General features: G+C 42.0%; 1 protein-coding gene across 5 annotated transcripts; it reads left to right on the top strand.

Annotated features, from left to right (window-relative positions):
• The first annotated feature begins 41447 nt into the window (after positions 1-41447).
• Positions 41448-109946, top strand: PSPC1 (paraspeckle component 1). 5 transcript variants are annotated; one of them, XR_011853029.1, is made up of 11 exons: positions 41448-41941; positions 46038-46339; positions 49216-49311; positions 50017-50213; positions 51121-51205; positions 52360-52462; positions 94235-94341; positions 98263-98382; positions 107497-107602; positions 108140-108232; positions 109697-109946. XR_011853029.1 is itself a non-coding variant. In XM_072134266.1 (9 exons), exons 1-9 carry the CDS (start codon positions 41558-41560, stop codon positions 72839-72841), a joined length of 1593 nt encoding a protein of 530 aa, XP_071990367.1. In that variant the 5' UTR covers positions 41448-41557; the 3' UTR covers positions 72842-73120. The 5 variants fall into 5 exon arrangements, 2 of the variants coding, with proteins under 2 accessions (XP_071990367.1, XP_071990368.1); XR_011853027.1 differs by lacking the exons at positions 94235-94341; positions 98263-98382 and adding exons at positions 67624-67681; positions 69591-69772 and having other exon boundaries at positions 109697-109940; XR_011853028.1 differs by lacking the exons at positions 94235-94341; positions 98263-98382 and having other exon boundaries at positions 109697-109940.
• Positions 109947-110839: the final 893 nt, after the last annotated feature.

The following is a 110839-nucleotide window of genomic DNA, read 5'->3' as shown; positions in this document are numbered from 1 at the left end:
CCCCCCCCTCGCTTCACCTCTAGGTGCGACACGAGCGTAACTGCCACATCCCTGCTCGGATACGCAATTTATCGCATGTCTAGTGTGAACACAAGTTTACTGACTCTCCCCTCCCCCACAGCACTGCTGTGCAACAACCTCGTCCTTGGTTGTCAGTGCAGTGCCGTCCACCATTTTGTCACTGGAGGAGTCACACACTACGTGTTGTACGTGAGACATCGACTGAAAACAGGGAAGGGCAAGTTTTTTTTTCACTCTCAGGTCTGGGCGTATCTACCGTCAGCAGACAAGTGCTTGTTGAGGAGCCATAAAATAATCTAGAGACGCCTGACAGACGGGCAGGGGGAGGTGTGAGGAGGAGGAGGAGAGCCGTCATCTCTCTCTCACAGAAACAAAATGGCGGACGCGCGGGCTCCACGTCTGCCCCTTCAGAGAGGTGTGAGAGAAACTTTCATTCGACGATTTCTGCCAAACGGTGTGGAGAAAATGTATGCTAATGGGGCTGTTAGACCAGTTACATCATGTACTTTGATTATATGATGTTAGCTATAGCTGTGGCTTTGTCATTTTTTTTTTTATAAAACTGTAAATAATATTTTCTATTTTTGTAAAACCATTAATGGTAAAATCTTGTCAAGTTTGTCAATTAAGCATTTAGGGAAATTATAGTCAATAATTAGTGAGGTTATAGTCCACTATGGGGCAGCATTGACAAATATATATATATATATATATATATATATATATATATATATATATATATATATATGTATATGGGCATCTACCACCAGGAGGAAAGATTGTATGCAAAGGAGCCAGAGGGGCTCCAGGCTCCATTAACACATATGGAGCCTGGAGCCCCTTAGGCTCATTTGCATACAGTCCTTTAACCTGCCTTTTAAAGTAGTTTTCTAGGAGTCCAGTAAAACCCAATGGGCTCTGTGATGCCCTTACCCAGTGGTGAACCTAAACTCTCTGCTGCCTGAGGCAAGGGATGGAATGTCGCCCGCCCCTTCGATTAAAAATATATTAGGTTTATTAAGCGGGTTCTCCATGCAGTGTCTTGCACCCATGCTTACATCAGGTGTGAAGAGACACTATTTTTAAGCGTCAGGTCCTGTTTTATAGCACCTAACTATTGCACAGCTGCTGCACCCCATCTTCCTGCAGTTGATGCTGCCTGAGGCAAGAGGCTCAACTTGCCTCAGGGCTGGTGCATCCCTGCCCTTAACCTGTATGTTCCCTTTTCCAGGTGCTCACGTCGGGACCTAAGGTCTGAGGCAACGACAGTTTGCCTGGAAGTCACAACACCGGCTTTGGCAAATCATTGGCCTCTTCAGACCACAGGATGTTAGGGCCAGTTCCCATTTACATTTTGGCTTTTGGCAGTTTCCTTTAAAAAAAAAACAAAAAAAACAGATTGTAACTTAGGTTAATTTCAGACTATTGTTCTTATTGCAGTTAAAAAAGATAAAGAACGGAGGTTTAACATATCAGTTAAAGGACATCTACCACCAGGATGAAGGACTGTATGCAAATGAGCCTGAGGAGCTCCAGGCTCCATAGGTGTTAATGGAGCCTGGAGCCCCTCAGGCTCAATTGCATACAGTCTTTCATACTGGTGGTAGGTGTCCTTTAAAGATCCCATTGACATCACTGTAAATTTTATGTCATCCATTAAGTTTAATTAGGCAGGCATCCGTTTTCCATCCAAAAAAAACACATGTTTAACGGATCCCTGCCTAAACTGAACATAACGGATGACATAAAATTTACGACGTATGAATTAAAAATCCCATTGACATCAATGTTAACCCCCTAGCGCTCCGCGGCGTATATATCCGCCACTTAACGCAGTGATTTAGCTCTCAGCGGTGGATATATCCGCTGCTGAGGTGATGCCAGCTTGGCTCTGGATCGGAGCCGAACCGGCATCGGGAAACACGGGGTGCCGGCTGTGACTAATAGCCGACACTCCAGTGTAACACCTGCAGTCGGAGTGGGCTAGGCTGACACTGCTAATACCCTGCAATACATCAATATTGCAGAGTATTATCATGAACAAGCAATCAGATGATTGCTTTTTCATGTCCCATAGTGGAAAAAGTAAAAAAAAAATAAAGTAACAACCCGTAGAACAAAAATAAATAATTATTGAACCCGCACGATGAACGCCGTTTAAAAAAACCTGTTAAAATCCCTCCAATAAATTATGATTTTTACCTATTCAATACCACAAAAAATGCAATAAAAAGTGATCAAAAAACATATGTACAGAATGATACTGGTGCAAAGTACAACATGTCCCGCAAAAAACAAGCCATCAACCAGCTCTGTAGCCAAAAAAATAACAATGTTATGCCACTTGGAAGACGGCAATGCAAAAATGATAGATTTTTCCCCACATTACGGTTTTATTTGACAAATTTAGTTAAATGTAGGAAAAAATATTCATGTATGGTATCCCCGTATAAATATATACGGCCCATATCCCAGACCCATAGAATAAAGATAACATGATTATTAGGCTATACGGGGAACACAAAAAAAAGGAAAAAATCCAGTACAAAATTGATGCTTTTCTACTCCTGCCCTCAAAAAAAAGTTCCTAAATTTTCAACAATAGGGGATACCAACCCCAAAATGGTAACATTGGAAAAAGCATCTCATCCCGTCACATGGCCCCAATAATGAAAAATTTAAAATTTTATGGTCTGCAAAAGGGGCCAATGAGAAAACTAAAATCCTTGCAGCTGCAGGGCGCTCCTTCCTTCCTGCGCCTCGCTGTGCCCCCATAAAACAAGTAACGGCCACATGTGGGGGGTCTCTGTACTCGGGAGAAATTGCAGAACAAATTGTACGGTGGGTTTTATCTTTTAGAAATGTGTAAAGTTTTAGGGCTAAATGAACGTATAACCGGCACAATTTGACCATTCTAAATTTCACCTCCAATTTGATTCTATGAAGATCTCAAGGGGTTAACAATCTTCCTAAAAACTGTTTCTGATCGTTTGAAGTGTGCAGATTTGAAAATGGGTTGATTATATGGGTTTTGATGTTAAATATGTAAAATTTCATTCCAAACAGTAATTATTCACACATCCCAGCATTGATCTAGGAAGATGTACACAGAACACTTTATCAATTAGATTCAGAACACTAGAGGGAACCTGGGCTAGGGGCGCTCAGGACAATAACATATGAGCCATATCAGCAGGCGCACCCATGCCCCTCTCCGCTGCCCCGGTCACCTCCCCTAGATCCAGCGTCAACTCCGGCAGCGCGGCCACCTTCAGTAAATTTAAAGGAGGGAGTTCCTCCGTGTTGCTGTGTTTCTGCCTTGCTGTGTTCCTACGTTTCTGTCTCCCGGGTGCCTGAGTTCCCGTTCTCATCTGCCTGGACCTCCCATTGGTGACCCGGGATTTGACTTGTCCTTGCATCTCTGCTGCCTGCCCTGACACTGTGCCTGGACCCGACCACGAGACTGTCTTCCGTTAAGGTACCTCGACCGCCACCGCGTGCTAGTCACACCTGTGGAACGACCTGCCACAGCAAGACCATCCCACTTTGCGGCGGGCTCTGGTGAAGACCAGGTGCCACTTAGATTCCGGTCCCAGGGTCTTCTAGTACCAACTACCGCGGTGGTCCAGAGGATCCACTGATCCCGAACCCTGACAGTTGACCAGGAATACAATTTTTGCTTTGAAAATAACAAAGGGCTTATACTTACCTCCCTCCCCTCTCCCCTTCAGCTGCACTGCTGTCACTACCACGGCCACTGACAGTCTGTATACAGAGGCTGGTGATGATGTGGCATACACAGCCATATGCATTTCCAGAAAATGCCTTTAATATTCTTTTCTATGTACTGGGAATCTGGATAGAATTCCAAATTGTCAGGATTCTGTGGTAGTGAACCCACTCGACCACTGCAGACGATGACACAAGCAGACACCTGGGACCGGAATCTAAATGGCACCCGGTCTTCACCAGAGCCCACCGCAAAGCAGTATGGTCTTGCTGCGACGTGGTGCCCCCAGATCGTTCCACAGGTGTGACTTGCCCATGGTGGCAGCCAAGGTCGAAGTGGAGAATTACTAGGTAGCCTCGTGGTCAGGGACAGGCAGATAGTCGAGGCAAGCAGCAACGATGCAAAGTCGGAGCAGGAGGTCATGGCTGGCAGAGAAGGAGTGAAGTCAGGTCCGGGGTCACAACAGGAGGTAAGAATACAGGAGTCACTCAGGAGTAGCTTTCTCTTAGTCATAGGCTCAAAGATCCGGCGGCGGTTGCTGGGAAAAGCCGGCTTTTCAAGAACCCCACGCTGGCCAGCCAAGACGGGAGCAGGAACGCGGAGAATTGAGTGAGCTTTCGCCACGGAGAGGGGCACGGGTGTGCCTGCAATCCAATACGTAGATCGCAGGGCCACTCGTGACACAAATGCTGTTAAATTGACCATAAAAACAGATTTGGCCCCTTAAATCTTCAACTAGTCATATCTAAAGGAGAGCTAGGAGCGTGGAGAGGTGAGTCCGTGCCAGGGGACCTTCGCCACGTAGAGACGCACGTGTGTGCCCGCAATACGCGACATGGATCGCGGGTGCATCCGTGACAGTACCCCACCCCCCTTTAGGGCTTCTCTTCTTCCTCGATCTCCTCTTTTTCCTTTCAGTCCCAAGACACCTCTGGAGGGGACAATGATTCTGGAAATTTGTTAGGAGAGTAGGTGGTGATGCCATGCAGGGTGAGAGACATTCTGGTCCTCAACTCAGGACCTCACCAGTCTTCCAGTTGAGGACAGGAGCATGGGGTTGAAGCCATGGAAGACCTGGGAGAAGAGACAATGTGAAACATGGCAGGACATAGAAAACCAGAGTCTCTTTGTGATAAATTGGCTCAGTGCCGTACTGGACCGGTTCGGACAGGATCTGACCATCAACGGAAGACAGGGATAATGGATTCTTGAGAGGAATCACCGGAATGTGGTGCCGGGAGACCAGAGCGGCATCCACTAAATTCCCTGCAGAACCAGAGTCCAGGAATGCTGCGACTTGTGAGAGCGAGCACTGACACCGAGGAACACAGGAACCGACAGACTTGAAGACATAGCATTAACACCAAGGGAAATACATCCCAAAAGCCTAAGGTGTTGGGGTCTGCTGGAAGTGGGAGGACAGACAGGACAAGCATCCAATGAAGTGTTGGGGGCTAGCGCAGTACAGGCAAAGTCCTTCCCTTAGGCGGCTTTTGGAAAACCGGAGCCAAGTGTGGCCGGACTGGAGGTTGCTCATGACACGATTCCCCATCACGTTCTGTGAATCGCACGTCTATCTGGGTGGCCAGGGTGATGGGACCACTCAGAGTAGCCGGGCAAATCACGGGCAGCCAGTCCGTCTTTCACCTGGGATGACAGTTCTTGCTTGAATGTAGCTAACATTCGAGGAAGAGCTCAGACCTCATTCCAGGAAAGCTCAGAGGCTAGGGTGCGGAACTTGACAGCACACTCGCCCACAGATGAATCTCCTTGGCACAGGTACAGCAGAGTGGAATTCAGCCAGAAAGGTGGCATGGGAAAGCCGTCACTGGGTCATCTCTGTGCCACAGCAGAATAGCCCAGGCCAGGGCCTTCCCGGAGAGAAGGCTGAGGATGAATGCCACCTTGGAGTGTTCAGTGACAAACTGAGTAGGCATAAGTACAAAGTGCAATGAGCACTGGTTGATGAAACCCCTACAGAGTTTGGCGTCACCATCAAATTTATCGGGTATAGAAAGTCTGAGTCTTGGCTCTTCTGCTGGAGGAAATGACGGGGCGGGTGGAGGGTTGGCTGGAATGGATGCAGGAGCCTGTTGCTGAGAATCAAGCAGCTGTTGAAGCGGGGCGGCATCTTTGCCTAGTAGTTCTCCTTGAGCAGCAAGTTGCTGAGACTGCTGGGCGACAACGGTGCGAAGATCAATCCGTTCTGGAGGAGATTCCTTGGCGGGATCCATGGCCGGATCTTACTGTCACAGTTTGTAGGGACGAACTGTCAGAGAGTCTTTTAGGGAAGAGTCTGTGGACCCTCTGGACCAGCGCGGAATGATGGTACTTGCCAACACGCCGGGACCAGAGTGTAAGTGGCACCTGGTCTTCACCAGAGGTGCCACCAGGACGTTCCCACGGGTGCGACTAGGCCCAAGTTGGCAGCCAAGGTAGTACGGCAGGAAATTCAGGAAATAGTCTAAGCCTGAGAAGACAGCAGGAACACAGAGGAACACTGGTAACACAGGAGCAGGGAGGAACCCTGGTAACGCTTGACACGAACTGAAGACGCCGCTGGACAGGAACCCAGGAAGGCACAGAAGGACCCAGGAACTGGCACACGGTACAGGAACGGAGGAACAGGACCATGGGAACACAGCAAACACGGGAAACACAGGAGCAGGAATACAGGAACACTGGAGGGCTTTCACTTAGCAGGAATGATGTTGAAGATCCGGCAAGTCAGGAAGGGAGTTACCGGATTATAAAGCCGAGCCGGATTAACCAGCGCCAATCTGGAGCTGAAATTTTCATACTTACTGGCCTAAGGGTCATAACTTTCTTTTTTCTGTGTAATAGCATAAACATTTTGTGGCATTTCTTTAATGACCTAATGGATAGTAAAAAATAAAAAAAACAATGTTAAAACAATATATTTTTTTGTATTGTATTTTTTTTTCTCTTTTCAGACTAACCTAAAATGACCATTATAAATTAATTCCTTAGTGTGTGACGGTCGTTTTGATATATAAAATGTATAGTCTTAGGCAAATGGGATCCTAATGTCTCTCACTATTTCTCAGAAAGATATGTAAATAAGATATGTAAATAAGTTGCCAGATTTTATATCGGTAAAAAGTGGAGTTGGGACCAGCAGGAGCCTCAAAGATAATCCGGCCCTTTCCACACATTCACACTCTTCCTTCAGTGCCAAACATCCATGAATGAGTCGCTTTAACCCCTTAACACTGAGGCCCTTTTTCATTTTTGCGTTTCCAATAAAAAATCCAAAACTCTTTTATTTTTCCATGTACAGAACTGTATGAGGGATTGTTTTCTGCATAAGAAATTGCATTTCATAGTGATGGTATTTAATATTCTATTCCAAATGCAGTGAAAAAATGCATTTGCGCTGTTTTCTTGGGGGCTTGGATTTTACTGCTTTCGCTCTGTGCCCCAAACGATATGCCTATTTTATTCATTGGGTCGGTGCGATCATGGAGATACCAAATTTGTATAGGTTTATAATGTTTTCATACATTTACATAAATTAAAACCTCCTGTACAAAAAAAAAAAATCTTCATTTTGCCATATGCTGGCGCTAATAACTTTTTCATACTTCGGTGTACGGAGCTGTGGGTGATGCCATTTTTTTACAACTTTTGATGATGTTTTCAATGTTACCATTTTTAGGACTGTAAAAACCTTTTTATCACTGATTTTTTTATGTTTTTCAAAATGGCAAAAATTGTGGTATTTTTTACTTTGGACTCTATTTTTTCATTATGGGGTTGAACGCAGTGAAAAACTATTATTATATTTTGATAGATCAAACATTTTGGGACCTGGCGATACCCAACATGTTTATATTTTTTATTGTTTATTCACATTTATATCAGGGGGGTGATTTGAATTTTTGTTTTTTTTTCATTTTTATTTCTTTCTATTTTTCAGACCCCCCAAGGGAACTTTAACCCTAGATCAGTGGTGGCAAACTATGGCACGGGTAACAAAGGTGGCACTTAGAGTCCTTTCTGTGGGCACCTAGACCGTCACCCCAGCACAGGGTTCAACTGACAGGACTCAAGGCCTCCTCCTGAAGTCCCAGGCAGCTCAGGATGTTCTACACGTAATGCTGAATTTCTCCTTCTTCCAGTGTTTTGGTGTCCCCTGGACACATAGGGGCACATTTACTTACCCGGTCCTGTTGCGATCCAGCAGCGCGTTCTCTGTCGAAGATTCGGGTCTACCGGCGATCCACTAAGGTTGTGTGCCCAATGTTCACCATGTGTTGCTGCTGCGCCGAGGTCCGCCGGAGTTCACCTGCTTCTTCTCGGTGCATTTGAGTGCTTGATTTTGCGACACACTTCGTTTTTTTAATTCTGTGCATATTCGATCGCATGCGCCAATATCCCGGCGGAATTCGGTGCAAAACGGAAAAAAATCGGGAAACCCAACGAAAGGGCCGCTTTCGTTGGGTTTCCGCTGAGCCTTTAGTAAATGAGCCCCATGGACGATTGAAATTGCCCTGTCGACACTTTGCAAAAAATACATGGCTTACAGTTGTAGTGTGAGGGCAGTCGTTCTGTAAAAGGTTTGCCACCACTGCCCTAGATGGTCTCATCATTCCTACCATATACTGCAATATTTCAGTGTGGCAGTATATAGGGATTTTCAACCTTCAATCTAATCCAAGGTGGTGGCACCATAAGGATTTAGATGCCTCTGGGGAGCTTTGCCAGATGCATTTAAAGGGGTAACACTCGAGTTTGGTTACCGATGAGTGTTTACTACAATATGCAGAATACGCCCACCTTGTATGGCAAGGGCTCAGCCTGTGAGCCCTCTCCATACCCCTGCAGTTGGCATATGACGTAGTAATATGTCACATGTCGGTAAGGGGTTAAAAAAGCAGCATATCTTGGGTTGCCTGGGACTGCATGAAGATTCTTTGAGTCTTGTTTGAAGATGGCTTGGGTGTCAGAAGAGATGGCTCTGAGTGTAACCTCTGCCACCCTTGCCATGGGTTTGCCACCACTGGCTTAGGGCATGTTTGATGCAATAATATTGCCTTTTATCTGGATAGACCCATGTACAATACATTCCTTAAAACATCATCTATGAGTTCCACTTAATGTATCATAATATGTTTTGGCTCTGATTCACTTCTTAATTTTATCATGTGTTTAAATGACATCTACCATCAGATTTACTGATGGTAGACTACCATCACTGACATACTCGGTAACTTAGGGGGCCTGTGCACCTCTTTTCTTGTTTACGTAAACCTTTGTTATACTGAGAAAAATAATTAAAATATGTAAATGAGCTAAAGACTGATGCCATTGTCATCGGAATGCCTCTTGGCTACACCGTCTTAAAATATGCACCCACACATCTCTCCCAGTCAGAGAAGACACTTGGCTTTCTGTAAGTCTAGTGCATGCGCACACTTTTCACACTAGGAGTGTTTTCTTGTGCATAAGCGAGACTTGCAGTTAGCGGTGTTATGTCAACGGCTGTCTACACTGCTCAAAACCGAGGGCCCGGAGTTCCTGGTAGGAGATTTTTGGTAGGAGGAACAAAGAGGCTACTAGGGCGTGGAGTAGCCGCACCGTGTAGTCTCAGCTCCGGCTACTCCATGCCCCAGTAGCCGCTTAAGAAAATTTACATATTTCAGTAATAATAGTTAGCAAAAGATACTGGTGACGTGAGGATTAGCCCTTAAAAGGGATATTCTTACGTCCTATAGAGGTACCTACCCAGGGCCGGCTCCAGGTTTTAGTGGGCCTCTGGGCGACAGAGCCTTAGTGGGCCCCTCCGTGGGCCGCCCTCCAGTGGCCACACTGCCCCCCCATCCCCCTGCGGACACACTGACTACCCCCCTTCCACCTGCGGACATACTGACCACCCTCCCTCCTCTGTGGACACACTGACCACCCCCCCCTTCCACCTGCGGACACACTGACCTCCTCACCCCCCTGCGGACACACTGAACCCCCCCTCCGGACACACTGAACCCCCCCCCCCTGCTGACACAATGCCCCCCCCCCACTGACAAACTGACCCCCTCCCCCTGCTGACACACTGACCCCCTCCCTCCCCCCTCTCCCTGCAGACACACTGAACCCCTCCCCCCCCCCTCCCTCCGGGAAAGAAAAAAGAATTTACCTTTCCTGGTTCCCCCGGAGCAGCGCCTGCAGCTGTCTTCGGCCTGGGCCTCCCGTACGCGCCGGCTCTGAAGCCGGCACACGTGATCCGATGACGTCATCATGTGCACCGGCTTCAGAGCCGTCCCGTCGCATACCTTGCGGAGCGCCGCATCGTGGGAACTAGGACAGGTGAGTTTTAGATTCTGCCTCTATACTGCGCTCTCGACCAGCGCAGCAAAGAGGCAGAAAAGTGATCGATCCGGATGGTGATCAATTGTACCAGTGTCTTATAGCGACACTGGTACAATTGATTCGGGGGCCCGAGTGGGCCCCTCCAGTACCCCTGGGCCCCGGCACTTGCCCGGGTTGGCCGGGTGCTGGCGCCGGGACTGTACCTACCAACCTATCTACCTTTATAGGTAAATATGTGGTGGTAGGTTCCCTTTAAGGGACTTAAATTTTAGGGACTTTGGCAGGTAACTGCTATATTTTTGTGCTACTTTACTTTAAAATCTTCTTTTCTTCCGTATTTCTCTTTTATTCCCCATTAGCACTGTGGCAATGCTACAAAGTGTACATCCTGTGACATGTATGCTTTCCTTGAACAGCCGTTTGAGGGGGAACACTGCTGTGTGGGATGTGTGAAAATTGCTCATCTGGAAGCCCAGATTCTGGATCTAAATGAGCAAGTTTGAAGGCTGCGGGCAATTGACAAAATGGAGCGAAGTTTGCTGCTCCTGGAGCACAAATTCTCTGGGTAAGATGGGTGTGGGGAGGGAAGTATGGAGGTGCAGAGGGAGGGGGCAGCTAGTTGGGTAACATGTAGAAAGCAGGGTATAGGGAAGAGTTGTAGAGAGTCTAGTCCTGATCTGGTGCACCCCAATAAGTTTGCCAGGCTGGCGGATGAGGGGGATATCAGCTCTGGGGTAGCAATGCTGCAGCAAGACGTGGCCTCTAGCAACCAGGGGACTGTCTGCTCCAGTAAGAAGGGTAATGGGAGCAGAGGCAAGGTCAGACAGGTGCTGGTAGTGGGAGAATCGATTATTAGGGGAACACACAGGGAAATCTGTCATAAAGACAGTGCATACCGAACAGTGTGTTGTTTGCCGGGTGCTCGGGTTCGGCATGTTGCGGATCGGGTTGACAGATTACTGGGAGGGGCTGGTGAAGAACCAGCGGTCATGGTCCACATTGGCACTAATGACAAAGTAAGAGGTAGGTGGAAGGTCCTTAAAAATTATTTCAGGGATAGGCCATAAGCTCAGGGCAAGGACCTCAAAGGTAGTTTTCTCCTAAATACTACCTGTGCCACGTGCCACACCAGAAAGGCAGCGGGAGATCAGGGAGGTAAATAAGTGGCTCAAAAGTTGGTGTAGGAAGGAGGGTTTTGGGTTCATGGAGAACTGGACTGACTTTTCTGTCGGCTACAGGCTCTACAGTAGGGATGTGCTGCACCTCAATGGGGAGGGGGCCGCTGTTTTAGGGGGAAAAATGGCTAGAAGGTTGGAGGAGTGTTTAAACTAGAGACCTGGGGGGAGGGCAACTACACTTGTGCAGGGCAAATAGACAGTGTGGATAGAGAGCTGGGAAGAGTCATAGTCCATGGGGGAGGAAGGGGGGCTGGAATGAGATTGGGGAATAAGGACAAAAGGAATACGGACAGGGAAAACCATATAAAATGCATGTACACAAATGCCAGAAGCCTCACAAACAAAATGGAGGAACTGGAACTCTTGATGTTGGAGCGGAAATATGATATAGTGGATATCAGCGAGACATGGCTGGACAGTAGCTATGACTGGGCGGTTACTATAGATCAGTGGTAGCGAACCTATGGCACTGGTGCCAGAGATGGCACTCGGAGACCTCTCTGTGGGCACACGGGTTGTCTCCCAGGCACAGAGTTTGCCTGATATGGCACCTTCCTGCAGTCTCAGGCAGTCCAATAGTAGTGACCTGCTATTTTAAAGTGACCCATCCTGTGCTGCATGGTCCTGTCCAAAGAGTAAGAAGGTGTGGACATGGTGGAATTGGAGCTCAAACATTCTGGAAGCAATAAGTTTGTTACTGCCTAAATTGCCATGTTGGCACTTTGGGAAAAGCTAGTGTGTCTTGGGTCTCATTTTGGGCACTCGATCCCTAAAAGGTTCTCCATCACTGCTATAGATGGTTATAGTCTTTTTAGAAATGATCGTATAAATAAAAAAGGGGGAGGGGTTTGTTTATATGTGAAATCTTACCTCAAGCCTGTCCTGCGAGATGACATCGGTGACGCAAATGTAAATGTGGAGTCCCTATGGGTGGAGATAAGGGGAGGGAAAAAGAATAATAAAATATTACTAGGGGTTTGTTATAAGGCTCCAAATATAATGGAGGCAACAGAGGAAATGCTGATAAGTGAAATGGATGCGGCTTCAAAGCAAGGTGAAGTACTTATCATGGGGGACTTCAATTACCCCGATATTGACTGGGGGGCAGAAACCTGCAGGTTCTTCAAAGGCAGCAGGTTCTTGTCAACAACAAAAGACATTTACCTGTCCCACGATGCTAGACGCAACCCGGGAGCAGAGTCTAAGTGGACTCCTGGTCTTGCTCCACGGGTGCAAATAGGCCCGCGGTGGCAGGCAGGACCACGGGAAGGCAGGACCTCGGAAGGACGGCTGGCAGGACCTCGGAAGGACGGCTGGCAGGACCTCGGAAGACCACAGGACAACCGCACCGCCACAGGATTACCAGACCGCCATCGTCGTGAAGTCCAGAGCCAGGTGAGTATGGACCTGGGAGAGTGGGGACAGTGGCAGAGGAGCACGGGTGCCCCCGCGATCCGCAACATGGATCGCGGGGGCACCCGTGCCATGACTCCGGACCGGGGCTGGGCAGAGCACGGGTGCACCTGCGATCCGAGACATGGATTGCAAGGTCACCTGTGACAGGCACAGTCTCAGATTGGGATGACGTTACCAGTGGAGTACCACAGGGGTCAGTATTGGGGCCACTTCTTTTTAATATTTTCATTAATTACCTTGTAGTGGGTTTACACAGTCAAGTTTCAATATTTGCAGGTGATACTAAGCTATGTAAAGTAATAAATACTGAGGTCGATAGTTTACCATTACAGGGGGATTTGTGGAAGGTTGAGGAGTGGGCAGAGAAATGGTTGATGAGGTTTAATGTAGATAAATGTAAAGTTATGCACTTGGGCTGAGGGAACAAAAAGTATAATTATGTTCTAAACAGTCAATTACTTGGTAAAACTGGAGCTGAAAAGGTGGTAAACTTAATTTTAGTGACCAGAGCCAGGTGGCTGCTGCTAAAGCAAAAAAAATAATGGGATGTATATTGATAGAGACATAGTTTTGCCCTTATACAAATCACTGGTCAGACCACACATGGAATATTGGGGGTCATTTACTAAGGGGCCGATTCACGTTTTCCCGACGTGTTACCCGAATATTTCCGATTTGCGCCAATTTTCCTGAATCGCCCCGGGATTTTGTCGCATTCGATCGGATTGTGGCGCATCGGCGCCGGCATGCACGTGACGGAAATCGGGGGGGCGTGGCCAAACGAAAACCCGATGGATTCGGAAAAACAGCTGCATTTAACCCCTTAACGACTTGGCCTTTTTTAGTTTTTTCACTTCCATTTTTCACTCACCAACTTCAAAAATCTATAACTTTTTTATTTTTCCACATAAAGAGCTGTGTTATGGCTTATTTTCTGCGTAACAAATTGCACTTCATAGTGACGGTATTTAATATTCTATGGCGTGTACTGGGAAGCGGGAAAAAAATTCCAAATGCAGTGAAAATGGTGAAAAACCACATTTGTGACGTTTTCTTGTGGGCTTGGATTTTACAGCTTTCACTCTGCGTCCCAAATGACATGTCTACTTTATTCTTTGGGTCGGTACGATCATGTGGATACCAAATTTGTATAGGTTTTATAATGTTTTCATACATTTAAAAAAATTAAAACCTCCTGTACAAAATATTTTTTTTTTATTTTGCCATCTTCTGGGGCCAATAACTTTTTCATACTTTGGTGTACGGAGCTGTGGATTGTGTCATTTTTTGCGAATTTTGATGGCGTTTTCATTACTATAATTTTTGGGACTGTGCGACCTTTTGATCACTTTTTATTAATTTTTTTATACTTTTCAAAATGGCAAAAAAATGCCATTTTCGACTTTGGACGCTATTTTCCGTTACGGGGTTAAACGTAGTGAAAAAACATTATCATATTTTGATAGATCGGGCATTTTCGGACGCGGCGATACCTAATGTGTTTATGATTTTTACTGTTTATTTATTTTTATATCAGCTCTAGGGAAAGGGGGGTGATTTGAATTTTTAGGTTTTTTTATTATAATTTTTTTTTTTAAACTTTTTTTTATTTTTACTTTTACTATTTTTCAGACTCCCTAGGGTACTTTAACCCTAGGTCAGTGATGGCGAACCTTTTAGCGGCCGAGTGCCCAAACTGCAACCCAAAACCCCCCTTATTTATCGCGGGGTGCCACCAAAAATTAAAGCAGTAACTTATTGCTCCCTGTTCAGCAACTTTCAATCATATTTGACAGCAACACAGTAGAAAGATGGAAAATTTGTATCATTTTAGCTTTTTTCCAGTGTCCCTCTGCACACAGAGAATCGTGGGGCCTGCAGGTGGTCCTCCAAAAATAATTCGGCCCAGTCTACTCATTCTCCCTCTTCCTAGAGTCCCTAGTAACGAAGTAAGTATTAAAATATGACTGAAAGCAGCATCTTTTAAGTTGCTTGGAACTGCAGCAAAATTCTTTGAGTCCTGTCTGGTGTGATGGGGTGATGGCCTGGGTTCCCACAGAAAGAGCTTGGAGTGCCACCTCTGGCACCCGTGCCATAGGTTCGCCACCACTGCCCTAGGTAGTCTGATCGATCCTATCATATACTGCCATACTACAGTATGGCAGTATATGTGGATTTTACTCCCCATGCATTACAATGTGCAATTAGCACATTGTAATGCATGGGTTAAAACGAAGTAGCCTCGGGTATTCGGAACACCCGAGGTTACCATGGCGACGGATCGTCGCTCCCCGTGACGTCATCGGGGAGCAGCGATCCACAACAAGATGGCGGCGCCCATGCGGCGCCATCTCTTTAAAGCCGCTGGCAGCATTGCCGGCGGCGATCGAGGTGAGAACACCCGCGATCAGTGCTAGCACCGATCGCGGGTGTTACCGGTAAGTCTTTGCTGCAATGTGCAGCAAAGACTTACCGGCTATGGAGAGGGCTCGGCGCGCGTCGGGAAGGGGTTAAAAAAAAAAAAAAAAAGTGTTGCTGGACATGCACTTTCCTTCACCCAGCAATGGATCGTGAACTCCGGCGGACTTCAGTGCAGCAGCGACACCTGGTGGACGTCAGAGGAACTGACTTAGTGAATCGCCAGAAGACCCGAATCCACTGCAGAGAACGTGCCGCTGGATCGTGACTGGACCGGGTAAGTAAATCTGCCCCATTGTGTACAGTTTACAGTGTATAAAAAGAACATAGTAGAACAGGAACGGGTGCAGAGGAGAGCAGCCAAGATTATTAGGGGAATGGGGGGATTAGAATACAATGACAGATTACAAAATTTCGAATTATTCAATTTAGAAAAACGACAACTGAGGGGAGACCTCATTATAATGTACAAATACCTGAATGGACAGTACAAAGATCTTTTTAATACCTAGGCCTGCGACCAAGACAAGGGGTTATCCTCTGCGCCTAGAGGAGAGGCGATTTTACCATCACCATAGACAGGGGGCATCCTCTACACCTAGAGGAGTGGAGGTTCTACCATCACCATAGACAGGGGGCATCCTCTACACCTAGAGGAGAGGAGGTCCTACCATCACCATAGACGGGGCATCCTCTACATCTAGAAGAGAGGCGGTTCTACCATCACCATAGACAGGGGGCATCCTGTACACCTAGAGGAGAGGAGGTTCTACCATCACCATAGACAGGGGCATCCTCTACATCTAGAGGAGAGGTGGTTCTACCATCACCATAGACAGGGAGCATCCTCTACACCTAGAGGAGAGGCGGTTCTACCATCACCATAGACAGGGGGCATCCTCTACATCTAGAAGAGAGGCACTTCTACCATCACCATAGACAGGGGGCATCCTCTACATCTAGAAGAGAGGCACTTCTACCATCACCATAGACAGGGGGCATCCTCTACATCTAGAAGAGAGGCACTTCTACCATCACCATAGACAGGGGGCATCCTCTACACCTAGAGGAGAGGCAGTTCTACCATCACCATAGACAGGAGGCATCCTCTACACCTAGAGGAGAGGAGGTTCTACCATCACCATAGACAGGGGGCATCCTCTACACCTAGAGGAGAGGCGATTCTACCATCACCATAGACAGGGGCATCCTCTACACCTAGAGGAGAGGAGGTTCTACCATCACCATAGACAGGGGGCATCCTCTACACCTAGAGGAGAGGAGGTCCTACCATCACCATAGACAGGGGGCATCCTCTACATCAGGGGTCTCAAACTCAATTTACCTGGGGGCCGTTGGAGGTAGATTCTGGGTAAGGCTGGGCCGCATCAAGTTTTCCACACAAAATGCGCTTACAAAATATCATTATTCAGATTCAAATGTCACGGCGTCTCCCAGTGCAAGGAAAGCCCCAAGCTGGGAGACGTGTTTTCTCTATGAATGCGTCCTGTGTACCGAGGGGTCCCAAGCTCCTACCGCACTGAGCCCAGTCAGGGACACTCCATTCCCCCACCACCCCCACCACCCGGTACTTGCCTCCCCGTGTCCCTCCCATCGAAGAAGATGAAGTCGCCGCTCTGACCTGCACCAAGTGCGTTCAGAGCGGCGACTTCATCTTCTTCAAGTACCGGAGGGAAGGGGATTAACCGGTTACGGGCCCTTTCCTGTTTATTCTTTTAAGTTCTATAACTTTTTTATTTTTACACGTAAAGAGCTGTGTGATGGATTGTTTTCTGCGTAACAAATTGCACTTCATAGTGATGGTATTAAATATTCCATGCCATGTACTCGGAAGCGGGAAAAAAATTCCAAATGCAATGAAAATGCATTTGCGCCATTTTCTTGTGGGCTTGGATATTACGTCTTTCACTGAGCGCCCCAAATGACATGTCTACTTTATTTTTTGGGTCGGTACGATTAAGGGGATACCAAATTTGTATAGGTTTTATAATGTTTTCATACATTTACAAAAATTAAAACCTACTGTACAAAAATATTTTTTTTTATTTTGCCAAATTCTGGCGCTAATAACTTTTTTATACTTTGGTGTACGGAGCTGTGGGTGGTGTCATTTTTTGCGAAATTTGATAATATGTTCAATGATATCATTTTTAGGACTGTACAACCTTTTGATCACTTTTTATAGATTTTTTTATATTTTTCAAAATGGCAAAAAAGTGCCATTTTCGACTTTGGACGCTATTTTCCGTAACGGGGTTAAACGCACTGAAAAACCGTCATCATATTTTGATATATCGGGCATTTTCGGACGCGTCGATACCTGATATGTTTATGATTTTTACTGTTTATTTATATTTATGTCAGTTCTAGGGAAAGGGGGGTGATTTGAAATTTTAGGTTTTTTTATTATTTTTTTTTTTTTTTAAACTTTTTTTTATTTTTATTTATACTATTTTTCAGACTCCCTAGGGTACTTTAACCCTAGGTTGTCTGATCGATCCTATCATATACTGCCATACTACAGTATGGCAGTATATGGAGATTTTCCTCCTCATTCATTACAATGTGCTATTGTAATGAATAGTATATGTGCTGAAGGGGTTAAAACCTCGGGTCTTCGGAAGACCTGAGGCTACCATGGAGACGGATCTCCGCCCCCCGATGACGTCACGGGGAGCGGCGATCCCAGGTAAGATGGCGGCGCCCATGCGCCGCTATCTTTTTGAGGCTGCCGGCAGCTTTGTCGGCAGCCATCGCTGTGAAAGCACCCGCGATCGGTGCTAGCACCGATCGCGGGTGTTACCGGTAAGCCTTTGCTGCAATATGCAGCAAAGACTTACCGGCTATGGAGAGGGCTCAGCCCGTGAGCCCTCTCCATGCAGCACGACCAGGTGGGGGCCGCAAAATATTGTCCCGCGGGCCGCAGTTGGCCCGCGGGCCCCGAGTTTGAGACCCCTGCTCTACATCTAGAAGAGAGGTGGTTCTACCATCACCATAGACAGGGGGCATCCTGTACACCTAGGGGAGAGGAGGTTCTACCATCACCATAGACAGGGGCATCCTCTACACCTAGAGGAGAGGCGGTTCTACCATCACCATAGACAGGGGGCATCCTCTACACCTAGAGGAGAGGCGGTTCTACCATCACCATAGACAGGGGACATCCTCTACACCTAGAGGAGAGGCGGTTCTACCATCACCATAGGCAGGGGGCATCCTCTACATCTAGAAGAGAGGCGCTTCTACCATCACCATAGACAGGGGGCATCCTCTACACCTAGAGGAGAGGAGGTTCTACCATCACCATAGACGGGGCAACCTCTACACCTAGAGGGGAGGAGGTTCTACCATCACCATAGACAGGGGCATCCTCTACGCCTAGAGGAGAGGCGATTCTACCATCACCATAGACAGGGGGCATCCTCTACACCTAGAGGAGAGGGGGTTCTACCATCACCATAGACAGGGGGTATCCTCTACACCTAGAGAAGAGGAGGTTCTACCATCACTATAGACAGGGGGCATCCTCTACACCTAGAGGGGAGGAGGTTCTACCATCACCATAGACAGGAGACATCCTCTACGCCTAGAGGAGAGGCGATTCTACCATCACCATAGACAGGGGGCATCCTCTACACCTAGAGGAGAGGCGATTCTACCATCACCATAGACAGGGGGCATCCTCTACACCTAGAGGAGAGGCGGTTCTACCATCACCATAGACAGGGGGCATCCTCTACACCTAGAGGAGAGGAGGTTCTACCATCACCATAGACGGGGCAACCTCTACACCTAGAGGGGAGGAGGTTCTACCATCACCATAGACAGGAGACATCCTCTACGCCTAGAGGAGAGGCGATTCTACCATCAACATAGACAAAGGTTCTTTACTGTAAGAGCAGTGAGACTATGGAACTCTCTGCCGCAGGAGGTTGTTATGGCGGACTCTATGGACATGTTCAAGAGAGGCCTGGATGCCTTTCTGGAGAGAAAAAATATCAGGGGTTATGGGGATAAAACTTTATTTAATTCTTAAAGGTTGGACTTGATGGACTTGCGTCTTTTTCCGGCCTTATGTACTATGATACATGGGGTAGACGTTGCAGATATTACTGGGTAAAGAACCATAGATGAAATCACCCTGGTGACATGACTGGCTGAGAAGAGGCATGGGACATGGAGAGGAGGGGCTGGACGAGCAGGACACGCCCTCTTTGATGCCATGTAATATAACATAAATATGATTTATGGGGATGTAAGGGGAACAGTTTTTAGCTAAAATAAGGGTGTAAGTTATTCAATAGGGCTCTATCGGAATCTGTCACTAGCTGTGAAAATGTGATGACAAGTTCCCCCAAATGAACTGTGAAAGTTTCTAATCCTCTAACCATTCATAAGTTAGGTTGAAATCTAAAAGTTGAAATGGCCAAACCCTTCGCTTGGCTTCCAGAAAACTCTTGCGGATTCATCATCCTGATTGGGATGGAAAAGTTGCCAATGGTAAGAACACATACAGAACTCCAATATCACATCGAACTAGAACTACTTTCTAGATGGCCACACAAGCAATATAAAGGGCCACATAAACATTCCATTAAAATTGGGCAAACCTGCCAATTTCTTACCTTAGTATATTGGGGCCTTCCAGCTCTCCTCAGACCACAGATGGTGGGGAGATAAGGATCAGGCAATTTGGAACTTAGAAGCATGACCCTTTTTGCTTTAGCACTAAGCATTCTACGTGGGAGTATGATATGTGATTTTTTTTTTCTCCAAATGGGCTTTTATATTTTTTCCTCCTGATACATTTTTCTTCTATTTATAAAATTGTGTCATCATGCAGTATGTAGCACAGGGGCCTATGGTAGGTGTTCCCAGATGAGAATACTAACATTGCACCCACTGTAGCTAACATAAAAAGATAGATACCAAAAATAAGTGTAATGTGTATGAAATTCTTAAATACCTCACATGCCTATACCTGTATACTCATTTCTCCACGTGTCCAAACTGCAAGTAAGCTAAATGACATTTCTTTTTGTAAAAATGCTAAAATAATAATCGCATTACAGGTTGGAATAATTGTGGTGTAACTGGGCACACTGGGCTTCTTCTCTGAGCTATGTCACAAGAAGACTAGTGATGTTATTAAGCTGCCTGCATCCAAAGTGGAAGGTGTAACAGCTGTGGACTCATTTGGGCAGATTTACTTACCCGGCCCATTCGCAATCCAGCGGCGCGTTCTCTGAACAGGATTCGGGTCTGGACGGGATTTATGAAGGTAGTTCCTCCGCCGTCCACCAGGTGGCGCTGCTGCGCTGAAAATCATCTGAACGCACCAGAATACACCGAGCTGGACCAGGTGAAGGTAAGCGCTTCCCAAGCGACACATTTTCGTTTTTTAAATACGGCGGTTTTTCCGAATACGTCGGGTTTCCGTTCGGCCACGCCCCCGATTTCCGTCGCGTGCATGCCAGCGCTGATGCGCCACAATCCGATCGCGTGCGCCAAAATCCCGGGGCAATTCAGGTACAATCGGCGCAAATCGGAAATATTCGGGTAACACGTCGGGAAAATGCGAATCGGGCCCTTAGTAAATGACCCCCATTGAGCTGCTCCATGGGACAGTTCTATGTTAGTCATTGGAGCTCCGCTGCCCGTCAGATCCATTAAAGTGGCTTTGGACCTTTAATAAATGTTCTTATGCTATACTTGCTGCCTGGGATTTTTTTCTTTTTGTGCATAAAAGTTACTATGCAACCGTGTGGGTTCTAAGAGACACAAAAATGCTGTCACTGTCTTATGGCACCATGGTCCGTGATGATTCTGCAGCAATGACGCTCCGACCTCACCACCCACTATGAGGAAATGGTAGAGATTTTCTGTATGGAGGAGATATCTGCGGAAAATATCAGCTATTCAAAATATCCAGACCTTTATGGATCTGCTTTGATGCTTGGAAAGGCAGGAGAACAGACTATTTCCCCCTCCTATCCCCTCTTTTGTTTGCCCCATTGATTTTATTTGCCCCATTTCCTTCTCCTTTTCCCGACGCTTATCTTTTATATTCTTGGCCACAATGGACAATCAAGTGTCCAAAGTCCTCATTTTGGTCTTTCACTGCAAAACTTATTCTCATTGGCCTAAGATATGTTCTCCTTTGCCTCAGGCTTGTCATGGACTCCCTCATAGACTTGCAGCTTGTATCCAGTATGACTTATTTACTAAGGGCTTTGCACCAGTTTTCTTGCAGATTTTGCACATTCTTTTAGGTGGAAACTACTTTCACAAATATGTGTCGCATCCTCCCATCTGGTTTTAGATCCAGGAATATGGACGAGTTGTAGCTTCTCAATGGGAAGGCATAGGATCAGGGTTCTGGTCTCATCGGATCTGGGTGAATCCCTGGATCACATTGATACCAAACCTGACTCATTTGCTATGTTCCTCCCCGGATCAGAATTCATTGGTTGGGGGCCCCCAGGCTGGCGCACCAAAAGCACCAGTGATTAGGCTCCTGCCTCCGGCAGTCGGGCAGGGGCCTCCCTCCGTCCGGGAGGAGGGGCAGCATATGTAATAAGTAATGGTGGGGGGAAAGCATATGTAATAATTAATGGTGGGGGGGCAGCTTAGGAAATAATGGTGGGGGGCATCATAGGAAATAATTAATGGTGGGGGGCATCATAGGAAATAATTAATGGTGGGGGGCATCATAGGAAATAATTAATGGTGGGGGGCAGCATAGGAAACAATGATGGAGGGGCAGCATAGGGAATAATTCATGTTGGAGGGGCAGCATAGGAAACAATAAATGGTGGAGGGGCAGCATAGGAAACAATGGTGGAGGGGGCAGCATAGGGAATAATTAATAGTGGTGGGCAGCATAGGAAATAATTAATGGTGGGAGGCAGTATATTAAATAATTAATTGAGGGGGGGGCAGTGTATTACGGATGCGGTCACATGTACCGCTATTTATTTTTAAACTTTAGTCCGGCCCTCCAACGGTCTGAGAGGGACAGTGAATGGTCTCCTATGTAAAAAGTTTGGGGACCCCTGGTCTAGTTCAATTAGGCTAATCAAGATGAGGCTGGAGGAAAGTGGGGAATTTGTGCCCACATTGATGAATATAAGGACCCCTGCCACTGGTCATACTTATCACAGTGCGTATAATTGTAGCTATGCCATTAGTTATTAATTTTTATTCCCCTTTTATTTTTTGTAACTGTTTGTATGTATATTGTTTGTAACCTTTTTTTCCTGGCAAATTTATGTTTTTATGAGTGTATTATACCTTCAAATATATTAAAGTGTTAAGCTTGTAGCCTTAGAGAATCTAAGATTCTGAGTGGATTTACGTTACCAGGTTCCTTAGCATAGCATATTTAGTGATAGCATGTTCTGTGTGGATGAGGTGCCTATAGCCTTCTTAGTTTAAGAGAAATCGTGGGTGGGTGCAGCGGGTTGACTGGGTGTGCTGAGCGCATATTGCGCAAGTAGGCGGAGCTTAAGGACTAAATTGTGACGACTCCCTAATGTAAGTGTACCCTGTGATTGAACTCAAGAGTGGGGGTTCATCAAAGTCCCCTTCAAGGGTTTCCACCCTTGCAGCAATATGTTATAAATCTTCTCAAACCACTGATATTTTGGAGTGGCAGGCCCCTGCTACTTCTTACACCAATTGCTGAAAGCCACACTTAGCAAAAACTGAACAATTTCAGATGGGAGCTTACTCATGTGCCCAAGGTAAGTTGGGAGAATAAGGATGCGTCAGTCCCATGGCTGTAATGGTGTGTGCAAACTGGGACAAAGTGGCATAGCTCACAAACCATTCTCCCCCGCCCCGAGGGCGTGAATAAATTAGATTATGGCAGAGCCTCTTGTTTTATATGTTTTAAAAAGATTTATGAGAAATTAAGCTTGGTGAACGTGGGGACAGGAAGGTGAGTAATAATCATCTACCATCGGGTAAGCTGGGGAGGTCAGCCTGTGGAGGCAATCTGGTCAAGGATGAATTTAAAAAAATGTTAGAATAAAACCAATAACACTTTACTGCTCCTAATGACCCCACACCTTCCTGTAAATACTATTGGATATGTGTATTACCTGGCAAACAGGCAATTTGTAGTCTAGAAAGACATTGCATAGTTTTTTTCTCTTTGGTGAATTTTTGAGATATTTGTTAGCTCTTTTTTTGCGCCTTATGTATGATCAGGTCTTTTTACTTGTGATTCATAATCAGTTTTTCCTATCCTGGCAGGCGCAAATTTTGGCTTCTTTTTAAGACTTCTTGTTGCAAATGTCTCAAATCCACATGGACATAAGCCATGTGAGGGGGTTATATACAGGAGAGGACACAAGCCATGTGAGGGGGTTATATACAGGAGAGGATACAAGCCATGTGAGGGGGTTATATACAGGAGAGGATACAAGTCATTTGAGGAGTTATATACAGGAGAGGACACAAGCCATGTGAGGGGTTATATACAGGACAGGATACAAGCCATGTGAGGGGTTATATACAGGAAAGGATACAAGCCATGTGAGGAGTTATATACAGGCGAGGACACAAGCCATGTGAGGGGGTTATATACAGGAGAGGACACAAGCCATGTGAGGGGGTTATATACAGGAGAGGATACAAGCCATGTGATGGGGGTTATATACAGGAGAGGACACAAGCCATGTGATCGGTTATATACAGGAGAGGACACAGCCATGTGAGGGGGTTATATACAGGAGAGGACAAAAGCCATGTGAGGGGGTTATATACAGGAGAGGATACAAGCCATGTGATGGGGGTTATATACGGGAGAGGATACAAGCCATGTGAGGGGTTATATACAGGAGAGGATACATACTATGTGAGGGGGTTATATACAGGAGAGGACACAAGCCATGTGAGGGGGTTATATACAGGAGAGGATACAAGCCATGTGATGGGGGTTATATACAGGAGAGGATACAAGCCATGTGAGGGGTTATATACAGGAGAGGACACAAGCCATGTGAGGGGGTTATATGCAGGAGTGGATACAAGCCATGTGAGGGGTTATGTACAGGAGAGGACACAAGCCATGTGAGGGGGTTATATACAGGAGAGGATACAAGCCATGTGAGGGGTTATATACAGGAGAGGACACAAGCCATGTGAGGGGGTTATATACAGGAGAGGACACAAGCCATGTGAGGGGGTTATATACAGGAGAGGATACAAGCCATGTGAGGGGGTTATATGCAGGAGTGGACACAAGCCATGTGAGGGGGTTATATACAGGAGAGTACACAAGCCATGTGAGGGGGTTATATACAGGAGAGTACACAAGCCATGTGAGGGGGTTATATACAGGAGAGGACACAAGCCATGTGAGGGGGTTATATACAGGAGAGGATACAAGCCATGTGAGGGGGTTATATGCAGGAGTGGACACTACTGTTAATTTTGGATTTGAGACCGTGTCCTGCATTTTTAAGCCCTCTAGTAAGAGTGCGGTCACATGTTGCGTTTTAACCCCTTAAAGAGGACCTGTCACCCTGCAAAACCCATCCACCAAATGTGCCCCCCATAATGCTAGCCATTTAAATTTATGTGCAGTATATTTATTTAAACCGATCCGACCTCTTACTGGGGGGAGGCTACCATGGAAACCGATCACGGGTGTTGGCGATGGGTCTTTGCTGCAATATGCAGCAAAGCCCATCTCTGTATGAAGAGGGCCCAGCCTGTGTGACCGCACCCTTAGAAGTAAGTAAGGGAATAATTAATAGTGGTGGGCAGCATAGGAAATAATTAATGGTGGGAGGCAGTATATTAAATAATTAATTGAGGGGGGGGCAGTGTATTACGGATGCGGTCACATGTACCGCTATTTATTTTTAAACTTTAGTCCGGCCCTCCAACGGTCTGAGAGGGACAGTGAATGGTCTCCTATGTAAAAAGTTTGGGGACCCCTGGTCTAGTTCAATTAGGCTAATCAAGATGAGGCTGGAGGAAAGTGGGGAATTTGTGCCCACATTGATGAATATAAGGACCCCTGCCACTGGTCATACTTATCACAGTGCGTATAATTGTAGCTATGCCATTAGTTATTAATTTTTATTCCCCTTTTATTTTTTGTAACTGTTTGTATGTATATTGTTTGTAACCTTTTTTTCCTGGCAAATTTATGTTTTTATGAGTGTATTATACCTTCAAATATATTAAAGTGTTAAGCTTGTAGCCTTAGAGAATCTAAGATTCTGAGTGGATTTACGTTACCAGGTTCCTTAGCATAGCATATTTAGTGATTGCATGTTCTGTGTGGATAAGGTGCCTATAGCCTTCTTAGTTTAAGAGAAATCGTGGGTGGGTGCAGCGGGTTGACTGGGTGTGCTGAGCGCATATTGCGCAAGTAGGCAGAGCTTAAGGACTAAATTGTGACGACTCCCTAATGTAAGTGTACCCTGTGATTGAACTCAAGAGTGGGGGTTCATCAAAGTCCCCTTCAAGGGTTTCCACCCTTGCAGCAATATGTTATAAATCTTCTCAAACCACTGATATTTTGGAGTGGCAGGCCCCTGCTACTTCTTACACCAATTGCTGAAAGCCACACTTAGCAAAAACTGAACAATTTCAGATGGGAGCTTACTCATGTGCCCAAGGTAAGTTGGGAGAATAAGGATGCGTCAGTCCCATGGCTGTAATGGTGTGTGCAAACTGGGACAAAGTGGCATAGCTCACAAACCATTCTCCCCCGCCCCGAGGGCGTGAATAAATTAGATTATGGCAGAGCCTCTTGTTTTATATGTTTTAAAAAGATTTATGAGAAATTAAGCTTGGTGAACGTGGGGACAGGAAGGTGAGTAATAATCATCTACCATCGGGTAAGCTGGGGAGGTCAGCCTGTGGAGGCAATCTGGTCAAGGATGAATTTAAAAAAATGTTAGAATAAAACCAATAACACTTTACTGCTCCTAATGACCCCACACCTTCCTGTAAATACTATTGGATATGTGTATTACCTGGCAAACAGGCAATTTGTAGTCTAGAAAGACATTGCATAGTTTTTTTCTCTTTGGTGAATTTTTGAGATATTTGTTAGCTCTTTTTTTGCGCCTTATGTATGATCAGGTCTTTTTACTTGTGATTCATAATCAGTTTTTCCTATCCTGGCAGGCGCAAATTTTGGCTTCTTTTTAAGACTTCTTGTTGCAAATGTCTCAAATCCACATGGACATAAGCCATGTGAGGGGGTTATATACAGGAGAGGATACAAGCCATGTGAGGGGGTTATATACAGGAGAGGATACAAGTCATTTGAGGGGTTATATACAGGACAGGATACAAGCCATGTGAGGGGTTATATACAGGAAAGGATACAAGCCATGTGAGGAGTTATATACAGGCGAGGACACAAGCCATGTGAGGGGGTTATATACAGGAGAGGACACAAGCCATGTGAGGGGGTTATATACAGGAGAGGATACAAGCCATGTGATGGGGGTTATATACAGGAGAGGACACAAGCCATGTGAGGGGGTTATATACAGGAGAGGATACAAGCCATGTGAGGGGTTATATACAGGAGAGGACACAAGCCATGTGAGGGGGTTATATACAGGAGAGGACACAAGCCATGTGAGGGGGTTATATACAGGAGAGGATACAAGTCATTTGAGGAGTTATATACAGGAGAGGACACAAGCCATGTGAGGGGTTATATACAGGACAGGATACAAGCCATGTGAGGGGTTATATACAGGAAAGGATACAAGCCATGTGAGGAGTTATATACAGGCGAGGACACAAGCCATGTGAGGGGGTTATATACAGGAGAGGACACAAGCCATGTGAGGGGGTTATATACAGGAGAGGATACAAGCCATGTGATGGGGGTTATATACAGGAGAGGACACAAGCCATGTGATCGGTTATATACAGGAGAGGACACAGCCATGTGAGGGGGTTATATACAGGAGAGGACAAAAGCCATGTGAGGGGGTTATATACAGGAGAGGACAAAAGCCATGTGAGGGGGTTATATACAGGAGAGGACACAAGCCATGTGAGGGGTTATATACAGGAGAGGACACAAGCCATGTGAGGGGTTATATACAGGAGAGGATACAAGCCATGTGAGGGGTTATATACAGGAGAGGACACAAGCCATGTGAGGGGTTATATACAGGAGAGGATACAAGCCATGTGAGGGGGTTATATACAGGAGAGTACACAAGCCATGTGAGGAGGTTATATACAGGAGAGGACACAAGCCATGTGAGGGGTTATATACAGGAGAGGACACAAGCCATGTGAGGGGGTTATATACAGGAGAGGATACAAGCCATGTGATGGGGGTTATATACGGGAGAGGATACAAGCCATGTGAGGGGTTATATACAGGAGAGGATACATACTATGTGAGGGGGTTATATACAGGAGAGGACACAAGCCATGTGAGGGGGTTATATACAGGAGAGGATACAAGCCATGTGATGGGGGTTATATACAGGAGAGGATACAAGCCATGTGAGGGGTTATATACAGGAGAGGACACAAGCCATGTGAGGGGGTTATATGCAGGAGTGGATACAAGCCATGTGAGGGGTTATGTACAGGAGAGGACACAAGCCATGTGAGGGGGTTATATACAGGAGAGGATACAAGCCATGTGAGGGGTTATATACAGGAGAGGACACAAGCCATGTGAGGGGGTTATATACAGGAGAGGACACAAGCCATGTGAGGGGGTTATATACAGGAGAGGATACAAGCCATGTGAGGGGGTTATATGCAGGAGTGGACACAAGCCATGTGAGGGGGTTATATACAGGAGAGTACACAAGCCATGTGAGGGGGTTATATACAGGAGAGTACACAAGCCATGTGAGGGGGTTATATACAGGAGAGGACACAAGCCATGTGAGGGGGTTATATACAGGAGAGTACACAAGCCATGTGAGAGGGTTATATACAGGAGAGGACACAAGCCATGTGAGGGGGTTATATACAGGAGAGGATACAAGCCATGTGAGGGGGTTATATGCAGGAGTGGACACTACTGTTAATTTTGGATTTGAGGCCGTGTCCTGCATTTTTAAGCCCTCTAGTAAGAGTGCGGTCACATGTTGCGTTTTAACCCCTTAAAGAGGACCTGTCACCCTGCAAAACCCATCCACCAAATGTGCCCCCCATAATGCTAGCCATTTAAATTTATGTGCAGTATATTTATTTAAACCGATCCGACCTCTTACTGGGGGGAGGCTACCATGGAAACCAATCACGGGTGTTGGCGATGGGTCTTTGCTGCAATATGCAGCAAAGCCCATCTCTGTATGAAGAGGGCCCAGCCTGTGTGACCGCACCCTTAGAAGTAACCAATAAATTTTAAAAAATTAAAATATGTAAATACAAAAATTTCTGAATTTTCAAAAAAGCGGTTACTGTGCAAAATGTTAAATAATTCCAATTTACATGTTAAAATTGGGTCCATGAAAAAAATCCTTACTTTGCACCTGCCCTGGACCAGGTGCAGATTTGCGCCTTAAAAGCCACAAAGATAAGCAAAAAAAGTGATACATAAGTGAAAAGTCGCACGGAACATCTGGATAATAAAGATACATAAGGCACAAGGTGCAGACGAAGGTCTACTTGAAAAATGACTGCAAAAGTTATTTGACTAGCAGAAATAAAGGAACGTTGTATAAACACAAATAAACCTATTAGAAAGATAAAATCCAACAGCATGGATATCTTGACAGCGCTGCGATCCAACCTCTCCACGCCCATATGCTCTGGTCACGTCAAATAGCAGTGTCGCACTGGGGTACCACCAAATGCTAAATGGAAACATTACCCGTACATTCTTGGGCCGTATTCACACAATGGGGCAGATTTACTTACCCGGTCCAGTCGCGATCCCGCAGTGCGTTGTCCGACGAGGATTCGGGTCTGCCGCTATTCACTAAGATCATGCGCCCGAGTTCCTGCATCCGTTGCTTCTGTGCAGAGGTCCGCCGGAGTCCGCCTGTGTGTGTGGGCTTAACGAATTGTACTTCAAAGTGTTAATATTCCATACCGTGTACTGGGAAGTGGTAAAAAATGCCTAATGTACTGACATTGGTTAAAAAAAATGCTTTTTCTTGTTGGCTTGGTTTTTACGGCTATTACTATGCACCCAAATGATGCATCTCTTTTATCCTTTGGGTGGTACGATCACAGTGATACCAATTTTATTTTAGGTTTTATTGTATTTTAGTACACTTTAAAAAAATTATAACCTTCAAAAAACATTTCTTCTTTTGGACATCTTCTGGACATCTAACTTTTTCATACTTCAACTACGGAGTGTGAGGTGTCATTTTTTTTGCAGGACGAGCTAGAATTTTATTTTCTACCATTTTAGAGACTCTATGAGCTTTTGAACACTTTTTGTTTTAACTTACCATATATACTTGAGTATAAACCAAAGTACCTAATTTTACCACAAAAAAAAAATGAAAACCAATTGACTCAAGTATAAGCCAAGGGTGAGAAATGTGTTGGTCACAGCTGTCCCCCAGTATATAGCTTGAAAGCCAGCCAGCCCTTAGAAGTATATAGCTAGCCAGCCTGCTAGTATATAGCCAGCAGCCCCCTGCCCCTAGTATATAAGCAGCTAGCTCCCTGCCGCCAGTATATAGCTAGCCAGCCCATGTCTCCAGTATATAGCCTTCCCATGTCCCCATATATAGCCAGCCAACCAACCAACCGATGCCCCCAGTATATAGCCCGCTCATGCCCTCAGTATGCCCAGCACATAAAAAAGCAAACTTAGCACTGACCTTCCGACGCCCCCTCCCCTTACCCTGCAGGTCAGTAAGCGTCATAGTATGTGCGCCGCAACCCATTGCTGCTGGGAATACAGGAAGAAAGAAGAGGACCGGCGGGAGGCTTGTGAAAGCTGAGTACTACGTTTTTTTTTTATACACCTGAGTATAAGCCAAGTGGGGCTTTTTCTTCACAAAAATTGTGCTGAAAATCTGGCTTACATGCGAGTATATACAGTAATTAAAAAATAACACCATAAACTCACCTATCCCTGTTCCCCCGCAGCTCTTCTTCCTCTGTTGTAGTTGTGTGCTGAGATTCTGGTAGATGTGATGACATCATCACATCCCGCCTGCCAGCTTCTACACACAGTGATGATGCACAGAGAGCTGCCTGCACTCTGCACCTCAGGCATCACTAGGTCATGAGCCTGTGCCATGGATCTTTTGGCTGGAGTCCCAGATATCCCACAGTATCTGCATCCACAGGACATAGATAGCGATGAGTACTGTATACTGTAGTGGAGCATACAGCGTCTCCTGCTTCAAGCAGATGAATACAGTGCCAGGAGCAGGAGACAACATGTGATGACATCACTGCGCCCCAACCTGCAGTACACTGCAATAAGAGGAAGGGAATAGAGAGGTAAGTTGGGGAGGGACATTGATGGGGGCTGTGGAGCCTGTGTATTAGTGTAGGTTGTGGGGACAAAACAGGTGTAGAAATAAATGCATCCATGAAAATTTGCTGGTTACAGTGAGTGTGCAGGCAAGGAGACAGGAACACCCCGCGCTGGCTGTGCGCCCTTCATGGAAAAATAATCACAAGTGCTAACAATAAACTAGCATTTGTGATTATTTCTGGGCTTTTACATCACTGGTGTGGCGCAGAAGCCCTGATAAATACCCCCCAAGATGTCTGTGTGGTAAACTCCACAGAGACAACACGTTGTTGGAGCAGGAGACATTGTCATGCTTGGCCTAATTGAGAAGACAGATGCAACACCCTCGCCGATGCAAAGCGAAGGAGTGCTTGCGAATAAGCCCCACAGCATGTCATCACATCACACAGGGGACATTGCAGTGGTTAATCCTGCCTAGCAAGGCAGAAGTTAATCTGTGTATGATGTAAGAGTGTATTATCCAATGATCTGTGTTACACTCTGTCTCTGTGAGCTGAGAGGTAATTGGAGGAGCAGCCACCACCTGACCAAGGGGAGATAATAAAACCCCTGGCCAAGAATGTTCTAGAGAGCAGTTAGCTGAGCAGTAGCTCAGAAGCAGACTGGAGTCTCTCCAGTACAGACTCTTCGGAGTCTGTACAGCTAGCACACCAGACCAGAGCAGGAAGAGCCTAGCCCCTGCCTGAAGTGGAGCTAATAGCTAGTGAGTGAGGAAAGGGGTATCATCCTACCTTCAAGGGTGATACCTGAAGATATCCAGGATAAAGCTGAAGCTTCCTATTAGGACACAGCTACCTCCCAGCCTGCCATCGCATCCAGGCTGGTGATCTACATCCTGTGGCTCCCTCCAAATACCTCTCCAGTACTCCACCATCTTGTTAAAGGCACGTTGCTGATGTTCCTGTCGGTTCCAATAAAGAACTGTAAGTGTTTCTGTTCAACCTCTGCCTCCGTCTGGTCCCTGCTACTCCGGCTGTCACCATCACGGGCACCCTGTCCACCACACAGAGACTCATACTCTAGATACCAAAGGGTTGCCCCAGGGAGATCCGCTATAGCAGCCTCTCCCTCATCATTTCTTGCCAACACCACCCTGCTGGAGACCTGCCAGGCTGTAGGACAGCCCTCCGGTTCCCCATACCAAGCACCGTGACACAAGCGTGCTTAGGCCACAACCGCCAGCCACTCAGGTACTGCGGGCCCAGGCTGTCTCCAGGCCCCAAGAAAAGGCTAGGCCCCGGTGGGGGATGTTGCACAGAGAACATGTCACAAATAGGGATTTCTCATGTGTTTTCTGTAGCTGTATATAAGCACAGCTGTTACAACCACATGTGGGGCGTTATGTACAGGAGGAGGCATTACTGTAGGTGTGACACATATACATTGGGCCCGTGCCCCAGATCTTTTACCACCCTAGCAATGCCCCTGCTCTGCACCATCATAACTCTATATTAGTCCTGGCACAATGGCGGCAGGGGGAGGAGCCAAAAGGTATAGGGGTAGTGGGGTGGGCCAGTCTGATCCTGCACTGTCTACTGATACTAATAGCACACACAAATATGTGATTATCAGCTCTCTAGGGCTGCTACAAAACACTGTGTGCAATTTTGTATATAAAACTTGGATGTGCTCACAACTAGACTTTTGATGACTTCTCATGGTCAGGTCGGTGCAGTTACATTTATCTTCTTCCTGTTATCATTTACTTTGGACTGCGCAGCCCAAAGGCACTTTTCTGTTCCTTGCTTAACTGTAGGTTGTAGTGACATCTAGTGGCCACCTATAAAAAAGCCTACGGTATTTAAAAATGGTTAAAGGAAACCTACCACTTAAAAGGGTGAGCTGGTGCCAGAGCATATTTTTGTTAGGGGAACAAAGCCCCTATCGCGCCGGATTCTAACGTGCTGGAGAGCCGGTGACGTCACCGATCTCCCCGGCACACGCGCGCCTGCGCAACTTAGCACGAGGAAACAGGCCGTGCTAAGTTGCGCAGGCGCGCGTGTGCCGAAGAGCTCGGTGACATCACCGGCTCTCCAGCACTTTAGAATCCGGCTCACGCACGGGCACGCGCATGGTGCGCCATGCCCAAGTGCGGTGCGCCGAGTTATAAGTTAATATAACTTATAAAACGGCGATAGGGGCTTTGTTCCCCTAACAAAAATATGATCTGGCACCAGCTCACCCTGAGCTGGTGCCATGTATATGTGTCTAAACCTACCACTTTTAAGTGGTAGGTTTCCTTTAAAAAGGGGGTAGTATGCAAAAATACTTGTACATGTGTACCTGTGCACAATGGGGCACAATAACTAAGGGTCCGCACACCATTTCCGAAGCATTTAACTTTCATGCGACACAAATCGGGGACGGCCGTCCGACAACCCGACTAATTCAGACAAAGCGCATGATTTAAAATTCAAATTGTGTTGCAAGACAATGCACTCACATACACCGTGAAGGTGAACCCCTTTGGACAAGCTTACTAGCTAGTAACTGATTCACAAATATTGACGGCACACATAGGACTCCTATGTTGCATCTGTATTTTTCCAATTGCTATAGACTTCTATAGGAAGGCAGAGCCTCAAACATAGCCAATAAGAAGACCTGCTCGGAGTTTATTCTCAGGGGCACTAGGCTCAGACATTGGGCTGAGGAAACCACAGACAAGTGTGTGAACCCATAGAAATACGTAAGGACTTGAGCTAGCCTCAAAAGAATAAGGCTATCACACTTGACAAGTTTTGTTCATGTGTATGTGGACTTATATTCATATGATACCTTATATATACACACCTTATAGATTTACACCTTGACCTCGGGTCAAAGATGGTGTCAAAGCTGAGAATGGTCGAAAAACGTAGCAGAAGTCAGATACACAGTACAGGAAAAGCAATAGCAAGAAGAAATGGGACAAAAGTGTCAGGAGACTAGTAGAAACAGCAAGGTGTAATGGAAGTGGGCAAATATATAAGAGTTCCTGGACGCCACCCCCCAGCAGCTGACTGAACTGGCCAATCATCACTTAAGTCTATGGTGATGCACAACTGAGCTTCAAAGTGAAAGCTCTCAGCCTTCCCAGGCAAAAGACTGCAAAGCGGTTGTCAATCAAGGCTATCAGCAAACGGCCCTGGGTGTGGCTAAAACTCAGAATACTGCAGAAAGCAGCAGGTTATGACAGGTTACCCTTTATCAGAACTTTTATTATAAATATTACAAATACTCACCCCTGTCAAGCATCCAGTACTGTTACTCTCTATTCGGATACAGTATTACAGAGGCTCAGTTATAAAGTCACATTAATAGTGTGTGCATGCTCGCTGTAGCCTGCTCTAGTGGGTGCATCACTACTGAGCTTCTTTATACAAACAGAGACTGACAGTGATGGGCGGCGCCACCCTGAACCAAAGCACTGGATAGTTCACATCTCTGTTAGGTCTTCAGGAATGTCCCTTTGAGCCACAACAAGGAGCTGTAGAACACACAGAATGAGGCACATTTACTTACCCATGCGGAGGAGTTCACAGAAAGTGCATTGTCTATCATGCACTCTGCCGCGATTCACTAAGATCGTGCGCCCGATATCGTGCATGTGTCGCTTCCCCGCTCAGGTCCGACGGGGTTCACCTTCTTCTTCCTGGTGCATGTAAGTGCATTGTCTTGCGACGCAATTTGAATCTTAAATCCTGCACTCAGTCCGAATCAGTTGGATCGCCCGACGTCACGACCCCCGATTACTGTTGCATGGAAGCCAGTGCGTGCAACATAATCCCATCGCAAACCCATGTTAAATACCTGTCATAGCTGTGCAAATCCAGAAAGCTGTGAACAGTCCGACGAAAGTGCGATCTGCGACCCTTAGTAAATAAGCCCCAACATGTGCAAGTCTATCAAGTGACTATACAGAGGTAAGACATAATGGAAAGACTTGAACTTGTTCTTGTTCTGTGTGTTCAACCACAACTGGTTTTGGCTCTAAATAACTAACTGAAGACCTAACAGATTTGTGAACAGGCCCTTACTCACCTCTCCGGTGCTCCAGTTCAGGACGGCACCTATTAGATGTGCTTTGATTACAAAGAGGCAAATGGTCGTAACAGGCAAAACTCTCATGAGGCATTTGCTGTATGGTTACAAAGTCTCTCATGGAGAACACACAACAATTGGTTGCTATTTGGAACATGTTGCCAACAAATTCTCAGTCTCTTGTGACAATCCGCAACTTTCAGTCCTATGCAACAATCCAAGATCACAATAGTTTCAAATTGACATTGTCTTCCTTCCGTCAGTTATGGCATGGTTGGACCTATAGTAGCAGACTATTGAATTTAGACAAGATACATGCCCAGGTATCTTCTTCTCAGCGGTAGCAACAATGGCAGATGCAGTTTTGTTGAAACAGCAACAATGTTTGTACAGAGGCGATTTTGACACTTTATTGTCTACACTTTATTTGTTTTCAATACAATCTTTACTCTCAATGTCTAATGTGGATGGTAGGTCTCCCTCACAACAAGCATTGTTTAGGTCCAGGGGTGACATTGAAATTCCTAAGGGTGGAATGACACGCATTTGTATTGAGTTTCGAAGCGCAAACCAAATGCCCGGGACAGGGTTTGACGCAACTGCGTATGTGTTTTCATTGAAATGTATTAAATCTATTACAAGCATTGTTTGCATTCCTTCTAAAATCGATGCTTAAAATGATGCTAATAAGCCTGAAAGGCTTTGTTACCTGAGCCCTTTCACGAACATTCTTTACAGGCTGTTACACTGTCTCACCCTCCCCCCTCTCCTTCAGCTGCCTTGTGCAGTAAGCACTTCCCCCCTCCCACAGTGTGCGGCTGTCGTGAGATTCAAGCAAGAGGACAGGTGACCGCTGAGGGAGCAGGGGAGGGGGGAGGCTATCATCCTTGATGTTAATGGTAGATTTCCTTTAATTACAATGTAACAATAACAAGGTAGTAGTAAAACATCCAGTTACACTTCATCGATGAAACTGTCTATAAAGGGTTACTGTCATCTCATCCATATAGACTGCAACTTTTTTCTCATTAATGAACACTCTGCACCCCATGTTGACTGAAAAAGAAACAGAAATCTAGATAGTTTAGCTAATTGCTTAAACAAGAAAAACTGAAATATCACATGGTCATAAGTATTCAGACCCCATGCTCAGTAACCCGATCCTCTCCACTTCGCTCAGGTTGGATGGTGAACGTTGGAGGAAGCCATTTTCAAGCCTCTCCAGAGATGCTCGATTGGGTTTAGGTCAGGGCTCTCGCTGGGCCAATCAGGAATGGTCACAGAGATGTTCTGCAGCCTCTGCTTTGTTATTGTAGCTGTGAGCTTAGGGTCATTGTCTTGGTGGAAGTTGAACCTTTGGCCCAGTCTGAGATCCAGAGAAATCTGGAAGAGGTTTCATCCAAGATATCTCTGTACTTGGCCACATTCATCCTTCCTTCAATTGCAACCAGTGGTCCTGCCCCTGCCCCCATAGCCTGATGCTGCCACCACCCTGTGTCACTGCTGGGAGTGTATTTGGCAGGTAATGAGCAGTGTCTGGTTCTCCACTGCTTAATTAAAACCAAAAAGTTCAATATCATCAGACCAGAGAATCATATTTATCATAGTCATATGTCTTGCACTGAGGAGAGTCTTCTGTCGGCACACTCTGCCATAAATCCCCAATTGGTGGATGCTGCAGTGATAGGAAACTCTGTGGAACTTTTTCCCATCTCCCTACTGCATCTCTGGAGCTCAACCACAGTGATCTTGGGGTGTTTCTTTACCTCTCGCACAAAGGCTTTTCTCCCATGATAGCTTAGTTTGGCTGGACAGTCAAAGAAGAACTGTGGTTGTCCCAAACTTTTTCCATTCAAGGATTATAGAGGCCACTGTGCTCAGAAATCCTTTTGTAACCGTGGCCAGATCTGTGGCCACAATTCTGTCTCTGAGCTCCATGGGCTGTTCCTTAGACCTCATGATTCTCATGTGCTCTGACAGCAGTTACTCAGGGGGACAAAGATGTCCTGTGAGATCTCCTACACCACTAAGCCTCTGTAAACCAACTGATTATGCCTTTTCAGAAGTGACACTCGATTGGAGAGATGTATGTATTATTATTATCTATTTTTTACACTTTTCAAGGCCATTGATTAAACATAGAACCCCTTTAAGAGGCTGCATCCTCCAATATTTTTATGTTACTATGCACTCCCTGTGTCATTTTACTAACTCAGCCACTAACCTCGCAGGTTGGATGTAATGCCGCTTCGCCAGCTTCTCTAAGCACTTATAAGTGCCAGCGTGCGGAGCCTACAAGCCCCCGGTCTTCACCAGAGCCCGCCGCAAAGCGGGATGGTAAGAGCCCAGCAGGTAGTGGGTGATACAAATCCGTGGGCAGAGGACAGGCAGATGACAAGACAGAGTTGGAGCCAGGAACGGGTTGCAGTATGTGGCCACAAGCACTAGGTCTGGGAGACACTATATCATGGTGGAGGCATTTGGCTGGAGCTCCAGGTAGAGACCTAATACCCAAGCAAAGACAAATGGCTAAGGAAACACATTTATCGCCCATCCCACATGAGTACATCATGTGACCTCAGGAGGAAGTTGCAGGATAGGGCTGAAGTGCAGAGCACCAACCACCAGAGGGAGTTCAGCAAACAATCTGCATTTCTGCCACTAGAGGGAGTCAGAATAAAGATTTATGACAGCAAGTAATCTGTATACTTGCCACAAGAGGGAGATAGAATGCAGAAACTGTGCAGAATCCTGACACCAAGACTGTTTGGGCTAGGGGCTCTGTGCACACAATCCACATTATACATTGATTTTGGTATAGAAGGGAAGCATATTAAATTAGCTGTTCAACCCCTTTAAACAGACAGTCCTGTGTAGATGCTTATTCATCTTAAGAACAAACCTAAAGAACCAATCCTGTACATAACCTGTGCACAGCACTGTACTGCAACTCTAATGCAAAACTGAAAGCCAGCACACCAGATCCTGTCACGATGGTAGACCTGGGGGCTTTACATTTGCCCTGTGCCATCATAGTACTGTTGGTACAGCTGTTAAGCCAGGATGAAAATGTTTTGAAATTAAGTACATGGTTATTTTTTTGTTTATGAAGCCATATTGATAAAAAAATATATATATAAAATCAATACAGGTGTATGTGATATGTCTGCTGTTATCTCTGTACTATGACATCACTGCGTGCATAATACCTGTACTGTGACAATACTGCATATATTATCCCTGTAGTGTCGCATCCCTGCATGTATCATTCCTGTACTGTGACATCACTGCGTGCCTATTCTCTGTACTGTGTCATTGTTGTGAGTGTATTAACCCTGTCCTGTGACATCACTGTGTGTATTATCCCTGTACTGTGACATCACTGTGTGTATTATCCCTGTACTGTGACATTACTGTGTGTATTATCCATGTACTGTGACATCACTGAGTGTATTATCAATATACTGTGACATCACTGTGTGTATTATCCCTGCACTGCGACATCACTGTGTGTATTATCCCTGTACTGTGACATCACTGTGTGTATTATACGTGTACTGTGACATTACTGTGTGTATTATCCATGTACTGTGACATCACTGTGTGTATTATCAATATACTGTGACATCACTGTGTGTATTATCCCTGCACTGCGACATCACTGTGTGTATTATCCCTGTACTGTGACATCACTGTGTGTATTATCTCTGTACTGTGACATCACTGTGTGTATTATCCCTGTACTGTGACATCACTGTGTGTATTATCCCTGTACTGTGACATCACTGTGTGTATTATTAACCTCTTCCCGCTCAGCGTCCGATATATCGGACGCTGAGCTCAGTGACTTAGCGCTCAGCGTCCGATATATCGGACGCTGAGCTGATGCCGGTTTGGCTCAAGATCTGAGCCGAACCGGCATCGGGAAAGACGGGGTGCCGGCTGTGACTGATAGCCGGCACCCCAGTGTAACACCCGCGATCGGAGTTGTCTCCGATCGCGGGTGCTTAACCCGTTAAATGCCGCGGTCAGCGCGACCGCGGCATCTAACATGTATCTGGGGGGTCTTTCCCCCACGATCGGCCCCCCCGAACCGTTTTCGGGGTGCGCCGATCGTTGCTATAGTAACTCTGGGGTCCGATCTGGACCCCAGAGTTACCTGCAAGAATTGCCAGTAAGATGGCGTCTGTGACGTCATCTTACTGGCACAGTGCCAGCCTATGCAAGTGCATAGGCTGACACTGCTAATACCCTGCAATACATGAGTATTGCAGAATATTATCATGAACAAGCAATCAGAGGATTTCTTGTTCATGTACCATGGTATAAAAGTGAAAAAGTAAAAAAAAAAATGTTATTCAATAAAAAAATAAAGTCATAAATCACTAAAAATGCCCAAAACCCCCAAAACATATAAAGAGACATATAACTAAAAAAAAAGTCTAAATCATAACACAAACCCCACATATATAGTATCACCGCGTCCGTAACAACCCGTAGAATAAAAGTAAATCATTATTGAACCCCCACGATAAACGCCGTAAAAAAAAACTGCTATAAACCTTCCAAAAATTATGATTTTTAGCTATTCAATCCCACAAAAAATGCTATAAAATGCGATCAAAAAACCATGTGTACTCCGACATGATACTGGTGCAAAGTACAACATGTCCCGCAAAAAACAAGCCATCAACCAGCTCCGTAGCCAAAAAAGTAACAATGTTATGCCACTTGGAAGACGGCAATACATAAATGATAGATTTTTCCCCACATTAGGGTTTTGTTTGACAAATTTAGTAAAACGTAAGAAAATATATTCAAGTCTGGTATCCCCGTAATCGTATCGACCCATAGAATAGAGATAACATGATTATTAGTCTATACGGTGAACACCAAAAAAAAAAAGAGTAAAAAATCCAGTACAGAATTGATGCTTTTCTACTCCTGCCCTCAAAAAAAGTTCCTAAATTTTCAACAATAGGTGATACCAACCCCAAAATGGTAACAATGGAAAAAGCATCTCATCGCGCAAAAAAAATGGCATCACATGGCCCAAATAACGAAAAAGCGAAAATTTTATAGCCTTCAAAAGGGGCCAATGAGGAAAGTAAAATCCTGGCAGCTGCAGGGCGCTCCTTCCCTTCGGCGCCTCACTGTGTGCCCATAAAACAAGTAACGGCCACATGTGGGGGGTCTTTGTACTCAGGAGAAATTGCAGAACAAATTGTATGGTGGGTTTTCTCTTTTTATATTTTGGAAATGTGTAAATTTTAGTGCTAAATGAACGTATAAGGGAACAATTTGACCATTCTAAATTTCACCTCCATTTTGATTCAATTACTATGAAGATCTCAAGGGGTTAACAATCTTCGTAAAAGCGGTTTCTGATAGCTTGAGGGGTGCAGATTTGAAAATGGGTTGGTTATATACGGGGGTTTTGATGCTAAATATGTAAAATTTCATTCAAAACTGTATTTATCCCCAAAATAGTCAATTCTGAAAATCCGGAAAAGCGATATTCTTTTTGTAAGCCGCGTGACATCAAAATAAATTATCCAGACATTTCAGAAATTATGAAATTGTAAAGTAGACAAATGGGAAATGTTATTCAGCAACTTATTTAGGTGGTAAATCTATCTGCCTGGAAACGCAATGATTTTGAATTTCGAAAATGGCAAATTTTTCAAAAAATTTATCATATTTTCTTTTTTTTTGTAAATAAACGCAAAACTTATCAGCCAAAATTTACCACTAAAATGAAGTACAACATGTGGGGAAAAAAACAATCTCAGAATCGTTTTGATAAGTAACAGTGTTCAAAAGTTATAACCATATAAAGCGACGCAGGTCAGAATCCAAAAAATCGGGCTGAGCCTTAACCTGCAAAATGGCTGCGTCCTTAAGGGGTTAATATACTGTGACATAACTGTGTGTATTATCCCTGCACTGTGACATCACTGTGTGTATTATCCTGATACTGTGACATGCTTGACAAAGGCTCCCTGCGAGCTGAAACGTTGCACATGGAATAAAGGGCACCCCGTGACTTTTTGATACTACCTTGGAGTGCTGCCAGTTTTTTTGAAAATTTGATACTGTGACATAACTATGTGTTTTCTCTGTACTGTGACATCACTGTGTGCATTATTCCTGTATTGTGACATCCCTGCATGTCTGATTGCTGTGGTGTGACATCAATGTGTGCCTTATCTCTTCACTGTGACATCACTGTGTGCATTATATATTGCTGCCCCAGCCCCCACCCTTCCACGTTGATAGAGGGATATGGTAAACTCCCTTTAAATTGGGAGCAGGGTTCGCATAAACCTTTTGTAACAAATTTTGATAAGAGCTCAATTGTCAGAACGTGTTCTTAAAAATCATGTAAAATCCTGATAAAATGAGCAGAGCTGGTAGGTAGGCTTGTGGTGGTGGCATTAGGGTTCCCCACATGCGGCAAATTGAGGTGCAGAAATATCTAAATTAGGAGGTCGGTAGCTCTGTGTGAATACACCTATACACGTTGTATCTCCTGGCATTGTTTTCCAGCACTCCACGTGCCCTAGCAACACACAGTCCAATAACACGACGCCGGCCACTGCAGTACGGCTCTTATGTAATAGGAAAGCTCCATGTCTCACTGTCACTTGCCTGAAGTCACCGGTGTCATCCCCCAGCCATTTTACCTGGGACCAAACTAATTTATCTCAATAGGTTTGGGTCTACAACAATATGGCTGAAGCATCTTCCTGTCCTATTACTAGAGTGGAGACATAGTGCATAGAGCGTACCGTATGGCCTCTTGTAATCGCAACACCGAGAAAAGGGGGGCTCCCGAGTGCGTGACGTCATCACCCGTCGGAAATTTTCACGGCGCCATTTTGAAGCTGCTTGGTCGGACTTGCGTGGCTGCTGGACGTTTCTCGGTAGTCGCCCTCTGTAAAATAAAAGATGGCAATGGCGAACAGGAACCTGAAGCAAGTGCGCATTGAAAAGAACAACAATGGAAGCAACAGCAATGAAATGGTCACCCCTCCTCAGCAGCAAATGGTTCCGCCCGGGAAGGGGAATAAGCGCAGCCTGGAGCTGTGTGAGGGGGACCCGGCGCTGATGCCTCCCAAGATGGAAGAAGGAGCAGAGGAGCGGGGGGTGACCATAGACATCAAGAGCTTCCTGAAGCCCGGGGAGAAGAGCTACACACAGCGCTGCCGCCTCTTCGTGGGGAACCTGCCCACAGACATCACCGAGGACGACTTTAAGAAGCTCTTTGACAAATTTGGAGAACCCAGTGAGGTGTTCATCAACCGGGACCGGGGCTTCGGCTTCATCCGCCTGGTATGTGGCGCAGTACACACCGAGGGACACGCGCTTTATCACCTTCCCTCTGGATAGTTTCTTCCCACTACTCCCTCGTTCACATGTAGCGATGGTCTCTGCGGCTTCCTTTTATCAGGTGCACTTGTGCTGCTTGTACTGGCTGAGGTGATGCATGGCTAAGCCGGCTGATCCCTGACCCCTTACTACAAGTAGATGTAAGTCAGCGTTTGATTGGCTCACAGCTACATGTGGGTGATCACACAGGTGTACACAAACCATCACCAAATCTGACACCTGATAGAGAAGAGTGCGGTCTATCCATGCAAAATGTTATCACAGCAGCTATAATTCCATGTTAGGGGTTTACATACATTATATTAACCTCTAGTGCCCCCCACCCCCACCATGAAGATCCTCAACATCCTGGTGCACCAGCTGTTGTATATGTTATTTTGTCATAATGTAGGTAGGGGCATTTTTATGCTGTCTCGGCCCGGATCATCCTCCCCTCCCCCTTATGTTGTCGTCGGGGGCGACGATTCGTTGCTGTGACAGCTGGGAGTCTGTGAGGCCCCCAGGCTTGTCATTCAGCATGATCAATAACAGTATGCCTATAGCAGACTTATAGAGCTGTAGTAAAATCCCCACGTACAGCCAGTTTATGCACAGGATAGGTTCTTTGGGTTTGTTCATACGTTGAACTTCTATATAAGTCGAAACAGGTATATTTTATAATTATAACTATATACAAATTTTTATTTTTTTTTCAATTTTGTGCTGTAATGGGAACAAGGATTATCAATAAAGCTTAATTACAGCTGATCATTGCAGCCTGGGACTAAAGTAAAGCATCCAGAGATCTTCACCAGAGGTCACAGGGGGCTGAGAAGTCGGGTGTTTTTATGTAGGGGACAGCCTGTACTGAAATACAGTCGTACGGGTGGTAGTGTTGCAGTGTATTTTAGGATTGATTAGAACCCATAGGGTACAAGTACTCTAGTGGGTATGAAAATACAGTAAAATAAAATCCCTAAAGTTTACAACAATTAAAATCCTAAAAAATGTTAGGCACCGCTGCATCCTAAAATGTCCCATCTGCAAAATATAAAAATGGTTATTCCCAGGAGTGAACACTAACGGAAAAGCTCCCAAATGTCCTAATTGCTATTTTTAATTTTTTTTTGCAATTTTGCTAAACATAAAAATTTGAATAAAAAGTGATCAAAAGGTCGTACAGTCCCGTACAGTTTGTTTACTGTAGTATTAAAACTAAAACCAGATGAGCAGGGCCCTAACTCCAATAGTTTCATCGGATTATGTTATTACACTGGGGTACATGGGGTACGTACACAGCGCTATGGAATATGTTGATGCTATATAAAGATTTATTATTACTGTCCTTTCAATCCACTTCTGGATTTTTAAAATCTTGCACACTGCTCTTCGCCCACTTTTTTTCAATGGGGAGAGAAATTGTTCTCATCCCCGCTGTTACTCAACTTGACACCGACAGTTACCATGCAGCCGGTCCTCTGGAAACTACTATCAATCCTCAGTACTCAGCAACTCGCTCAGTACTGCTTTCTGTCCAGGGTAGAAAAAGGAACAAACTCTAGAGCACTTGAGGGTTCTCAGTATAAAATATTTATATTCTACGCACAATGCGTGAAAAGTGCCAGAAGCCCTCATGTCACCAGCTCTCGGCACCAGGAGGAGGACCAGAACAAACATGCTGGCGTGCATTATTAATCTGCCTGGTGAAGTCCCCTCAGTCCCCGGGTTACGTACAAGATAGGGTCCGGATTGTTTTTAAGTTGAATTTGTATGTAATTCAAAACTTTATAATTAAAGTTGTAGAAACATTTTTTCTTTTGCCCCAGCGACAATCGAAGTTTCAAAATTTTGCTGTAATGGGACCAAAGATAATCAATAAAGCTTCATAACAGACACCTTACAGCTGATCATTGCAGTCTGGGGCTATAGTAAAGCATCCAGAGAGCTTCACCAAAGGTCACAGTGGGCAAAGGGGTCCGTTTGTAACTATGGGTCGGGTGTCTTTAAGTAGGGGACCGCCTGTATATTTTAAAATCCTTTTATTCGACTAAACTATTTTTTTTTTTGTCCGGAGGGGGTTGTGCTCGGGTAATTTCAGCCTGAATCAAGTGGTAGATTTCCTTTAAATTGTGATTTTTAAAAATGGTTTTTAAATTGTGATCTACCATTTGATTTGATGCATTATGAAGCAAACATACCTGGAGACTGCTGTAGCTACACTTATGCAGGAACAGATCTTGGTTAATCCCTGTGCTGAGTGGTATTGCTGATAAAACAGATAAAACATTATGATAAGGAAGGAGAGGATGATATAATTCCTGGAGGCAGAATAATCCATTGCCGCACCATCCCCCAGCTGCTGTGTATGAGTGATGGAGCCCAGGTTGATTAGTCTTGTCTTGACTAACCTCCATTTTTAATTACAAGCTCTGTCTAATGTGTTGATCCAGGCAGCCAGCCTGACACAGCTGTGCCAAGATCCTGAATGTTAATTGTTTTTTAAGCAAAACCACTCAGCTCAGGGATTAACCAAGATATGATCCTGCATCAGTGTAGCTACAGCATTCTCAAGGTATGTTTGCTTCATAATGCATCACATCAAATGGTTGGTTTCCTTTAAGAAATGCAACATTGACATTTTAGCTCACATGTGAACACAGCCATAAATACCACAGAAATAGAGAAAATAATTTGACTATGATTGGAGCTCCCAATATTATTCTTCTTATTCGTTATTCCATCTTAAACCACCGATGAACAGCACCAATCCTTAGGCAGATGGTGTGGTACGTTCCAACAAAGTTAAAATTTCAGTTCATCATACTCACAAGAATCAATTAAAAATGCGCATATCATAAGTTCAAATAACAGGACGCTAGCTTTCCTATCCGCCCGACCCAGGGTTGCTCTGCCCCGGTAGAAGACTTGCTGGCGAAACCCTGGGTCGGGCGGATAGGAAAGCTAGCGTCCCGTTATTTGAACTTGTGATATGCGCATTTTTAATGGACTCTTGTGAGTATGATGAACTGAAATAAATTTTAACTTTGTTGGAACGTACCACACCATCTGCCTGCATATTTTCTTCCAGCTACAATATAATTAGAGGATAATGAGTGCGATGGTGCTAGTCTGAATGGTGACATACTTTCAGCAGGAGAAACTGAGGATTGGTGCTGTTCATCAGTGGTTTAAGATGGAATAAGAATAATAATATTGGGGGCTCCGGTCATAGTGAAATTATTTTCTCTATTTTTCAAAGACTGTGTGGACCGGTCTTATACCGTGAGTAGCTCCTTAAAGTGCACCTACCACCACAAATCTACCTATAAAGGTAGATCGGGTGGTAGGTGGATCTATGGGACGTGAGGATAGCCCTTTAAGGGCTAATCCTCACGTCCCCGCACTTCTTTAGTAACTTTTATTTTACTTTTATGGTAATTTTATTATGCGGCTACTGGGGCGTGGAGTAGCCGCATCTGAGATTACACGAGGCGGCTACTCCACGCCCCGGTAGCCACTTTAACCCTTCCTACTAATCATCTTCGGCGCGCAGCTGCTCGTAGCTGCGCGCCCTCGTCCGACGATCCTGCCGTCTGCGCATGCGCAGAACAGCATGCCCGCGCCTGTGCAGCCCCGGCTTCAGAGCAGTGACCGCGCAGGCCTGCTGTTCTGCGCATGCGCAGACGGCAGGATCGCCGGACAAGGGCGCACAGCTACGAGCAGCTGATCGCCGAAGATGGTGAGTAGGAGGGGTAAAGTGGCTACCGGGGCGTGGAGTAGCCGCCTCGTGTAATCTCAGAAGCGGCTACTCCACGCCACAGTAGCCGCATAATAAAATTACCATAAAAGTAAATTAAAAGTTACTAAAGAAGTGCGATCCTCACGTCCCATTGATCCACCTACCACCCGATCTACCTTTATAGGTAGATTTGTGGTGGTAAGTTCCCTTTAAGAGGCAAACTGTGCACCACGAACAACTGTTTCATAGCCATAAATAGTTGTCAAGTGTGGGTGTTCCTTATTAGAAAGTTTTTATTTATAATCATTTGTATTTTTTCAGGAATCCAGAACTCTTGCTGAAATAGCAAAAGCAGAACTTGATGGCATGGTGCTTAAAAACCGACCACTACGGATCCGTTTTGCTACCCATGGGGCAGCGTTGACTGTGAAAAATTTGTCTCCAGTGGTTTCAAATGAGCTCCTTGAAGAAGCGTTCTCCATGTTTGGTCCAGTTGAGAGGGCAGTTGTTATAGTAGATGACCGTGGTAGAGCGACTGGCAAGGGGTTTGTGGAGTTTGCTGCAAAGCCCCCAGCACGGAAAGCTCTAGAGAGATGCACCGAGGGAGCATTTATACTGACAACGTAAGTGATATGAAATTGGTTCTATGATCCAAGTGTCTACATTGTGTCTAAAGGGATATTAAAGCGAACCCGTTATCAGAAATTGGCCAAATAAACTACTAGTAGTATGTTATGAAGCAGTTGAACGCCTTCTAGTTCTCATGGCCTGAAAATCAACTTTGAAGTGAGGTGTAAATTGCTTTTAAGAAGCTGTCAGTGAGTGAAAGTCCTGCCGAATCGCAGACTGAGATGGACTGATGGGGAACATGGGTGCCCTTATACCTTTATATTCTGTGTAAGAGGCTTGTGATTTTTTTTTTTTTTTTTTCAAAGATTTTTTTTCATTTTCCAAAATTTGTACATCAACCATAATAACACAATGACAGTCATACAGTAACAGTACAAATGGCTTTGTTCAATATACATTTATTTGAATATCATTGGGACTCGAGGAAGGAGAGTGGTGGCAGAAGAATCCCTAGAAGGAGATTTAATTTGGGGTACCAAGCGTCACAGTCCATGTTAATTAAGTCCGTGCTCTGAGCTAGATTACATCGGGTAGGGACCGTTCTCTTTTATCCCTAAAAAGTGGAATAAGATTAACAAGCCAAAACACAAGGCATCAACCTTATGCTAAATTCACACTGCCGTGAGCCCGCCGCACCGTAGTACGGCGGGCACACGGCAGCGCGGGGAGAGGAGGAGGAGGAGGAGGTGAGCGCAGCTCACCCCCGCCCCTCTCCATAGAAACTAATGGCGCACGGCGCCGTAGTACGGGGAAAGATAGGACATGTCCTATCTTTCCCCGGGCTACGGAGCGGTACGGTGCCGCACGTGTGCTGCACCGTACCGCTCCCGTACAGGGCCGTGAGCCCATAGGAGTGTATGGGGGACGTATATCGGCCGTATATACGTCGGCCGTATATACGTCCCCCATACTGTAGTGTGAATGCAGCCTTACAGTGTGTGCATACCAGTCCTTACCTCCCCAGGCCACCATCGATACAGCCTCAATCTTGTTAGCCTCCCCCTAATATCTTCATTGCAATACCATTGGATATATTGAGAAGGTTTAACAATTTCTACAATTTCCTTCTCTAAGGTGTTGCAGTATAAGGCTACATTCACAGTGCCGTTACCCACCGTACCGTAGCACGGCAGGCGCGCGGGGAGAGGAGGAGGTGGTGAGTGCTGCTCACCCCTGCCCCTCTCCATTGGGATATATGGCGCACGGCGCTGTATACCGTGAAGAGATAGGACATGTCCTATCTTTTCACGGGGTATGGAGCCGCATGGGTGCTGCACCGTACCGCCCAGTAGGGTGCTGCGTGCCCATTTCCGTCTATGTGGGACGTATATCTGCCGTATATACGTCCCTCCATAGAGCAGTGTGAATGTAGCCTAAGTCTTCCATTTCTGGAAAATCATCTTTGTACCTCTCTTGATGAAACATTGTATCCAGTTTGTCTATTCATTAACCATTTTAGCTGCTCTATCAACTGTTGTATGTCAGGTACTTTCGGATTTAGCCAGTTTTGCAGAAAACACCTTTTTGCCACTAGTAAGTTTATATGTGGGAGTTTAGGCTTTTGGGGGACATGTACAGCCAATCCATCCTCTTTCCCATCACCAGTCAGGTTATGAAATACACTCTTGTGGCGAGAGATGGAGCTGATAATCTTGAAATATTGACGTACATGCGAACCTGTTAAGTTTTGATGGCCAAATGTAAATTATTTTAGTTTGGACCATTTCTTTGGAAAATATATAATATGTAATTCCTGAAAAATGTCAGACGTTCTATTAGAAATCTTGCTGCCAAGTCTGCCATGGTCTACCCTGTATTTTTGAAGAGCAAGTAAAATTTCAGATGCATAACTATAAATTGGGTTTTAATTTAAAGGGGTTTTCCCAATTTAAGACATTTTTCAAATTTTAATCCATTGATTTAAACCTAGTGATGTTTGCTCAATAAAGATCTTTAGATTTTAACGTCTTACTTTAATGGCTTTTTTTTTTTTTTTTTGCTCCTATCACTCAGTGATGATCAGTGTAAGAACCCCGAGTGTGAGCGGGTACTCGCTAAGCATACACATTATGATCCCTCTGTGCTATGAGATGCTGTGTGCCGATAATGTACTTAGATTATAAGGGTACAGGTTTATCTACACTTTCGGTTAGCTTCTTTACATTCTTCTAGTATCTGACATGTAGAAAAAGAAAGATGAGATGGATATAAAACACAATGACACTCTCAGCACTGCTAACTCCCCTAATCAATAAAATGGTCAACTCTGCTATAAAGACCTTGTCTGTCTGTAGCTTGTAAAGCAAGTCTCTGCACACTGCTACTTGTTGCCTGTGTCTGAGCTGGTCTTCTAATGCAGGTGGGGGGGGGGGTGGAGGGGCAGGAGGCAGAGAACACTGCAGTGTGCAATCACGAGAAGCTATTCATAAGAAGTCAGAAGATTTACGGTCTTATAAAAGGACTACCAAAATTGTGTACACCAGGACTGAAAGACGGGTTGGAATTATATCTCTGAAATGCTTTGTTTTTGCTAATGGTGAATTAGAGAATGTGTGCCTTCAGAAAGGTTTAACAAAGGTGCCCTGTTAGCGTAGGCTTTATTTCTTTCTGTTCCTTTCGTTATGCCCTGAATCTACCCCCAACTGCAACCAATTGAATGGGTTTCACTACAGCCATTCACAACAGACCTCAATTGGCTACTGCAGTCACATGATTGAGTTGGGACATCACTGTTGGGGGAGAAAGTTTATAGGTTTAACAAGCAGCAGAACTATTTGTCATATTTTAATCATCTATTTTATTATATTTTTCAAAACAATGATATTTATGTGTAATAAAAAATATACGATAAAAGTGTTTGTTTTTTTAGGACACCACGACCGGTCATCATAGAACCAATGGAGCAGTTTGATGATGAAGATGGTTTGCCAGAAAAATTTATGCAAAAGACACAGCAGTACCTCAAGTAAATGAATGCTACTTTTAATCCTTTCCTAGTGGGGAAACGCTCTAAAGTCTAAAACGCCAAGGCCTCATGCACTCGACAGTGCTTAAAACCGTAAACGGGGAAGGTTTTGGCCAGGTGTTGCTTATGGTCTGTGCTGCAATTTGGGACTGAATAAGATCCCTTCTTTAATTTGCGACTCGGTGGTATTGGGTTGAGACAGTGTGTCGCACTGTGACTGTGTATAATAGAACTCAATGGCTTCCGTGAACTGGCTGCTGTTCTTGCAGTTAGTCTGAACTATACTGATCTTCGTATATTTATATATTGTTTTCAGTGTTGCATCCATTTTGCAATTTTGCTGTCTTGTATAATTCTGTCTGCCAGCTACTAGACAGTCAAACATCACTTAGCATCTGTAACGTGGTGGCTATACTGGATTCCTTTTGTTTAAAAATATTTTTATTGAAGTTTTAATAGAATTTTTAGGTTTTATAGAGCAAGGCAGTTTAATAACTGGTTTCATTTTGATCTGTAATTATGACGTAATATGAATGTTTACAAGTACGCTGGTCTGAAAAAGGTCATTTGATAGGAGTCCGTCTGATGTCTTGCATGTTCCCAGAGATGTCTGTTGTTAAAAAATTTGGGGCACATATTGTTTAGTTTGCTGATGTTATTTTGCCCAAACTCTCAAATGTGTGAAATAAAAATGTTTGTTTCTAGGGAAAGAGAGGAACCCCCACGGTTTGCTCAGCCGGGAACATTTGAGTTTGAATACTCTTCTAGATGGAAAGCTCTGTATGAAATGGAGAAGCAGCAGAGAGAACAGGTCGACAGGAACATAAGAGAAGCAAAGGAAAAATTGGAGGCAGAGATGGAAGCAGCTCGCCATGAACATCAGCTGATGCTTATGCGACAAGGTGAGAAACGGCATATCATATCCCCTTAAGTTCTGTAACTTCCTTACAAAGGCTGTATTACTTCTGTAACTTAGTTAATCATATCGTGTAACTTAACAATGGATACTTAAAATTTTTTTTTCACAACTGTACTCCAGATTAATGCCATGTGATGCCTTACATGTTCCTGAAAATGTGCTGAAAAACACCACCTCACCTTAGACATGAGTGTATAAAAAAATAAACTTCCATACTCTCCATCCCGGGGTCTCTTCCTTAATCTCTTAATCTGTAACAAAGTTGCCAGAGAGGCGTCCATGCGTTCTGCCCACAGCGCACTATGACGTCAGCAGCAGTGACACCGCGGCATCATAGTGAGCTGGGCAGATCATGGTGCTCATAAACTCTGCATATACACGTGTATATATACGGTAATCACTGATCCTGTCCTTGTAACAGGAGCTGATGTAGAACTGTATGCTGTACTCAGTATTCTGCAGAGATCACTGATCAACAGTTATTCCATTATCACTTGCTGGTTTGCAGTGAAAAATATAAATTCCTGCTAAGAAGCCCAACTTTTATCTGTGACTACATGTATTGTGCAGGCAAAATTACACATTAGTGATGAAGCTGGAGAGGTAATAATGTTAAAGGGCAGTCACTGATGTCCTTTATGTTCAGTTAATGAGCTGTTTTAAAAAAAAAAAAAAAATGTAAATGAATGGAAATGCTGACAGAGCATGAACTGGGTCTAATTATTACAGAGGATATTGGTCCTAGATTGGCATTATGGAGAGTACAACTAGGACAGATGAGGAAGATGTATAAAAATGCAGCAGTGGAGGAATCTGTGGGTTGGAGTGAGAAGTCCTTTGGACCTTAGTGTTAAATGACTAAACATGCATAATTTCCTGTATTTGTACAGATCTGATGCGTCGCCAGGAGGAGCTGCGAAGGCTCGAGGAACTGAGGAATCAAGAGCTCCAAAAACGAAAGCAGTTTCATATGAGGTAAGTATTTTAGAAAGGGACTACAACATGTGCTTCCATATTTGTTATGCCTTTTGTGAGCATATTTACTTACAAATTATCTGGGAAATATGAATATTAAGCAGGGTATTCACTGCCAAATATGGTTACTTAAATACTTTGTTCTCCCCTCCTTCCCTCTTGCTCCATTATTTTTATATACTAAACACGACATCATGGTGTCTATACCGTGCCTAGTCTGCTGGTTTGCAGTGACACTCTGAATCTGGTTCCCTTGGTTTCCACTTCATGAGAATACAGTCATTGTGGCATCATGTGACCAGCGACTGGTTTAATGCTGCTGTACTATGGAGATATAACCCCTCATCTCTGCATCTCTGTAGTACAACATTAATACAGGTCCCTCTGTTCCAAGAGTAAAATAATCATCATAACATTGTGTTAAGGGGGATACAGTATCTCTTTACCTGGAGTCAGTGTCTTTGCACTCTACATTAGAAAAGTAACTGCTCCATTTATGGTGTGGTGTGAACAAGGTCTAAATGGGAGCTTGAAAATCAAAATACTTGACCTTGTAAAGCCAAACACTTTTATCTTTATATCTTGGTACACAAAAAGTACATCAAGAAAAGCTTAAAAAGGACGTTGCCACTCTTCATTGCCATCGCAAGCAGTAGTTCATAACGATCGATATCCAGCCGTGGTATCACCGAGACTGAACACTCAGGCTGCGGCTGTCAGATCAATTACAACATTTAATTCACTTTTCTTTTTTGGAAGCATTACAGAATTTTTTTTTATTTTATTTTTTTAGTATCTGCTTGAGAATGTGTATATATTTTTTACTCTGGCCACTAGAGGAAAGACAATTAATATAGTACAGTACAGGAGTTTTTCAGCCTTGTCATCTTTGCTATATAGACAAGGAACATCGGGGCATGTGACAAGTCCTCGGTCTCTGTCGTCTGCCACTAAATACCTTTCTTTGACATGCTCATTTGGAGCTGATAATGTTTGTGGTCCTGCAAAAATTTAAGAAGATCCAGTTTAGAGCTGCTGCCTGGAATGATGATGTAGCACCTGTGCTCACACATCTATGACCTGTTTCTTTGCCCCATTTTATGCCTTGCAGTGGTTCTTGTACCCTTTTTCATGGTCTGTAACTTCATTTCTAGACATGAGGAAGAGCAGAGGCGACGGGAGGAAGAGATGATCCGTCAGAGGGATCAAGATGACCTAAGACGTACAGAAAGTTTCAAGCCAGCTTACATGGACACTGTAAGTACCATTCCCAAATTTAGGCCCATTTTCAATGTTCTCTGTAAATTCACCAATGTCATCCAGCTAATGTTCCTTGAGCATCATTGCATCATTTTGTTATTGTGCAGTTGTTAAATTTGCTTTTACAATTGTGTGGTCTGTGCTGCCACAGCTATTTCCCTCATGGAAGCTATTTCCATCATTGTCAGATCAATTACACACACACACCTTTATTTTGCTATTGAAAGAAAGTTAGCTGTCTGTGTGTAAATCAACCATAGGGGTGATTGGGCGGCGTAAAATTCTTGTGTTAACTACAGAAAGTAAACTTTTTGACAGATTTTTTTTTTTTTTCCTGACCTTGAAAATGACCAAACATTTTATTTTTTGGAGTTTGTGTGAAATCCACTAGAAATTCGGGCAGCAAAATGTTGTGCTTGTCAAATTCCTCTTTGTGAATGGGTCCAGATTTATGCACAGATTTGTCTGTATACGATCAGCAAACTAGAGAAATTAATGTGCAATGGCCCAAGAAAGTGTCGGGACTGCAAAGATGCTAAAAAGCAGTCGTTGCTAAAAGAAATTTCTTGCGAATAAGGATTACGCCAAGATTGAACCTGGTTCTAAAGACCTTGTACAGAGAATGTACAGGCTTCAATAAAGAGATGGTAACCCCATTAATGGCCGTGTGGAAGACACCAGACTCCGACTGTCACGTGCAAAGTACCTTTGATGAAGGAAACCTGGTCACTGCGGTAATAATGCAATTGATGAACTGATCCAAAATAAAAGGCTTTAATGTCCATTGGAACAGAAGAGTCCAAACAAGATCCTCAGATGATGCCATTCAAAAGGAGCCCTGCATGAAAAGGGAGAAGTGTCTGAGAAGATTCTGCAAATGATCTAGAACATTCTGAACGGATAACCGTCTGGATCACTTACACTGGGCCTTAGACCAGCTGATTTGATAAAAAAGTTTAACTTTAGTAAGGAAAGTAGAAATCTGATATTCAACAAGCTCTCCATTTAAGCATATAGTTGCATAGCATTTTATTATGTCTTTTAGCTTTATATGACGAGATTATTTTCACTATTCTCATTTTATCAGCCTTTATAATGGAGTGTGTCAACATTTGATACCTTACTATGCTTTAGGGTCGGCACCTCATACTTCCTTTCAATGTCTACTTTGGGTATATTCCCTGATGCCTGAAGTGCAACAAAAACCTCTGTTTTATGCCACCATATAATAATTCAATGAGAGATGTTGTCAATTCACCACAATGTAATATACTTCACTTTTTGCAATTCCGTAAAGCCTCCTCTTCTATGTTCTCCATAAGTATATGGTCTGGGAGGCCGTGAGCTCCTTGTGCCATCAAAGGCTCAATACAAGCAAAGATCTCAATGTGATTTAGGGCTGGAAATGGTACAAACTTAGATGAAAACTGACATTGTACAAATACCTGAACGGACAGTACAAGGATCTCTCCAAAGATCTTTTTATACCTCGGCCTGTGACCAGGACAAGGGGGCATCCTCTACGCCTAGAGGAGAGGCGATTCTACCATCAACATAGACAAGGGTTCTTTACTGTAAGAGCAGTGAGACTGTGGAACTCTCTGGTTGTTATGGGGACTCCTTGTACATGCCTTACTGGAGAGCTAAAATATCACGGGTTATGGGCTAAAACATTTATTTAATTCTTAAAGGTTGGACTTGATGGACTTGCATCTTTTTCCGGCCTTATATACTATGATACTATGATACGCAATACCATAATGTAGCATAAGGGTGTTTGGAGTGTAACGTTTAAGAGATATGTCGGCTTCAGTAAATATATTTAAAATTTTCTAAAGTAGCATATATTGTAACTTTTGCTTTTTATTTAGGTAAAATAAAGGTACCGATTTCGTCCTCGGATATTAATGTTCCTGTTAACCAAAACCTTATTTGTCATGTCGCACAATTCTTAGAATGGAAAACCAAATTCCCACTTCTATATCGGTGCTGCAAAATAATAATGAAGTAGTGTAACCCTTCATCAGTTCATCTGATATACTGTGCCTTCTACGTTTTATTGTGACAAATATTTAAGGGTTTTAAAACGCTGCTGATTACAGTACAGGCGGTCCCCTACTTAAGGACACCCGACTTACAGACAACCCATAGTTACAGACAGACCACTCTGACCTCTGGTGAAGCTCTCTGGATGCTTTACTATAGTTCCAGACTGCAATGATCAGCTGTAAGGTGTCTGTAATGAAGCTTTAATGATAATCATTGGTCCCATTACAGCAAAAAATGTTTAAACTCCAATTGTCACTGGTGCCAAATTTTTTTTTTGTCTGGATCTACAATTTTAAAATATACAGTTTCGACTTGCATACAAATTCAACTTAAGAACAAACCTCCGGGGACTGCCTGTATTGGTGTTTTTTTTCCCTTACTTCTGTTCACGTTTTGTGTAACTGTTGAACCATTGTCTTAGTTTTATAATTAACAGGTTATTTTTGCACCATATAATAGTGATTGGTCAATATTTGGGTAGCGAGGTGTTTTATTGGTTAGCACTGTTGCCTTGCTGCTTTGTTGCTGAGCTCTTGGCTTTCAATCCATCCTATGTGTTTTTGTGTGTGTTTCTTTCTGTTAGTTTTCTCCCACCCAAATACCTAGTGGTAATGAACTTAAGATTGTGAGCCCTATGAGGGACAGGGTGTGACAATGTCTGTGAGGGCTGTATGGAGAAATGCTATAGTGATACTAAGTACAAATCTTATGCTATTTAGTTTATATATTCTAACGTGACCTGCCAGGTACACGTGACTTCCTTATATGAGGTACATAATTACTTGCAAAGTATGACATTTTGCCAAAAAACAAACTGCTTACTGTTCATTGATAATAGGTCCTTATGAGTTTGCTATTGGATTTCAGTAAAATGAGATAATCTACAGATTTATGAAATGGACAGTGCTGACAACTTATGCCCCAGTGGGGGTTTTTCCTGGCCCACAATATTTTATTGTACACTTGGGTATGAAATTTTTTAAAAAGGAATTCTGTTTTAAACTTCATATTTCTCTATTTAAGCCAGATTAGTTTGCCTATGGAGCATATAGAAGAAATTGAGTTATCAGATTAGATTATTCCTTTATAGAAGTACTCAGTGTGGGGAACTTATACCATTTTTTTGGTGTGCTGACATATGATGAAAACCCTGAACCATCACTGTGCTGGGTATCAGGAGACCCTGGTATTAGGAACACCAGCTGTCAGTGTGATTCATTTTACATATTGCAGAACTCATTTGGGCCTTGCCTTATGAGGTAGCTGGTCTTGAACATGGGAAGATGGAGATATTGTACATTACTTTCTCCTTCTTCAGTGTATGGTTATAATATCTGTTCTTTTGGTTTTAGGCTTTTACAAAGGTTGTAACCATCCAATTTTTGGTTCAACATGGTTAAGCCCCATTTTGTTTGTGTATGAGGCCATGAAGTTAAGAGCAAGCATTCTTGATGTAAAGGAAATCTAGCACCAGAATCAAGGATTGTAAACCAAGCACACTGACAAGCGTCTGGCACAATCTGCTCTTGTATTGACTCCTTATGCCCTCAGTTAAAAAAAAAAAAAAAAGTCTTTTGAAGCGTCACTCCAAAGTTATGATTTTACCAAATTGTCATGTGGTATTCCTACTTTAAAAACAAACCGAACGATGCCCATAGTGTGGTGTTTGCCATTTTCTTTCAAAAGTTGACATTTTATGTTCTAAAAAATGTGCTTGACAAAAATCTTACTAGTGATGAAGTTGGTGGAGACTGTCCTCTTCCTATGTCTGCCCTGAAGCTGATTCCCATTCACTCTGCACACAGTTCCCATGATACCTTGTGTTCTCTCATTAAGTAATTTAGCTGAAAATCCTTTGAGATTCCTAAAAGACCACTGAACCTTGCAAAGTGTACATAGAGGATTATTATATGAAGTCTATAGCCTGTGCTGTTTGAGCACTCAGGGTTAATAGCTTCTCTGCACAGAGCTTATGGTGCCAAGTCCAATGAAGGGGAAGGTAGCAGCATGAGGTGGAGAGAAAGTTCTGTACAATCAGACTTAGATGGTGGGAGCTTGGGAGATCTTGTACCTCACTATTCTGTGTAGTAGACATCTGTATCCACAGCGCTGAACACTCATCTCTGCTACACAGAGCACTGCCTAATGATACACCTCTGCCCCCTTACACCTCTGTGAGCAAAGAATAGCTCCTCCCCTTATACGCTGTATCTTTACAAATGTACAGTTCTTAAAGGGGACCTACCACCACGATTCTACCTATAAAGGTAGAACGGGTGGTAGGTGGTTGAATGGGATAGCCCTTTTTGGGGCCTCATGTCCGGTTATTCCACGCCCCAGTAGCCGCTTAAGAAAATTAGCATATAAAGACATTAAAGGATAGCCGGGACGTAGGATTAGCCCAAAAAGGGCTATCCTTACGTCCCATTCATCCACCTACCACCCAATCTACATTTATAGGTCGAATCGTGGTGGTAGGTGCCCTTTAACAGTAATAAGAAAAGCGCAGGAAGGGCCTAGTGCTAAACTGAGGAGGATAGCAGACAAACTGACGGATATAGGTGACTCGGATAATAGTCAAAGTTGTTATACACCCCAAGAGCTATTGATTTGTCGAGTAAAAAGTTGGTTTGTGATGTAAATTATGCAAATGAGGGGCTTCAGGTTTTTTAATTTTTTTAATATTTATTTTATTATTGGTCAGAACCCCAGTGACTGCTTGAATAGGAACCAAAGTCAGATGGGGTATTCTAGCTTAATGAAGCACAGATGTGCATGCTCATGTGCACTCCATTAATGTCTGGGACTTGTGGCATGGTTCCGGGTTTTGTAACGATGAAGATATCAAAAGTGGAAGCGTTGAGGCATATGTAGGCGAGCAGCTGTATTCAGGTACGTTACTGAGTACACTAGCAAGTTTTGGATGGGGTGTAAAACATTGTTGCCCCTGGACTTGGCATTATAATGTATGGTTAAAGATGGTATAGCTCTGGTTTAGCTCTCTGTGTGGTTGGCTTACACTCTTAGTTCTATTGACACCCTTCTTTTAGCTAGTCGTTTAGCTGGGTATGGCCTCCTCAGACTGAATCCGGCAGCTCCGCCCATTGCGTTTCCCCATACAGCAGTAATGTCATGTGACTAAGGTGACATCATCGCAGGTCCTTTAGCCTTCTAACATTAGAGAACTGTACTCCAAACACGTCTCATGGAATCGGAGCAAATCATATGACATGAAATCAAAGCAGCCTGCATGCTAAAAGTCCATGCCGGCATGCTGTGATTTTTTTTTTTTTTTTTTTTGTGGTCAAATATGTGCATGCGATAGTTTGCTAATGGAAAGAGGCAAAGGGACCTGTGATGACACCCTGGTCAAATGACATAAGGCAATGTCCCTCTACTCGTTCTAAAGATCCCTAGATACCAGGCAAGTTTATAACTCTGCTTTTGTGGGGGTCTGAGAGAGAACTTTTTTGGCTAAAAGAAAGGGGTCAGATAGTTACTAGGGCTCTATAGGAACCTGCAACTAGCTGCATTTGTTATAAATGTGGTGACCGGGTCGCTTTAAGACATTTATGCTAAGATAATGGTCCCCCTAGCACAGGTGAGCATGTTGGTCATAATACTCTGTCTGATTTACATGAAATATTTACAAAATTTTCATGAGTATTTTTCTTTTGTCCACAGTAGGCCCCTTTATAACATTTTAGTTGTTATGGCGAAGAGCTATTGTTTGCTAACCCTTTTTTTCCTGACAGCACCCTTTTGTCAGTACATCAGACAGTCATCAGACAGGGTTACACACACAAGGTTAATGGAGTTAAAGGCATTTATAATTTAAAGGCACACCGGTATTGTTTTCATACCTTTTTTAACTCAAAGGCACTAAGCATTCAAAAAATAGCTCTGTTTTTTTATATTTACGTACTTGTGTTTGGAACTCTCCATAAAGCCGCGTGAAATTACACAATAACATTGTCCTGGTTTAAACATGGGATCTCTGTAGTGCCTGAATTAGGTTTCCATTGGATTGGTATCCCTATAGTGCACAAATAAGTGGCCAAATTTATTTATTATACTGACCTCATCTAATAAAACTTCCTTTTATTTATTGTTTTATCAAAACATAACCCTCACTTTTTAAAAAATTTCACGCCTCAGTTCCTTAGTCACAATGGCAGAAAGGTGTAAGAGTTACCAAATGTTTCTGAAACGCAACTGATTATCCATCTTTGGTAAAACAGTTTAATTATAATTTTTTAAGATTCACACATCAATGAGAATTGAGAGGAAGAGGAAGCCCACAAGGCGAGGGGGGAGAAAACATGGAAAAAAGAAATCCAAACTACAGGAAACTCTCAACCTAACGCATGTAATGGCTATGTAACAGCGATGCCCCAAATCTCCTGTGGACTTTAATTCCCTGCCGCCTTAAGTACTGTATCGTTTGCTTTATATGTTGTAGTGTAGATTTGTGATTGTTGTATATTTAAGATGTCTACATAGGTAAATGTATGATTGTGGCTTAGTTTTTCACATGTAAGTGTAAAATAACAATAAAAATATGGGAAGAACTACTCTCTCACATCTGTCCTTTAAACAGACTCTCATGTGCTTAGTGAGACCAAAATCTCTGGAAATACAGGCAGTCCCCGGGTTACATACAAGATAGGGCTAAAGTACAATAAATTACCAATATCCAGAGGTCCGTTTGTAACTAGAGGTCGTCTGTAAGTCAGGTGTTCTTAAGTAGGGGACCGCCTGTATTACTAAATGAGTCGTCTTCAAAACACTTCCAGTCATCCCAAGTAAATGTAAGATAAATGGCCAATACAGTTTTGCTATTTCTTTCCACTTTTTGACCTGGCTAAATGAGGAGGAGTTTTTTGATAAACCGGTTTGAGTACATTAACCCCTTGCCCCTCCAGGATTTACAGGAACAACATAAATGCTGCAAGGGGTGTATAGAGACGGCTCACTGGCTGGCCCCACTCCATACACACCGAGTGTTTGCTGCATATTGCTGCAGACAGCCACCGTTAACACCCAAGATTGGTGCTGACGAATCTGCCGGCAGCATCATCTTGGTGTGGACACCACCACCTTGGCTGTTTCTCCCCATGATACTTTCTGTAGACATGACCACCTGGGGTCTTTATAAGAACCATAAGACTTGTCATTTAGATCACAACTGTAAAATAAAGGATTTTTAAATTAACTAGAATTGTTATGACCCGGAGATGGATCACAATTTACTTCATGTACTAGACAAAATTTAGATGTGCTATCGAATTGAGGGTCGGGTGTCGACTGGAAGGTAGAAAATATTTGAAATGGTTCTGTCACTATTCCAAATCCAATATTTTCATTTTTATTAATTAACTTTTATAAAATCTTCTTTTAAAGAGAACCCGTCATGCAGAATAACCCCCCTAAACTAAATATATTTTCATACACTGCCATTAGAGAGCATTGCCTCTATCCCTTCATTGTCCCTCTACATGCCTGTAAACCTAAGCAATGAGGTCCTAAAGCTGTATGCAAATGACCTGTGAAATGTCCAATGAAGCATTGGCATATTCAAACTGTCCACTCTATTCATGAGTGGGAGGCACAGCCACACCCCCAGTGCATGACTGACAGCCTGTATAATGATGTGAGGCTGTATAATGATGTGCTTCCTGGTGCTGGTGGCCACGCCCCCTGCAGCCTGTGTGTGCATGTGTGTGTGTATAGGAGAGATACAACAGCTCCAGGCTGCAGCCATGTTACAGCAGAACATGTCAGATTCATGTGTAGCTGATGTCTGTGTGTCTGTGTATTAGGAGGATGCAGCATGTCAGCAGATGCAGCACACACACTAGCCATGCTTTACTATACATTACACACAGACATGAGCAGGGGGAGGAGAGGGGAGGGGTAACAGCGGTGACATCACTGCCTCTGACCATGTGACCAGCCTCATTTACATAATAAAGAATAGATGATTTTACAATGAATAATGTATGAAATGACTAGATAAAGGCTGGGATGGGATCCTTGTGAGCTGCTCCAACAGGTAGTAGTGACAGGACAAGTGACATAGACCTGATGACAGGTGTCCTTTACCACTAAAAGAAATACAACATAATTGAAAATCGATACTTGCTTCTACCTCGAATGACACGGTTATGCTTCCATGACTTGATAGTAGGGGATGGTTACCAAACGTAAAAATCGAATGCATGAAAATATATGAACATAATGTACATAGAAATAGTATCAAAATTAGCCAGGTGTGCGTCTACCTTAAAAGAAAAACCACCAAGAAATTTGGGGTATGCTGGTTAGCGACACCAGGACTACTGTCAGGGGCACTTCTCTCCATTAACCCCTTATCACCGACACTAGTTTTCAGCTCAATGACCAGACTCGATTTTTCAAATCTGACATGTCTCACGATAATTGGTTATAACTTCGGAACGCTTTAACATATCCCGGTGATTTTGAGAATGTTTTCTCGTGACACATTATACTTCATGTTAGTTATAAAATTTAAGTGATAAGTTTTGCGTTTCGTTCTGAAAAAAAGTGAAAATTTGGCAAAAGTTTGTAAAAATTCTTCATTTTCCAAGTTTGAAATGTTCTGGTTTCCAGACAGGAAGTAAAACTACCCAAAAAGTTTGATAATTAACATTTACAGAATATCTGCTTTATGTTGGGATGATATTTTATGCTTCCGGTCATTTTTCTAGGATGTTATGAGGTGCAGAACTTTAGGTGCGATTTTTCTTATTTTCATGAAAATTGCCATAACTCACATTTTGAGGGACAACTCAGCTTTCAAGTGACTTTGAGAGGCCTAAATAATAGTAAAACCTCATAAATTACCCCACTATAGAAAGTTCACCCCTCAACATATGTAAAACAACTTCTATTAAGTCCATTAACCCTTTAAGTGTTTCACATGGGTTAAAAAATATGGACCTGCGATTTAGAAACTATGGAATTTTTTTGGAAATACATTCATTTAGGCCAAAACTGACATTTTCAGAATAAATTAAATGATGAAACGCACTGCAACGCTTGATGCCCAATTCCTCCCGAGTGTACTGATACCCCATATGTGGTGGTAAACTGCTGTACGGGCGCACGGCCGAGCATAGAATGAATGGAGGCGCCGTCCACAGCAGATTTGTATTGTCACATTGTACGACCTATAAATTTTTATTTTTTTTGGTAATGCGATCATATGAGGGCTTATTTTTTATGGGATGAGATACAATGTATAAATAATTTATTTTGGGAGTCTAAAGCTTATTCATGAGATTTTATTAACTATTTCAAGGGGGACACAAACAAAATCATCAATTTTTATTTTGGATTGTGAGCATTCCCCCCCCCCCCCCCCCCCCCCGCTCACCGTAACGTAAAAATAATATTTTATCTTTATTCTCTGGTTCACTACGATTGCGGTGATACCTCATTTATATAGTTTTTCTTATTTTGCTCAATTTTCCTGAGCAAAACCAATATTGGAGAAAATCGCATTGTTTTTACTATTGACAACTTTTCAGGGCCATAACTTCTGTATTTTTCTGTTGTCAGATCTGGTTGAGGGCTTATTTTTTGCGAAAACAGTTGTTCTTTTCAGTCGTATCATATTAGGTACCGTAACTTTTTTTAATCACTTTTTAGAACATTTTTTGTGATGGTGTTTGATGAAAAATTGTATATTATGGGAAGTTTTTCGAGTTTTTTTTTTACGTAGTTCACCGAGCGGGTTCAATATTGATTTAGATTTATTGTACAGATTAATACGGACGTGGTGATACCAAATATGTACGTGTTTTGTGTTTTATATACTTTATTTGCATTTTATGTGTTACTGGGGAGATTATGGGACTTTTATTTTATTTATTTAATTATATTATAAAAAGATTTAATTTTTTTTTTTTTACTTTTTTACATTTTCTACTTCTTGGCTTGAATAAGCGATCATCCGATCGCTTATTCAAGCCTTTACACTGCAATACACTTGTATTGCAGTGTATAGTGAAAGTAACTGAGCATGCTGCGCATGCTCAGTTACTTACAGCCGGGTCCTGCCAGGAAGGCAGGACCCGGTGAGAAGAGGAGCCGACAGCCCCGGGTCACTCGTCGGAACCCGGGGCAGCGGCAGGAGGGATCGGATCCCCCGGTAAGCACACCGGGGGGGTCCGATACACGGGGGACACACTTGCACGCCGCGGTCATGCTTGACCGCGGCGTGCAAGGGGTTAAACACCCGGGATCGGAGTTTTTCCGATCCCGGGTGTTAGTGCCGGGTCTGGGCTGTGATATCACAGCCCGACACCGGCACCAGCGAGACCCGGTGTCCCGAAAACTTCTTCTGATGCGCCGCCGTAGAAAGGCGTCGCATCAGAAGAAGTACCCTTAATGACCGCCGTAGAATCCCGATAGGGCGGTCATTAAGGGGTTAAACAAACTGTCACGGCTCGCTTGTTAAGCTGAAATACCTACTTATAATGCGATTAGTCTCATGACATGATAGTCAAACTATTTAGTATATAGGAAGGGACCTACCACCTTTTTAGAGGTGTCTCATTCACTAGATTGGGGGGGGGGGGGTGATGGGAAGGGTAGGCAGGGCCCTAATCCTATGACTCGTATAACTCCCGGCTGCGTCCGGTGAGAATATGTCCAGGGTATATTTGAACTCTGGCTGTGTCCGGGAATTGGGTGATGATCTGTATGCCGATGCTTCCGCTATTCTACGTTTATGTTGTGTTCATTCACAAATGGAAAAATGTAGGGCTCCCATTTTTCTTTACCTTTTTAATAAAAAAAACTCTGAGAAAAAAAGAAATTAGCACGGCTGGAAATTCTAGCTGACTCAAGAGATTCTCAAGGGTATAGCTAATACCCCCCAAAGATTGTAGAGTGGTATGTAGCCACTCTCTCTTCCTATAGTTTTTGCCAATAGTCATTATAAAAGAGCAATTACTGTATCTTTTTGTATGTATGGAACAGTACCATCAGCAGTACCTTTTATGATCAGGTAAGATCAGGAGTGTTGCGTCTTTCCTCACAAGAAAAGCCATTATTAAAACTTGTGTTGCTGCTTTTTATTACTGGTTGGAGGGGATTTGTGCAAATCGGTAGTGAAATGGTTACATGAAGTTTGTGCTAGTACCAACTGTTAAAGGGTTGTCCACTTCAGCAAATAATTGATATGAATTATTTATTGAAAGTGGCTAACCCCTGTAACCACTTCCCTGCTTTGTAGATAGTCAAGATAGTAGAGGCTGGGGGAAGGTCTTAAACAACTTGAGTTGCAGAGAGTTCTTCAAAATCAGACTGGGATGGAGGCACTGATGGGAAAATGGAGAGACCTTATACCCTCAGCCGTACATGACCCCCTCCCTCCCAAGGGAGCAGCAGCCCCTTTCCTCCAACAGTTAGAATTTGTCCAATTTCTTATGCAAAAGCGCTATTGTCTCCGATGATCAGCACAGCCAGAGGAGATGGCTACAGCAGGGACAAGCTAAACTGAGGAGGATAGCAAAGTTGTTCATAGCGATCCTCAAATGGAGAACTTGGAAACTGTATACATTCTGTCGTAATTCTTAAACTTAATTCTTCTTGATAAATAATGTGATGCGCTGAAATATGAAATATTGCAGCCGTTTTTCCTTATGTGGCTACCACAGAGAGACTAAAGCAAACCTGTCAAGGATTTAGAGCTTGCTCCAGAACTACTGGCATTGCTCTATGACCATCATGGGAATTTGTGTTTTTGTTTTTATTCTGATTTCCAAAAAAAGTGCATGGTTAATTTTTGTCTGTAATCCACACTAGATCCCACACCACAATGCTCAAAGGAGTTGCCAGTCACAACACGTTTATGTGATTGGGGGAATAAGATTGGATCAGCAAGTTATTCCTTATCCTGTTGACAGGGGAACACTTAAATTTAAACTTTAGTGGCTGGACAACCCCTTTAAATTTCTGAACTAATAAAAAAGGGGAAATTTTGCATATACTGGTGTTCGTTTGAACATGTTTTTCCTGTTCATTTTAACCCATGTTTACTGCATTATGTATCTACAATAGTCACACTTGGATTTAGAAAGTTTTAAGATCTTTCCTTTCAAATTCTGTGGAGTTTTTTGTTTCAAATTTTGTGTATAGTTTTAATACAGATGGGTGACTTGCAGCAGTATCATATGCCATGTATAAGGACTTTGGTATCGCTAAACTGGCTTTATTGCAGTTTCTGCTATTGGATATATATATATATAGTTAAGGTTTTGTTTTGTCAAGTAAAAACACAGAAACCATGTGAAAACGAATGGTTAAGCATAAGTGCAGTTATTACGAAATGCATTTTACTAATATATAAAACTTTCCTCTAGTCAGTTTCATGTATATGGAATGTATTTCTTTGACTTGTCAATGTACAGGATTTTGAGTTCTTTATTTTGGAAACTAAAGCCTCTTTGTGCACTTTCAGCTTCCACTATTACCAGAGCTGTGTGCAGATACCACTGACTACTAACGCAAGGCAAAGCAGATTTGATGCGTTAAAGATCCTGCTGTTGTGATTATGAAGCAACTGAAAATCTTTAAAGGGGTTATCCGGGTATAAAAATGTACTTACCACCTCTTGAGCTGCCAATGTCCCGCGCCGCAGTCCACACGATCTGTGCGTCAGTTTGTTTACAAGGGCGCGCAGGGAGCTTCCTGTTGGCCAGAAGCTCCCATCTGACACCATCTCCCAGCGCTTACAATGCTTACATCGCCAACTGGAAGCTCCGTGTGCGCGCCTTCTGTGCCCCTGTAAACAAACGGGCACGGATCAAACGGACCGCGGCTCGGGACATCAGAGGTGCCGGAGGTGGTAAGTACACGTGTATTATTTTTAAATAGCCCGCCCCAGCCCGGTCCTAAGTAAATTTTTATACCTGGATAACATGCCAAGTCGAACAATGTTTTCATATTTTGGTTCACAGACCAAATATTCACAGTCCATCCAGGTGTTGGTGTATCTTAACTGTTTATGCCCAACCTACTCCCCAGGACCATATGATGGTATTCATGAATACAAAGTTCGGCCTCATTCACACTGCTGTTGTGAGAATGTATTTATGTCCCCATAGACGGCAATGGGCACATGGCAGCAGTACATTGTCACATGACATGTTCTATCTTTTTCCATGTGTACGGCCATGCGCCACTACCTCCTATGGAGAAAGGAGGGGGTCACGCTTCTGTTGCAAGCGAATGTGTGATCACCACGTGCTCCAGCCTGGTGTGCACACGTTGGGCTATGTTTGTGTGAATATAGCTTTAAGGTACTGGAAGGGCAATTGGCCATGGGCAGTTAGATATCACATGACCCTCCATCTCCAGCAATTTTATGGTTGTTTTGACATGTCTGAACAGGGGACATTACTTTTTATTTTAGGAAAGCGGTGCAGAACGTTTAATAGATGTAAATCAAGAACTCTCCTAATATCTGCCCCAAACACACATTCTAAAAATACTTGCAGTAACGTGGTCCAAACCCATAAACACTGTCTAAGGCTACATTCACACTGCCATATGAATATATGGCGCGTCGTGCCGTATTCCGGAGAAAGATGGGACGCATCCTATCTTTCTATGGAGTACGGAGTGGTATGGTGCCCACACCGTGTGCCCATTGCAGTCTGAGGGACATATATCGGCCGTATATACGCCCCCCATACGGCAGTGTGAATGTAGCCATATTATTGCCCATAGTTTTTGCTTAATGATTTTTGCCTATTGCTGTGTGTGATCCAAAATAGAGAGGAGAACAATTATCAGGGCTCAAATGCTTAAAAACTGGCATACAGGCCTCTTATGCCAAGTGGGTGTGAAGAGGCGTCAGACAGCTGCAAAGCAGTTTCTGCCTTGCGTCTGTGCAATGTAACATGTGCTTGTTCAGACGCAGGCTATTCAGTTCTACGTTGGGCCAAACCTGGTGTGTAGTACTGCCCCAGCGCAGCTCTGTGCAGCCGCCTGCTGAGATTTATCAAGAGATGACAGGTAAAAATCATTGTTGGCACACTGGGCATATGATATTGTATTATTTCAGAATATAGCTACGTATGCACACTTTACTTTGTGCCTTAAGACTGCCACACTGAACAAAAGAGATCTTTGATTTAAATTTGTTTATAATGGAGATTGACTTGTTCTAACGAACCATACCTGAACTTGATGGGCCCGCTTATTTGGTGAGGGTTACTTCTGTGGTTCCATTGTTATTCATTAGGATTAAACAAGCTATTGATGACACAAGTTTTGGGCTCTGGTAGATACTGGTGATCTAATTTCACTTTTTTTTTTTTAAAGGACAAAATTACAACTGCCTGTTATGATACAAACAAAAAAAACCCTTGCTGTAATGTGACCTATCTTTATAGATCAGTGATTGCAAACTTTTTAAAGTGTGCAAACAGCAGGAACTTATAGCTAACTAATGGGTTCCTTGAAAGATGATATTCTGATTATCATTGTACCTTCCACCTGGGCCCCTCTGAACATGAAGAATCGCAGATCAGGAGATCCAGCGGCCCCGATTAAGTCTACCCCTTTCTGCACCGTCTCTTGCCTCCTGCAGTCCCACTTAGTCCCGGTTGTGTCATGATAACATAATGCTCAGTGTAACCGGTCCTGTGCTGCCTAGGACTGCAGGAGGAAGCTTTCTGTCCTTTCTGGCAAACTCTGTTCTGCAACAGCAGAATTTGTGCCCAGAGATGTAAATTTCATGCAGACGAATGTGTTTTTTTTTTTATCCGTACAGTGAGACAGGTTCCCTTACTTGTGAAATTATTTTTGCTGTTTTGGGAAGTTAAAGGTTTGTCCAGTCCCTGGAACCAAAACCCATAGGATCCAAATAAAGTTTATACTATATATGACTGACCATGTAATATTTTCCTTCCCCAGTGAGTGTTACTTTTGGCTCAAGTAACTTGAGATTGCTGTGTTGTTTTTTTTCTTTGCATGATTAAGTAGCATTACGATACTGTTACTATACTCTTCCCCCTACACATTTTTTAAATTTTATGTAGGTTGACTGCAAAAACTATGTTTATTTTCAGAGAGAACAGGATTTGAGAATGGGTGATATGGGCGTCCGTGGAGCAATAAACATGGGAGGTAGGGATTTTTAATAGAAACTTTTTCTCTTGTCCACACAACCCATTATTCGACTTTGTAGTTAACATGGACATCTTTTGTGTGTGTGTTTTTAAATAACTATGAACATTTTACTGTATTCTGTTCACAAGCTTTTAATTTATCATATATGTGTATAAATAGCATCATGTTAATGTCAAAGTTTTAACTTTGCTAGTTTATATTGAAATTTTCACAAAAATGTCTGAATTGCTCGAGTCATTCATAAGTTCTACTATTCTTTAACCTTTTTGTCCACAAGGATGGACAAACTTCCCAGTTTGTTATATGTACTTTGAGGATATCCTTTTATGTTAAATCCTCCTAACTTGATAATTTTTTTTATCATTTAATATCTTTTTTTTTTTTCACTAATATCTTGACAATAAAATAAAAATTTTATAGATTAGTTACTTATTTATGTTCTGATCTGTGGAAAACGGTTACTTTAATTCTATTGTTTCCAGTTGCGTAGTTAAAAAAAAAAAAGTTACATTTTTGATGCACATTTGATAGGTTGTGCCGTTTAAAAAAGAAAATAATTAGAGGGAACCTGTGACCAGGGACCTTATTTTCACTAAAGACAGGTTTCAAAAGCCCATTACAGCTGCAAATGTGACTTTATACTTTCTGTAAGCATTTTAAATACAATAAAATAGTGTCATAACCTACCTTGCACCTTGACAGAATCCTCTGTTTAGTCCCAGGGGTTGGCTTTGGTTTGGATGCATTTCAAAAAACCACAAGCCTCGTCTCTGCTGCTCACTCCTCTGCTCTCAGCCCCCACCTTTGTGTTCTTGCACAGCTCCTCCCCCACAGTCTTCTCACCAGGCTGTGAGTTCTGTTCCTGTGAAGGAGCACAAAGGTGGGTGCTGAGAGCTGAGCAGTTTGCAGCACACACAAGACACGTGTTAAAAAGACTTTGCATAGCTTGGTAATTAAAAGCTATTTCTGACAATAGACTACCCACGGGTCTACATGGATTGGGGGTATAGTGTCCCAAATCACTTCACTGCACGTGGTATTGTAGATAGTTAGGGTTATCCATACAAACTTTATTCAGCCCACAGGCACCAGAGATCGTCTGATGACCTTATGGGGAGGAGAAAGTGTTTTCGGCCATAGAATGATCTCTAATAATCTTTTGTAGCATTTACCATTGTAGTGTCTAAGGATTTGCACACATTGCATACTGTACATAGAAAACCCTCAGCATAAGGCCGCCTGTACATGACGAGGATATGAGGCCATGTACTAGCTGTATTTTCTATCTTTATTAGTTTGTATGGGCTCATGGACATAGCTGTGGATTTCACAGCCCCATGCAGGAACTGAGCTCACCCACATTTGACTCGTGCAATGTTAATAAAATTCTAGCAGTTGTCATGCTGCAGATTATAAGGGGATATCTACAACCAGGTTGAAGGATTGTAAACCAAGCACACTTACATTTGGTGTTTGCTCCCTCTGGCATGGCTCTTCCTTTTAGCTTTTTATGCCCTTGTTTTTAGAAAAAAAAAGCTGGAGCATGGAAGGTACTTTCTTTTTTAATAGTCAGGTGATTTCAAGAAAAAAAGTTAATTGTAAGTGGTTCTATTTTAAACGTATTACAATAATTTTGTAACATCTTTGAAGGCTTTGGACCTGTTTTATCAAGTTATTATCAAGCCATGTGTCACATACAGGTAAAACAGGACCCCATTCTTGTAGTCTTGGTGGTCTGAGCAGATGATAACTTGCTAACTTGTCCAAGCTGTTTTAGGAACTATTTCATATCCTTGGTGGTTTTGTTTTGTTTCCTATCACATATCCGTATTCCTTTAAAATGGTTTGATGTACAATGAGTGCAGCAGACAAAACATCTATTCTAAGTATAGATTGTTTTACATAGATACCTATAGCCCAGCCCCAGCTGGTACCCAAGGTCCCCCTCCACCACCTCCTCCAATGATGGGGATGAATATCAACAACCGAGCAACAGTCTCAAGCCCTTCAATGGGTCCTGGTCCTTCAATGGGCTCTGAAGGAGCCGCAAGCATTGGAGCAGCGATGATGCCGGATAATGGAGCAGTGGTAATGTATCAGTAGTTTTTTCTTCTCAAAACATGTTTGTTATTGAAATTGTACGTTGGCATATTTTTATTGCCCTGTAAAACCAATAAAACCTCAATATGATGGATATCCATAATACATATTTCAAAGCTTATACTAGGAGTACAGACTTAACCTGCGTCTTATTTTCATGTACATTATGCATTTTTAAAAATATATACTTGCTCTAACTATTGGTATTTTTATGTGATCATAGTCTTTGCTCATGATTTTTCATATATTTTTCAAATTATACAACAAATACTTGTATTCGCCGTTAACATGAAATATTCAGTAACTCTTCATAGGATAATAATTACTGTAACTTCCACATTTTAGACCACTGAGGAAACATACTATGTTTCATTTTTTTGTTTTTATTCCTTTTTGTATTTATAAATGTATTTAAATTTTAGTATGTAGCGTAGAACTTTTTTCAGTTCGCCCATTAAGTACATTTCAGGTTAACGTGATTGGTTATTTTGCTAGGATTTAATTTTATTTCAAGATTCGAGTCATGAGTATTACTTGAAGGAAATATACTACTACTTGTGGTGAATTAACTATCAACACTGCTGGGGAGTTCCTAGCCGAGTTAAAATAGAACTATACAGTGCAGAACAAAAGTTTGGACACACAGTTTTCTGTATATTCAGGACTATAAAAATTATAGATTCACACTGAAGGCATCAAAACTCAGACTTAACACGTGTAATTGTATACTTAAAAAAACAAAAGTGTGAAACAACTGAAAATGTCTTATATTCTTGGTTCTTCAAAGTAGGCACCTTTTGCTTTGATTACTGCTTTTTACACTCTTGGGGCTCTCTTGATGAGCTTCAAGAGGTAGTCACCTGAAATGGTCTTCCAACAGTCTTGAAGGAGTTCCCAGAGATGCTTAGCACTTGTTGCCCTCTTTGCCTTCACTCTGCGGTCCAGCTCACCCCAAACCATCTCAATTGGGTTCAGGTCTGGTGACTGCAGGCCAGGTCATCTGATCTAGCACCCCATCACTCTCCTTCTGGGTCAAATGGCCATTACACAATCTGGAGGTGTCTGGGGTCATTGTCCTGTTGAAAAATAAATTATGTACAAACTAAATGCAAACCAGATAGAATAGCATGCCTCTGCAAGATGCTGTGGTAACCATGCTGGTTCAGTATACCTTCCCCAACAGTGTCACCAGCAAAGACCCTTCACACCATCACACCTCCTCCTCCATGCTTCACGGTGGGAACCAGGCATGTAGAGTCCATTCATTCACCTTTTCCATGTCGCACAAAGACACAGTGGTTGGAACAAAAGATCTCACAAATTTGGACTCGTCAGACCAAAGCGCAGATTTCCATTCCTTGTCTTCTTTAGCCCATACAAGTCTCTTGTGCTTGTTGCCAGTCCTTAGCAGTGGTTTCCTAGCAGCTATATTACCATGAAGGCTGCTGCACACAGTCTCCTCTTACCAGTTTTTGTAGAGATGTGTCTGCTGCTAGACCTCTGTGCGGCAGTGACCTGGTCTCTGAGCTGCTGTTACCTGAGATTTCTGAGGCTGGTGACTCGGATGAGCTTATCCTCTGCAGCAGAGGTGACTCTTGGTCTTCCTTTCCTGGGGTGGCCCTCACGTAAGCCAGTTTCTTGGTATTACTTGATGGTTTTTGCAACTGCACTTGGGGATACTTTCAAAGTTTTTCCCAATTTTTCTCACTGACCTTCCTTTCTTAAAGTAATGGTGGCCACTTGTTTTTCTTAGCTGCTTTTTTCTAGCCATAATACAAATTGTAGCAGCCTATTCAGTAGGACTATCAGCTGTGTATCCACCTGTGCACAACACAACTGATGGTCCAACCCAATTTATATGGCAAGAAATCCCACTTATTAACCCTGACATAATTCCACATGTGTTTATTCATTGTTTTGATGCCTTCAGTGTAAATCTACAATTTTTTTAGTCGTGAAAATACAGAAAACTCTTTCAATGAGTTGGGTCCAAACTTTTGGTCTGTACTGTATGTCTATTAACTGGTCGAGGGCTGTTACCTGCCCACAAGAGCCCTTTATCCACCCCCACCTCGTAGCTCCTTCACACATCACGTCTCTCCCACTATCTGACAAAATTATCACGGAAGCACACATTATTCGCTCTGTGCTATGGAGGGTGAGAGGCATGTTTTAGCCAGTGCCCGCCATAGGCCAGAAGTTTTGTTTTTTTTGTTTGTTTTAAGACGTCCTCTACAAGAGCTGGGTAGATCCCAGCTAGTGGTTAATCTGGCACAAAGCAAAGTAGTAAATTTCCTTTAATTGTTTTCTAACACCCCCTTCCCCCAATCTCTTCCTTACCATTTATAAATGTGGTAAAATGTAGATGTACATGCATCTTGCATGTTTTTATTATTTTTTTTCTAACTTTCAATATATCCTTGTTTGAATAATCTTTTTTTAGATGAATGTATTTTTTTCAGTATTAATGCAAGTTATCCTTGGCATAGTTTAAATAGTTTTTTTTTTTTTTTTTTTTATGGCTACAGGTGAATTTTTTTAGTATTATTAGTATTATTATTAGTATTATTATTAGTATTATTATTAGTATTATTTGCTGACTACATATCAGCAACAGTAGTAAACAAAAGTTATGTAGTTGCTGGGATACGATAACTTGAGCAAAGAATATTATCCACTTTTAACAAAAATTGCACACTTTAAAAAAAAAAAAATTTTTTTGGGTAATATAGTTACTAATTTAGTTGCTCCTTTCTTCCCTCTATGTTCAACTCTCCTGGACTGTCTTCTGAACGTCATCACTGCACTATCCAAAAAATAATGCCAAATGTTAATGTTTTGGGACTGCTCATTGAACATACGCTCTATTAGCGCAATGATAGGTTCTCCCAGCCATCTCCATCCCAAATGGGATCTCCCATGGTAAACCGAGCAGGAACTGAAGCTGCTCAGCCGGCAGTGGGTGGTGGTAATGCAGTTGGTGGTGGACCTGGTGGCTATGGTAGAGGAAACCAAGGGGGAAACTTTGATGGATCTAACAAGCGTCGCCGTTACTAGTACGTCATTCCAAGCAGTCTAGGATCCGTAGATGAGTTTCAGCGGAATGCCTTTCTTTTATTTTTTTTATAATTTGATCCTATTGTTTTGTCTTAACTCTAGTGTTTGTAGAAAGTTCTTTTTGTTATGTAACTCGTACAAAATGTGTTTTTGATCTTAATGAGATTTATCATGCCTCATTGTGAACGTTGAATGTTACTGTGATTTATCCTATTTGTAATAGTATTGTAAAACATGCAGCTTATACGATCACAATAAAGGCAACACTCCTCCTTTGAATTGTTTAATAAAGCAATTTAAAAGGTAGAATTCCAGTGTCTAGATTAATAACTCAACTTTTCCCTTAAGATCGCTACCTGAGTAATAAATGCTGGGAAGCAGATAACCATATTTAAGGTTTTTCAGGGTTTTTGTCATTTTTGTTCGGTAACCTGATTTCTGCACCAGAGAATTCCTAAAGAATTGGTATTAATACGCCTTGATATAGAACATGCACAGCTTGCCATCTATACAAATATACTGCCTTTGCAAAGTCTATGTAGGTTTGACCTATGTGAAACTCTGGTTTTTAGTAGCCCTATTTTTTTTTTTTTTTTTCTTCTCCATGGTAACATTATATACACCCTGTATATTTTAGTCCTGCAGCTACTTTATATCTCCCCCTCTATCTCACTGTAAGGCCTTTTTCACATAAACTGATGCTGGAGAGAGGAGGTGTGAGCGCTGCTCACCCCTCCCCTCTTCATTGGGGTAGTGTGGCATGGCCGTACTTATGGGGAATGATGGAGCAACCTGTTTTTTGTTTTTTTTTTTGTTTTTTTTTTTTTGTTTTTTTTTTTGTTTTTTTTTCCCCCGTTACGGTGGGCAAAAGGTCTACTCAAAAGGATGGACCTATAGCCTATAAAATATGTAGCATGCTACCCAAAAAATATGTACGTGTGAAAGCTTTACCTGCTAAATATGTTGCAGAAGTGCAGAGGGCAAATGGATAGATGGCTGCAGGATTGGACTGAGTTCTGTTGTAGTCCGTTACCATGGAAGAGGATTGATCTGCATTAAGAGATGTAGGCTCTAAACCGTATGCCATTTGTAATCCTATTCACAATGTTGTGGACGTGGACATAAAATTTTAATGCATCCTTAGGTGTTTTTCAACATATATAATTTATATTTTAAGTCATGAGTATGTAATTAAAGGTAGAAAGACAAGTTCCGTATATATATATATATATATATATATATATATATATATATATTATAGAACATGTCAGGGAGATTTGGGTCACTAAACCACCCACAGGTCCTTTGGTTTAGTTTCCTGAATCCCCCTTTGAGTTTCAAGGTGGGGTCAGTTTAAAAAACAAAAAAACAAAACTTACCTGCTCCGGAGCTCTTGCCACGCAATGAAGCCGGGGTAGTCTCCCGGCTTCATCCAAAATTGTGAGAGAAGGTGTGTGGCGGAGACAACCTCAGATTTGAGTATTTTGTTTACGTTGACCCCACCCTGAGACCTCATAAAGGCCGTTTTGGGACCCTAAACCATAGGTCTATACAGTCCTGTATTTGGTTTAGGGTCCCAAAACTGGTGACGGGTCCTCTTTTTAATATTACCAGTAATCAAGCAAACGCTTTAAATTGTACACTGTCTGGTAGAGTGGCACTAATTCCATGAACTTTAAGACCATTTTCAGATTGGCATATTAAAGTTGATTTGCATCTGCAAATGGCTTAATGAGTAGTTCTCATTGATTTGATTTTTGACATAATCTGTGTGTCATCAGGAGCCCTTTTTCTGGCTGCTCCATGTCCCCGTAGAAAATGGGGTGGGCATTGCCAAACATTTTTTGGGAAAAAGCCAGTTTTACTATAAAAACTAAGTTAGATGAAAGTTTACCTTTCGGTAGGTGCAGAGCTGTGTCCTTTGTCCCATGGGAGTGGCCAATGACTAGCGTTCCCCATCCCCACTCCCCGTTTGGAAAACCCCTCTGTCATGCATTGATTTTTTAAATGTAAAAAACCTCCCATGTCACCCATATATCACCGCTCCCCTGCACTGAACGTCATACATGTCTGCACATTCCTCACTGACCACTGGGACTAGGAACATGGCTCTGCATATAGAAAGGTTAACTTTCATTTAACTTCTTTTTTTTTTATTGGAAAAGGTCAGTTTTACTATAAAAACTGTTTGGCAATGTGTACACTATTCTCTATGGGGGACATTGGGGAGCCAGAAAAAGGGCTCCTGATGACCGGTTCCCTTTAAGTGAACAATATAACTTTTGAAATGGTTGTGAGAAGGCCTTGTTAAAGTAATTTTTCTTGAGTATTGTTTTAAATGTTGTCACTATAATACATTCAAAACAATCCCCAAGATTTGAAGGTAACTTTACTATTTAAAATGTTATGGTCTTGTCTGAGGGTCTGATCTTTGGGTACCAAGTTTCTAGAGCATTACAACCTCCTTTATTTTAATATCATGTAAAGCTGACAAAGGTGCCTTGTTTTTCACTGGACTTGATACTGTACTCAAGGAATTCACACTCAAACCGACTTGGCCCATTTTAGCCGGTCCCTGGATGAGAATTGTTTCCAGTTTGTCAAGACAGAAGCAGATGGTGGAGGGAAAACCCGATAAGCATTACATTGGGAAAGTTTGAAGAAGTTGGCCATTTCTTTACTTATTCTTCATGTGCCTTGTACATAATTCCTGAATGTTAAGCTCATGAAGCAGTCCTGCAAGCTACTACTTTCCTAAAGTGTGCACAGTCTCCATCCTTCTTTATTTACATGCCTGAGATCTGCTGATTAGGTGGTGCTGAAACGACGCTCTTCCTACCTTCACATCATGACTCTTCCCCCCCTCCTCCCCTTCCTGTTGGTCAGTATATGGCTTACATAAAGTAGATGAAAGGGCTGCAGTGAATGGAATGTGAAATTGGCGACCTGTGCAAGAGGGCTGCATGCAATTTATAGGAAAAGTCTGCAGCTTTCAAAGTAGCCAAACACGTGATGTATACATGTAGAGACTTGTTTAATAGGAGAGATTTAAAGGGTTTAGCCACTTTTTAATGTCCCGTTAGCAATTGGTTACTGGTAGTTGGTACCTGACCTGTAGTACCTATAAGTGGCTCAGTGATGATGGAGCCACAAAGCTTGGAACTATGGCGCCTCCTGTCTCGCCAAGTAGATGGCTGCAGTGGTTATGTGCTAGAACCATTGGATTTATCAACTCAATCTCTCCAATAATATAGATTTTCTTTGAATCACAAGTATGAAAACCCTATTATACCCAGCCTGAGGCTGCATCTAGTAGACTGACTGATGCAATACATTGCAGTACAGAGGTTCTTCAGAGTATTGTACCAGGGATCATAGTATCACAAGTTTAAAACCCCTAGTAGGACAGTAAGCAAACTGTTTATTGTAAAAATTAAAAAAAACTCCTAAAAAATTTAAGGATCCCTCCCCTTTCCCCATCATTATATGTGTTGAGTAAATAAAGGAAATGCATATAAACAATAGGTCTATAGCGACCCTAGCTAAGCAGATAAGTTATTATAAGCACCTGTTAAAATGTTATTATCCCGTAACTATTATCCTAGTAATTCTCTTTTGATGAAAGATGTTTTGGCTCTCAGAATATGATGACCTATAAACATGAGTTTTGCTTAAAATGTTGTATTTGCTAAAGTTGTAAAACATAAGAATCTGTACATGTTTGGTGTCTACAATAACCTACAGAATAATTTTCTCACATATTTTATACTGTAGGGTCTACCACATAAGTGTTTTAACACAGAAAAAAGTAGCAGTGGAAAATACCTTTTAGTGCATAAAAACAAGCCCTCAGCTCTGTATGTAATAATTAGACCAGTAAACTGTGTATGTATGAACAGTAAACTGTGTATGTGATGCATTAAAAAAGGGTGCAAAATAATTGAGGTTTATCAGAAGTGACAGAGCAAAACTGTTCAAGTTGCTCACGGCAACCAATTAGAGCTCAGCTTTTATTTTCTTAACGGCTGTCGGAAAGTGAAAGTTGAGCCCTGATTGGTTGCCTTGAGCAACTAGAAAAGTTTTGCTTCCCCAATATATCAAGTCATTTTAAATGGTCTCTTATTTAATAATGCAGTGGATGAAATTTAAATAATTACATAAAGGTAATTGTGTAAAAGTAAACATTTTGCTGTAATGTTTTAAATTTGTCAAAGTACATTCACGTTTTTTAAAAAAAAATGAAGGATGTCTATCACCACATTTAGGGGTGGTAGACTGTCACCAAATGGATGCTCGTTACCTTAGCGGTGATTGGGGAGTCCTCCTGTCACGTTCCGGAACGACTGCTACTTTGAAATAAAGACTTTATAACTTTATGCAAATGAGCCGGAGGCGCTCACCTCTGCGCTAGCTGAGCTCTTCCTGGCTCTGTCAGATGATCATTTTTGCACGCCCCCGCATTGATATCAGTGACTTCACCCAGCTCTCTGCTAACCTCTCCTATGTGTGTGAGCTACCTTCCTTGTGCAGCTGGCTGGAGAAAAGTGCGGCTGCGCAAAAGACCCACACACCCCACTTAGTCCGTGCCAGAGAAGGAGGACCTGGGAGATGGCTAACGGCATGCGCGAGGTTAGCAGGTGGATGGCCTTCCTTGGGGAATATCAATGAGGGGGAATACATAAATTATCTTTCAATGGAGCACCTCCAGGTCATTTGCATAAAGTCTTTATTTCAAAGTAGCAGACATGCTGGAATGTGGCAGCAGGACTCAATCACCATCCATTTGGTGACAGTCTACCACCCCTAATAGTGGTGGTAATAGTGGTGGTAGATCGATACAAGCTCTGCAGTGAGTACTTAGTGGTTGCTGGTTATTTGTTTTGCCAATTCTTAAAGCATCATAAATTCAAGATGAACGCTATAAATCCAGCCTTAAACCACTTCCAGAAACTTGACTGTTTCCAATTGACATTGTGTATTGGAAACCTAGTGTTAATTACTACTTTCCTCTACTTTATTACTATACATGTTTGTACATTTTTGTTTTATGTAAAGAATCCCATATAAGAATCATTGACTGCTTGTGTATTCCATCAGGTACATTTCTAAATGTATCTAGAAAAAACCTTCACTAAAAAAATGTGTTATGCTTTATATTTTATGGATCTATATGCTAGTTACATTAATACTTTACCTAAGGAACCAAGTAACAATTTACAGAGATACTTGGGAACTATGTTTGTGTAGGAAGAGAAATGTAAAAATGATTTATTTGGGGTTATTCTCTGATGTAAATGAAGATTTATCACCTAAATCCTCATTTATGGACTTTAACACTAAGTTCCTCATCAACTTTATTTGAAATCACATGTTCTAACAGGTAAGGATTGTTCAACAATTTATTTTGAAAAACTACAACATGGTAAAAAAAAAGTAGGGGCGAATGTATAAACCCGAGATAACGGATCCTGGAGGGGCTCTGTTGACACCCCCAAAGCACTTGTGCTTTTTTTTAATAAGTATGAAAGAATGTTTATAAGAAGCTTTGCTCCGATACTTATGTGTGTGATTGTGGTGGGAGCCACACAGCGGCGTTACTGGTTAATACTGCTCCAACATTGTGCCAAAGTTCCTTTTAAATGTGAATGTGTTTTTTTTTTTTATTGCTCAATTTATTTTATTTTTTTGTATTCTAAATGTTATACTATTTAAAAAAAATTGAATGCATTGCAAACTTTATATAATTATATAGGTTGTTCATGCTGGTTATTTTATAATCGGACATTATATAGTTGGCTGCATGTCGTGCGTAAAGCGTAATTCTAAAGTTATCTGATTGAACATGCCTTTAGACAGCTAGAGAGAGCGTTTGGAAACCATTTCATTGCTACATGTATCGTGCTGCTGACTCCTTCATAGCCCAAAATCCAGCCTTGTATATCGCCCTGTTTGTAAAAATTTTCTCCAGCTTCTCCTGAAGTGGGCGGGGACTTCCTGGTTGTGACCTCAGCTAAGGGAACTGAGGCCAAAGCAGCTTCCCTCACTTCCCATAAGGGTGGTTTCACATTGGCATTGTTTTTTTCACATCTGTGATTTTTCACTGAACTCGTTTTGGCTTATGGGCACATACAGATTGGTTTCCCTTCCTGGTTTGTGATTTTTGCACTGATTCCTTGCTTATCCATACTTCTCAGTGGGTCTCTTTACACTTTAGTGTAGAACCTGTTCTTTTTGCTTTCACTGACAACAATAGATCAGTGGGAAAAAAAAGTCATCACTGAAAAACTGAAGTGTGATAAAGCCCATTGAAAGAAATGGGTCAGTAAGGCATCAGTGGAAAACCACTGAAGCCAGGAAGAGAAAAACAATCTGTATGTGTCCACCAGGCAAAATGGGTTTAGTGAAAACTGATGTGGAAAATAACGCCATTGTGACCCTACCGTAAGTCTGACCTCACCTCAAATGCACTAGCAGTTCAGCCAATCAAGACTCAGAATCTGACAATGTTCTTCTCGGCGTTAGTTTAGTCTAACCTAATGAATTCAATGGTAGACTAAAGCTTCACATCCTTTCTAACCTGCATTAGTTACAATGACCTATACACACACACAAATACACACCTATGCACTGTTACACAGACCTATAATCTGTATTCATATATAATCTTATGTTATACAGCCTAATGACACTGCTAATAATGTCAGCCAGGCTTTTCAGCAGATACTATCGCTATCCCCACATCCCATGACTGTGGAGGATGGGGAATACAAAGAACAAGGAGACAGAAAACATAATTAGTCTTCAGCCTATGTATCTCACTGCTGTTCCTACTCCCTTCTCTTTATTGACCCAACTATAGCCTTGTCAAATTATAGAAAGAAGGGGTTGATGTGCAGGGAAGGCTTGTGGATAATAGATTATTTGTTAGATTGAGCAGCTGCAGGGGGAAGCTGCACTGTGTGTGGGAGCATGAGACATACTGTAGAATGGACAGAGCAGACATGAAGGAGCCGCCTCCTGTATTACTGAGCCGAGATAGAAATGAGCAGATTGCATTGTCCATTTGTTGACTGCAGTCTGTAGGCTGCATCTCCTGTTACATTCTATGGATTGTTCTTGGCAACCTGAATGCAGAGTAAAAGGGAGAGGGGCTCAGATGGTAAGGAAGCGGAGCATAAGCCACCAAAGGCAACAAATATATTGGGAACGTGTTAGTTTTTGGTTATAGAAACAACTTTACAGTTACGCTTTAAAGTCCTGGTGTTCAAAAGAATACAAGTATTTTGGAGCAGCACTTGTAAGGGAAAATAACAGGTGCAAGCCCTGACTTTCGCACCTTTTGGCAGACACTGGCACATGTAAAATGTGTGGCTGAATGACGTGATGTATGGGTTGTATGCATGATACATTTTTTGTGCTTGGAACATTGTGTTAATATACATTAAATGCATTTACTACTTTACTGTGTGTTTTAGTAAAATCTCTTTTCAGCAGAATCCAGATCTTATGGCTTGTAGCTCTTCAGAGAAATTGATGTCCTAACTTCCAAACCTCATAATTTTGAAGGAATCCCTAAAATCCGGGTGTCTTTTGTGATGAGTAATTGTAAGACATAATTTGAAAGCTTTACTGTGTTTAACAAACCTGGTAATCAAGATGAAACTTTCTACCATATTTTATTTTTAACCATAGTAGCTCTTGGTCTGAAAAGTCTCATTTTTAATGAATATTATTTGCCCTTTTTGTTTGAAATTGTATTTGAGTCTACTACCAATGAAGTCAGATTGTGTTCCCTCTGTTAACTTTAAGGGCCAATATATTTAAGATTTAAACTTTTCATAACGCTTTGCATTAACAAATAGTAGAAGTCTCTACAAGAAACTTTGTATTTAGTCTTATTAGAGAAAATAATTTGTTTCTATTTTGGCTCCTTTCCTACTTGCCCCTTTAATGACAACCGGCCTGAGCCTCTTGATGTATCCAGTGTGACGAGGGGGGACGTGGCCGCTATTATATGGCGTATAAAGCTGTAGTGTAATTGGGCAGGGTGGAATAGTCAAGTTTAAATTCACAAATCTCTTAACTTCTATAGCAATGGATGCTTGGTAGGGTGGGTAGAAAAAATTTGTGAATAAAGCAGAGGGTTTTTCTTTCTATAAATGTTACCTTGACCCCCTGCGGAAAGAATAGTAAAGAGGAGCAAAGGTATTGGCGCTGGGAAAAATATACAGTCAGTCCCTGGGTTACCTACAAGATAGTATCTGTAGGTTTGTTCTTAAACAGAATTTGTATATTTTACAAGTGTAACTCCAGAGAACGCTGCCCTGTGACATGATTTTAAAATTTTGGGCAGTTATTGGAACATGGATTATAAATAAACCTACATTTCACGGCACGGGTGCTAGAGGCGGTACTCAGAGCCCTTTCTGTGGGCACCCGGGCCATCGCCCCAGAACACCAGACAGGACTCAAAGAATCTTCCTGCAGTTCCAAGAAACTTAAGATGCTGCTTTCAGTCATATTTTGATACTTTGCTACTTGGGACTGTAGGAAGAGGGAGAATTAGACAGGGTCGAATTATTTTTGGAGGACCTCCTGCTGGCCCCACGATTCTCTGTGTACAGAGGGAAACTGGAAAGAAGCTAAAATGGTGAAAATTTTCCATCTTTCTACTGTGTTGCTGTCCTCAGGAGGCCAATATGATTGAAAGCTGTTAAACAGGGTGCAATAAGTTACTGCTTTAATTTTTGGTTGTTTAAAGCATGCGTTTTTAGTCCGTATTAAAATGCATGCGTTTTTGAATATTTACCATGTTTTTGGCTGCTTTGAACCTGTTTATCTTCATTTCTAGAAGTGTAGGCAGCAGTGAAACTAAAACCAGCCAAACACATGGTAAACATTCAAAAAACGCATGCTTTAAAACGGTCCAAAAACATGTGTGGAATCACCCTTAGGGGTTTTTTTGTTTTTTTTTAACTATCATAGTGTTTGTCCCCTCCTTGAAAAAGTACTCTTATGAGATGGCAAAAACATTGCTGTGCAATTCCTTGAACTTACTATTTTTGTCTGTTAAAATGAAATTCTCATGTTGCCAGGCTCAGCTTCTTCTAGTCTGTAGCACATTGTCACTGAAGACCTGTTCTTCCCTTTTCATATTCCTTTCTCTTGTGTTAATCTTGTTTCTTCCCAATGATTCTATAACTGTGATAGAATTGCTCAACTGCCAGGATTTCCTCCAATTTTTTTTCTTATTTTCTCCCTTTCCCTTTAATTGTCCAAAATTCCTGTATTGGTATAATTCACAGGAGGACATGTTTGTGATTTTTGTGACCTTAAAACACAAAAGGAAGAACTATAATGTATTATGTAGTTTTGTAACTCCAAGACTTTCACTCTTCCTGTTTGGGTGACATTATAGCTGCTGAATACATAAGATTACCGTATATTCCGGCGTATAAGACGACCTGGTGTATAAGACGACCTCCCTACTTTCCTGTTAAAATATAGAGTTTAAGATATATTCGCCATATAAGACTACCCCTTTTCCAACGCATACAAAACACCGGTAAAAATTTTTAAAAAAATTTGAATTTAACATGGTCCTTTTTTTAATTTAAATTCTTATGACATGCAGGTATATGGCAGGAAAACTGTCGCTCATAAACATAAGGCATACAACAACAACATTACCATCGGTATGCATAAAAACATTGAACACCTCCTCACCAGTAGCCATAATTAATGTCCCCCATCTACCAGTAGCCATAATTAATGTCCCCCCCTCACCAGTAGCCATAATTAATGTCCCCCCCTCACCAGTAGCCATAATTAATGTCCCCCCCTCACCAGTAGCCATAATCAATGTCCCCACCCCCAGCAGTAGCTATAATCAATGTCCCCACCCCCAGCAGTAGCTATAATCAATGTCCCCACCCCCAGCAGTAGCTATAATCAATGTCCCCACCCCCAGCAGTAGCTATAATCAATGTCCCCACCCCCAGCAGTAGCTATAATCAATGTCCCCACCCCCAGCAGTAGCCGTGATTAATGTCCCCCCCTAGCAGTAGCCATAATCAATGTTCCCCCCACCAGTAGCCGTGATTGTCCCCCATAGGTAATATCCCCCCCTCCCCCCCAAATAGCCATTTCCTAACTTTCACCTGTGCCCCCCCCCCCAAATAGAAACAGGGCCCCATAGATTTAAGCAAAATGAAAAATAAAACTTACCAAGTTATTCTGCTCCTCTTCGCGCCCTCTCTCTCTTCTAAAGATCGGCGCAGGCGACGGCTGATGACGCGTCTGCCAGGTCAGGTGCCGGGTCATAGACCTCAGCAGACCTGGCGCAGGCAGGCGCGTCATTAAGCCTGTGCCGGCGTCGATGGATGAGGTGGGTGGGACAGTGGCGGATCGGGGGCCGTTCAAATTTTAAATTGTGACAGCTCCGGGCCCTCCTGATCCAGCGCACAGACCAGATGCAGAACAGTCCGTGCGCTGTAAGGGAAAGGCCCGCGGCTGTCACAATTCAAAACATCTGCCTGCTGTGCTGCGCCGAGTTATCAGCGCAGCACAGGGGTCAGGTGCGGGCCTCGGTACCACGATCGGTACGCCACTGTTTGAGGCTGCCGGCAGCTTTGCCGGCAGCCAACGCTGTGAATACACCCGCGATCGGTGCTAGCACCGATCGCGGGTGTTACCGGTAAGCCTTTGCTGCTATATGCAGCAAAGACTTACCGGCTATGGAGAGGGCTCAGCCCGTGAGCCCTCTCCATGCAGCGCGACCCGACCGCCGCCGTCGTATAAGACGATTACTGGCGTATAAGACGACCCCAGAGAAGACAGAAGATTTTTCTGTCTTCAAAAGTCGTCTTATACGCCGGAATATACGGTATATTACTACTACTTATATCAATTTTTAAATAATGTTTGTGTGGAAAAATGTGAAAATCTGCCTATTTCATCTTAGTTAACTTTTTTTTTTTGTCAGTTTGTTTTAAAATCTAAATTAAGAACGCAGTGCGTTTATATACCAGGGTTCAAACACACACACATATATACTGAGCTTTCATAGATGTACACTCCATATGTGGTTCCAGGGAGAGGTGGTTGTGGTAATTATATGATGCCACATGGGGCACTGCTTCTTTTGATATTTGTAGTTGACTAAAAATATGGTTTTAAGACTTGGATATATATAAGGCTAAATTCATATCTGCATTAGGCAGGTTCTGTTCCCCCCTTCCATTATTAAATAAAGTAAAAATTAGTATGGCATCCCTCTTTTGTCCTTTCTCAATGGGGAATGGTAAGTGAATACTCTTAGGTGAATATTCTTATGCGGTAAAATACTGTTAGAAATGATAGGCTTAGACTATGTGCACACTACTGTGTGTGTGCAAAAATTTGGCCGCAAACTGGGTAATGTTTGTGGCCAGCTTCGGCCGTATGCTGCTCATCACTCCATAGAAGCCTAGTTCCTGCGCTCTCAGCCATGAAGAATAGACCTCTTGGGGAGGGGGGGGGGGGAGAGATTTGTGTGGCTAGCTTACGGCCCCATATACAGTTGTGTGCACGGAGCTTTACAGCTTCATCCCACTTGCCAGTTTTGGTCCATGAACCATGTACCTTGCAGGTTACTGATTCTTGAAGCAAACTTGTTCCTGGGGACTCTACTCGAAGCACCAAATTGATAGTGTAATCATTTGTGCTTCTAGCATTGGCGCCGTATATCAATATGGCTCTTGGATTCCCACCCCCAGGAGTGGATTTAACCTGTGCATCAGGAGCTTGCATGGTCCATAGTTCACAGGCTCAACTTCTCAAGTGTGAAGCTGCCCTTAGTCATACTCACAATATTTGTAAGTTTAATTGTGTACCATAGATTGTATGGATGTCTTCTTTTTAAGTTACCTACAAACTTGAACTCTTAACTTGGGACCTAAAGACCTATTGCCCACAAGTGAGTGTGATGCATGCAAGTTTCATCGTGTACTTGCAGGAACATACGGCCGAAGCTCTAGTAGACCAGACCTGAACTGAAGTGCTGAGTTCGTTCCTGGTGTATGAGAGTTCGGGATTGACGTCCCAGCAAGCACACATTGGTAGTTGCGGGCAATAGGACTTAAGAGTATATTTTATATTCACAACATCAAAACTAAATAATTTTAATTATGTCCTGTAAATCACACCTTGTTTATTTTTACTGACTGCTTGATTTCTTGTTTATAATAAATTGTCTCTTTTTATAACATTTTTTTAGGTTCCATATTTGAGAGTATTAGTGGTACATTTTATAATTTTCTATGAAAATGTTTTAGTGCCTCCCGCCCTACTTCTGACTGTATATTTAAGTACCTTGAAATCTTTACTACTTCGTACCAGTGTTTATAGTAGTGAACTTCAACTTAATTTCTTTTAGCTCCTGTTATAGTAGCTCTTACGACCACTACATTTCTGTTCATTTGAGTCCAACTATATAGTAACAATTCTGGATAAACTTTACTGAGCGTTCTGTCCGGATCATGACTATGTCCTTACACGGACTGCTATACCATGCAGCGGTTTTCTTCCATCGCAGCCTTTGTACTCCAGGTAAGACCGTTTAACATGTATTTGAAAAACATGACTATTCTAGGGATTCTTAATTGTGAGTCTTGCACAATGTTGCATGGATTTCAATTTGTTTATTTGGTCTGTGCATTTTAAGAGCAATATGGTTAGACTTGGATAAGAACAGTAACTGACTTATAAAAAGAATCCATAAAGAGGACCTGCCATGTCCGCATCTTCACTGACTCTAGTGCAGTATTTTTTTTTTTTTTAGCCCTCCCTTGATCAGGAGTGCTACGATCCTAGTTACCTGTTTAACAAACATGGCCTTGATCTTGGGTCAAATATAAAGTTTCTTTATTGATTGATCTTTGTTGCTTTTATATGGTGTGTTGCCCAAACATGCCCCCTTATCTTCCTGTGATCTCTACAGTACAGGAAATGTTAGCCAATTATGTAATTGCAATATTTAATATTTGCAGTTGGTTTTAATAGGGAAGAAAAAATTATGTAATTATAAAAGTGTCAAATTTTTCTTTAACGCCAAACTCACAGAAAAAAAAATAACCTGAAATACTTTCATAAGATTCAACAAATTCAATATATGGTTGTACTCTACTATGCTCTGCTAGTTTTTATAATTGTATAATATTTGCATGTAACTGTAAAGTTACTGACTAAACCTAGTTTTAGCCCAGCTGGAGAGAGCATTTGATAACAAATCCAACAATAGCGGTTATCATGATGCTGGCTTCTTCCTAGCCTGAGATATATCTGGTATATTTAACATTAGATTAAGATTCAGCTATTGCTGATGTGGGTGGATACATCCAGGTTATGACATCCGCTCGGGGCAATGAAGCCAGAACAGGACAGCAAGTTTGTAATTGGCCGTACTGAGGCATGTGATACAGAACCTTTGCCGTCACACTGAGTAATTTCATATGATGCAGGACATCTTATTTATAATCGGACGACCTGAAACATGTGATGAGATGCATGCATGTGACATCCCTACAAGTCCTACACAAGATACAAGATTCCCCAAAGGCATGAATTATAAACACAAATTTATGTTCCACTATTGAAAATATTTGTTATATATAAACTACTTCATATGCGGCTTATCCATTATACACTTAAAACCTGTTCTTATGATTGCCATCTACCTCTTCTACTTCAATGCAGGTGCTCTGCTCTGCTGTGGGCTTGATCCGTGTCATTTTTGGCCCAGTTTTCTTTTTATAGTATATCACAGGATCAATTTATTATTATGAAATAGGTTCCGAATGATTCGGACCAGGGACACGGCAGAGTATACCTCTACCTCTCTTTTCGTTTTACCCATAATTATGAATAGTTGTTTGTTGCTGATCTCTCTATAAATGTGTTTTCGGAGAATACAAATCCATATATTGGATTTGATAGTTAACCCTGTCTCCCATTGAGGACTACTGGTTACCTTAAAGTTGTTTTTAACATTATTGAAACACAATTTTAAAGCCACATAAACTATGTCTTTTAAAAACATTACCACACATCTGAAAATGACACTGATTGTTCCCAAGAGCATACACGTCACAATGAGCAGGCGGGGTCTCGCCCACCTGGCTGGCTGACGCACTTCCGGTAAAAGTATATTACCTGTTTCTTTCAGATTTGTGGTAGCCCATGAGTAAGAGTGCATAACGCACTCGAAACACGTAGGCAAGGAACCACAGCGCTCGCGGTGGACACAGTGCTTGAGCGTATCTGATTGCATATATGTTACCATTGGAGCCGATAAAAGTGCTTAAGATTTTTTCACTACCCCGCGCTGGATCGCTGTATTTATTTGGATTCTTCCCCAGGTCCAATGTCCCCTCTCAACAAGCCGCCTGTCATCTCTAGCTATACTATCGGGTTTTCCCTGGCAAATGAAGATTAGCTTGGCTGGCAAAGTAAAACCTCTGCTAGCTGCTAATTTTAGTAAGTTAGAGAATTTCTTGTTTTTGCTTAGGGCGGAGTTAGGAAAATGTTATACTGTACAGTTGTACTTTAAAGGGAACCCGTCACCACTATTTTCACAAATACAGCTAGTGGCAGGTTCCTATAGAGCTCTAGTAACTATCTGACACCCTGCTTTTAGCTAAAAATTGTTCCCCTCAGATCCCCATAAAATCTGAGTTATAATCTTGCCTAGTATCTATGCAGCTTTGGAGCGAGTCCACGGGGGCGTGGCCTAATGTCATGTGACCAGGGTGATATCATCAAAGGTCCTTGAGCTACTTAATATGAAAACTATATTCCATGTACATATCTGACCACATAAAACAATCACAGCAGCCTCCATGGACTTCTACTCCTCTCCATGCAGGCTGCTGTGATTTCATGTGATACAATATGCTGTGATTTCATGACATATATGCTTAGTGTACAGTTCCTAATGCTACAAAAGCTATAGGACCTGCGATGTCACCCTGGTCAAATGACATTATAGCAGCATATAGGGATGGGGAGGAGCTGCTGGATTCAGCCCGAGGAGGCCACGCCCACCTGGACTCCATGTAGCCATGCTTAGTTACCAGATGAAACTATAAAGTTGAATATATGGGAATCTCAGGGGCATAATTTTTAGCTACAAGCAGGGTGTCAAATTGTTATTACAGTTCTATAGGAACCTGTCACTACCTGTATTTGTGAAAATAGTGGTGACGGGTTCCCTTTAACCGCTGTAAAATAACTAAACAAAAATTGGCATCTATGGCTGCAATGTTAAAAAATAAGTAAAAAATCAAGTTTCTAAAACTATATACCTGAGGTGAGTCAAATGATATTAATGTAGTCTTGCATATTTAATTTTACTTGCACTGCCCTTCCTCCTTGTTCCTGATGGACAGGTCTCACTGCTAGGACATGCTGCTTGGTGGAGCTGGTACTTGGAGACCGTCTGCCAATATTCAACAGTATAGACATAACCAGCTCTGTTTACTTACTAGAGGTAGAAAAGTCCTTTATGCTGTGCCTTGCTGGAACCTTGAGAGTTCTGTTACATAATTAAGCACTTCATGTCATGTGACCAGGGTGATGTCATCTAAGGACCTTTGCCCAGTAACATCAAAATGTACCTCATAGAGAATGTTAATTTTACTGGGTAAAGGATCTTGGATGACCCTAGTTACAAGACATGAATGGTGAGATGGCATGGGGAAGTGTACATGGGAGGAGCTCGCCAAACAGGACACTCCCCCTCTAATGCCAAGTAATATAATATGAAGTTGATTTAATGGGAATGTAATGGGAAACTACTTTCAGCTAATATAAGGGTGTCAATTAATTAATAGGGCTGTATGGTAACCTGTCACTATCTGTATTAGTAAAAATGTGATAACACATTCCCTTTAATAAATTTTTGGTCTATGATATATTAAAAATCTGAGGTTACTTACTGTTTGGTGAAGATTAATATTATCTGCTTTTTACTTAGCGGTGTAAAGCACAGTGTGGAATACTTGATTCTCTAACAAGCGGTGATAAAATATGGACAGAAGGGTAAAAGTACTGAATTTATTTTAGCTGATTTATGCAGCTTAGATGTCAGAAACAGAGATTGAGGACCTTCAAATGATATTTTCTAGCAGAGCAGTGCAGTGTGCACTGAATGAGAAAATATGCAATATGAGAATATGGTATATTACTCCTTTCCTCCCAAATTTGTTAAATAGCTAAAAGTTTAACCATAAGTCAGCTCACTTGCATCCAAAACAGCAGAACCAGTGTTACTGGGGAGCAATAGCCAGACTAGATCTCTACTGTTAGTACCAAAAAAACTAAATAAAGCACAAGGAGCAGAAAAACGGCCTTGGAAGATTGAGGGATAATAACTTAAAGGGAACCTGTCACCAGGGACCTCATATTTCACGAAAGACAGATTGTAAAAGCCCATCACACCAGCAGTGCACATCTGCCTTTCTGCCTTTTCTAAGCATTTGCATTACAATATAATTGTGTGTTATAACGTACCTTGCTCCCTGACAAAATCCTGGGGTAGTCACAGGGGCTGCACTATGGTTTGGATGCATTTCAAAAATTCCAAAATTTGTCTCTATTCTTCCGGTCACTTTATGTTCGTTACTTCTATGGCATGAGCCACATGGAAGGCAGCAGGGGAAATGTTGTAGCTCTCTTGGTTTTTTTTTTTCTTATAAATTTTAGGTTTCAAGTGTTGCTTAGGTTTTGTGTTTTTAATGAATATTTAGGTTTCAGCTTTGTAGAGGACTGGTTTTAGGTTTCTAGAATAATAGTTGTCAGGTAAGTAACAATGTTGGGGAACTCTATTTTCCTATCGGATTCAAAGGGTTTAAAAAAAAGAAAAGAAATTTAAACCAGAAGCCTCTGACAAATCTCATTATAGACCTCAAATGATGCCCAAAAGACTCTATCTCCAGTGCAGATGGGAATCTATCCAATCGAACTAATTTTTTATTTGTTTGTAGTCTCACTTTAAGCATAATATTGTATAAAATATTCGTTTTTGTTATCTTCCAAAAATTCCAGGCTATACTTCATTTAGTTTATTATTCCGTTTTTGTTTAGATTTTTTTTCATTTCACCTCTTTTAATTATAATATCAGCAATCTTCTTTGTGACTACATATATTAAGCTTTAAAGAATTTTAAATATATTTTGGTATTCTTTGTTCAACCATTTGTGCTGCACATGTAGTTGAATTTAATGAAATTTTGCCTATTGCCTCATTATTGAAGGACACACTTTCTTCCATTCTTAACACATTTTTGGTATTATTATTATTATTATTATTACCGTATATACCGGCGTATAAGACGACTTTTGAAGACAGAAAAATCTTCTGTCTGGTCCGGGGTCGTCTTATACGCCGGTAATCGTGACCGCCCGTCGTGTATTCACGGCGGCGGTCGAGTCTAGCTGCATGGAGAGGGCTCACGGGCTGAGCCCACTCTATAGCCGGTAAGTCCTTACTGGTAACTTACTGGTAACACCCACAATCGGTGCTAGCATGGACGCCGCCATCTTACCTGGGATCGCCGCTCTCCGTGACGTCATCGGGGGCGGCGATCCGTCTCCATGGTAGCCTCGGGTCTTCCGAAGACCGGAGGCTATTTTGTTTTAACCCCTTCATTACAATGTGCTGATAGCACATTGTAATGAATGAGGGAAATCCCCATATACTGCCATACTGTAGTATGGCAGTATATGGTAGGATCGATCAGACAACCTAGGGTTAAAGTACCCTAGGGAGTCTGAAAAATAGTATAAATAAAAATTTAAAAAAGTAAAAAAAAAAAAAAAAAATTATAATAAAAAACCTAAAATTTCGAATCGCCTCCCTTTCCCTAGAACTGACATAAATATAAATAAACAGTAAAAATCATAAACACATCAGGTATCGACGTGTCCAAAAATGGCCGATCTATCAAAATATGATAACGGTTTTTCAATGCGTTTAACCCTGTAACGGAAAATAGCGCCCAAAGTTGAAAATGGCACTTTTTTGCTATTTGAAAAATATAAAAAAAATCTATAAAATGTGATCAAAAGGTCGTACAGTCCTACAAATGATATCATTGAAAATATTATCAAATTTCGCAAAAAATGACACCACCCACAGCTCCGTACACCAAAGTATAAAAAAGTTATTAGTGCCAGAAGTTGGCAAAATCAAAAAAGTAATTTTTGTACAGGAGGTTTTCATTTTTGTGAATGTATGAAAACATTATAAAACCCATACAAATTTGGTATCCCCTTAATCGTACCGACCCAAAGAATAAAGTAGACATGTCATTTGGAGCGCACAGTGAAAGACGTAATATCCAAGCCCACAAGAAAATGGCGCAAATGCATTTTTTCACCATTGTCATTGCATTTGGAATTTTTTTCCCGCTTCTGAGTACATGGCATGGAATATTTAATAAAATAAAAATTTAAGGTACAGTATGGTAACATTTACAGTAAAATGGACGATGGTAATCTTGTTGTTGTATGCCTTATGTTTATGAGCGACAGTTTTCCTGCTATATACCTGCATGTCATAAGAATTTACATTAAAAAAAGGACCATGTTAAATTCAAATCTGTTTTTTTTTTTTTTAATTTTTACTGGTGTTTTGTATGCGTTGGAAAAGGGGTAGTCTTATACGGCGAATATATCTTAAACTCTATATTTTAACAGGAAAGTAGGGGGGTCGTCTTATACACCAGGTCGTCTTATACGCCGGAATATACAGTATATATCTGGACATTTTACAGATGTATTTGATTTTGGATAGACTTTTGTGTTATTGATATTGTATTACATTTTCTTTTCAGAATGTGCGTACCATGAATTAATAATAACAAGCATATACTAGCCTGTTCTGTTCTAACATCATAACTCTTGTCCCCCTGACCAACTTTTTGTTGCAGTCTTGTCCCTCTATAACCCACGTTACTGCTGCAGCAGTGATCAATGAAAAGAATGTAACTTTTTACATGTAACACTGAGCTGATACACACTAGTTAGAGCAGGCTGGAGTGGTGATGGTGGAAGGACTGCAACTAGTGATATGTTCTTTCATAATTCTTAAATTGTCCAATATTTTATAATTTGCAAAACCAATGTTTAAACAAATACCTAAATGTATCTACTGATCAATATATTGTTACAAAGTTTTCTATTCTTACACCTCTGCAGTGTAGTCTTTTATGTCAACAAATTTTCACTTACCGTAATTGTTTTACATATACACAAGGGGTATTTGGGTTAATGGTTGTATACGTAAGTTTAAATGCCAAAAATCTTCTCTTTTGAGAACAAGTTTTTAATTTAGTATTACAGACTAATGTCATAAGTAGCCATCTGCAGAGACCCATTTGCAATTAAAAAAAAAAAAAAAAATCTGTGCTTTCTGCTATTTTCACGTCGAAGATGCAAAAGTCTCAAGACCGCATGTGGCCATTTATGGCTTTGTTCCATGCTAGAGATTAAACTTATTATTCATATAGAGAAAATATTTGGGAACTCCAGCGAAGATACAAAAGTTAGTTTTTAATGGTTTTTTTTCTTAATTTTTAAGAAAAAACATTAAAAACTAACTTTTGTATCTTCGCTGGAGTTCCCAATTTTTCTATACCATAGTCTCGGAGCGGCCCGACTTTCATACTGTGACTGATCTTCATTCGGCAGTCCAATGTCTGGTGAGCTGAAAAAAGTTTTTTTCTATTTTTTCTTTTTATAGAGAAAATATTTGCCTGTTTTGCAATCCTTTTTGCTTCTAAAGCACGGCCTCATTGACTTTTAATCTTAAATACGTACTCATGCTGGCACACATTGCGGTCTGTGATATCTGGCCACCATATGGATGAAAAGAACGTTGTGAATGGGAGAATTATTACCCAGTCCTTACAAACTTTTCCTTAGTAACGTTCATTTAGAGCATTACTAAGGAGAAGGCTATACACATGTATCCAGTCCGCTATCAGCTAAGCTTACCTCCTGTTTATAAGTCAGAGGGAAACTTTAGATTTACACTTACAGTGAACATGAACTCTGAATGACGATTACTCAGCTCCCTAACGCATCGCATTTTTGGACCGTTTTAAACAAGCGTTTTCAGTCCGTTTCAGAGTACATGCATTTTTGAATGTTTACCATGCGTTTGGCTGCATTGAACCTCTTTATCTGGAATTCTAGAAGTGAAGGCAGCTGTGAAACAACAGATTAAACCGTCAAACACATGGTACACATTCAAAAACGCATGCACCTTTAAAAAGACTGAAAATGCATGTTTAAAACGGTCCAAAAATGCAACGCGTGGCATCGCCCTAACCATGGGAGCGTAGTCTGTGTAGGGGAAACCGTCATAATAATAATAATTCTTTATTTATATAGCGCACACAGATTACGCAGCGCTGCACAAAGCATGACAAATTGGTCCTGTCCCCTTGGGGCTCACAATCTAAACAACCTTACAGTATGTTTTTGGAGTGTGGGAGGAAACCGGAGTACCCGGAGGAAACCCACGCAAACACGGAGAGAACATACAAACTCTTTGCAGATGTTGACCTGGGTGGGATTCAAACCCAGGACTCCAGTGCTGCAAGGCAGAAGTGCTTCTCACTCAGCCACCGTGCCGCGCCATGTGCCATGTCATTTTCTGGCTCAAGTTGTGGAGAGTTAACCCCTAACTTACCCGGCTGCTTTTTTTAATTTTACCCTTTACTATCCAAGTGTAAGCTTATGCAAGACACACATGGAAATAGTTAGAGATAATACAGAATGTTTGAAATAAATGAATGTTTTAAAATAAATGGGAGAAGTGTCATAACCCTATATTCCAAGTGGAAATTGGACTTATGGCACTCAAAATATAGGGCATGTCTTTATTAAAATCTGTATCAGAAATCAGACATTAGTTTTTGAAACTGTTCACTTGTGTGGCAAATACTGGCATGTGCACATAGCCTAAATCTTGCAGTGAGATTTACTATGCCCAAATCTAATCTCTCTCAATATTAACAGTTGGGAAGTCCCGATCTGCATAATATATCCAGCAAAAATTGGTAGTTTACCGTCCTCAGCCTGTCTATATACATCTACAGATTTTATCCCATAATCTCTGTGCTCGCTATCTCTAGATTCCTCAGAAAAAGTTAAAGCGGTACACAATAGGTCTACCAAGAGGGATAATACTCCTAAACGAGCTTTTTTTCCCCTCTGCATCTCTTTAAGTTCCATTATTGCTATTAGGTTGCTAATACTCGGTTATTGTAGTCCTGTCTTTAGATACTGTTTGTCTTTTAGTGTGTTTGTTAGTTGCTGCTAAATATTGACTTGCATTTTGCTTTCCAGGCTTCTTGTTACACAGAAAAATATTAGCTTGGTGAACCCCGTACATTCTGTATGCATTATTTGTCTTAAGGATTCAGTATAGGTATTATTAATAACCTGTCTCTCAGGTAAGTGCTGGCAACATACTGTAATTGTGGTGTAATTAGCACAAAGTATAACTTTATTCTTAGATGTATGTACATGTGGAACCAAAGCCTAGGCTCGTAACACAGCGACTGTCATTTTAGCCCTTTTGTCCACTTATAGTTTTGATAACCAATAAATTACTATAGTGCGTTAGGACTGGAAACGCCCCCCCCCCCCCTCCCCCCTGCTCTTGTATATCCTAAGTAGATAAATTGTTAGGAATTAACCATATGTATATTATAACCATCATACAAGACGACTGCTGTGATTATTATGTAACTGTGACTTAGTGCAGGGGTTTTTCCCATATACCTAAGACTCCAGCAGGTATGTATGATTTACTAACACATTGACAATGGATAAAGTGTAATATGTGCACGTTTCCTACTCCTCAGGCTATGTCCGATGTTTGTGCATCTGTCTTGGATGTACTGTACAAAGGTCATTATCCGTAGACATTATCTATGGTTTTATACCTTCTTATTTAGGTCTATTTGTAATTTAACCCATAGATTTTAATTTTTCAGTCAATTATTTTTTAATTGTTTGTTCCGGTCTTGGATGCCCCTCTTTCTGCCTTTGTAGCTTGTACATATTTGGCATGTTTTTTTTTTTTTTTGTTTGTTTGTTTTACTATTGTCCAAGCAAATATTTTGCACCTCTGAAATGTATGTTTTATAATGCAAATCCAGTTTTTATTTAGTTTTTATAGGAATAATGTGACTACAATTACAATTGCTACCTAAATAAATTCAATGTGGGTCTTCAGCTACCTCATGGTATTCTGTTTGTGGATATCACTTTTGGGTAACAGGCACCTCATCAGACAGTTGTGATGTCTACTTCTGAGAAATGACACTCGTTGAGGAAAAAAAAACACACTAAAAGTTTTTTCGAAATCTAATACATAGTCCTGTGTGAATGTAATATATACTGTTGATGTGGGATTACATTGGCAAAATGTATTTTAAGTTTATTGTGGAAAGCTGTAAAGTTGTAATGGAGGTTCCGATACCCTTCTGAGCCTGGATGTAACTTAAAATATGATTGGTCTGGGCATATACTTCCAGCAAACTAGTAAGTTGTATCCGTGATCTTCCCATATATCCTCATTTTGAGATAAATATAGCAACCAGACAGGCTAAGGAAATGTTATAATTTGGAGAAATTCCAGGCATGCCCTTTCTGTGGGTGGGCAATATTCTGGTGAAAAATAGCAACTGGAAAACCTGCAGCATACACATGTGGCCATAGGATGCATATGTCGGTGAACTGCTAACCACCAATGTTTCCAAGCTCAAACCAAACTCTCGTCAAATTCAAAGCATCTTAGTGTATTTGTTGCTCTAAGTGAGGCGCTTCCAGTCTACAGCTCTGTTCTCATTGTACCACTTCAGTTGAACGATACTGTGACTGTCAATAGCGGGACATGTAATAGTGCCCTGGCACCACATTACCTTCTCTGAAGCATTTGTTAATAGTCCAGGCAAATACTATGGTGTAATGAGGGTCTTGTTTCTGGATGAATTGATCCTTCTTACTGATGGTCTTCTGGAACCTCTGCTCTCACCACCCCCAGAACAGCTACGTCAGTACTGCATAGATGGTAGGCAATCCTTAAAAACTACCTACCTGATTCTGTATCTTATGATCTCACACTTTCACTTTGTCAAGTAACTAAACGGGGAAGGACTTTTTCCCTGCTTCGGGCCAATTAACATCAGCCTGGTAGGGTTTTTACTGCCTTCGGATTTGACGTATAATTTAATAGTTTGGACTTGATGGACTGATGTTGTCTTCTGACCCTATTAACCAGGATACACCAAGCAATAGATACATTACCTAAAACCCGTCTCTGGGAGTAGATAGGTGGTTATGGCAAAACTCAGTGTCTAATCAGATCACAGCTGTACTCAATTACGTATTTGTTTGAGACATAACCGCATGCCCAGTTTTTGCTGAAATCCTACAATTCACTTTTTTTTTTTTTTTTAAATGTGTATGTTATACATTGCATTCAAAAACCTATTTATGGGATACTATTGACTGTAGTTAGAGACCTAAACTCTCAATGTGCCACCATATGCAGGTTGTGTGCAGCAATGCAGCAACATAGTCTCCCCTTAAATCAACACTTGATAATTTGATCTAATATTTTGCACAATTTTATATCATTCCATTCAAACAAAGCCATTCCTATGTTTTTGGACTGTAGGTGAGGAAATTACTGTAGGTGTTGCTTAAAGGGAACCTGTCACCAGGGGACCCATTTTTAGCACTTAGCACACCCAATCCCGAGTGATGGGAGTTATTTATTTGATAAGGACACCTGGAGGAGCTTTTTCCCAAGGGGGGGGGGGGGGGGCTGCTCCTTATAGCCACTCCCGGGGGACAAGTGCCTAGTCACAGAGCACATGGCATTGAAAGGTACCATATAACATCCTTTTTTTTTTTTTTTTGTGTAAAAATTATTTATACAAAAACTCTGGCAATGTATGTACTATTCTCTGGGGGTGTGTGGGGGGGTGCTAAAAATGGATCTCCTGGTGACAGGTGCCCTTTTAATCTACCACCAGAATCAAAGATTGTAAACCGAGCACACTGACATACAGGTGTCCCCCCCCCCCCTCTGCTCTTTTAGCTGCTTATTCCCTGGGTTTTACAAAGTTTTATTTTTAATTATGCAAATGAGTCTGATGGGCTTCATGCATGAGGGTGCATCCACATGTTCAGTTTTTCAGATGCAGTTTTTGATGCCCCAACCAGGAGTGGAGTTAAATAGAGGAGGAGCAGCAGTTCTTAATCACAAGTCCTCACCCATTATGATCCGCAACTGCTTTTGGCTTCAAAAACTGCATCTGAAAACTGAACGTGTGGCTGCACCCTCAATGGTGCGCCCGGATCCCCTAAGACTCATTTGCACAATTTCTAACGTCGTACCCCCCCCCCCTCTCAAAAACAAAGCCATTAGAAGCTAAAAGGGCAGACCATACCAGATGGGGTACACACCAGTATGTCGGTGTGCTTGGTTTACAATCCTTCATCCCCGGTGATAATGTTCTTTAATTGTGACCTAATTTTGAATCCTACTATATACCATACATCCTTTGAAGTTAAAGGCGTTTTCCCACGAAGAAAAGTTACCTAACTTGCTGATCAGTGGATGTCACAGTGCTGAGACCCCTGCTGATCGTGAAAATGAGGGGTCCGTCAGACCAATGGAACAGACAGCCGCATGACCGTTCTGCTCCATTATTTTCTATGGAGATGACAGAATTCGGTGAGTGCAGCGTTTGGCAATTTCCGCCAGCTCCATGGGGAATAATGGAGCAGAACGGTCATCCGTGGCATAGGGCCTAACTTTTCTTCGTGGGAGAACCCCTTTAATAATTGACTGTATTGAAGAAAAAAAAATTTTCTTACATAACTTATAGTTGTAGTTAATGTATGACCTAATGAAGAATTCTGGATAAAGGGCAAGAAAAATGGAATGAACATCTGTAACGATCGCCGAGGGCAGTTGTGGCTATGGATATGATCATAAGTATTTTACCAACACAGGGGAATGTTCAAATGTCATATGTTACTGATATCCATATTTCCATAATTTAGGGATTTTTTTTTTTATATTTGTCCTTTTGCAAATTTACTTATAAATTTGTCATTAAGCGCCTATCAATCTTCTTGGTAATATTTTGGTATTAGTGGTGGATGGGATTCACTACAATAATGGTTCTTACACTGTGAAGATTTCGTATTTCTCTAAACTATTCCATGAACCTTTGAGATCTGGAAAAATATCTAATACACCAAGTTGCATAATAAATGCCTTTGCTGTGACTAATTTAAAAATCTAAAAAGACGACTTATTCTGAATTATTCTAATGAATTGTTTGTTTTAGCGTATCCTCTGTGAAACAATTTATGTTGAAGTTCATAGGAATTTGCTGTTCTCCAGTATTACTGCCATAAACCGTGGCAGGCTTGAGTGTCTGAAACCAACTTAGGAGGGATTTTGAAAGGTAATTCAATTTTCTTATGTAATGTCCATTTTATTACCCACTTCACCCGTTTTCCAAAAAAAAATATTTATCTCTTGGTGTTAACCATAACCAAAAAATATTGAATACACCTCTATGCAAGTGCCTTATGGTATAGTAGAGATTATATACTGCATCACTTGTTTCAGTTTTGGCATCCACTTATCACACATAACTAATACTTTTAGATCACATCTTTCATGTTTATGCTCTGGGAACGGGGTGTTGTGTGTGTGGTTTTTTTAACGTTTCTATAATTTTATAATTTGTTTTTATTGGTTATATTTTGATATTACATCAGTTATACATTTTGTCTTTTGTGTCTTTATTGACTGGGTCCCACATGCTCTTATTTATTACCCCACCAAATCCCCTGATTTTAAGCCTAGCCATCTCAATTGGTATGGATTGAGAGGTACCCTGATGATTGGAAGCAGTGGCGTGGGTTGTAACCTCTTCCATATCAAAAGTTATGGGGTTTTAATCAAAACCATCCACAAAGAATAACTTTCTGCAGGGAAGGGGTTAATGGGTTGGGGCCAAAAACCCACTAGGTTTAAATGAGTGAATTCGGGGTAACCACTTTGTCAGTCTTGGGAACTCCATCACCAGAAGGCTGGCCGAAAATTGTCTGCGCTGCGTTTCCACAGCCAAAGTGTATCTATTCCATAGAAAGGGCATTTTGACTCCTCCTTATTGTAAGTGTAACCCGTGATTGGACTCGAGAGTGGGGGCTCATTACATGTAGTATAAAAAATTTTTTTTATTATTTTTGTTCACTTTGTGCTCTTGCACTTATAACTGAGCTTTTAAAAATACAGGATTATTAAAGGAAACCTACCACTTGAAGTGGTAGGTGTAAGAAGACAATACTGAGCACCAGCTCAGGGTGAGCTGGTGCCGGAGCTTATTTTTGTTAGTGTCCTAAACCGCTGTATCGCGGTTTAAAACTCTTTTTAAACTTTCTGGCCAAAGCTGCTTCGGCGCACCATGCGCTCAACCGTGTGCGCGGCTCTCCTTCACTTCTTATGTAGCCACGTGCATGGTGCGCCGAAGCAGCTTCGGCCATAAAGTTTAAAAAGTGTTTTAAACCGCGATACAGCGGTTTAGGACACTAACAAAAATAAGCTCTGGCACCAGCTCACCCTGAGCTGGTGCTCGGTATTGTCTTCTTACACCCACCACTTCAAGTGGTAGGTTTCCTTTAAGGATGTTTTTACGCACCATGGTTTAAAACCACAAATTGATGCAACTCAACTGCACTTTAAGGTCCAGAGCCTGAAGATGTCTCCAAGTGCAGCTTTTGCATTTTCTGATTTTAAAAAAATAATTTTTTTTTTTCATCATATTGTAAACTAGTGTCTGCAGCTCAGCATTTGACTTTTGTAAGAGTGATGTGGGCATGATGTGTGACTTTTGTGGAGCTCCTGGTTCAATATTCGGTTTTATCTTGAGAATGAAAGACAAGTAATCTCTACAAAAAAAAGAAGTGCCGCACTATTAAGACTCGATGCTGGGGTTTCATTTTTCTATGTAAAAATTAGAAGAAATATTTTAGAAACTGCTTAAATTTGTCTGGGATGGGTCTGCCCAGGGGTCTGAAAATTATAAAAACTATTTATCTCGTACAAATTGCATAGCATCAGTAGTTTTTTTTTTGTGTTGAAAACAATATTTTATTTTTTTTTTCCTTTTATATACATGAAATAGTATTTCATCTTGTGACTAATAGCAACATGTTTTAAGTCGGCACAAAGTTAGCAAATTTCTTTTCTTCAGACAAACACTCTTTAAGCACCTTTTACAAAACTTGTGGGTTTGAAAGCGGGGGGGGGTGGGGGGGTGTCAGCTTAACAAACATTTGCACTCAATTCTTGGCCTCCGTAAACTTGCCAGTAGTCTGACAAAAGAGAACTTTCAAGTTTTCAATGAGCTCATCCTCCTTGGATAACAAGTCACTTAAATGTTTTCTATCTTGCCATCTAAGCAATATTTATCTACACTGTAGGCCCTCGTTGTACTTTGGGTCCTATGTCGAATCCATGTTTGCACTTTGAATACATTCTTATCTTTTTGTTGGTGCAGATTCCTGTGTTGGAAATATAACATTTTTGTGATCTTTGTAAACCTGTTATGTAAGCATATTGGTGGGTGAAGCCTGATGAAACTTTTCTTTACGTTGCAGTAATCTATTCAGACTTTTTTTTTTTAAATCTGTCCCTGAAAGTGGGTCTCCTTGGAGGGACCCACTGACAAGAGCTGTATTCTGTTGGGATACTCTTTAGAGAGAATGCAGAGCACTTAATGGGTTTTGTGAATCACTTTATACGGGTTGTTCCAGGCTAGAGATTGGTGGAACTAAACTAGGGGTGTGCAACCAATGAGGGTTGGGTTTCATCTCCCTGCATCAAGTGTCTGTTTTGTCAGTGTTTTAACCCTGCATTGATTTAGTTTTGTTGAAATGACAAAATAGTGACTGTGTATACACATATAATGCTATTCTAGCCTGGATAGCCACTTTCTACTAAGCTATATACACTCACCGGCCACTTTATTAGGTACACCATGCTAGTAACGGGTTGGACCCCCTTTTGCCTTCAGAACTGCCTCAATTCTTCGTGGCATAGATTCAACAAGGTGCTGGAAGCATTCCTCAGAGATTTTGGTCCATATTGACATGATGGCATCACACAGTTGCCGCAGATTTGTCGGCTGCACATCCATGATGCGAATCTCCCGTTCCACCACATCCCAAAGATGCTCTATTGGATTGAGATCTGGTGACTGTGGAGGCCATTTGAGTACAGTGACCTCATTGTCATGTTCAAGAAACCAGTCTGAGATGATTCCAGCTTTATGACATGGCGCATTATCCTGCTGAAAGTAGCCATCAGATATTGTGGTCATAAAGCGATGGACATGGTCAGCAACAATACTCAGGTAGGCTGTGGCGTTGCAACGATGCTCAATTGGTACCAAGGGGCCCAAAGAGTGCCAAGAAAATATTCCCCACACCATGACACCACCACCACCAGCCTGAACCGTTGATACAAGGCAGGATGGATCCATGCTTTCATGTTGTTGACGCCAAATTCTGACCCTACCATCCGAATGTCGCAGCAGAAATCGAGACTCATCAGACCAGGCAACGTTTTTCCAATCTTCTACTGTCCAATTTCGATGAGCTTGTGCAAATTGTAGCCTCAGTTTCCTGTTCTTAGCTGAAAGGAGTGGCACCCGGTGTGGTCTTCTGCTGTAGCCCATCTGCCTCAAAGTTCGACGTACTGTGCGTTCAGAGATGCTCTTCTGCCTACCTTGGTTGTAACGGGTGGCGATTTGAGTCACTGTTGCCTTTCTATCAGCTCGAACCAGTCTGCCCATTCTCCTCTGACCTCTGGCATCAACAAGGCATTTCCGCCCACAGAACTGCTGCTCACTGGATGGTTTTTCTTTTTCGGACCATTCTCTGTAAACCCTAGAGATGGTTGTGCGTGAAAATCCCAGTAGATCAGCAGTTTCTGAAATACTCAGACCAGCCCTTCTGGCACCAACAACCATGCCACGTTCAAAGGCCTCAAATCACCTTTCTTCCCCATACTGATGCTCGGTTTGAACTGCAGGAGATTGTCTTGACCATTTCTACATGCCTAAATGCACTGAGTTGCCGCCATGTAATTGGCTGATTAGAAATTAAGTGTTAACGAGCAGTTGGACAGGTGTACCTAATAAAGTGGCTGGTGAGTGTATATCATTTTTGACTCAATACCTCCCCAGATGACAGGGAGTTCTTTCCCCTCCTTTTTGGTATAAAGAGGCTGGTTGTTTTAGTTAATCAGCTAAGCCAGCCAACATGTAGTTTTTCTTCAGCTTTAAAGCGAACCTGTCATCAGAAATTAGCCAGATAAACCACTAGCAGTATGCTATCAAGCAGCTGAACAGCTTCCAGGTCATGTTTCTTTCATGGTCCAGTTTAGTGACCCCAGAAAATCAACTTTGAAATGAGATTTAAGTTTGTTTTATGAAGTCAAGGAGGTGGAGGTTATAGCACCTGAAGTCAAGCTCTCTCTGCCTTGAAATGTCCCCTTCACTGTGATTGATGACCCTGTGTCAATGGTCATCATTAACCAGATTTCCTGGGGAGGAGGTGCTCAGAGAGGAGGAGAGCTTGACTTCCGTGTTAACCACTCTGCCTCCTTAATTTTTTCAACCAGTTAACACCTGAATTCAAAGTTTTTATTTCCTTGATGATGCTACCAAGCTATGAAAGAAACAATAACTAGAATTTGTTCAGCTGGTTGACAACATATACTGGTAATAGTTTAGGAGGTCAGTTACTGATGACAGGTTCCCTTTTAAGTATTGTATAACATTAAGTCCTCATACAACCTTATTTAAGGTGCAGACTATACAACAACCAGCCAAACTGAGGGCTGGGCATCAAGGCGTTAAGATTCTTTTATAGCGGTTATTAATTATGGGTGCTGTCATCATGTATGGGCTCTGGTAATAGCATTTAGTGATATACTTTACCTTAGCCTCATAGTCTGGTGCCAGCTCATTGTCTATGGAAATCTTTGCTTTGCAGATATGTTAATGAGCTATAAAGTCTTCTACCCTGTTTCCCCTAAAATAAGACATCCCCCGAAAATAAGACCTAGTACAATTTTGTTCAGGCTTAGAAATATAAGGCCTCCCCTGAAAATAAGACCTAGTATTGCGGCAGCTTCCCCCACGCCATACATTAGTATTAGTAAATCTTTTAGATGCTGCAGAAGCTTGAGACATGGGGAAGAATTCCTGGAAGTAAATCACTGAATGTTGTGCTGCAAATGTGATACCAGCTGCTTCCAGGATAAGAAGGGGTTATCTATGGAAAGTGCTTTTACTAAACATGAGAGATTGTGGCCAATGATTCTAATAGAAATGGAGTCAAAAGTATTACAGCATTAAATTCAGAGTTTGGAGAGTTACAAGGATGGTAGAAAAGTAGATTTTTTTGTTCAACGATAAATGTAAATTCTTGTTCATGGAAAAATAAGATGTCCCCTGAAAATAAGACCTAGTGCATCTTTAGGAGCAAAATTAATATAAGACACTGTCTTATTTTCGGGGAAACAGGGTATTAGTAGTGGATGCCATGATGGTTTTATACTGCTGAACTTAGAGTTGGGTATCAGTCTGTTACTTGGCTTTTTGGCCACAGTGAAAATTGCATATAGAACATTTTATACGGTATAGATGGTGACATGGAAAATTTATTCTGAAAGAATTCCAATATATTTAACCCAAAATCCTGAAATGTGGTTCCATAAGACCTAAAAATGAATGGGGCTAAGAAATTGGTTGTCTTTTATTACCTTTAATCTGTGGATCTAAAAGATAATTTTTAAACAAATTTTTCTAGTCTGGGTTTTTGCATACAGCGCTTCAAGCGTTAGACATAAAGGTGATGTAAAAACAGCATCTAATCGAGATATTGATCAACTTGTACAACTGATCACATGGCTTCTCAGACCTTAAAGGATTGTAAACCCAGCACACTGACATACTGGTGTGTGCCCCTTCTGGCAGGATCTGCTTTTCTTTAAGCCTTTCACAACCCATGACAAAATAGCATGTCATGGGTCGCCTGCGGGTGCATGGAGAGGGCTCACGGGCTGAGCCCTCTCCATAGTTGGTAACACCCACACATCGCTCCCCGTGATGTCATCTGGGAGCGGCGATCGGTTGTCATGACAGCCTGGGTCTTCCGAAAACCCGAGGCTCTCTGGATTTAACCCATTTATTACTACCGTATATACTTGAGTATAAGCCGACCCAAGTATAAGCCGAGGCCCCAAATTTTACCACAAAAACCTGGTAAAACCTATATATTTTTTACTCGAGTATAAGCCGAGTTTGGGTTTTCAGCACATTTTTTTGTGCTGAAAAACTAGGCTTATACTCGAGTATATAAGGTATATGCTCATTGTACATATTAATGTATGAGGATAAAAATCTCCATATACTGTAGTATGGCAGTATATGATAGGATCAATCAGACAACCCAGGGTTAAAGTACCCTAGGATTAGTCTGAAAAATAGTAAAAGTAAAAAAAGTTTAAAAAAATATATATGTAATAAAAAAAAAAAACCTAAAAACTCAAATCACCCCCCTTTCCCTACAACCGATATAAATACAGTAAAAATCATAAACACATTAGGTATCGCCTCGTCTGAAAATGCCCGTTCTATCAAAATATAATAACGGTTTTTCACTTTGTTTAACCCTGTAACGGAAAATAGTGCCTGAATTTGAAAATGGCACTTTTGGAAAATATAAAAAATTCAATAAAAGGTGATCAGACGGTCGTACATTCCTTATAATGGTAGCATTGAAAACTTCGTCAGAAGTTGCAAAAAATTACACCACGCACAGCTCCGTACACCAAAATATGAAAGTTAGTTTTTAATTTTTGTAAATGTGTGATAAAGGGGGGTTTGGGGATTGGGTTTCTATTCAGTTCCTCTAGGCTCCAGTGGTTCTGTCCAGCCCCTTAGTCTGTGCTATTTACCATAAGCACCCACTCCAGTCCTTCATATATCACAGGAATAACATACAACCCTCGCAGATACTTATATACAAAAAGACTTTACTAACAACATACATGTGACAAAGTAACTACATAAAATACAATACAAAATACATAGAGAACACAACTACACACAAACCTTCTTCTCCTGACCCCTCCCGGACACAGTACAGGCAGTCCCCGGGTTACATACAAGATAGGGTCTGGAGGTTTGTTCTTAAGTTGAATTTGTATGTAAGTCGAAACTGTATATTTTATAATGGAAGTTTTAGACAATTTTTTTTCTTTTGCCCCAGTGACAATTGGAGTTTCAAAATTTTTGGTGTAATTGGACCAAGAATTATCAATAAAGCTTCATTACAGACCCCTTACAGCTGATCACTGCAGTCTGGGACTATAGTAAAGCATCCAGAGAGCTTCACCAGAGGTCATAATGGGCAGGGGGGTCCGTCTGTAACTATGGGTTGTCTGTAAGTCGGGTGTCCTTAAGTAGGGGACCGCCTGTAATGTGTATGTATATACAATATATAGTTAACACTACAGAAGCTCCTGGATATATCCTGAAGCAGGAGTCACATCCAGTACCTGACCATATACATGTACATATAGAGACTCATGCACAATAGCATCTATATATCTAATCCTCCAATACACGTGCAGGGCACAGATCCACGTGTGAATGGGATACGGCTACAGGTTATACATATAGTTACGCTAATATATACACTCTCACTGTAAACACTTAGCTATGTATATATATGGTAAAACACATAACACCTGGAATATCTATAGGTACACGTATAAAGTCTACTGTATTATAATAAGTACTATGTTATAATTACTCTTATAAAGTTATATACATACACAGAAAGCACACACAATATATGACCTGTTCCTTAGGTAAGTGCTGTACGTCCGGGGGGGGGTCAAGAACAAGAGACCAAAGAGAGTGATTTCTGTTTTTACCATGCTTAAATATCCTTGTGTGTAGTCCCTTCCCACCCCCTTATAACTCCACCCTAAGACCCTCTCAGGATAGACCCCAGTAGTGTGCAGGGAATCTCACACCTGGTTCATGGTGGCTTCTTACTGTTCAAAGCCTTTTGATATGTTAATGACCCAATGGCTTCAGTACACACTGACATCTCACCACAGAATATCAGTGACTGTGGTCAGTATATACTGTATCCATTTACACTATATGTAATATATATAATAATAGAGCAGAGGGTCCAGTTATGAATAATGTCCCCTGTAACAATGTGTTAACATTATGAAACCTATACAAATTTGGTATCCCCGTAGTCGCACCGACCCAAAGAATAAATAGACATGTCATTTGTGGCGCACAGTGAAAGCTGGAGAATCCAAGCCCACAAGAAAACTGTGCAAATGCGGGTTTAACTGCATTTGGAATTTTTTTCCCTGTTTCCCAGTACACGACCTGGAAGAATAAATACCATCACTATGAATTGCAATTTATTGCGCAGAAAACAAGCTGTCACACAGCTCTTTGTTTTTTAATTTCTATTTTTCACTCCCCACAATCAAAACTATTTTTTTTACACAAAGGGCCAGATCCTTAAAAGGTTAAGCTTCTTATGCCCTTGCTTTTAAGGAAAAAAAAAACCATTAAAAATGATGCAAATGACATTAACACCGATGATGTCCGGAGCCCCTCAGGCTCATTTGCGTAGTTTTAAACTCCTTTTTTGGAAAAACAAGGGAATAAGAAGCTAAAAGAGCAGCAGATCCTATCGGAGTGGGCACACACAGATATGTCGGTGTGCTTGGTTTACAATCCTTCATCATGGTGGTAGATGTCCTTTTTAATGTTAGGTCTGATAAACTCAAATACTCGTGCAAGATGATGCAGTTCTGGATCATATTTCTAAGTGCATTAAGCATTCAACATCTGTTTCTCATTACAGTCCTAAAATACGTCTGTACCTGTCTGCATATCTAGATAGGTGAATTGCCACCTGCATCCTCATCATATGACTTCTGTACAGGAATGATATGTAGATTGAAGTAGAACAGAAAATGAAGTTGCAAAGGGCATTAAAGATGATGAATTCCTGCTAACCCCTGTACATGGAAGTGTCGGTCATGGGGTAACGGTGCCATTGTGCTTGATATCATTACGGGTTTTGACAATAAAAATATAGACTTACAAATGTTCTATGAAGCTGTGACTTTTCATAGCCATTCATTTGTTAATCTACTTGCATATGAGTCTTGTCTACTTCTTCATTGCCATCAGCTTATCCTTATAAATCTTCTATGAGACGTATTAAAGTTATACATTTGTAACTGTGTATGTGTATATATATATATATATATATATATATATATATATATATATATATATATATATATATATATATATATATATATTACATGCTAGTGAAGACCTGAGAATAAAAATTACTTTCCTAGGCTCAAAACCTTAATCCTTGGTTATATTTGTTTGATGAGCCGATAAAGTAGTAGTAGTAAAGTTTGTTGTATGTTTTCTTTTTAGGGCAGCCTCTTAGTCGTATCTGGCGGGTAAAGAAAAAAAAAACTAGAGGTCATGGAAAATGAGGCAAAATGCGCACAGCGCAATCAAGGGCAGTGATAGTGTTCAGGTAAGAATGACAAATAAGTATATAATAATTTGCATGACACAGCTAGAAGAGGTTATGATATACATCGACGGCCTCTCATTGTGGCTCAGTCATGTATTAAATGCATGTGACAGAATAATTCCTGATATTTGTCAGAAAGACGCTGTAATGAATTGCGCGACCTTTCCTTTCTACTGGTTGGATCTTATTATAAATTATTTCTTTCTGAAGTGTCGCATGCAACTTGCATCTTGCAACATCTATCCTTTCAACTCTCTGGCCCCACTCTACATAGTCCAATATTGAAAACCACAACACCCTCTTTATTTACTTCCAACCCAAAGGCAATGAGCATATGCAGTTAAGATAAAAAAAAAAAAACACTATTTGTCACATTTGCCAGACACCCCAATGTGCGTTTCAAACCACTAGCTTCTTCAGGGACTTTTTTTTTTACTAGCATCAGATGATATTTTACAGATACTTTCTTTTTTAAAAATTTTCTTTAATTTCATTCATATAATAACATTCCTTAAAAAATATTTATCTTTTTACTAGAGCTCTCTTGGATTGTTGGATAAGAAATAGTTTTGAAACTTCACTTCAGTAAAAATTCATTTGTGAATGGACTACGTCCAGTGTAACGCTTCGGTAAGTGGCATATCTTTCTTTGACGGTTAATTCATTGTTTCCCCCCACCACCACCACTTTAGCTACTCATTTCTAGGAAGCAGGTTCTTTGTTATAGCTGTTGTAAATCGGTAAAAAAAAAAAACTCAGAAATGCTCCCCTTAATGTTGATCCTGGCGCTGTCCTTCTCTAGTCTTGACAGGCTGAGACCACCTAGAAAAGGCTCTTCTAATTAGCAGCCCGGAGTGCAGGGACAAGGTGTCCAGTGCTCTGGGATGTTTATTATGCACACACCTCATGTGACGTCACCTCCCTCTTGATAACTGCAAGATGCTTATTTCACAGTTAACTTCCATATCCCTCTATTCCTTTAATTCATTTATTTACGTGCACACAGATTACACAGTTCTACACAGCTTTTTCCAAATAAATCCCTGTCCCCTTGGGGCTCACTATCTAATCAACCTACCAGTATGTTTTGGAGGGTGGGAGGAAACCCACCCAAACACTGAGAGAACATACAAACTCTTCGCAGATGTTGACCTGGATGGGGCTTGAACCCAGGACCCCAGCACTGCATAGCTATAGTGCTAACCACTGAGCCACCGTGCTGCCCAACATATTGTATATGTCATATAACCACCTCTGTCATGTTTTATGTTCCAATGATAGTTGGAAAGGGAAAGGGAAAAGGCATATACACACACTAATAAAACTGTCCTGGGCAAAAATAGTGGCGCCCTTAACCTGTTACTTTGTTGCATAAGGGAGCACTCAGACTGCATGTGCACTGCACATCAGCAAAAAATGCGTATGATGTAAATGTTTAGTCCGTATTGTATCTGCCTAGATTTTTTTTCTACTTTTTGACTTTCCTGGTTGGTTGCTTACCAACATACAATGTTCATCTGTGTGCCATCCTGTGAAGGATGTGTCCACAGATATTCAATAAGATTTAGATCAGGGATCCTAGAAGGATAATTTTTGATGTTTTTAGCTGTGTGTTGTGGGTGCCCTTGCAACTAAGACCAAGCTTTCTGACACAGGGAGCCACGTTTCTCTAGAATACCTTCTGGAGATCTTTCTTGGTGTATCCTGCACAGATTCACATTGCCCTTTGCCAGATGTACTTTGTTCTTTTCTTTGTAAACCTCTGGATTTGTGTCACCTGGTGTTTTGGAGATGATTTTATAGCCTCTGTCTATAAATTTCTTTCTAGTCTCCTTTGCTTTGTTTAGTCCATGTTTAGGTCCTTACACCCTGATACTACACGGCACAGTGGCTATTTACACCCTGTAAATAGCTATACAGCTCCCAGTGTTGCATGTTTGTATGGCCAAATTATTTTCAATCTGTTTATTGGGTTACAATATTTTTTTGTCCAATCTAGTTTTACTGTGTCTATGGTAGTGAAAGAGCTACTTCTTATGAGCAATACAGTTTACTGCTTATACAATTATATAATATATACTTTTACTTTTACAGGTCACTGGTGTTACCTGAAAGGAACATGAAAATGATGAGGGATGAAGTTTGCTGGTCTGAACTTGGTCATCCATACAACTGCAAAAGAATTACCAAATTATTTTATCAGAATTTTCCTTTAAGAATGCAGCTTATGATCTATTGTACTGCAATCAGAATGATTTTCCAAATAAAAGGATGTTTTCATCAACCAATATATAAGAAACAGTAGTAGTAATTAAAAAGCGACATTTTAAAAATGCACCTACAGAATTTTGTGTTTTTGCTATTGTTTATGCATGCTGTTTGGCTGGAGTAGGCATGGTGTGGACAGAGCATACACCAACACAATATTATTTATAGGCCTAAAAAAATGAAAAGCTTCACAAACATAATAAAATGCTATTTTTTTCCTGCTTATTGCAGCATTAATGACCAATAAAAAAGGCCGTTACTAAAACCTGGCCGTCTCCATCTCCTAAACATTATGCGATTCTGACCCACCTTCAATCCAAAGTCAAAGTTGGATTACTGCAACATTCTTCTCTGCGGTCTCCCAGCTAACACCCCAGGTAATCCATCTGTCTCCTCGCTTCTCCTCTGCCTCTCCGCCAGTCTCTCCACTGGTTACCCATTGCAGAGCCAATTCAAATTAAAAATACTAACCATGACCTGCAAAGACGTCCACAGCCAATACCGCCCCACACATAATCTCCGCTCCTCACAGGACCTTCAGCTTCACTCCATTACCATCTGCTCTTCTCACAACCACATCCAGGACATCTCCTGTGCATCCCCCATACTCTGGAGCTCTACCAAAATGTGTCAGACTGAGTATGGGGGTGGGGGATAATCTGACACATTTTGGTTCCTGTTCCTGTTCCCCATTTTCCAAACGTAACCTGTAAACCCACCTGTTCAGGATAATCTACAATGCACAATAAGTGCACTGCCCCCTCACCACGTGCCTCCATCTTCCTTCCCAAATAGATTGTGAGCCCTCAGGGCAGGGTCCTCCTTCCACTTGTCTTCTCATCTCTGTAGTTTTGCATGTGTTTTTATCTTGATGTAATGTATGTGATGTAAGTAATCCAACATATATTAACTCACATTAATAGGATTTTGTGATGTGAAATACATGGGATTGATTTATTACTTAGTAAT

This window comes from Engystomops pustulosus, chromosome 2 (genome assembly GCF_040894005.1).
Source record: "Engystomops pustulosus chromosome 2, aEngPut4.maternal, whole genome shotgun sequence".
Classification (NCBI taxonomy): domain Eukaryota; kingdom Metazoa; phylum Chordata; class Amphibia; order Anura; family Leptodactylidae; genus Engystomops; species Engystomops pustulosus.
This window is presented reverse-complemented; position numbering and strand designations above follow the sequence as displayed.

Coding starts and splice junctions, on each gene's coding strand:
- PSPC1 (XM_072134266.1), top strand. CDS start 41,558: ATGGCAATGGCGAACAGGAACCTGAAGCAAGTGCGCATTGAAAAGAAC. Junction 46,340..49,215: donor GGAGCATTTATACTGACAAC/GTAAGTGATATG, acceptor TTGTTTTTTTAG/GACACCACGACCGGTCATCA. Junction 51,206..52,359: donor CGAAAGCAGTTTCATATGAG/GTAAGTATTTTA, acceptor CTTCATTTCTAG/ACATGAGGAAGAGCAGAGGC.